We start from the raw sequence: 144,179 nt of genomic DNA, 5'->3' as shown, positions 1-144,179 counted from the left end.
ATAATGTAGGCTAATCCTTATCATATTTCCTCTTTCTCACACAGGTCTGCGTGCATGACAAAAATCAAGTCAACATGCGCCTTGGAGAAAACAATCCTTATATGTGAAGTAAGCTTTAACTGCTGAAGGCTAATTCGATAACAGACGTAAAAAAGGCTACGTTTCATAACAGGATGGATCCCTTACACACTTTGACAATGGTGTTAGGTACAGTTACCACAATCGTTGGATTCGCAATGGCAGGTCAGCACATTGCAGAGCAGGCATTGTTGCCTGTGAAGTTGACTCATTGTATTAACAACTATGTCCCGCTTTTCGTAATGTCCAGGGTATTTTCTTTCTTTCTCTGGGCTAATGCACTCTTGGCTATCGTGGCAGGTACTTCATAATGTCCAGGGGATCATCACAAATTGCTGTGGCTTCAGTGTAATAACTGTCTTTGTATAAAATCCTCATTTCTGTTCATCTCATTGTGTATTTCTTTTAGTCACATTTTGCAGTGCACTGTACTGTACTATACTGTAGCAGCTCTTTTTATGTTTGGTCCAAGTTTCATCAAACTGTGTTACTTGCCAGTGACATATTATGCGAGAGGTACTTTCGTCCTTAAGTTTTGCATGCGAGTGTACACCCAGAATGAGGCCATTTCGCTAAGCTACAGTGGACACTGTGACTATTAACGTTTATAGCTACCAAATCATAACATCGACTTTATCTAAAAAAAATGAATTATGTACTTTTTCTGAAGCCTTGGAAAAGGTTTTGGAAGAGGACAGTAGTATTGGGACAAGGACAGTACAAGCACACTCTGCATTGTTGCCAGATGTATAAAAGATGGTGGCGATGACGTCATCCAAGATGGCGGCGTGTAGACTTTTCAACAGCACATGATGTCATCCAAGATGGTGGTGATGATGTCATTCAAGATGGAGGATTTTGGTGGGAAGGTTGAATTTTGGTGGGAAGATAGGTCAATTGGGCTACCCCCACTAACCTAACCACATCCCACAGAAAGTGATGAGAAGTTCAAATTCCATCAGGATAATACAAACCGCTACTAAACTAAGAAAGTGGGGAGAAAATAGGTTACTTGGGCTATCTCCACTACCCTAAATCACCCTACCACCACCTCATCCTAGGGATTGGCTGGAAGTTTAAATTTTGGTGGGAAGATAGGTCAATTGGGCTATCTCTACTAACCTAAGAAAACGGCAGGAAATAAAAGGCACCTGGGCTACCTCCACTAACCTAAGTCACCTGAACGCCACCTCCTCCTAGGGATCGGCAAGAAATTTGAATTTTGGCAGTAAAGAATGGTCACTTGGGCTATCTCTACTAACATAAGAAAATGGTGGGCAACAAAGGGCCTTTGGGCTACCTCCACTAACCTAAGTCATCTGACCACCACCTCTTCCTAGGGATTGGTAGGAAAAGGACCCAGCCTGCACTGCACTGCTGGAGAGAGGAAGGAGTGTACTTTATTTATTTTGGGACAATTTATTTAGGGGCGGATTTTGAGAGATAGTATATTTATCACAGTGATACAGAATACACGCTCTGACATGACACACAGCCTACAGACCTGCAAACCACATGTAAATAATGCAACATATTTATGTCCAAAGAGCCAAACAACTAGTAAATCATCAAAATAATACTCCATCTAAAAGACACAGCAAACATGGTTGCTAATCATCAACTGTTGAAATCATGCACCAGTCTTTATTTAAACCATTTGAGGCACTACCACAATCCAGTGTGTTCGCCACGAGGTACAGAGCCCAACAGACCTAGTACACAGTACCACCACCAGAGGGCGCTGTCATCTGTAACGTAATCCAAGATGGCGGCCATGACGTCAGCTGATGACACAAGTAACGTTATACAAGATGGTGGAAAACAGTGTGTTCACCACGAGGTCTGGACCTAGCACACAGTACCACCACCAGAGGGTGCTGTCATCAGTTCTGTGATGCAACTCAAGATGGTGGGGGGAAAATGGAGAGAAACAGTGTGGTCACCACAAGGTATGGACCTAGTACACAGTACTGTCACCAGAGGGCACTGTTGTCTGTTCCATGACATATCAGAAGATGTTTGTCTGGAGGGGAAAATGACTCACCCTGTGCTGGACTGCTGGAGGAAGGAAGGAGTGTACTTGATTTATTTTGGAACAGTTTATTTAGGGATGAATTTGAGATAGTATATTTATCACGCTGATACAAAACACATGCTCTGACATGCTTGGGGTCACGCCACACAGTCCACATACCTGTAAACTACTCCTAAATAACACTCTGCAGACACGCAAACAACGTGCCCACGCACCACCCGCTGTCCCCTGTCCACTGGGTAGCACAAAACGCTACCGCACAACCTCCCAGTAGTTGAGATGCACTGGTAGCTGTCAAACCACGCACAGGTGCCCTCAAACATGAGGCAGCGATATCCATTTCATACTTGATATCTGACAAATTCATCTCGAAATACGTGATCATCTAGGCACTATTGCTGATGCAACCGGACAGGAGTGAAGACCTATTTGCAGAGCACAGGCGCCGACATGAGATATTGCTAGAGGCAGACAAGCATGAGCCATCACTTTCACGCAGCTCCAGAAACAAGTTAGGTCTATTTTCCGATATACAGTGCACTAACGACGGTCCCATATGAGAGACACCCCTGGGCAGCACTTGTGTTTACTGTTGCTGGCGTGATGATACATAGCTGCGGTACGGTCCAGTGCTGAGAGAGATGTTCCAATGCTTCCCAGAATAGCACAGTGTGCATTGTTCCTAGCGATCCTTTCGCCATTGTTTTCTGCAGACAAGACTCTCAGCAGTAAAATTATTTTGTACAGATTCCTAAATTACACTGACAGTTAAACCCCGCAAATGTTGTCTACAGATCATCAAATCCATACAAGACTCAAGAGAATGTTGGAAGCCAGGAACATATTTACCAGTGTAACCACAACTAAATATTATGATCCCAGCTACAGTCTGACACCGATCAATGACCAGGTAATGTCTCCTCTTGACAGCAGTGGTTCTGGAACAGAAATTTCATAGTGTCCTAGAAATACTTAATGTATGCTTTTGTAGGAGTTCTCGTGATGTCTCGGCCTGTATGCAAAGAAATGCTTGTGCTAACATAACCTGTTCATGAAAAGAGTGCAGAATAATGTTGAATGCATTCTTGCAGTCGTAATGTGGCTTCCCATCCATCACATGCTACCCTTCCTGCTTTCAACATATGTCAACATTCTCACTGCTATTTAGAGACTCCTATATCCCAGCACAAAGGATGTCTTGTGAATGGATCAACTATTATGATTGGCTCTTATCGAACTTACCCTCCGAATTACTGATTCCGCCAGTGTGAAACCACACTCTGCCTTTTCTTTCTTTCTGCAGACAGGACTTTCAGAGGCAAAAAACTATCTTACACAGATCGCCATACTGCATCAACAATTATACCCTGCAAAGTGTCACTACATATCGTCAAATACGGAAAGACTCTTACTCAATTACGCTGCTCTCCAACTGAGGACAGGAGTTTGAGTATTAGAGCATGAAACCGCTCTCCTACCCAGCAATATATCACCAATTACCATCTCAATGTAGTAAACATACAATCCGTATCCTGCACTATACAAAATTATCCCTTTTACATCACTCATACATATACCGCGAAGACAGAAAGCATTGTATATACCCCTCACAGCACTAGATATTTCCCTGTGAGTTCGGTGGTCATCTACGCCCGATTGATGACCAGAACGCCCTCAGCGGATCGAAGTCACTCTCAGAACAGTTCTACAACTTTGGGCTCACTTTTCCTCAGCACGAACGCGTTACTGTTTCTAGTCCAGACCTGATTGCTTGCTTGGTTTGCTACACCCATCTCCAGACTCTGGGATTACAAGAGCAGATGTATTTTCGCATGGTTTGCGATGATATTATATCATTTTTGCGGTACTTCTCTATATCAAGCACACAGCAGCACCCTACCAGTCGCTTGCACAACATAATTCCCAAGATATAGACTGGAAATTACTTCTCTACAAACCCCAAACTTTAGCAAGATGGGGCTTGCTCTAGACCACTGAGTAACTAGAAACTTTATTTCGTGTGTGAGGACCTATACGTGAAAAAGCTTGACAAAAGAAAAATAGAGGAAACTGATATTTCCACTCGCTAATACCAATGTCAGTGATGTAACAGATTCCAAATCATCCCTATAATTTACAATGTCAAATAACGTGTTTCTCATGTCTAGAGAACCAGAAAACGTGTCTTTCACCTGCTAGATGCACACACCACAATCCATGTTCCCTCAACTAAATAAAGACGCAAAATGTGCAGAAGCAATGAACCGAACAATTTACATGGTCAGAAATAATGGCCCAGCGCAAACACAAGTCTTCTCTAATTTCCTCGCTAGCACAAAAGCTGCCCAAAAATGGTTCAAATGGCTCTGAGCACTATGGGACTTAACTTCTAAGGTCATCAGTCTCCAAGAACTTAGAACTAATTGAACCTAACTAACCTAAGGACATCACACACATCCATGCCCGAGGCAGGATTCGAACCAGCGACCATAGAGGTCGCATGGTTCCAGACTGTAGCGCCTAGAAACGCTCGGCCACCCCGGCCGGCAAAGCTATCCAACACGTATTAAGTATTAGTTCGCTATTCTGCCATCTAGAGGGTGAAAAACTTAACTCAGATACATTCCTACAATCTACATCTACATCTATACTCCGCGAGCCACCTTACGGTGTGTGGCGGAGGGTACTTATTGTACCACTATCTGATCCCCCCTTCCCTGCTCCATTCACGAATTGTGCGTGGGAAGAACGACTGCTTGTAAGTCTCCGTATTTGCTCTAATTTCTCGGATCTTTTCGTTGTGATCATTACGCGAGATATATGTGGGCGGTAGTAATATATTGCCCATCTCTTCCCGGAATGTGCTCTCTCGTAATTTCGATAATAAACCTCTCCGTATTGCGTAACGCCTTTCTTGAAGTGTCCGCCACTGGAGCTTGTTCAGCATCTCCGTAACGCTCTCGCGCTGACTAAATGTCCCCATGACGAATCGCGCTGCTTTTCGCTGGATCATGTCTATCTCTTCTATTAATCCAACCTGGTAAGGGTCCCATACTGATGAGCAATACTCAAGAATCGGACGAACAAGCGTTTTGTAAGCTACTTCTTTCGTCGATGAGTCACATTTTCTTAGAATTCTTCCTATGAATCTCAACCTGGCGCCTGCTTTTCCCACTATTTGTTTTATGTGATTATTCCACTTCAGATCGCTCCGGATAGTAACTCCTAAGTATTTTACGGTCGTTACCGCTTCCAATGATTTACCACCTATGGCATAATCGTACTGGAATGGATTTCTGCCCCTATGTATGCGCATTATATTACATTTATCTACGTTTAGGGAAAGCTGCCAGCTGTCGCACCATGCATTAATCCTCTGCAGGTCCTCCTGGAGTACGTACGAGTCTTCTGATGTTGCTACTTTCTTGTAGACAACCGTGTCATCTGCAAATAGCCTCACGGAGCTACCGATGTTGTCAACTAAGTCATTTATGTATATTGTAAACAATAAAGGTCCTATCACGCTTCCCTGCGGTACTCCCGAAATTACCTCTACATCTGCAGATTTTGAACCGTTAAGAATGACATGTTGTGTTCTTTCTTCTAGGAAATCCTGAATCCAATCACAAACCTGGTCCGATATTCCGTAAGCTCGTATTTTTTTCACTAAACGTAAGTGCGGAACCGTATCAAATGCCTTCCTGAAGTCCAGGAATACGGCATCAATCTGCTCGCCAGTGTCTACGGCACTGTGAATTTCTTGGGCAAATAGGGCGAGCTGAGTTTCACATGATCTCTGTTTGCGGAATCCATGTTGGTTATGATGAAGGAGATTTGTATTATCTAAGAACGTCATAATACGAGAACACAAAACATGTTCCATTATTCTTCAACAGATTGACGTAAGCGAAATAGGCCTATAATTATTCGCATCTGATTTATGACCCTTCTTGAAAATGGGAACGACCTGCGCTTTCTTCCAGTCGCTAGGTACTTTACGTTCTTCCAGCGATCTACGATAAATTGCTGATAGAAAGGGGGCAAGTTCTTTAGCATAATCACTGTAGAATCTTAAGGGTATCTCGTGTGGTCCGGATGCTTTTCCGCTACTAAGTGATAGCAGTTGTTTTTCAATTCCGATATCGTTTATTTCAATATTTTCCATTTTGGCGTCCGTGCGACGGCTGAAGTCAGGGACCGTGTTACGATTTTCCGCAGTGAAACAGTTTCGGAACACTGAATTCAGTATTTCTGCCTTTCTTCGGTCGTCCTCTGTTTCGGTGCCATCGTGGTCAACGAGTGACTGAATAGGGGATTTAGAACCGCTTACCGATTTTACATATGACCAAAACAACAATCCAACAGGCCTCTCCATTCAGACAGATCCTAACGTTAATGGGGAATATGAATCAGTCCCACCACAGACCACACACAGGCAAAATCATCATTGAAAACTGGTCACATATATGTTTTATCATTGCACTTAAAATTAAATGTTACGATCGTGGCCTCAATTGAATGACATTCGACAATGAGCGAAGTACTGGAAATACACCCTGCCGATAGCTGTGTCTCTGGAAATAGAAATATCTGTACCGTTATTCTGACTTGACTCCCTCTGCTATCACTGTATTCCACAGTCATCCCCTTTCCACATGTTGGAACACAAACACATACTTTATAAGCCTGATGTTCAAGGTGAACCTCTCACGCATCCCCTACTACTACTGAGCATAATACTTGACCAGTAAATGGTTCCACGCAATACAAAATAATACTGAGAGAAAATCAGCGATGTGTGCACATGTCTCATAAGTTTTTCTTGCTAGTGTTGGCACCATGTCTTAGAAAGAGAGGCGTAAACGGCCAGATGTTAAATAACCCGATCGTGACAACTTTTGTATGTTAGTGTGTTTGTTGCGGAAGGCTCTCAGGACCAGCAGTAGGCCCGAGTTAGCATTCGAGTGTGGATTCGCACAATGTTATATCGAGATCAATGTCGGGTTGCAAATTCACAATATGCCGCTCACGGGATAGGGTTTGAAGGTGGACCAATCACATGCTACATATGAACACGTGCTCTATGTTCGAAGTTTGGTTCACCAGCGGGGAGACTGGGTCCTGTAAGCCTTCCGCGACACATGTATATACACAGACATACAGAAAACAGAGGAAACACTCACCAAATGTGGAGATGAGTGGATGCAATTGAGTACAGTGCTATATTACACACAGCAATCAGTGCATTTGGTCTCTGTGCAGGCAGCTGTCGTACTTTTACAAGCAATTTTAGAACACAGAACGAGAGGTTATGTCATGATCGCATGGATAGAACTGACATAAAATCGACAGAATTGCGAAAAATGACGGAGAATAGATATAAATTGACCAAATATACACCTGGATGTGGGGCAATTGAGAAAGTACTTGTGTATCGTCTGGTTCACACAGATCAATTTGTACTTGGGAACAAGTATGTAGCATCAAGGTGGCCTTACACAGTTGTGTCTATCCTCCTGAGGCCCCCGGTCCAATATACTGGACTACGCACAAAAGCAAAGCTTCAGACCTCAAGTTCAGTATACTGTACCAGCCATTCGGAAAAAAGTAAAATTGCAAAAAAGTCCTGTTTTAGTATGCATTTTAGGCATATCTGGCCCCAAAAAGATAGCAAATATTTTTAAGCCATTCGATGTTAAAATAGCTTTTCAGACTAATAACGTAGTGAGGTATAGCCTTAAGCACGATATTGGCGAGAAGAGAAATAAGTTTGAAAGATCGGGAGTTTATAAGATTCAGTGCAGAACGTGTGATGCAAAATATATAGGGCAGACAGGAAGATCATTCGCGATCCGGTATAAAGAACATAAAGATGCGTTCAGGTTAGGAAATTATGACAAATCAGCTGTTGTGAACCATATATATGAAACAGGCCATCCCCTTAATAGCATAGAAGATAACGTAGAAATATTGCATGATGAAAAGAAAGGGAGGAAACTTGATTTACTAGAGGAATTCGAGATAGCTATCCATGAAAAGAAACAAAGCAATATTCTAAATGCACAAGATAATTTTAAAGAAACGAGATTTTTTAGTGGGTTTTTAGAATTATTTTAGGGTAGGTATGCGACTTTAAACTTGTAGCATGTAACTGACGGAGTTGCGAGAGGCTAACGATGGCAGACCAATGCAATAAGGAAATAAGGCGCCCAATAGCATAGCGTTACCGTCAAGCACACGGCTGTAACCACGCCACAACTCCTAGGCACGTCAGTCCACAATAGCTACCGAGCCGGCACAGTGCGACAGCATACTTGGTAGCTATGGGACGGCCATCGACTTGTGTCAACAACTTCAGTCTAAGACGAGGACCCACAGTCCAATATACCTTTAATTCTGTTTTACTCTATGGACTTTACAACTATTTGTGATGGTATTTTGTCTTTTTAGTCCGTTTAATTTCATGACATAGACTACAACCTGATGATGAGAGCATTGTCTCTTGAAACGCGTTGTTAAAATATATGTATAAGAAATCGCGGTTGAATGCTAACAGTGATAACCAGTATAACGACAACTGCTACCTCGACTCCATAATGGATTATATTAAAATCATCCAGTGTTTGTGGCGTGTTATGGTAGCCACAGTAACAATATGATTTACATTGTGCAATGTCTAGTTTTCTGCGAGTGTCTTAATGTCAGTTTAGGACCTGACACAGACTTCAAAGTCGTGGCAGAAAACAAAATATATGCAGTGTACAAAGCGTGTTAGAAAACAATGTTTCAAACAACGACACAGGGTCACAGGAAGCGTCTCTTGCGACTTACAGTATAGTCTGTGGGATACAGGCATCCTCCTACAGCGCGAGTGATGAAACTATAAACTGGCCTCTACAATAGATCAAAAGTTGTATATTTAAAAGGATCGGCCCACATCGGCAGTAGCAGCAGTTTGACAGGTAAATTCGATGACGGACAGGGTGTCCCGTTAGGAATGCTATTCTGGGAAGCATCGCAACAACTCTCTCTGCGCCAGACCCACATCACAGCTATATGTCATCGCGCCAGCAATGGTGCCTAGGTGAGTTCTATATCGGATGAAGTTAGCGGAGCTTTTATAGGTCGTAATTTTTCTCTCTTGGATGTTACATAATAATGATGATAGCATGTTGGAGGATATATGTAAATGGACACGGATCTGCTTCGGATGGTAGTATCTGTATCTAGCTTGGAGACGCACCACAATGTGCACATTTCCACCAAAAGGTCAAAACACCGCCCTGTTAGACTAGCTCAGGTTGTTCTGTTTGTACACGGGTTGCAGAAGGTGCTGGATACAGCTATCTCTGACTTCTTCTCAGTTCCGACTTATATTGTAACGATCACATGCGCAAATCTGCAGAAATGGGGCAGTTGCAGGATGTGTAGGGACTGACTAAAACCACGTTGGACTTTTATTGTAGCACACAGGTTCGAGAAAGGTGTCTCGTTTAGAAATGTGGGAGTGCCACAAATATGATTCACTAGTGACTGTAATCATTAGAGGACTTCTCCATAGGATCCAACGCTGGTATGTTGATGAATTTAGAGACTTGATTACAGATCATAGACAGTACTTCTAGCAGACAGCGTAACACTAGAGATCTGAAAACCTAGTTTACTTTCCTCACGACCTCAATCAGCACACCATCTACTACTGTTTGTGATCCTTCTCAACCAGTCATCGCCTATGGACACTTGTGTGCACCTGTAGAACCAAGACCGCTTGTGACAGTAACATACAGTAGTTGTTGCGATCGGGTTTCTTTACATATGGCCGATTATGCCTCTCTTTCTAACACGCAGTGGTAACACTCTCAAGAAAAACTTATGAGACATGTCCACCCATGGCTAATTTTCTCTCAGTATCGTGTGGAATCAATTATTGGTCAAATATTATACTTAGTAGTAGTAGGGGATGTATAATAGGTTCACCTTGAGCATCAGGCTTATAAAGTATGCGTTTGTAATCCGACATAGGGAAAAGGGATGAATGTGGAATACTGCAATATCAGAGATATGTCAAGTCATAAGAATGGTACAGATATTTCTATTTCCAGAGACACAGCTATCAGCAGGGTGTATTTCCAGTACTTCGCTCATTGTCGAATGTCATTCAATTGAGGCCACGATCGTAACATTTAATTTTAAGTACAATGATAAAACATATATGTGACAAGTTTTCTATGATGATTTTGCCTATGTGTGGTCTGTGGTGGGCCTGATTCACGTTTCCCGTTAACAGTAGGATCTATCTGAATGGAAAGGCCTGTTAGATTGTAGGAATGTATCTGAGTTAACGTTTTCGTCCTTTAGACGGCAGAATAGCAAACTAATACTTAGTATGTGTTGGACAGCTTTAGTGTCCATGTGGAAATATGAGAAGATCAATATGGACATGTGTGTGCACTGGGCCATTTTTCCTGCCCATGTAAATTGTTCAGTTCATTGCTTCTGCTTTTCGCGCCTTTCTTTAGTTGAGGGAACATGGATTGTGGCATGTGCATCTAGCAGGTGAAAGACATGTTTGCTGGTTCTCTAGACATGAGAAACACGTTATTTGACATTGTAAATTATAGGGATGATTTGGAATCTGTTAGATCACTGACATCGGTATTAGCGGGTGAAAATATCAGTTTCCTGTATTTTTCTTTTGTCGAGCTTTTTCACGTAAAGGTCCTCACACACGGAATAAGTTTCTAGTTACTCAGTGGTATAGAGCACGCTCCACCTTACGTAAGTTTGGGGTTTGTAGAGGAGTAATTTCCAGTCTATATCTTGGGAATTATATTGCGTGAGCAATTGGTACGGCGCTGCCATGCGCTTGATATAGAGAAGTACCGCGAAAATAATATAATATCATTGCAAACCATGCGAAAATACATCTGTTCTTGTAATCCCAGAGTCTGGAGATGGGTGTAGGAAACCAAGCAAGCAATCAGGTCTGGACTAGAGACAGTAACGCGTTTGTGCTGAGGGAAAGTAAGCCCGAAGTTGTAGAACTGTTCTGAGAGTGACTTCGGTCCACTGAGGGCGATCTGGTCACCCATCGGGCACAGATGACCACCGAACTCACAGGGAAATGTCTAGTGCTGTGTGGGGTATATAAATGCTTTCTGTCTTCGCGGTATGTGTACGAGTGATGTAAAATGGATAATTTTGTATGGTGCAAGATACAGATTGTATGTTTACTACATTGAGATGGTAATTGGTGATATATTGCTGGGTAGGAGAGCGGTTTCATTCTCTAATACTCAAGCTCCTGTCCTCAGTGGGAAAACAGTGTAATTGAGTAAGAGTCTTTCCGTATTTGACGATGTGTAGTGGCACTTTGCAGGGTTTAATTGTTGATGCAGTATGGCGATCTGTGTAAAATAGTTTTTTGCCTCTGAAAGTCCTGTCTGTAGAAAGAAAGAAAAGGCAGACTGTGCTTTCACACCGGCAGCATCAGTAATTCGGAGGGTAAGTTCGATAAGAGCCAATCATAATACTTGATCCATTCACAAGACATCCTTTGTGCTGGGATATAGGAATCTCTACATAGCAGTTAAAATGTTAACATATGTTGAAAGCAGGAAGGGTAGCATGTGATGGATGGGCAGCCACGTTTCGACCCCGAGGAAGAATGCATTTGATATTATTCAGCGCTTTTTTCATGAACAGGTTATGTTAGCACAAGCATTTCTGTGCATACAGGCCGAGACATCACGAGAACTCCTACTAAAGCACACATTAAGTACTTCTAGGACACTATGCAATTTCCGAGAGTTCGCTATAGATATTGAGAGTCATTCCAGAACCACGGCCGTCAAGAGGAGACATTACCTGTACCTCAATCAGTGTCAGACTGTAGCAGGAATCATAATATTAATTGTAGTTGCACTGGTAAATATGTTCCTGGCTTCCAATATTCTAGTGTGTCTTGTATTTATTTGATGAACTGTAGACAACATTTGCGGGGTTTAAATGTCAGTGCAATTTAGGAATCTGTACAAAATAATTTTGCCACTGAAAGTCTTGTCTGTAGAAAACAATGGCGAAAGTATCACTTAGGAACAATGCTCACTGTGCTATTCTGGGAAGCACTGGAACATATCTCTCGGCACTAGACCGCACCACAGCTATGTGTCATCGAGCCAGCAACAGTAAACACACGTGCTGCCCAGAGGCGTCTCGCATATAGGACCGTCATGAGCGCATTGTATACCCAAAAATAGACCCAACTTTCACTTGCAGCGGCGTGAGAGCGATGGCTCGCGCTTGCCTATGTACGGCAACGGCTTGCGGTGGCGTCTGCACTCTGCAAATAGGTCTTCGCTCCCGTCTGGTCACATCAGCAATGGCACCTGGGTGATCATGTATTTTGAGAGGAATTTCTCAGGTGTCAAGTATGAAAGGGATGTCGGTGCCTCATGCTTGCAAGCACCTGTACGTGGTTTTACAGCTGCTGGTGCATCTCGACTTCTGGGAGGGTGTGTGTTAGCCTTCTGTGCAACCCAATGGACAGGGGGCAGTGGACGGTGCGTGGGCACGTTGTTTGTGTGTCTGTGCCAGAAATCACTGTCCTGCCATCAGGAGCAGATCTCTCACAAATGTTTGCCCTGATATACTAAAAGTAAGTAAACACATAACTCTGGTTCAATACACGTGTTTTCAGCCACACTTGGAGCCTGTCAGTCTGTGCTCTCCTGTTGCAGCGACCAAACAACTTGCTATCCGTATGTTCACAACGTATAAGACAGTCGATAAAGTGGATGTCATTTTCTCTGATAGTGAAACCGCTGGACTGTTAGAGCAGTGGTTCTGCTGTATATACATTTGCATTTATGTTGATTGAGGAGGAAGGAATCTTTATTGTATCCCAATATGTACTTATGACTTTAACAAATAGATAAAAACCTAAAAATAGCGTTAGGCTGAGGGCGTGGAAGAATTTAACCTAAAGTTATTTCACTAGAAAGAAAGAAAATAGAGAACATAGACTAGAATGTGTAATATAACACCATCAATCTCATTCCAGATGCAAGGGCATCGATAGACACATCGAGCTGCTCGCCTCTGCTTGGCACACTGATATCTAATCCTAATGATTGATTGACTTTATGGAAGTAATTCTGAATTAACATGGAGTACCTGCCTTTCATCTGCATCTACATCAGTACTCCGAAAGCCACCTGACAGTGTGTGGTGGAGGGTACTTCTGGTACTACTAACTGATCCTCTTTCCCTGTTCCACACCCGAATGGCGTTTGGGAATAATGACTGTCAGTAAGCCACTGTATTAGTTCTAGTTTCTAGAATTTTTTAATCGTGTAACTTTCGCGAGATGTATGTGGCTGTGTGGCCATGATTCAAGAAAATTCTTCATTCTTGAAGTTTTGTCCAGAGTTACGGCGGACATCTTTGGAGGTGCTCCCTGGCGTTACTGAGTCTTACTGACTGACAAGTTGGTTGGCTGTTCGTTGAAATCGATAAGCCTATCCTGAGCTTGTCTGTTGTGCAAGCTATTTCTGTTGCACTTCTCGTTCTCAGTGTTGTTTTGCCTGTCTTTGTGGGCTTTCCTCTTGTTTGATTGGCTTCTGTGTCTTCCTCAGGCCGCTGTTGTAGGTGTCTACTCCCGCAACAAGTCAAGTCAACACATGGTTGGCCTGCGGTGTGTTTGGTGGCCCATGTCCTGAACAAGCTTGTTCCAAGAATGATCCGCCTTGTTGTAGAATTGGCATGCTGTCTGCTTGCATCTCTCATGCTGCATCGGGATGCCAGTGTCCCTGTGCAGCAGCTGCGAGCTATATCTTCTCAGAATGTGCAGAGAGAGCTTGAGTACTCAGTTCTGCACCCCCTGCTGCATTCTGATACCTACATCTACATCTACATATATACTCCGCAAACCACCCAAAGGTGTGTGGCGGAGGGCACTTTACGTGCCACTGTCATTACCTCCCTTTCCGGTTCCAGGCGCGTATGGTTCGTGGGAAGAACGACTGCCGGAAAGCCTCTGTGCACGCTCGAATGTCTCTAATTTTACATTCGTGATCTCCCCACTAGGTATAAGTAGGGGGAAGCAATACATTCGATACCTCATCCAGAAACGCACCCTCTTGAAACCTGGACAGCAAGCTACACTGTGATGCAGAGCGACTCTCTTGCAGAGTCTGCCACTGATGTGTTGTTGTCATAGCATCATGTGATGTTGGTGCCACATTTCCCTACACTACTGCTGCGTATTGTAACACTGGTTTGATCAGTGTCAGATACAGTGTCACGCATGGCGTGGAGGCAGCGATGAGTACGGTTTGGCTAGAGGAGATAGGGCGCAAAGTGGCCCGCCCTATTGCCCTGCTCTTTACTTCTCTGATGTGCGGCAGCCATGTCAACTCCTGGTCGAGGGCAACCCTGAGGTTGAGGCTGGTCTTGCTCCTTGGTATAGGGCCTCCCATGATGGTAACAGGTGGCAGATCTGGTGGCAGCAGCTTCCTCATGAACACCACTCTTGGCGGTGTTGTACTTCAACCGTCATTAGGTTGAACAGGCTCCAAGAGTGTCGCAGCCAAGTTGCGGAATCACCTCATTTCTGCTGCTTTCATACTGCATGCAAGTAGCACCATATCGTCGGCATGTAGCGCTAACTTCATGCCCACCACCCACGGAGCGTTGCAGTGTAAAGAGAGTACAGCAATGATCGACTCCTCTTCGACATGGTGCAGAAGCCTCTTGATCCAGCACCTCTCGAACATCTGAGAGAGGGACAGAATCAGATTAATGGGTCTGTAACTGGTGGCCAGACGAGAATCCTTCTTTGTCTTCGGTACTGCTATGACTTCCGCATGCTCCCACAAGGAAGGGAAGATTCCAGACCGAAAGATGCTGTTAAATAATCTCATCAGGAGCTGGAGGACTGCCGCCGGCAGGTGTTGCATGAGGACACTGTCGACTCCATCTGCACCTCCTGCCCTCCTGGTGTCCAGCGACCGCAGCTCTTCTACCACCTCTTCTTCAGAGATGAGGGTGATTTCATCATTGTCTTCCCTTACTGCCAGGTAAGTTGGTAGCTCTTCTTCCACAGGGCAAATGTGGATGTCAACTGCTGTAAGATTTTCAGCAAAGGTGTCTGTCAATACACTGGCCTTCTCGTCTGGGCTGCAGGCGACCTTCTTGCCAACCTGTGGTGCCAGGAGGGATTGTAGTCCGGCGAAGGGAACTCTTCATGACTCGCCAAGCGCTGCTGTCTTGTAGATTGTGTGTGGCCATCAGACCAGCCCAATCCCGATTTCTGAATTCCTCGACTGCCAACTTGATGTCTCACTTCACGCGGTTCAGGCGACGTTTCATGTCCAGCTGGCATTTGACCTGCCACTCGCAGAAGGTCCTGTCCTTCTCTTGATCGCCTCCACAGTGTGAGGCGGGAGTTCCCAGGAGTGGTCCTGCTGCTCACATGGACGTTCTGAGGTGGCTACTTTGGTCACACGCGGTAGCTGATGCTGTGCAGACTCACGAGTCGGAATTGGAGAGTGAAATAAATATCGTGTATAGGGGCGTGGTCGAGTTTACAAGTGATCAACAGAGACAAATTTTGTCAGAGATAGAACTTTAACTATCGATTGTTGTCTGTCGAGGATAAAAATTTATCTATCGAGTCTGCAGAGAGACTGTCCATATATCATTGAGTTTCATGGCTTCTTTTCTGTCAAAATTATCACTATGTTTATATATTTTGATCGCTTCTCTATAGTAGTGGATAGTAGTTTGTAAGAGTAGATAAAATTTTGTTTTCGCAAAACTTCACTTACTGATTTCTTGACTGAAGAGGGTGCTCTGCTACAGCTGATTTTTCTGTTTTCCCTAGACTTTTATGTTCTTTGAGTCTTGTATTCGCACTTCTTTTGGTAGTACCAATATAGACCTTTCCACAAGCACACTGAGTCTTATATTTTCCGCTGCTGACAAAAAAGGATGTTTGTCCCTTTATAGATTGGAATGCCTGACACTTTTCCTTCGTTGGTCTTAACAACAGTCTGATGTCATATTTCTGTAAAATCTTCCACTCCTGATCAATTAATGTTTTGATAAAAGGGAAAGAAACAGTGTTCTACCACAGCTGTTTTTTATCGTTGTCCTTTTTCCTAGGGTTATTTGCTCACAGAACCATATTTACTTCTTTACTTGAACAGCCGTTCTTCTCGAAAGTCTGCTTCATATATTTCAGTTCGGCGAACATGGGTTCCAGAGTGTAAATTCTTTTGGCTCTGTCAACAAGACTTTAAATGGCACCTCTCTTTTGTTGGAATGTTGGTTGGAGTTTTTATGCAACTGTCTATCCGTATGTGTAAATTTCCAAAAAAACCTTACCTTTCAACCTTCCATCAGCCTGCCTCATAACTAAAACGTCCAAGAAGGATATTGTGTTACCTTTTTCCATCTCCATGGTAAACAGGATTTTTGGATTTATGCCATTCAAATAACAAAAGAATTCTTGTAAAGCTTTTTACCACATCATCGAAACACGAATCTATCATCGACAAACCGGAACCATCAACATGGTTTCTTATTTGCATTTTATAGAGCTGACTGTTTCTTTTATCAAAAATGTAACTGATTAGATCAGCAAGGTTTACAGAACCATGACATGAGACTGGTTTTTAGGCAAACTAAGAAAATATGTCAAGCACTGCGATGTGTAAAATACACATGTCCTCCTCTGCCAGCAAGTGAAATACGTAAGATTCCGTGTACTTGTGGGAAGGTCTACATTGGAACTACCAAGAGAAGTGTGAATACAAGACTGAAACAACCTAAAAACAGAAAAATCAGTTGAAGCAGAGCATGCTCGTAATTCAGGAAATCGAGAGGTGCAGTTTCCCAAAACCAAAATTTTATCTACTATGACAAACTGTTTTCGAAGACTATATAGAGAAGCCATTGAAAGATATAAGCATAGTGATAATTTTGACAGCGACAATCGACAGTTAAGGTTTTATCTCTGACAAATATTATCACTGCTGATCACGTGTAAACACGACCAATCCACTTTATACAGTATTTATGTAGCTCTCTGACGTCCGGCTAGATTCAGCGTCGCCCGGAGCACCATCGAAGATGTCCAGCGCAACTCTGGACGAAACGTCAGGAACCAGAAGTTTCTTTGACAGTGGCCATACAGCCCGGAAGACTCATCAGCAACTATGACATCCGGTCGTGACAGCCTTCGTTGTCTGATGAGAAAGCAATATGTTCGACGCTTCCTGGAAAATGCTCTTTCGAAATTTCAGTAGTGAACCTCTCTGGCAGCGTCTACCACTGGAGATTGTTGAGCATTTCTGTAATGCTTTCGCGTAGACTAAACGATTTCCTGACGAAGCGCCGCTCTTCGTTGGACCTTCTCTTATCTCTTCTATCAGTTCTGCCCGGCAAGGCTCCCAGATTGATGATAATACTCAAGAATCTGTCGTACAAGTGCCTTGTAAGCCACTTCTTTCGTGGCTGAGTTACAATTAATTAAGATTCTTCCTATGAATTTCAGTCCAGCGTCTGATTTTCCTACTATTTGTTTTATGTTGTCATTTCACTTACAGTCGCTCTGGATAGTTATTCTTAGATATTTTATGGTATATACGGTTTCCAGCAATTTGTCATCAATAGTGCAGTTGTACAGTAATGGAGTTCTTTTTCCATGTATGCGCAATTTGTTGCATTTATTTATGTTCAGCCTGCACCATTCACCAATCTTCCGTAGATCATTTTGCAATTCGATACTGTCTTCTGGTGTTGTTACTTTCTTATAGAGAACCGCATCATCTGTGTAAAGTTTAAAGAGCTTCTAACACTTTCTGCCAGATCATTTACATACAATCTTAATATTAACGGTCCTATCAAACTTAAAGTGCACAGGAAGTTACCTTTACATCTGTAGATTTGGTTCCGTTAAGAGATGGAAGGAAGTCCTGAATCCAGTTGCAAATCTGGCCCGATACCTGGTAAGCTCGTTTTTTGCACTAGACGGCAGTACGGAGCGATGTGAAATGCATTCCTGAAGTCAAAGACCACGGCATCAACCGGAGCGCCGCTGTCTACAGCGCTATGGATCTCATGGATGAACAGAGCGAACTGAGTTTCGAAAGAGCTCTGTTCGTGGAATCTATGTTGATTTTTATAGACGAGATTTTCGTTCTCTAAAAACGTCGTAATTCTTGAGCATAAAACACGTTCCACAATTTTACATCAGATTGACGTTAACGATATAGAACTACAATTAAGTGCATCTGTCGTACGACACTTCTTGAAAACGCGAATGACTCGCTCTTTTTTCCAGTCGCTGGGTGGTACCCTTCGTTGCTCCAGCGAACTACGATAAACTGCTGCTAGGAGGGGAGCAAGTCATTTCGCATTAAGTTTGTAGTAACTTACAGGTATTTCATATCGTTTAGATGCCTTTCCACTGCTAAACAATTGCAGTCGCTTTTCTGTTCTGCAATTGGTAATCTCAATAATTGCCATTTCGATGTTCGTACTTTGACTGAATGGAGGAACCGTACTACGATTTACACCGTGAAAAATTTCGGCCTTCTCTCTGTTATCTTCCGTTTCGATGTCAGGATAACCACTGAGTGACTGAAAATATGTTTTCGACTATCTTGTTGATTTTACAACCAAAGCTTCTCAGCGTTTTCAGTCAGACAGATTCACTAAATTTTACTTTCAAAGCGATTGAACACTTCTCTCATTACTATCCGTACACTCATTTTCGCTTTTTCAGCTTAAGTCCGTCTGCTGTTCTATTCTAATGTAATGTAGTGTAAGTCCTCGTATTGTTCTTCGTGTGTGGTTTCATTTCTGCCTGTACACAGTTTAACATGTGTATTATAATAGAAGCCCGGCACCGATATAACTTCTGCATCTATGACCTAGTTGACATACGTCTGAAATTTAGTGCTATTACTTCTACACTGTATCTATTACATGTTGTACATGGCTATTTAGGGAACAGTCTGGAAGGATGATGATGTGTGTGAAATCTTATGGGACTTAACTGCTAATGTTATCAGTCCCTAAGCTTACACACTACTTAACCTAAATTATCCCAAAGACAAACACACACACCCATGCCCGAGGGAGGACTCGAACCTCCGCCGGGACCAGCCGCACAGTCCATGACTGCAGCGCTAGGGCGCTGGGCTGATCCCACGCGGCAGTCTGGAAGGATTACAGCTAGCTGTGTTCACAAATATTACCTCTTCATGACATCTACTTGCAGACAGTTAGTCGTCAATATGTCAGCTATTAATATGGTGTTGGCCGGCCGGAGTGGCCGTGCGGTTCTAGGCGCTACAGTCTGGAACCGAGCGACCGCTACAGTCGCAGGTTCGAATCCTGCCTCGGGCATGGATTTGTGTGATGTTCTTAAGTTAGTTAGGTTTAATTAGTTCTAAGTTCTAGGTGACTGATGACCTCAGAAGTTAAGTCGCATAGTGCTCAGAGCTATTTGAACCAATATGGTGTTGTGTTCTGTTTTTCTTCCACTATGTTGCTCGCTAATTATGAATTGTCATTATTAGCATCTCTGTTTACGTTCTGTTTTGTGTCGAATACTTCCCATGGGTCAATTTCACCTCGGGTAACTGCCTGTCTGGTCCGTCTGTACGGTTTTGTTTCTATGTAGGCTATTCTTCATGTAGTGTGCCCGTACGTGACGTAGTGACAATGACTCCGTTCAGGTCTTACCTTTAGTCTAGGTCTCTTACTGATTCGTCCGTCGCCATGCGTGAAATTTATTTGTCGAATCTACGTACATCTAGTGTGCAAATATAGGATACAGGGCAGGCAAAAATATGGAAACACCAGAAACATAATACATTACCATGCCTAATGCGATGTAGAAAATTCGTTGACATTCAAAACAGATTTCAGCTGTCTCGGAACGCATAAATACAGTCCCTGTGTTGTTTTCAGCAGAATTTTATACATTCTTCGTGCGCAATAGTGGCAATTTCAGATAATGGTGATGGGCGTGGGTAGTGCTCACCCACCTTCCTTTCCAAAGTAGACCACAAAGATTCAACAAAATTGAAATCTGGTGACTGTGGCGACAGGGGAGATGCGACAATTCATCATTGTGGTCACGAATACAGTCACGGACGTCACAGGCTATGTGAACAGCCGTCCTGTCGCCTTGGAATACAGCATCACCATTGCAGAACAAACATTGCATCATACGAGGGATCTGATGAGCCAATATGGTCACATACCGGTAAGCCTTGACTGTTACGTGATATCGCAGGGTAACAATGGCGTTCATGGAGTACCACGATATGGCTACGCGAATCATCGCCTACCCCCGCCATGTTTAACTCTTAGGGCGTAAAATGGGTCAGAAGTTAGAAACAGCGTGAAACTAGACTCATCCAACAAAATGACTTTCTCTCATTGGTCCATAGTCCAGGTTTTATGGCACTGTGTTTTCCTGTTATGGGCATTTGCATAACTGATTAGTGGTTTTGGATTTCCAGAACGCCCTGCAAATCCATGCTTGTGGATCTCCTTTCGTGTTGTTTTGCTGCTGACAGGGTTCACGAGTAGTTCTGCAGTGCCTTTTCCAGCTGTCGTCTCCTTATCTTTTGTCACAGTCCTCTTGAATCACCGTCTTCCACGATCATGCAACACGCACTTTCGTCCATGCTATGACTTGGCGGATGATGTTTCTTCGCTTTCTCTTTGTGCCTTAAAATTTTCGATACGATGCCTCTTGCAACAGCAAACACTTTGGCTACCTTGATTGCGGAACCACCCACTATATAAGCACCAAAAATTTCTCACGTTTGAATTCTCTTAGCTCTGACATGAGACACTCACACCTACATGGAATTCTGTTCTGGCCATAACTGACACTTGCAACATATTGAGGAAATTGAACAGATGTCGTTCGTGGAAAAATACAACAGCACAGCCAATTAGCTTGGCTAGCATCTGCAGTTATGTTCAAACATGCTTTTTTCGCAATGTTTCCATACTTTCGTCCAATCCTTGTGTATTCTCAGAGGTGCCTGGTTCCCCACAGGAACGCCTTATTCCCTGACTGAGATGCAATGGATGAAGGTGCATTGGGTAAGGAACGTGTTGGTCAAAATGGTGTGATATAACTCATTAGGGATGTATGTGGCACATTTTCAAATGCTCCCGCATCTCAGGACGAAGGAGTAACTCTATGGCTGCAGCATTAATTTCCCCACACTGGCTGCCACTCACTCACTAGTTGATTCTTGTCCTTTAAATCTTCCTCTGTAATTTCAATTAGTATAGGCTATCCATCTTCAGATAGTATGTTGCAGCTCGCTGATAGATTGTTATGTCAGTCGGGTATATTCCAAGCACCATGCCCGGAGTTTCTTCTGATATGGTGCTGAAAGCCACTGATAATCTCAGTACAACACTTCTTGACCATGCCTGAGAATGTTTCAGGTCGTTGTGAGATTCTACCTGTTAATTATTTAACTTAGTGGCCAGATGCGCTTCTTAATGCCACAGGCATCAAGGCAGTTTGGGCTTCATTTATTATCTCAGTTAAAAATGGAGTAATCTGTGGTGCTGCTCATGTAAGGGTCTCAGAAGAAACACTGTCAGAGACTGGTATTATTTTTAATTTTTAAATTTGCTCTGACTTATGTCACTTCTAAACTAATTCGACTAGGGTATTTTCTCCTTGCTCTGACATATTACTGTTGGAATTGGTTTGTCTAGTACCTCTTTCAAAATCTCCATCAGTCTGTGTACTTTATCTTATAGTCAATGCTACCTTCAGTCTGCGAAAGGTCGTGTGTAACTACAAAGTCCTGTAATTTCAGCCGGTGTGCGGTTGGTCCTCCCTGTTAATAATGTATATGTTGTCCTTGTTATTTGTTCATGATGAGTGCCATAGTGTTGAATATGCTTCGATATCTGCCATGATCATTAACTTTTAAATCATGCCTGTTTTCTGTTATTTGTAGTGACTGAGCCTCATCAGAGAACTGTGCATAAATTGACAAAATTACCCATTCATAATTATCTTTACTCATTTCTACTGTAACTGCATAGTTGTGACATGGCTGTCAAAGTCCACTGACTGTTGATTAATATAATCACAGCTTTTGGGTTGGTGCCCCCTGAATCACTGTTATGGTGTCTGCAAGACCAATTAGCCATACTTTCCTTGCATATGGCTCCTGCAAGCATGCAAAGTCCATGTATACAACTATTTACTTATTTATTTATTCATCCATTTCTTTGTATGGGTGTCATCATTATACATACATGTGTACATTATTTTATCATATAAGGTAATGAAATACGTAGGAAATATATATCTAAAAACAAAGATGATGTGACTTACCAAATGAAAGTGCTGGCAGGTTGACAGACACACAAACAAACACAAACATACACACAAAATTCAAGCTTTCGCAACAAACTGTTGCCTCATCAGGAAAGAGGGAAGGAGAGGGAAAGACGAAAGGATGTGGGTTTTAAGGGAGAGGGTAAGGAGTCATTCCAATCCCGGGAGCGGAAAGACTTACCTTAGGGGGAAAAAAGGATGGGTATACACTCGCACACACACACATATCCATCCACACATATACAGGCACAAGCAGACATATTTAAAGACAAAGAGTTTGGGCAGAGATGTCAGTTGAGGCAGAAGTGCAGAGGCAAAGATGTTGTTGAATGACAGGTGAGGTATGAGTGGCGGCAACTTGAAATTAGCGGAGATTGAGGCCTGGTGGATAACGGGAAGAGAGGATATATTGAAGAGCAAGTTCCCATCTCCGGAGTTCCGATAGGTTGGTGTTAGTGGGAAGTATCCAGATAACCCGGACGGTGTAACACTGTGCCAAGATGTGCTGGCCGTGCACCAAGGCATGTTTGGCCACAGGGTGATCCTCATTACCAACAAACACTGTCTGCCTGTGTCCATTCATGTGAATGGACAGTTTGTTGCTGGTCATTCCCACATAGAATGCATCACAGTGTAGGCAGGTCAGTTGGTAGATCACATGGGTGCTTTCACACGTGGCTCTGCCTTTGATCGTGTACACCTTCCGGGTTACAGGACTGGAGTAGGTGGTGGTGGGAGGGTGCATGGGACAGGTTTTACACCGGGGGCAGTTACAACCATTTCCTTATACACAAATATCCCGCACGTCCAGGCCTCGCTGCGATGGAGCACTTCCTTTCACGCCGATCACCTGCCACCCTACCTAAAACCTCTTTCCTCATTACCTTAGCCAGCTTCATCCTGACCCACAACTTATTCACTTTTGAAGGCCAGACATACCAACAATTAAAGGGAACAGCCATGGGTACCAGGATGGCCCCTTCGTACGCCAACCTATTCATGGGTCGCTTAGAGGAAGCCTTCTTGGTTACCCAGGCCTGCCAACCCAAAGTTTGGTACAGATTTATTGATGACATCTTCATGATCTGGACTCGCAGTGAAGAAGAACTCCAGAATTTCCTCTCCAACCTCAACTCCTTTGGTTCCATCAGATTCATCTGGTCCTACTCCAAATCCCATGCCACTTTCCTTGATGTTGACCTCCACCTGTCCAATGGCCAGCTTCACACGTCCGTCCACATCAAACCCACCCACAAGCAACAGTACCTCCATTACGACAGCTGCCACCCATTCCACATCAAACGGTCCCTTCCCTACAGCCTAGGTCTTCGTGGCAAACGAATCTGCTCCAGTCCGGAATCTCTGAAGCATTACACCAACAACCTGACAACAGCTTTCGCATCCCGCAACTACCCTCCCGACCTGGTACAGAAGCAAATAACCAGAGCCACTTCCTCATCCTCTCAAACCCAGAACCACCCACAGAAGAACCACAAAAGTGCCCCACTTGTGACAGGATACTTTCCGGGACTGGATCAGATTCTGAATGTGGCTCTCCAGCAGGGATACGACTTCCTCAAATCCTGCCCAGAAATGAGATCCATCCTTCATGAAATCCTCCCCACTCCACCAAGAGTGTCTTTCCGCCGTCCACCTAACCTTCGTAACCTCTTAGTTCATCCCTATGAAATCCCCAAACCACCTTCCCTACCCTCTGGCTCCTACCCTTGTAACTGCCCCCGGTGTAAAACCTGTCCCATGCACCCTCCCACCACCACCTACTCCAGTCCTGTAACCCGGAAGGTGTACATGATCAAAGGCAGAGCCACATCTGAAAGCACCCACGTGATCTACCATCTGATCTGCCTACACTGTGACGCATTCTATGTGGGAATGACCAGCAACAAACTGTCCATTCCCATGAATGGACACAGGCAGACAGTGTTTGTTGGTAATGAGGATCACCCTGTGGCCAAACATGCCTTGGTGCACGGCCAGCACATCTTGGCACAGTGTTACACCGTCCGGGTTATCTGGATACTTCCCACTAACACCAACCTATCGGAACTCCGGAGATGGGAACTTGCTCTTCAATATATCCTCTCTTCCCATTATCCACCAGGCCTCAATCTCCGCTAATTTCAAGTTGCCGCTACTCATACCTCACCTGTCATTCAACAACATCTTTGCCTCTGCACTTCTGCCTCAACTGACATCTCTGCCCAAACTCTTTGTCTTTAAATATGTCTGCTTGTGTCTGTATATGTGTGGATGGATATGTGTGTGTGTGCGAGTGTATACCCGTCCTTTTTTCCCCCTAAGGTAAGTCTTTCCGCTCCCGGGATTGGAATGACTCCTTACCCTCTCCCTTAAAACCCACATCCTTTCGTCTTTCCCTCTCCTTCCCTCTTTCCTGATGAGGCAACAGTTTGTTGCGAAAGATTGAATTTTGCGTGTATGTTTGTGTTTGTTTGTGTGTCTGTCGACCTGCCAGCACTTTCATTTGGTAAGTCACTACATCCTTGTTTTTTTTATATATATATATATATATATATATATATATATATATATATATATATATATATATATATATATATATATATATTTTTACACACACAATTTATCATTGAATTACATAATGCAGAAGAACCTGCTTCAATCAAAAGAAATATATCACAAGACTCCTCTAATACTTGTATGGGTAAATTACAGTCTAGTATGTCCACTTTATAAGTTTTTAACCTGATTATTTATTTATGCCAATTTTATGCTGCATGCATTCTCTAATCAAGTAAAAACAATTTTTTAATAAATATTCTTTAAGGAATGCTTTAAATTTACAGAGTTCCTTTATGCTTTTGATTTTTTTGCCAATTTATTGTATATCTTTACACCTTGGTAAAACATAGTGATTTGGGTTTTAGTTTTATTCATTCTGTCTAGGTACAAGCAATTACTGTTTCTGGTTTGGTGATCATGTATGCAGCTGTTTGCTAAGTATTGCTCAATATTTTTGTGAATAAAAACTGTAGTTTGCAAGATATATTCACTTGGGATTGTCAGAATACCCCACTTTTTAAATAGCTCACTGCAGTGTGCTCTTTTGTGACTCTTGCTCATTATTCTAATAGCTCGTTTTTGCAATCTGAACACATATTTCACATTTTGGGCATTTGCACCCCAGAATATTATGCCGTAACTTATTATAGAATGTATGTGTGCAAAGTATGTCATTCTCTGGCATGAACTATTGCACACAGTGACTAATATTCGTAAGGCATAGCATGCTGTGCTAATTTTTTCTCCAAGCATCCTGATATGTTCATCCCATTTTAATTGTTGATCAACATACATACCCAAAATTTTTGTGCTGGCTACACACTCTACAGTTTCATTTTTAACTTTAAGTTTTGTCATATTCAGTTATTTCTTTATATAGAAGTTTATGTTATTAGTCTTCTTCACATTAAGGGTTTCTTTGTTGTTATTTGACCAGTTGTGAACTTCCATAAGTGCCTTTTCAGCTTTTACATTTAACATTTCTGGTGTCCTGTCTGTAATTATTATATTGCTGTCATCAGCGAACAAAACCTCTCCTTGCGTTACCCACTGTGGGAAGTCATTAATATAAATAAGAAATAGTATTGGGCCTAACACTCTCCCTTGAGGTACTCCAATGTTGAAATGTTCTTCATCTGAAAGATGTTTCACTAAATAATTTGAGCTACTTGAAATTTGAGATATCTCCACCCTCTGCACTCTGTCTGCAAGGTAAGATCTAAACCATTTATTTACAGCCCCCCTGATTCCTAGTACTTCAAGTTTACCCAGTAGTATTTCATGGTCATCTGTATCAAATGCTTTGCCGAGATCTGGGAAAATGCCTGTTACTTGCTCTCCTTTATCTAGGGCTTCTAGAACTACTCGTAAATTTTTCTATATCTGCTTCTGTTCCCTTTCCAGTCCTGAAACCAAACTGTTCTTTGCATAGGAGTTGGTATTTATTTAAGTAGTCCATAAGTCTGTTTTTCATAATAGTTCCCATTATTTTTGAAAGAGAAGACAACAATGAAACTGGTCTGTAATTTTCTATGTTTTCTGTATCACGTTTTTTGTGTATGGGAAGAATTTTTGTGTGCTTTAGATCATTAGGGAAGCAACCTGATGAGAATGACTCATTTATAATGTCTGCTAAGGGTTCTTTTATGCTGCTATTGCAGTCTTTTAGTATACACATAGGAACTTCATCTAGACCTGTGGGTGATTTACTCTTGAATTTATGTACAATGTTACTGATTTCATCTTCATTGGTGGGTAGTAGTAGCATTGTGTGAGATACATAGTTCTTTGCCATTGTGTGTTGCGTTTTCCACGACCTTTATGAAATCCGCATTTATGACAGTACTCCGGGTGGTATTTAGTTGGAACAGCTTCATGGGTCCCTGGTCTGACGAACCCTCTGCCAGGCACTTAAATTTGATTTGCAGAGTATCCATGTAGATGTAGAGGAAACCATAGCATTTCATGCTTGTTCTGATCAAGTTGAATACTACATGGCTGCATATCCTTAAAAGGTTGCTATACACTTGGACCAGGCTGAACCCTTCCATTCCCTGCTCTCCCTACAAGTTCAAGAAATCAACAAGGATAAAAGATTTTTAGCCTTTGAGATCACTCGGTCTGATTGTTAGCTAGAGGAAAAGCATATTGTGCTCCCTTTTGAGTGTATCTGGTATGTTCTGAAACACTAGGCGGTTTGAAAGATATTTTGGTGTCCCAGCCTGTTAATGCACATTTTCTCCTCTAGAGACTCATATTTATAGAATCATTTCTGTAAGTGTTCACTTGTTCTGTTTCCGTGGTTACCGGTACTTGTTTTTAGTCAGTTTCTTTTTTGTTTGTGTTTGGTAAAAGTTTGGTTGAGTGTGTTGTGCCATTTGTAGTCTTCTGCACCTGGCTTGGTGCTTCTCTTTGTATGCCTTCATCCTTGTCATGTGGTTATTTATCACGTTTTGTTAGTTGCTGTTTCTGTGCTGCAGTTATTGTTGTGCTGTTGAAATTGGTGTCCCATGAGTCACCCAAAGAATAAGGTCCCGTGTTAAAGTTGGTACCTCACAACGACAGCATCATCCAGTTGTGATATAACAGAACTATTAGTCAGACTGTGTAGCAAAGTTTATACTAAATTACGCAATACAATGAGATTATAATTCTATACTGTATAAAGTGACAACAGTTATTCAGTGACAGTAACAAATATAGATTGTCATTCATGTGGAAAAGGATTCTTTGCAAGTTAAGTATTTTATATTGTTCAAATAATATGTGGTGGGGCGGGTGAAAAGTTTTTAGCCTAACAAATAAAGAATGGCAGAAATTTCATTATACCAATTTATTTTTCAATATAATACCTGTGTACACTAATACACTTGCAGGCATGCACAAGTAACTTCTGTTAACCACTAAAATAACAGTTCTTTGATATCGAGTCCAACTAAACTTTCACAGCATCAATCACTGTATCATTACTGTCAAATAGTCATCCTTTGAGGTCTTTTTTTAGGTTTGGGGGAAGAAGAAAGTCTGATGGAGCCAAATCTGGAGTATATGGCAGATGACATAATAATTCGAACACGCAGTCACGCATTGTTGCGAGGGCTTTGTGCGGTGGTGCATTGTCCTGATCCAAAGGAACTCTGAGCGCCAATTTTCCACACCTTTTTTTCTTTATCTCTTCTCTTAAATGGTGCAGGATAGTGCAATAGTATGATGCATTGATACTTATGCCCTTTGGTAAGTAATCCACCAGCATCCCAGAAGAACAACAGTACCACCTTACCGGAAGATTTTTGCACCCGGAAGTTTTTTGAATAGGAGATGAAGGATGTTCCCATTGTTGTGACTGTTGTTTTGTTTCAGGATCAAATTAGTGAATCCATGTTTTGTCCATTGCCACATACCTTGCAAGAAGGCCATCTTTATCCACTTCAGATTGGCCGACGATTTCTTCACAACACTGCACAAGCTCCCATCTCTAATCTGCACCCAAGTCTTTTGGGATGCCCTGAGATGAAACTTTCTGCATTCGCAAAATATCCACAACAATGTCACGAACACACCCATGGGAGAATCCAAATGTGGTTTCAATGTGCTGCTATGTTATTCGACAATCCTGCAAAATCGTATTGTGAATTGCAGTCACTGTTTCATCAGTGGCAACAGTGACAGGCCTACCACTCCTTGGCCCATCTTCCACACTCATTCTTCCATGTTTGAAGTCAAACACCCAGTTTTTCACTGTTGCGTGAGACAGAGCACTCTTTAAGTGTATTCCGCATGTCCTCCACAATTTCCTTGGGTGTCATTCCCTTCAAATGAAGATATTCAATCAAAACATGGTTATTGATTCTCTCAATATTCATCGTTTTGCTTACACTACGGTATACAATGTGTCCTAGCAGCAAAACTAACGAAGCTACAGCAGCAAAATTTGACTTGCATACCCACAAAGGATCGCCGTAAAGTAGGTGGTGTTTGTGCGAGACATTATGGTAACCTTTATTACTTTATTATTATTAATAAAGTAATTTATTATTAATAAAGTAATTAATAAAGTAATTTATTATTAATAAAGTAATAAAGGCTACCATAATGTCCCGCACAAACAAGCCACCTACTTTTATGGTGACCCTTTGTGGGTATGCAAGTCTATTGCGATACAAACTTTTCGATCAACCCTCTATTTTGTGTGTGTTTTATTAACTCAACCTCCTCCACAAGTAAATCTAGGCTTGCTGTGACAGTCTACAGTGTCAACAAGGATGCATCATGTTTTTTTGTCTGTTACTACACTGTCTAGGGCTCTGTTATGTACTGACTTGATGTAACAACATTTTGTCATGTCATATTCCTTTTTTCTAGTGTGTCTGTTGTTACATTTGCAGTCTGCCTTCTCACACTGGTAATGCACACTGTGCATGTTCGTCTGTCTGTCTGGTCTCCATCTGAGTCTGAATGATTTGAGCGATATGTGTCTCCAGCAGAAGGGGCTGTTTCAGTCAATCTGTCAGTGTTCTTGTGGACGTTGTAAAGTAGCATGTATTGGTTGCATGCTTACATTTGTCATTTCTCCGAGTTATGCCAGCCTGTTTCCTTTTGGCTTATATGTTTCCTTTTGACAGCCTCATAATCTAACTTGTTAATGTGAAAAGTGTACAGTGGTACAGTTCGTGCTTCAGATGCCTAACTACATTGTAGTCCATTAGGCTCTGCATTACACTGTTGTCTATGTAGCTTGTCAAAGTAATGTGCCTGTTATGTACCTCATTCGAAGTATACAAGGCAGAGAGAGAGTTTGCTTATTAACAGCAACTATGAAGCCTGTTTCTCATCACCATGCAACAATTGTATGACTCCAGTAATGTTTTCTGGCCATGTCCAATTTGTACTTCTTCATCACTGTGTAGAAATCGAAGTTTCTGTTGTGAGCAGTGAGGATATCTTCTCTTTCAATGTACAAATGAACACATCATGCTCATGTGCCATTTTAGTGTACATGCAGATGGTAGTATTCGGTGTGTGCAATCTGTCCATCGTGTATCTGTCTGTATATTACACACTCTAGTTTCTCAGCCTTGTCGTAGTCTCATCTTCACCATTTACAAGATTGCACCTATCTTTCCTGATTCCCTAAAACCAGACTGGAAGATATCCTGATCATGCTTATCATGCCATGCCCTGACAATCTCTATCTGCAAATGTTACTTTAAAAAATCAAGAAACTGAAAGTGTGAAGAATAAAATGCATCAATAAAATGGATATCAGTCAGTGAGAGATATGAAACAAACGTTTTAGCAGCTGTAACATAAAAATTCACATGTGTCTACGAGACAACATCAATGTTGGATTGTAATCAGCCAAAGAAGTACACTACATTCCAGTGCATTTCAGCCTTTGCATACTGTGCTCCATCAACAGCTTCATGACAATCACTTTCAAACTTGTGTACTGGTAACCAAATGGCATCCACAAAAATTAAAAATGATGTGGAAAGAAATCCTGATGACTAGAACAATGGGATGTACCCTCTGCCATGCACTTCACAGTGGCTTGCAAAGCGTAGATGTAATAGTTGAAAATCAACGCTGGCTGAAAGGAGTGGCTAATCAGCACCTTGGTCTGTAAATGTATGAGGGTTGAATGAAAAGTGATGCCTCCACCTTCATTAATTGGGTTTGGATGGGAATATTTTAATAAACAAATTGCAGGAATAATCCTTAGAATGTGATCTTTAATTTCCAATATTCACTTTTCCACATAATCACCAGCCATTTATGCCCACGATGAACAAGTTTTCTGAAGTCGTCATGGAAGAAGTCGACACTCTGTTTCCACAACCACAGTCTCACAGTCCTCTCAATGTCTTCATCAGAAGCATAATGATGTCCCTGCAGATCATCTTTCATTATTAGGAACAGATGAAAATCAGATGGTGCTAAATCTGGACTGTATGGAGGATGCCGTGTGTGATACGATGATCGTCCTGAATCAATCTGTCAACATTTTGCTTGTGAAACTCAGTGGTTCAGCCACAGGACATCCAACTCTTTGTTTGTCATGCAGGTCAGATGTTCCCACTTCTACATCTTTAAACTTACTCACCCAACAATGCACAGTACTCACTGCAACACAATCACCATAAACTGCTTTCATTCTCTGATGAATCTCCTTTGGGGTGACACCTTCTGCTATCAATGATTCAATGACTGCACGTTGCTTAAATCGCATTGATCGACTGTCTGTGCAGGGTTCCATACTTTACACTGTAACAACATAACTGTTCGATGCTAAGGCTTCCTGCCAACTGGATCTGTAGAGAAGAGGCTATGGAACAAGCCAGTACTGCCGTATACCAATGCTGCCAACTGTGAAGAGTTACGAAGGTGGAGGCATTACTTTTCAGTCAACCCTCATATGGTGTGGGCTTTTCAGGAATCACATCATTGATCCTTACTTTGTTCATGGGACTGTAAATAGCCACAACTATTCACAGTTCCTAACAAACATGCCAACTGTCAGGAGACATCCCATTGGACATAAGGCATGATGAATGTCCTGCCCATTCCTCGCATTTAGTTACAGATTTTTTCAACAGAACATTTGGAGATCATTGGATAGGTCATTCAGGAAACTCAAAATAGTCCACACAATCACCAGATCAAGCACCTCTGGAGTTTTATCTGTGGGGAAAATAAAAAAAAAATTATACAAAGAAACAATGCACATCTCCAGAAAACATGAGTTACCATATATCATGTGCCTATGCTGTGATAAATCCAGATGAAATTCAGCATGCATTATTGGAAGACTGTAACTGCTTCATAGTATCTATATGTGCTCAAGATCAAGATTCTGAGCACATGATATGACACTCAGAATAGTAAACACATGAAAAATATCTGAGTTACATTTGCTTACATTTGGTGTAGTGGGTCAGATTTTTATATTACTGCTTCTCCTGGTGGTGGGACAGATGTTTGTGGCAGTAATATTTTGTTCCACATATGTTAAGTCATTGGTAAAAGTCTATAGTTCCATTAAGAACAAAGTCAGTATCACAATTTGACAGTTATAAATGTCAAAAATTACTACCACTTCAAAAAATCATAACCTGTAGATTACTAAAGGTAGAATATGATAGCTTGTAGTAAACCAATTATCAGCTCTCAAAGTTTTTTTCCTATCATTCTAGAATTTCAGTGTATGCCCCACTAATCACTCAGAGAACATCAAGGTGATATTAGAGTTCTGCCCATGTACAGGTTAGCACAGCAGCATCAAAGGTTCTGATTGCTTCATTGACACATGCACAAATGGTAGCAACATCATGACTGGTGTTGTGCACATGTCATCTTTAATGTAATTCCACAAAAGGAAGGGTAATGGCGTGACATTGGGAGAGGTGAGGGCCATGCTATGGAACCATTACAACCGATCCATCTCTCAGGAAATGTGTCACTCAGCATGTCCTGTATGTTCAAACTCCAAAGTAGTAGTGCACCGTCATCATGTAAGATAATGGGTGGCTGCAACTCCTTGATCTGTGGTAGCAGTAATTGTTTGAGTATGTCCAGGTAAAAATTCCTCATTATGATTTTCTTTGGAAAGAAAAATGAGCCTGTAACACTATTGTGTATTAGGACACACCAAACATGAAGCTTAGAGCTGTCACAGATGTGTTCACATGTGTTGTGCGGATTTTCAGAGCCTCAAATCCTCATGTTGTCACGATTTACATGTCCAGAAATGAGGAATGTTGCTTCATTTGGAAATAGGCACTTTTTTAAAATAGTCGTTGCCAGCACTTGTGGAGGCCAACAAAGAACATATAAGTGCACACCATAGAGGATCATCATTTGGCAGCAATGCTTGGACCAATTGCATTTTGTATGCAAAAAGATGTAACCACTTATGTAGCACTTTATGAACAGTTGATTTGCTTCATGTAATTCCCATGACGCACGATGAACTGATACCTAGAGGCTGTGTTGAAATGTAGCTTGCACTCTACCAACAAATGTGCTTCAGAAACACATGGTTAACCACTTTGAGGAAGGCCTTTGACACTGCCTGTCTCTTTAAAGTTTTTGAAACAACAAATCATTATTGTTTCTGCCAGTGGTCCCTTCCCATACTTACATTGATAACTCTGTACTGTTGCCACAGATTTGGATTCTACATAGCACATGACCCATTGCGCCTCCTCCTGGTCTGTCAACATTTTTATACACTCCAAGTCAAATCAACCAAAAAAAAAAAAAAAAAAAAAAAAAAAAAAAAAAAAAAAAAAAAAAAAAACAACTATTGAGAGCTGCTAGACACTTTACAACAAACCACGATTCTCTGTCCTTAATAATTTGCAACATACAATTTTTTGAAATGGTAGTGTGACTTTATAGATAGCCTGTGTATACACATTCCACAAGGCACTGTGCAGGGCAGAAGCTATTTTGTACCAATTTTAGTGATTTCCTGTCCTGTTCCATTTTCGTATACAGCATGTCTCTGCACCCACCTTTCTTATCTACTGTTGTGATCTATATGTGACGAATATAACAGTGAAAGCTGAAACTTCACAGTTTTCCTTAAATATTGATTCTCTAAATCTGCCCCAATGGATTTCACAAGAACTAAGTTGTCTTTCTTCCAAAGATGCTCATTTAAGTTACCTACTACGTTTCTGTGTGGGCTACACAGACCTCTTACAACACAAACAGCTCATTTCTGTGTTTGTCTGGTGTCTGTTGCCTTGCTTGCTTAATAAATACTCCAACCATTGGAACAGCACTCTACAATTGGATGCCCTAGGGTCTTGTATGCAATTTCCATTACACTGCACTGCAATTTCTCAGAAATCTAAGTCTTTCATTTGCCAACCTATTACGGAGTTATTTACATGTCCATAAATGATCTCCTCACCATTTCTCTCTCTCTCTCTCTCTCTCTCTCTCTCTCTCTCTCTCTCTCTCTCTCACTCACACACACACACACACACACACACACACACACACACACACCACAAATGGGTAGTATTTCTATTTCAATATGAATAACAGGAACAAAAAAGTCCATTAAATGATGTAATATACTAAGTGCTAAGTAGGTTTCATTGCTTTAGCAAACCTGCAATAAATTCTAATTTGGAAAAGTATATTTCAAAAGCACTCATCCAAATATCTGAGAAGTACCTGTGATGTGAAAGTCATTTAAGAACTGTAGTGGCAACAACCCTTCACAATTTTGACAATGTCATAATTTACACAGTAGAAATTGGAAGTACGGGCTCACCATTATCAGCATTTCACTTAGTACCAGAGCTATGAACATGCATCTCCAGGCTGTTGTTATTGTGCACTGTTGTGAAAATGTGATGGATGCTGTTTCTTTTGGTATTTTCTGCAGCATTCGGGAAAGGTCAATCTCCATTTTTCACCCTTCTCTGTTGACTCATGAACATCACCAAATTTTCTTCAATTAGGACAAAGGCTGAGGAATGAATTAAAATTTGTGCCACAGCTGGGACTTGAGCCTGGGTCTCATGCTTATTAGGCAGATGTGCTACTAACCATTACACTACCATGGAATTGGGGCCACCACAACTGCACTGACTACCTTTGTCTAATGCCCTCCCTAACACAAAGTCACATATCTCCGGGAAAACGTAATTCTATCAGATCAATCAATCACCTACGCTTGAGGTACAAGTAGCGTTTCCCCATCATATACAAACCTGGAATGCTATTCTAATATTGGAGAGCCTCAGCAATACTGGCAACTTAAAAAGGGGAAAATGGGCTGAAGGCATCAATTGAAGTTTGCTTTAGAAAAGACACTGGAGTAAGATAATCCATGCAGCTATGAGAACCACAATGATACAGTGAGGTAATGGTTAGCACATCTGCCTAGTAAGCAGGAGACCCACCTGTGGCACAAATTTTAATTCATTCCTTCAGCTTCTATCCTTACTGAAGATGAGGTTGGGACTCTTATGTTACCAGGATAATGCAGTTCCATCAGATCAGTTGTCAGATTTGTTGTTGGCACCAGCTGAACATCTGCCTCAAGCAGATACCTTTGCCCAACTGAAATGTTTTTTTGCAGCCACTCAGAAATACCTTGGAAACTGATGTAACTTGGAATAGAAACATTTTAAGTATGACATTGTACAATGTTAGACAACCTTCTGAAATCACCTTCATTAAGAGTTATCTACAAATAACCTCCACTATCATGAGGACCAAGTGTGTAGCCTTAACACCATTTACAACAATCATCACCTGACTATGTGGATATCATTCACATGAAAAGAGGGACAACAATGAGAATGTGACTGAGGATGTGTATTACATTGATTCTGATCTTCTTGTGGCACTGAGTGTTTTATGATTCTGACCTCTTTCGTCCCACAACAGTCACTCTGCAATGTGACTGTTGCTGTTCATTAGAGGCTTTAATTTGCAGTAATGGCTGCAGCTCATCAGCATCTCAGCATCAGCATTGAAAATGTATTAACAAGAGAAAATGATATCCATTTTGCTCTCTGATAGCAATTCCAGTATTGTGATAACTTCAGTCAAATTAGTATGTCCTCTATCTGAAGTATGACTGATGAAAAATGTGCAGTGTAATAGATATTTACAGCTTATTCCACACAGCTAGACTATACTGCACCAAAGCAATCAGATAGAATAAAGAATCTTCTTCTTAAAACCAACCTCCTTCCTCCACTGGACTTTAAATTTAAATGCATTAGGAAACACAGGTAACAAAGCTGAATATTTATTTCTTCCTCTTATGAAATAAACGTAGGTAAATCATTTCCATATTTATTAACATTTCATAAGATCATGCCAAGATATTACTCTTAATTACCTTATACACTGATGAGTCAAGACTTTATGAGCACTGCCTACTGCGGAACTGGATGTAGCCTGGTGTCATTGTGGGCGTGTGACATGGTAAGGAAAGTACCAGGTGATCAAAAATTCAGTATAAATTTGAAAACTGAATAAATCATGGAATAATGTAGATAGAGAGGTACAAATTGACACACATGCTTGGAATGACATGGGGTTTTATTAGAACCAAAAAAATACAAACGTTCAAAAAATGTCCGACAGATGGCGCTCCATCTGATCAGAATAGCAATAATTAGCATGACAAAGCAAAGATGATGATCTTTACAGGAAATACTCAATATGTACACCATCATTCCTCAACAATAGCTGTAGTCGAGGAATAATGTTGTGAACAGCACTGTAAAGCATGTCCGGAATTATGGTGAGGCATTGGCGTCGGATGTTGTCTTTCAGCATCCCTAGAGATGTCGGTCGATCACGATACACTTGCGACTTCAGGTAACCCCAAAGCCAATAATTGCATGGACTAAGGTCTGGGGACCTGGGAGGCCAAGCATGACAGAAGTGGCGGCTGAGCACACGATCATCACCAAACGACACGCACAAGAGATCTTTCACATGTCCAGCAATACTTTTTTTTCCCCCTAATAAAACCCCATGTCATTCCAAGCATGTGTGTTAATTTCTATCTCTCTATCTATATTATTTCATGGTTTATTAAGTTTTCAAATTTAAACTGACTTATTGATCACCCGGTACTTGTGTGTTTTCACGTTCTGTCAAGTGTGCCTTTCACGGGCAAGTGCTCTACCAGCTGAGCTACCCAAGCATGACTCACACTCCATTCACACAGCTTCACTTCCACCAGTACCTTGTCTCCTACCTTTCAAACTTCACAGAAGCTCTCCTGCGATGCTGCAGAACTAGCACTCCTGGAAAAAAGAATATTGCAGAGATATGGCTTGCCACAGCCTGGAGGGTGTTTCCAGAATGAAATTTTCACTCTGCAGCGGAGTGTGCACTGGTATGAAATTTCCTGGTAGAGCTCTTGCCTGCGACAGGCAAAGATCCCAAGTTCGAGTCTCAGTCTGGTGCACAGTTTTAATCTTCCAGGAAGTTTCATGCCAGTGCACACTCCACTGCACAGTGAAAACTGCATTCTGGAAACATCCCCCAGGCTGTGGCAAGCATGTTTCCATAACATCCTTTCTTCCTGGAGTGCTAGTTCTGCAGCATCACAGGAGAACTTCTGTGAAGTTTGGAAGGTAGGAGACAAGGTACTGGTGGAAGTGAAGCTGTGAGGACAAGGTGTGAGTCGTGCTTGGGTAGCCTAGTTGGTAGAGCTTTTGCTCGTGAAAGGCAAAGGTCCCCGAGTTCGAGTCTCGGTCCAGCACACAGTTTTAATCTACCAGCAAGTTTCAGGTTTTTCTAGTTTAGGCCCCCCCATGAACCATGGACCTTGTCGTTGGTGGAGAGGCTTGTGTGCCTCAACGATACAGATAGCCGTACCGTAGGTGCAACCACAACGGAGGAGTATCTGTTGAGAGGATAGACAAACATGTGGTTCCTGAAGAGGGGCAGCAGCCTTTTCAGTAGTCGCAGGGGCAACAGTCTGGATGATTGACTGATCTGGCCTTGTAACACTAACCAAAATGACCTTGCTGTTCTGGTACTGCGAACAGCTGAAAGCAAGGGAAACTACAGCCGTAATTTTTCCTGAGGGCTTGCAGCTTTACTGTATGATTAAATGATGATGGCATCCTCTTGGGTAAAATATTCCAGAGGTAAAATAGTCCCCCATTCGGATCTCCTGGCGAGGACTACTCAAGAGGACGTCGTTATCAGGAGAAAGGAAACTGGCGTTCTATGGATCGGAGCGTGGAATGTCAGATCCCTTAATCGGGCAGGTAGGTTAGAAAATTTAAAAAGGGAAATGGATAGATTAAAGTTAGATGTAGTGGGAATTAGTGAAGTTCAGTGGCAGGAGGAACAAGACTTTTGGTCAGGTGAATACAGGGTTATAAATACAAAATCAAATAGTCGTAATGCAGGAGTAAGTTTAATAATGAATAAAAAAATAGCAGTACAGGTAAGCTACTACAAACAGCATAGTCAATGCATTATTGTGGCCAAGATAGACACGAAGCCCATGCCTACTACAGTAGTACAAGTTTATATGCCAACTAGCTCTGCATATGATGAATAAATTGATGAAATGTATGATGAGATAAAAGAAATTATTCAGGTAGTGAAGGGAGACGAAAATTTAATAGTCATGGGTGACTAGAATTCAACAGTAGGAAAAGGGAGAGAAGGAAACATAGTAGGTGAATATGGATTGGGGCTAAGAAATGAAAGAGGAAGCCACCTGATAGAATTTTGTGCAGAGCAATAACTTAATCATAGCTAACACTTGGTTCAAGAATCATACAAGAAGGTTTTATACATGGAGGAACCCTGGAGATACTAAAAGGGATCAGATAGATTATATAATGGTAAGACAGAGATTTAGGAACCAGGTGTAAATTGTAAGACCTTTCCAGGGGCAGATGTGGGCTCTGACCACAATCTATTGGTTATGAACTGTAGATTAAAACTGAAGAAACTGCAAAAAGGTGGGAATTTAAGGAGATGGGACCTCGATAAACTGAAAGAACCAGAGGTTGTACACTGTTTCAGCGAGAGCATACGGGAACAATGGACAGGAATGGGGGAAAGAAATACAGTAGAAGAAGAATGAGTAGCTTTGAGGGATGAAATAGTGAAGGCAGCAGAGGATCAAACAGGTAAAAATACGAGGGCTAGTAGAAACCCTTGGGTAACAGAAGAAATATTGAATTTCATTGATGAAAGGAGAAAATTTAAAAATGCAGTAAATGAAGCAGGCAAAAAGGAATACAAACGTCTCAAAAATGATGTCAACAGGAAGTGCAAAATGGATAAGCAGGGGTGGCTAGAGGACAAATGTAAGGATGTAGAGGCTTATCTCACTAGGGGTAAGATAGGTACTGCCTACAGGAAAATTAAAGAGACCTTTGGAGACAGGAGAACCACTTGCACGAATATCATGAGCTTTGATGGAAACCCAGTTCTAAGCAAAGAAGGGAAAGCAGAAAGGTGGAAGGAGTATATAGAGGGTCTATACAAGGGCGATGTACTTGAGGACAATATTATGGAAATGGAAGAGGATTTAGATGAAGATGAAATGGGAGATATGATACTGCAAGAAGAGTTTGATAGAGCACTGAAAGACCTGAGTCGAAACAAGGCCCCGGGAGTAGACAACATTCCATTAGAACTACTGACAGCCTTGGGAAAGCCAGTCCTAACAAAACTCTACCATCTGGTGAGCAAGATGTATGAGACAGGCTAAATACCCTCAGACTTCAAGAAGAATATAATAATTCCAATCCCAAAGAAAGCAGGTGTTGACAGATGTGAAAATTACCAAACTATCAGTTTAATAAGTTACAGCTGCAAAATACTAACACAAATTCCTTACAGATGAATGTAAAAACTGACAGAAGCCGACCTCAGGGAAGATCAGTTTGGATTCCGTAGAAATGTTGGAACACGTGAGGCAATACTGACCCTACAATTTATCTTAGAAGAAAGACTGCCGGCCGGAGTGGCCGAGCGGTTCTTGGCGCTACAGTCTGGAACCGCGCGACTGCTACGGTCGCAGGTTCGAATCCTGCCTCGGGCGTGGATGTGTGTGATGTCCTTAGGTTAGTTAGGTTTAAGTAGTTCTAAGTTCTAGGGGACTGATGACCACAGCAGTTAAGTCCCATAGTGCTCAGAGCCATTTGAACCATTTTTTGAAGAAAGATTAAGGAAAGGCAAACCTACATTTCTAGCATTTGTAGACTTAGAGAAAGCTTTTGACAATGTTGATTGGAATACTCTCTTTCAAATTCTGAAGGTGGCAGGGGCAAAATACAGGAAGCGAAAGGCTATTTACAATTTGTACAGAAAGCAGATGGCAGTTATAAGAGTCGAGGGACATGAAAGGGAGGGAAGGGAGTGAGAGAGGGTTGTAGCCTATCCTCGATGTTATTCAATCTGTATATTGAGCAAGCAATAAAGGAAACAAAAGAAAAGTTTGGAGTAGGTATTAAAATCCATGGAGAAGAAATAAAAACTTTGAGGTTCGCCAATGACATTGTAATTCTGTCAGAGACAGCAAAGGACTTGGAAGAGCAGTTGAACAGAATGGACAGTGTCTTGAAGGGAGGATATAAGATGAACATCAACAAAAGCAAAGCGCGGATAATGGAATGTAGTTGAATTAAGTCGGGCGATGCTGAGGGAATTAGATTAGGAAATGAGACACTAAATGTAGTAAAGGGGTTTTGCTATTTGGGGAGCAAAGTAACTGATGATGGTCGAAGTAGAGAGGATATAAAATGTAGACTGGCAATGGCAAGGAAAGCGTTTCTGAAGAAGAAAAATTTGTTAACATCGAGTATAGATTTAAATGTCAGGAAGTCGTTTCTGAAAGTATTTGTATGGAGTGTAGTCATGTATGGAAGTGAACTGTGGACGATAAATAGTTTAGACAAGAAGAGAATAGAAGCTTTCAAAATGTGGTGCTCCAGAAGAATGCTGAAGATTATATGGGTAGATCACATAACTAATGAGGAGGTATTGAATAGAATTGGGGAGAAGAGGAGCTTGGGGCACAACTTGACTAGAAGAAGGGATCAGTTGGTAGGACATGTTCTGAGACATCGAGGGATAACCAATTTAGTATTGGAGGGCAGCGTGGAGGGTAAAAATCGTAGAGGGAGACCAAGAGATGAATACACTAAGCAGATTCAGAAGGATGTACCGGTAGGCTGCAGTAGGTACTGGGAGATGAAGAAGATTGCACAGGATAGAGTAGCATGGAGAGCTGCATCAAACCAGTCTCAGGACTGAAGACCACAACAACACAAACTTGTTTAGGGCTGCTTGGATGTTGGTCTATGCTACCATTTACTCTAAAAAAGCATTCCTAATACCTCTGATATTACTACTCTACATTTTCCAAATGAAGCACACAACTGTTTCTTTTTTTTTTTTTTATTTATTTATTTATTTTTTTTTTTTTTTTACACACAAATTATATATTGGATCATACCTATGAGGTAGTGTTGTAACTATTGTGTTACTAGATTTATTAACTCCTAAGAAGATTTTCAGGCTTGCTAAGGAATTTTGCACCTTGTTTCTTGTGATGTCATTGGTGCCAGCTATGCACACAACATATTCATTTTCATAAAAGAGATTACTATATCTTATAATGTGTGTAAATTCCTGACTGATATTCATTATGAACTCTAACTACTTTAACACTGATATTATTTTCATAAGGACAAGAGTGGTTCTAACTATACATTAGCTAGACTAAACGTAGCTCATGCTTTTAGCAGCAGTTACTGTTTCCACTGCCACACTTGCATTCTGTAATATTATGCCTTCACACTATCAAAAGCTGTACAGTGGCAAAGAAATAAATAAAACAATAAATAAGTACTATTAGTTGCTGGGTAACCAGTGAATGTGCGTCTGCAAGGAAAGAGCAGTGTGGTGCTGAACAATGATATATCAGTGTGCACAACATATATTAAGTGTGTTAACCATTTAGAGGCACAGTGTGCTCTTCAGGGTTTGCTATTGCTGTGGATGTGCTTACCTTCTCAGCGGTCTCATCACTGGGGTATAAATGACAGCTTGGCCTGAGGATTGGTGGTGCTGATATGCCTTCCTGAACTCGAGCCACTAGATATTCAACAATTTGATGGATGATAACTTTCCCTGGGATTTCTTCTCATCTGAAAACTGTTGGAATCTTTATGGTGAGCATCTACCTCCATCATTGTTAAATAGATGTCTTGAGCCTCATCAACCTGGTTATTTTGCATCTATCAGTCTGTTTTCTGTGTTTTCTATACAACTGGGTAAGACTGCACTCAGCTATTAATTTTATTAGGCTGTTTGTGGCCATTTTGAGCATGCATCATGAATTGCTGCAGGTATGTGTTATTGCTGAATCTTCTTGTTGACTACACAAGGTGACAGGTTGCTGCACTTATTGAAAGGCGTAGCTCATTGTTGCTCACACAAGCTTCATGTGTTCTGTTGTTATTCTTCTAGAGAGTTGTGCTCATAAGAGATTTGTTTTAAAACTCCCTTGCTGGTTTGCATTTTATATCATTGTTTACATAGTACAGTTGATTTGCATGTGTGTGTGTGCGCCTGCTTTAGTATGAAATTTATTAATATAATTTTTTGTGTTACAGGGGAGCAAAGGATTATTAATATTATTATTATTATTATTGTTGTTGTTATACATAGATGGTATAAAAGCCCAGAAGGGGAGCACACTTTATAGTCCTATGTGCCTCAGTTGTCAACTAATTCAAGACAAAGAGTCATCTTGTCATACTATTTGATATCTGAATGCAGTGGCTCATAATGGTGTGTCTCCTTTTATTAAAGCAGCTGGCCAGCTAGTTAAATTTGTGTATCTTTATTGTAATACTGACTGCTTGAGCCACATTTTGTGTGAGCTCAACCTTTTGTGATATTGTTATAATTTTTTGTTGTTACCTATTGTTCTCCCTCCCTCTGCTGGCCCAGTGGGCGAAAGTTAATTTATGGCTTTTGTATTTACTGTTCCTGTTTCTTTAAATGGTGTTAATAATTGTTAAATTTCTTTTAAACTGATCATCATAAATTTCCTGTTACTTTTTTAAAAAAGAAACTAATTTGCTTGTTGCCACAGGGCATTTTACCTGATTTATTAATTTGGCGTTGGAAGGCACATTATGTAAATATTTAGGTCGTTAGATCCCATTAGTGGCTTGTATTTGCTACTCCATTTTTGTTTCTCATTGCTCTAAGGCACTTCTTTTTCTAAGCCAAACTCTATCTGTTCAATGATGGCAGTTCCTTTTGTTTATAGAAACTAAAATAAATCTTTGCTAGTACCATAATGAGTTGGTTTTCAGTCTCTTATGTGTTACTTGCCATTGTTGGCAAATTCTGATTTAAAATTATTTTTCATATCCTCAGTGGGCTTTGACTATATTCCAGTGTGGCATTCTGTGTATGTTAAGTACAATTTTGAGTCACCCGACTTACTGTAAACTTATAATTGGCCTCTGGCCCCAAATAATATATTTTTAAAAAAATTATTGTTTATCCATTTGGCAGAAGGCTTTCTTCTTTTTTAAAATTTTGGAATTTTATATTTCTTTATTATTATTGTCAGGTGTTCAAGTAGTTATTGTGCTTGTATTTGTAGCTACTACTAAAAGAACAGTAACCAAATTTCCTTCTAAATTTCTTTCCCAGTGAAGAATAGTAATAATTATTTATTCAGGCTTGCAAGACACTTCCTTGAGAGCCATATGAGCTTCTGCATTAAGTGCTTGCTATTTCTTTATTTGGTGACTCTTAGCATTAATAAATTGTTGTTAAAATTACTCCTCACCCTACCACCTCAATGCTCACAAACATTCTACAAATTCCTCTCTCAAACCTGTGATTTCATTTATAGTGTTTAATATTACAAACCTGTAACTTGCTGATACTTGTAATAAAATGCACTGGAAAATATCATATTATCTCCAAAACAAAGTTATACAAGGTCAGGGCAAGGTGTACCCTGATTCTTATATTCAATTACAATTGTTTCTTAGCTTTCTGTCACTGAAAATGATGTACTCTGAACTACTTCGCATATCTTCTTTTAACAACTATTTTATTTGTACAGTCAGGAATTACAAGAGGGTATATATAGAAAAGTAATTGCTAAAGCAAAATTCATGAGTAATGATAGTTTTATAAGACAGTCTGAAAACAAATCAAAAGCCATATGGGGTATTGTGAAGACTGAAACGGGGAAGGGTTTTGAAAACCAGGACATTAGCCTCAAAAATTAAAAAAAAAGTGTCAATATTAATAAACAATATTTGCCAAATTATATTAACAATTATTTCATAAATGCAACAACTTCATTAAGCTTAAAATTTACAAATGAAGAAAAACCTGAATATCCAAAAACAGCTTGTAGGATGAGGATAGAGCCAACAAATGAGGGTGAAGTGTTGAAAGTGATACAAAGCTTGAAAGCCAAAATGTCGGCTGGCATAGATGAGGTGCCTGTGTCAATCATAACAAGGACAGCACCACAAATCGCAAAGCCCTTTGCACACATAGCCAATTTATCATTCAGTGAAGGAGCTTTTCCAGAAAGGCTGAAAATTTCAAAAGTGAAGCCATTATTTAAAAATGGCGACAAGTATAAGGTAAAAAACTATCGCCCAATATCTCTCCTCCCAGCATTTTCAAAAATATTAGAAAAACTGATGAAGCACCAAATCAACAAATATCTAAATGACCATAATTTACTAAACAGAAATCAGCATGGATTCCAAGCACGTAAAAATACCGAAACAGCAGTAATGTGCTAAACTGAACAAATAATCAAAAATCTAGAAAAAGATTACAGTGTAGTAGGAGTAAATTTAGACCTCTCCAAAGCTTTTGACACTGTGAACCAGGACATTCTTTTAGAAAAATTGGAAGTGTTGGGTATACATGGGGTAGGAAAAAAATGGTTTGAATCATACCTAAAAAACAGAACACAGGTTGTAGGACTAACACCAACTTACTCCAACCACAAAATAAATTCAGTATCAGAGGCAAAAAATGTAGAAATAGGAGTACCACAAGGCAGCATCCTAGGGCCCATATTGTTTCTTGTCTATATAAATGATTTTCACACCTCAGATGATGCAGCCAAAGGAATAATATTTGCAGATGATACTAGTGTGATAATAAGTGCACCAAAGCAATTGCTACCAACAACTGCTGATAAACTACTAAATTACATCCACTCTTGGTTCAATGCAAACAGGTTGACATTGAATGTAAATAAAACAAATTATATGCAGTTTGGGAAAAGATGTCAAAATGTAAATCTCGATCTGGTGTGGGGTGACAAAGCCTTAGACAGAGTGACATCCACAAAATTGCTGGGGATTCATGTGGATGAAGATTTAAATTTTAATGAGCACGTAATAAAACTTGCACAGAAACTTAATTCAGCCTGTTTTGCCCTCAGAATTATTGCAAATGTTTGTACCTCAGAGGGTGCCAGAAAGGCATATTTCGGCTATTTTCAACCTCTTGCCACATACGGAATAATATTTTGGGGTTCCACAACAGGACGCCTAAAACAAATTTTTTTGTTGGAGAAGAGGGCCATCCGAAAAATAACTCACAGTCATCCACAGACACACTGCAAACCCATATTCAAGAAGCTTAGAATACTTACTATACCATCATTATACATATACAAATGTGTATTGTATGTCAGGACCCACATTGCAGTTTTTCAGACAAATGCCGACTTTCATAACTACAATACCCGTTATAGTGCAGCACTCCATACTCAGCGAACAAAAGGAACGAATACACAAAGGCATGTGTGCCATATCGGTGCAAAACTGTACAACGCACTGCCAATCAACATCAGGCAGTTAGAAGATGATAACACATTTAAAACAGAATTTAAAAAATTTCTAGTAGAACGATGTTTTTATTCTGTAAATGACTATGCATGTCAATAAATTTTTTCTGATGATATTTATAAAGGCAAAATGGAAAATACTCTATCTGTACCTAATCATTCATTACATTTACATACTTAAAGGACAGCTGTTGTGTGATGTAAATATATACTTAAGCAGTATTGTGTATATAAGGACTTGCCGTTTAGGGAGGACAAAACTAAAGCCTTATGAAAAACGGACTATGCATTTAAAATAACAAGCAGGGATGTATATAGGCCATATTAATTTCATTGTATTATTATTATTAACTTCATTGTATTGTTTTGTTTTGTACTTTTTTACGTATATATTGTTTGTGTCCCATTTCTTTGAAATGGCTTACATGTATCCTTGACAACATCCACACAATATGTATTGTCAACGGATGGATAAATAAAATAAATAAATAGTAATATGCAAAGATGTGCATTTGCCATACCTCTGCATAGTGTTTAGCCTGCTCTTCAATACCGACATCTGAAAGAGAGTAATATTCCACACTAATGTCACTTTTCCATGCAATACAGACTTCATCTGCTTGCATCCTGTAGCTCAAGCATGCTTCTCAATCTCACATACACATCTTCCATTCGGTCCTCATCTTGGCCTTGTTTCAAAGAATGCAGCAAAGAACTTCCTTGGTCCATTTATAATCTACAGACCTAACTATATGTCCCACTAACCTCCATTTCATTTTCATTAAGCAGTCTTCTACTCTAGTCATTTCTCTGAGAGATTTGTTATATCTAAACAGCCTACATATTTTGATTAGGCTTTTAGACATTGTACATCCACATCCATAATGTGAAGTTTGCCTGACTAAAAAAAGTGAAGTAGTCAGAAGAGATGGTCAGATGTCAATGTAACTTTGTACATGTACATACCCCTGGTGGATATGTAAGTGATTCAAACTGCAGTTCTTAGTGACAAGAAGGACAGATAGCAGAGTGCATTAAGTTAGTCATGTTTAACATTGTTACCAGGCCTGAAAGAATATATAAGGGGCATGGACGGCGTAGGGGCATCACCATCAAGGACTTTGAGATGCCATATACTCATGTGGATATCAACACCTGACACCAATTTGAAAGTGTCTCATTGTGGGCATCCATATGGCAGTTGATCAGATCATGCCATATCCTGATCTGTGAGGCATGCAGATGTGATATTTACCTGATGTGCAACTGCATGAGAACATGGGGGCAGACTTAAGCATCATCAAGGTTCCTGTCAACCAATGCCTTGTCTCAAAGAATGAAGCAAGGAACATCCTTGGTTTATTTATAATCTACCGGCCCAACTACATGTCCCACCATCCTCCATTTCATTTTCATTACAGCAGTCTTCCACCCAAGTCATTTCTCTGAGAGATTTGTTATATCTGAACAGCCACATTGTGCACCAAGCACTTTGTAACTCCCTCTTCACATCTTTGCCTGCCATCCGAGAACAAGTAATGGACCCCATGCAATGTTCTGTGTCATACTGCACAACTGGCTAGAGACAAGCAGCAGCTGGACAAAGGAATTACAGTCCCATGTGTAAGCTGCCATTAACACCACAACACAAATGGCTGTGTTTGGAGTGGTGCCATGACTGAGAAATATGGACTGCTGATGAATGGCATTGCACTGTGTTTAGTAATGAATCACAGTTCTGCATTCCCCAAATGACCATCCTCAGCAGACCTGGAAGAGGTCCCATTCTTCCACTGTTTTGGAAAGGCACAGCAGTATTACTGGTGTCATGGTGTGAGTAATCATTGATAATGACTTCATATCACAGCTGGTAGAGACGGAGGAATCTCTGACAGCACAGTGATACAACATGGACATCCTATGTGAACTCCCATGGCCAGAAAAGCCCCAGATCTGTCCCTTATAGAACATGATTAGGACCAGCTTTGATGCTAACCCTATCCCAATGCCAGTATCCAGGATCAGCTCCAACAGCTTCCCTCGGGAGAGGATACAATGGCTTTATGACTTCATTCTCAACTGAATCATGCATCCAGACCAGAGGACGTAGAACATATTGCTGATAAGTAGACTCATACTGTAGAGTTCTGTGTAAATTTGGCTCAATATTGTAATCACTGACATAACATTAAATGTGTTCTCAACCTCCTCCCCTTCTAGGAGCTTAACTTTTTTTGTTAGCCAGTGTATTTTATACTGGTGATGATAATGTATTTACAGGATACATTTTTCATTGGTGTCCACAGACAGAATGGCACATTTAAAACTGAAGTCCACGATGGAACTCAAATTCATGACTCTGTTCTGTGAGACAGCAATGCTGCTCTGAGATTGGGAAAATAAATGACCGAGATTTAAAATGTAGAGTTTGTGGCATTTCTCCTATCAGGACATGTGTAGGAATATTTTAAAACTGCCCATATGCTGACACACTCTCAATAATGAATGCTAAGAGAATATCAAGTTCCAATGCAGGTGAAACTAGCCGCATCAGGGACCTAATGTTAAAATCCGTCGAAAATATGCAGTGGAAAATTAAACTGAAATATTCACTGATATATCCTGTATCTGCATCTGACTATGTTAAAATCATTTATTCCATGCACAAATCTAAAATTAAAGTTTCCTCAAAGATCATAGCTTTTTTAAGGAATAAATGTTTTGCAGTATTTGAAAAAAAATTTCTCAATTTGCACTGATTATTAATCACCACTGACTAACACATAAATACCTTCAAACTACAAATCAGCATGGATAAATACTGTAACATACTTCATATATATTTTCAAATAAATTGTACATGTAACACACCATGTATTTCTCTTCCTCTCTCTTAATTATTCAATCATTTCAAACATTAAATTCAGTAAATTGTCTGGCCTGGTGTATCATAAGAATGTTCCATCAGTCAATGAATGATACAGAGTAATAACTGACAGGTAAATTATTTTTATCATCTCTTGACAGCAGCAGCAGCAGCATCCGAATGCTCCATGGCGGCAGGTACTCCATGCCCTGTCAATATTGGATACCATGTGGTATCATTAGAGCTCCTTTTCTAAAATATTTTTTTCAAACAAATTATCATGTAATTAATCATCAGCTTGTGACTTCCCAAGGACACTCAGAAATTTTTCTCAACACATTCTCTTATCTTTCTTATTTATTAGAGAGGTAAAGCTGGCATCATCATAAATGAGCTGTTTACTACTATCTACGCTAAATTTGATTGATGTGATTTTTTTATCACCGAGGAGTAACAGCAATTACAGAATCATGTCAGATTTTATACCCCATTCAGAAGTTATTGATATGAGTGGCACAAATTATTTTGAAGCAGTGGCTTGCAACTATGAAACCTAGGCAGCTTAAAGGAGCGGATCTGCTAGTCCAGGATGAGGCATATTGCCATCCAGGGATGAAAAGCCTTTCGTAGGGGGGCAGCTGGTATTTCCATGCTTTTTTTTTAAAAAAAGGAACTGACTCTGTCTGTGCACCAGAAACTATTGTGAACATCTCAGTGGACTTCTCCTCTAATAATTTCACAATAATGAGGCCTTCTCAGACCCTGCCCATATCCAGCTGGTGGCAGTGCACAACAGTGATGATGTCATTGTTTTAGTGTCAGCAAAAGTTGCTTCACTTTAGTTGGGATAATTCAATTCCAGGAAAGTTGCTGGCTCCAACTTGCACACAAACCAGTTACTGAAGTCTGATGGTGTGGATGCAAGGGTCCTTCCACATGCCAGATGTTTGCCCAATTGTGAGCTACACCATCTGGCAGACATGGCATTTGTTGTTGAGCAGATCTACCATTCAACTTGCATTCTGTGTGTGCACAAGGACAGCCGGCAGTCCACCATATGCCAGCAGGCACCATATGCAAAACCAATAGTAGTGCAATTTAAAACAATGTGAATATTTTCCTGTTGCCATGTGTAATCACACCAAGAAGGTAAAGTCAAAAGACAAATTCTTCTGTTACAGACTGGATAATAAGTAGATCTATGAGAATTGCAGTGCAACAGTTCTTCAGATTACTCTCTTGTATGAAACTGTCAATAATGCACCTTAATTGTCAGTTGATAATAACTGCTATGTTTATTGGTTCCGATTTGGTTATTTTTTGGACTGGTTTTGCTATGCAGACACCAGTGCACATGCCATTTTCTCACTCCCGTACAGTGCCATTTAGGATTTGTGCTAGACCGCAGTTTCCCTGCACTTGCCATTGATTTTCTTTTCACATTATTTTTTTGTGTAACTAGTGGAACAGTACACAACTATTACTGGTCTTGTCAGTTACTGTCAATACAAATGATTTTCACTCCCACCTAAAGATTTACAATGAATGCTTGCCTGGGATTCGGTTTTTCTCCATTTAACCTGGATTGTCACACATTGTGCTCATTGCTGGTTTCTCAGACTAAAAGCTAATCAGTACTTCACTTCATGTATCCAAAATCTGCCATTTTACCATTCCTGAAAGGCAAGATTCAACTTGCCACCTATATTGGTTGTACCAACATTAAAATCTTTTATTCTCCTTTTGCATCATAGCTAATCAGATCAGATAGAAAAGAAAATTTACGTTTAACATCCATTTGATAAGCAGTGGAGTGCAAGTTCATACCGAACAATGATGAGGAAGGCAGTTGGTTGTATCATCAAAACAATCATCCCTGCATTTGACTTAGCCTAAATGATTTATGGACACTACAATAAATCTAAATTTGGATGGAAGGATAGAGTGGATTTAAACACTGCTCTTATGAGTTTCAGTCCAGTGCCTTCAGCATTGTCTTTCCCCTTGAAGCACTCAAAATATAATTTACATAAGATCCAGTTACGAGATGCATTTAAGAAAGGCATAATTTCTGCTGTAATTTGTTAATTTTAAGTAACTTATAAGTTGGCAGATTTGGCTTAGGCTGTTTTCACAGAGAGATGATGAATTCCAATAAGCTGGAAACTGGTGTAAGGGCCCAGTAGGATGGTATGCGATACGATCTCAAGTAAAAAGCTTTGGAGACCAGTATTCTGGATGCAGAAAAAGCTTCCATTTGGAGCTCAAGTACGGTGAATGATGGATATTCATATTGAGGGATATATTACTATATGTGTCACATACAATAAATAATGGGCAGATATACCCACATGAAGAAAGTAAATGGACAGAATTACTGACAACAACACAACAATGATTTTACTCTGGAACAATTACTTGGAAGCTATGCTATATGAAGTGTACTAGCACTTACAAAATTTATATTGTGGTGTCACCGCCAGACACCACACTTGCAAGGTGGTAGCCTTTAAATCAGCCGCGGTCCGTTAGTATACGTCAGACCCGAGTGTCGCCACTATCAGTGATTGCAGACCGAGTGCCACCACACGGCAGGTCTAGTCTATCTAGACTCCCTAGCACTCGCCCCAGCCGACTTTGCTAGTGATGGTTCTCTGACTACATACGCTCTCATTTGTAGAGACGACAGTTTAGCATAGCCTTCAGCTACGTCATTTGGTACGACCTAGCAAGGCGCCATATTCAGTTACTATGTCTTCTGAACAGATAATATTGTGACTCATGTACCATTAAGAGCGACGTTCATCATTAATGGATTAAAGTTAAGTATCAAACTAGCTATGTCCTCTTTCTGAATTCTAATTCCTTGTCATGTTCCAGACCTCATGTCAGTATAGTTCTTCCCTCCTCACGCCAGCCTACGTGAGCTAAAACACGTGCATATCGGCCTCCTCTAGTAACATGGTGTTGGCTCTTCTGCCAACACAACATATATCTTCATTATTATTAATCTGATTGTGACAAACAAGATGTCATTGATTAGCTCACGTTAAGGGCAGTCAATTTAGCTGTACAGAATTTACATGCAATAACTGACACAGGTGCACCAACATGAGATATTGCGTAGAATTAGTTTATAGACGCTTAGAGGTAAGATACAGATTGGTATGCAGTGGCATGTCATTCTGGGGCGACAGTAGCAGTATAATATCAGATCAAAAGATGCAACTGACTCCTATTTGCATAGGTAAGTTGATGATTGATTGTGATACAGTTACATAGACAAATTAGGAGAATATGATACAAAACACAAATATGAGTATGAGATGAGAAGAGGAGATAATTTTCTTTCAGGACAACACCGAACACTTATGAAGATTTTGTCATTTACACACATTTCTTCTGTACTGTAAATCATACAATTCAACAACAATATTTAATAGGATGTAATGGGAGATTCATACACAAATTAGAAGAGAAAGACAGAACTATGAAAGTTTGCTTGGATCCAAGGGTTGGGGCAGTCAAAATGAGGAAGGTGAACGTGTTTAATTTCTGCTAAAGGAATGGTTTGTTGGTTGGGAGCTACCGCTTCATGAAAAAGGGAGAGCCACATCATATGGCACAGTAATGACTTGAGTACAAAGTTCGTAGTTGCCTATACCCTCTACAATAGTGAAATGGATAGAAAGATCAGAGAAATCTTGGTAATATCATCAGAGGCCTCGGACGTTGACCATCGACTGCTAATAATGAGCTGGGATTAAGGACAAGTAAGTGGCAAAAAACCAGGATATGAGTAATTGTATAGATAAAAAATCTACTCACCAAGAGTGAGCAGGAGAGCACGCATATAAAAGGTATAACAATTTGCAAGCTTTTGGAGCCAGTCGCTCCTTCTGGCAGGAGGGTTGAATGGGAAGGAAGAAGGGTGAAGGAAAAGGACTGGTGAGCTCAATGTACTGATATGAGATTAGATTTTAATACTTGTGGTCATTACATGAGATGTATACTGGAGGAAGCAGTGTGGGTTATTGAATTTTGTGAGTCAAACTCCTCCAAAGTACAGTATCTTCCTTGTAATGTATCTCACTGCAGTTTTTTAAGTATCCCTGTAGCAACCCTCACTCTGACTAAACAAACCTGAGATCAGGCAGTGCTGGAAAACACAGCAGGCAAAGTTTCTGAAATGGAGATAAATCATACAAATGCTTTTAAAAAGATAATGATGATACTCATCTGAGTTAAAAGACAGTGATGATTGTACTTGTGTGATTAACTTCCTGCCAGTAGCAAAACATCCTGGGCTACAAGTGCTAGGATACTCAAACTGGAAACTATGGAGCTGTAATGCTGCACCAATATGTTGCTGTTATTGTAATCTTAAGTGTGTGTTATAGCATTCACTTTTAAAATTTCGCTATCTGACATACTTGGTATTGCCCAGGTATTCATTTTGCCAATTTTATCTTAGATTAAAAAAACACAAAATGAACTGCGCTTGTAGTGAAGTAATGGAAAAATTCATTTTCATGTATTTGTTGAAAACATCTTTGAAATTATCAAACAGTCACAGAAAGAACTAAGCATAATGTACAAATGTACAGTATCCACATTAAGAAATACGATCCTGGACAGTTTCTGTATGCAGTACAGTTGCTTCGCGTGCCTACATCATGATTTTGTACATGCCTTTTCAGTGTGGCAACTGAGAGAATGAACCACAGATTCAATTATTTTACCTTGTTCAACATTAAGAGAACTCAGTCTTAAAATGCAAAATCATCTCGATTCAAATACATATAATTTAAAACGAAGATCATCATATCTCTTCAATCAACATTCAAGTTACAGCAGCAATCTTACATTGCATACTCTCAGGTAAGAGTGATCTGTCACCCCCCCCCCCCCTCCCCTTCCCACCCTCTCGTAACTCTCGGGCCTCATTCATAGGTGATGTACGGTCTTTGTACATAAAGTGCACCCAAATATTCCTTTAAAATTTCTCTTACGATGTTTTACCATAACTTGAGTTTTAGTTGATTATAGAAAATATTGTTTTAAACATAGACCTAGAGCAAAAGTTGGTAACAATGGACTCTTATCTGTGTGAATTGAAAAGTAGGGTTTTCGCACTTCAAAATGATGTGTGTCAAATATGGAGTGAATATTGTCAACAATGATTCTATACTTCTGCTTTTGCTACAAGTCAGCCTCCTCATAACAATTACTTGACCCCTGAATCAACATTAGGGGAGAAAGGGGGGGGGGGGAGGAGGAGGAATACAGGTAAGTGCCATCCTTGCACTCAGTACCAGTTCAACAAGAATAACTGAATGTTGTAAACAGGAAACACAGAATAACAACACAGTGTGCATGTACAACAATCATCCGAAATCCCAGGTTTAAAAGGGTTTGCTGTACTCCACTACTCAACAATAATACTAAGATGAACACATGTTATATCACAAAAAAGGCATGCTTTAAAGTATACTCCATTACAACAGTTTAAAATAGTTGTTTAATGATCAGTTCTGCTCATCAATACTGTACACCTACAAATAGTCTTGTGTACAAGATTTTTTTTATATATAATTCATTTTTTATTAATCAGAGCTCACTAAACTCCAAATACCAATTAAATGTCATATCACAATGATAAATTTCTTACTACTAAGCAGAATACGCTTTAATTTGAACTTACACACTGGACTATGACTAACAGCTAGGTAACCATTTACAAGTAATGCTCTTCCAATGAGTAGCTCACATAGATTGGTTAACAGGCAGACTTCAGCTGGAATCTAAGTTGGTTCATCACACATGTCTGAAAGGCTCGTTGGGAGTAAGTATATGCATACCCTTGAAAGGCAGGTATACATGTCCTACATCTGATTCAGTAAACAATTTTACATTCTCAATAATTTTAAGCTGCCATTTCATTTTAAATATGAATACACTTGCATATCAGCTTTAACACAGGGTTAAAAACAAATTTTATTAACAGAGGGTGGGGGGTGGAGGTGCAGGAGAACAACATTCAAGAAATCTAAGAATGGATTATAGAAAGGTCTAAAAGGCACTGAACTTTGAACTTGACTTACACTACAACAGTCAGAGAGACTGGATTTCTATGATGTACACTGTGCTGCTGCAATGTTGTACCAACATCATCATATGCAAAATGCACAAGAGAAAATTGGTGGCAAGCCATATTCAGTATACAGAACTGATTTTCTACAAAGCTTGCAAACCAACCTTGAAATGAATGTGTATTCATTTCAACCACATTTATAAATTAAAACACCTTTAAGGATGTTTTGAATCAAAACAATGATATAAAGCAGTATCAATAAATAACACAACAATCAGTCTTTTACTTCAAATGTATTTGTGTCATCATTCTACCATTATTGGTAGGCCTATATGTAAAGGCACTTTATCGTCCATATGGATGAATTTGAGTCGCTGCTTTAATGTTCGTTTTGATTGATGAAGGTGCCTTGCCCATTGGTCCCATAGGTACTGGCTGGTTGGGATTCAGAGGCCCTCCTGGCTGCTGTGCTCCTGCACCTGGTCGACCCACTGGTGCTACCATCATTCCTGGAGGTCCTGCAGCTACTTGTTGTTGAACCATTGGGACTAGACCTTTTCCCATACCCACTGCTGCAACAAGAGTGTGTGTATCTGCCATAGATGACGTCTGGTTTGCACCAGATCGTGATCCTGATTCACTTTCCCATTCCTCTCGTGCCTTACTAACAAGTTCCCAAACTTGTGTCACTACTTTTGTGTATTGACTAACTTGTTTCTGTGCTGTTTCGAAACTTAAGTTTGCTGCTTTGTGTTCCATCTGCATCATTTTATGTTCAACTTCGGGTTCTGGTTTCGTTCGCAAATAATCTGGCACAACATCATACGAAAACGTGTTAATACGATTTTCGGTAAGACGAACAAGTTCTTCATCTCTTTCAGGGCTCAAAAGCAGAGGAAGAACTGTCAGGCTACGCAGCGCCGGTGATTTGTCATGACTGAGCATTTTGGATATTGATGTCAGATGACCTGACATTAGAGCAAAGTTATCCAAGAAAGTTGGCCAGTTAATGGTTTCGTATTCATGCTCTAATTTGAAAAGCATTGAACCGATAGAGGTTTTCAAATCATTCACACGTAATATCAAGGCTTCTAAAGCCGCGTCCAACTGTTTTTCTTCTCTTTGCATCGTTAACGAATTGGACTGTCAATCACCACGCACACAACACACTTCAGACTATAGCAATACATAAACAACATCTAATTATTTGCTTTCAGAGATATTAAAACTACCAAGCGCGTAGCTCAAAGGTCATCTGTAATGCAGATATCACAGTTACAGATGATGAACATGGGAGCGAATGCCACCGAAACTTGAGCTCTCTACGGCTGGGGAAGGACGTGGGGACTTTCAACTTTGCCATGTAGATGTCTTTGGTGGGAAGAGCGCTTATTTTGATTTCAAATGTGTTTTCAAACAGAACTTTCACTGTTTACAAATGCTCTGGGCTATGTGATTCCATAGAATTCATTCACAGTAAAAACATTTTCTTTGGGTTAGTGAAGTGTTTACGAAGATCATACCTATATTATATGCAAGAAAATTTATCCAGCATATTTGTGAGATACGATGTTTGCTTTTGGGTTTTCAAAAACAGACGATGTGGGCCCCGACAAATCACAGCGTGGTGTAATCGCCAATTTGCTAAGTTGGGCGCCAGCAGAGGAAGTGAAATTCGAAGCAGACGTTTTGGATGTCAGCATCAAAAGTTCATCAGTTTCATCCATAACAGATGCCAATATATGTTATATAAACCCTACTTCTGCCCTCCAAGAATTAACATTAGACTCTGATGTTTTGAATGCAGAAGAACAACATACGGACTTAGTGCCATCCAAGTATGAAGGTGCGTGAGAAATTTTCAGCTTTACTTAACTTTATCTGTAGTTATATTCTTTGAATATTTACGTTTTCTTAGAGCGGATGCACCGTTTTCATTTAAAGCAATTGTATTTTCTAAAGAATAAATGCATGTTGTTAAATCAAATTGAATGTTTCTGGGTCTAATACTATTCATTATGAGTGAAGTCTTTTGTTACCTATTCATTTTACAGCTGTTTCATTTTTCTGGAATAATCTTATTGTATCTGTGTTACACACTTAATGCCTGCAATCAGATGTGAACCACACAGCAACAGAAGAATACAGATGAGGCCTAATCAAGTATCAGTAAGCCTCTTACATTGCTTTCTGTGATCTCCACTTATTTATTTATTCATGCAGTGATCATCTCACAGTGATGTACAATTTGTCATCATAATGCAATGAACCATGGACCTTGCCGTTGGTGGGGAGGCTTGCGCGCCTCAGCGATACACATGGCCGTACCGTAGGTGCAACCACAACGGAGGGGTATCTGTTGAGAGGCCAGACAAACATGTGGTTCCTGAAGAGGGGCAGCAGCCTTTTCAGTAGTTGCAGGGGCAACAGTGGATGATTGACTGATCTGGCCTTGTAACATTAACCAAAACGGCCTTGCTGTGCTGGTACTGCGAACGGCTGAAAGCAAGGGCAAACTACAGCCGTAATTTTTCCCGAGGACATGCAGCTTTACTGTATGATTAAATGATGATGGCGTCCTCTTGGGTAAAATATTCCGGAGGTAAAATAGTCCCCCATTCGGATCTCCAGGCGGGGACTACTCAAGAGGACGTCGTTATCAGGAGAAAGAAAACTGGCATTCTACGGATCGGAGTGTGGAATGTCAGATCCCTTAATCGGGCAGGTAGGTTAGAAAATTTAAAAAGGGAAATGGATAGGTTAAAGTTAGATATAGTGGGAATTAGTGAAGTTCGGTGGCAGGAGGAACAAGACTTTTGGTCAGGTGATTACAGGGTTATAAATACAAAATCAAATAAGGGTAATGCAGGAGTAGGTTTAATAATGAATAAAAAAATAGGAGTGCGGGTTAGCTACTACAAACAGCATAGTGAACGCATTATTGTGGCCAAGATAGACACAAAGCCCATGCCTACTACAGTAGTACAAGTTTATATGCCAACTAGCTCTGCAGATGATGAAGAAATTGATGAAATGTATGACGAGATAAAAGAAATTATTCAGGTAGTGGAGGGAGACGAAAATTTAATAGTCATGGGTGACTGGAATTCGTCAGTAGGAAAAGGGAGAGAAGGAAACATAGTAGGTGAATATGGATTGGGGGGAAGAAATGAAAGAGGAAGCCGCCTTGTAGAATTTTGGACAGAGCATAACTTAATCATAGCTAACACTTGGTTCAAGAATCATGAAAGAAGGTTGTATACCTGGAAGAATCCTGGAGATACTGAAAGGTATCAGATAGATTACATAATGGTAAGACAGAGATTTAGGAACCAGGTTTTAAATTGTAAGACATTTCCAGGGGCAGATGTGGATTCTGACCACAATCTATTGGTTATGAACTGCAGATTGAAACTGAAGAAACTGCAAAAAGGCGGGAATTTAAGGAGATGGGACTTGGATAAACTGAAAGAACCAGAGGTTGTAGAGAGTTTCAGGGAGAGCATAAGGGAACAATTGACAGGAATGGGGGAAAGAAATACAGTAGAAGAAGAATGGGTAGCTCTGAGGGATGAAATAGTGAAGGCAGCAGAGGATCAAGTAGGTAAAAAGACGAGGGCTAATAGAAATCCTTGGGTAACAGAAGAAATATTGAATTTAATTGATGAAAGGAGAAAATATAAAAATGCAGTAAATGAAGCAGGCAAAAAGGAATACAAACGTCTCAAAAATGAGATTGACAGGAAGTGCAAAATGGCTAAGCAGGGATGGCTAGAGTACAAATGTAAGGATGTAGAGGCTTGTCTCACTAGGGGTAAGATAGATACTGCCTACAGGAAAATTAAAGAGGCCTTTGGAGAAAAGAGAACCACTTGTATGAATATCAAGAGCTCAGATGGCAACCCAGTTCTAAGCAAAGAAAGGAAGGCAGAAAGGTGGAAGGAGTATATAGAGGGTTTATACAAGGGCGATGTACTTGAGGACAATATTATGGAAATGGAAGAGGATGTAGATGAAGATGAAATGGGAGATAAGATACTGCGTGAAGAGTTTGATAGAGCACTGAAAGACCTGAGTCGAAACAAGGCCCCGGGAGTAGACAACATTCCATTAGAACTACTGATGGCCTTGGGAGAGCCAGTCATGACAAAACTCTACCATCTGGTGAGCAAGATGTATGACACGGGCGAAATACCCACAGACTTCAAGAAAAATATAATAATTCCAATCCCAAAGAAAGCAGGTGTTGACAGATGTGAAAATTACAGAACTATCAGTCTAATAAGTGACAGCTGCAAAATACTAACGCGAATACTTTACAGACGAATGGAAAAACTGGTAGACGCGGACCTCGGGGAGGATCAGTTTGGATTCCGTAGAAATGTTGGAACACGTGAGGCAATACTAACCTTACGACTTATCTTAGAAGAAAGATTAAGAAAAGGCAAACCTACGTTTCTAGCATTTGTAGACTTAGAGAAAGCTTTTGACAACGTTAACTGGAATACTCTCTTTCAAATTCTGAAGGTGGCAGGGGTAAAATACAGGGAGCGAAAGGCTATTTACAATTTGTACAGAAACCAGATGGCAGTTATAAGAGTCGAGGGGCATGAAAGGGAAGCAGTGGTTGGGAAAGGAGTGAGACAGGGTTGTAGCCTCTCCCCGATGTTATTCAATCCGTATATTGAGCAAGCAGTAAACGAAACAAAAGAAAAATTCGGAGTAGGTATTAAAATTCATGGAGAAGAAGTAAAAACTTTGAGGTTTGCCGATGACATTGTAATTCTGTCAGAGACAGCAAAGGACTTGGAAGAGCAGTTGAACGGAATGGACAGTGTCTTGAAAGGAGGATATAAGATGAACATCAACAAAAGCAAATCGAGGATAATGGAATGTAGTCAAATTAAATCGGGTGATGCTGAGGGGATTAGATTAGGAAATGAGACACTTAAAGTAGTAAAGGAGTTTTGCTATTTAGGGAGTAAAATAACTGATGATGGTCGATGTAGAGAGGATATAAAATGTAGACTGGCAATGGCAAGGAAATCGTTTCTTAAGAAGAGAAATTTGTTAACATCGAGTATAGATTTAAGTGTCAGGAAGTCGTTTCTGAAAGTATTTGTATGGAGTGTAGCCATGCATGGAAGTGAAACATGGACGATAACCAGTTTGGACAAGAAGAGAATAGAAGCTTTCGAAATGTGGTGCTACAGAAGAATGCTGAAGATAAGGTGGGTAGATCACGTAACTAATGAGGAGGTATTGAATAGAATTGGGGAGAAGAGAAGTTTGTGGCACAACTTGACTAGAAGAAGGGATCGGTTGGTAGGACATGTTTTGAGGCATCAAGGGATCACAAAATTAGCATTGGAGGGCAGCGTGGAGGGTAAAAATCGTAGAGGGAGACCAAGAGATCAATACACTAAGCAGATTCAGATGGATGTAGGTTGCAGTAAGTACTGGGAGATGAAGAAGCTTGCACAGGATAGAGTAGCATGGAGAGCTGCATCAAACCAGTCTCAGGACTGAAGACCACAACAACAACAATGCAATGAAACGAAATATCTCTTATACACATGCATACAAAATATATAAGTAGACCCCATGTTTTATGAGAATAGGACAGGTGTCTTGCTGAACAAATCATTCTGGCATTTGCTTGAAATATTTTATAAAAACTAAATCTGGGTGGATGGGTGGAACAAACTTCATCATTTTGAATATGATGTCAGTGCCTCAACAGCTATGCTGTCTCATTTGATCAATGCCTATTGCCTAATGCCCCATTTGACAATATTTAAACAATTTCCACCAGATAACTTATCAATGGAAATAAAATGAGCTTTTGGCGTCATTGGCCGGGTGGCCCCTTATGAGGCAGGTCCAGCTGCCTTGGTGCAGGTCTTACTACATTCGACGCCGCATTGGGTGACCTGCGCACTGGATGGGGATGAAATAATGATGAAGACAGCACAACACCCAGTCCCTGAGCGGAGAAAATCCCTGACCAGCCAGGAATCAAACCCGGCTGCCTTAAGACGGCAGTCTGTCATGCTGACCACTCCCCTTCAGAAGCCTCATTACATCACTACATGGAATAGGACTTGGTTTCCTTAGAGATTACACCTCTCATATGAAGACCTAATGCAGATTACTATCATATGTCACACCAAAATATTTGAAATTAGTTGAAATAGTATTTCTCTCATTCAAGTATAGTAAGATGCTTCTTAGAACTTGTGGAGCCAAAATTGATCATTTGGCTCCTGAGTATACTGCTATTCAGTCTACTTGTTTGCCCAGATCTCTGGTAGGCCTAAGGTTTGCAATAGGAAACAATGATGCAACCAATCTCACAGATTGCAGTGCTCATATCTATTGCATGTACTTTTGACTATTTCGTGTCAGTAGAAATGAGCCATCTGTTTCCCATTTGGAACACGTCAGACAGTATTTGGAAGTTTTTTCTAATTACATCATGCTGTAGCCCGTGCAAGCATTTTCTATCCTCTCCACACTCGGCCATCTTTGTAGAGAGATATTGTTATGCAATATACAACTCTTCGAAAGTAGGCCTATTAAGAAAGTGGATTTTAGTCAAGGTGATGTAAGAGGATTTCAGAGAGTTGCAGGGGAGCTGGATATGACTGCTTTGCATACCTTCCTCAACCAATCACCCAACAAGATTTTGTAAATATCTCTAGGGCAATGCGTTAGTGTTGGCACAGCTTAATAGAATATTATTGTTTTGCATTCTGCCATTTTTCCTCTGCAGTTTAAAGCTGACAACAACACTGCCAGCAGTCAGCGATAATCTTATGCCAACTCAACAATAGGATTCACTGTTTCCACGGCTTGCAAGATACACTACGTGATCAAAAGTATCAAGACACCCCCAGAAACATATGTTTTTCATATTAGATGCATTGTGCTGCCACCTACTGCCAGGTACTCCATATCGGCAACCTCAGTAGTCATTAGACATCATGAGATAGCAGAATGTGGCGCTCTGCAGAACTCACGGACTTTGTACATGGTTAGGTTATAGGGTGTCACTTGTGTCATACGTCTGTATGCAAGATTTCCTACATCCCTAGGTCCACTGTTTCTGATGCGATAGTGAAGTGGAAATATGAAGGGACACATGCAGCACAAAAGCGTATAGGCCAACCTTGTCTGTTGACTGATAGGACCACCAGCAGTTGAAGAGGGTCATAATGTCTAATAGGCAGACATCTATCCAGACCGTCACACAGGAATTCCGAACTGCATCAGGATCAACTGCAAGTACTGTGAGAGTTAGGCGTGAGCTGACAAAACTTGGATTTCATGGTCAAGCGGTAACGGCCAAATGACGCCTCGCTTCATGTAAGAAGCATGAACATTGGACGACTGAACAGTGGAAAAACGTTGTGTGGAGTGATGAATCACGGTAGACAATGTGGTGATGAGATGGCAGGGTATGTGTATGATGAATGCCCGATGAACGTCATCTGCCAGTGCATGTAGTGCCACCAGTAAAATTCGGAGGCGGTGGTGTTATGGTGTGGTCATGTTTTTCATGGAGGGGGCTTGCACCACATGTTGTTTTGTATGGCACTATCACAGCACAGGCCTACATTGATGTTTTAAGCACCTTCTTGTTTCCCACTGTTGAAGAGTGATTTGGGGATGGCGATTCCATCTTTCAACACGATCGATCACCTGTTCATACTGCACGGCCTGTGGTGGAATGGTTACACGACAATAACATCTCTGTAATGGACTGGCCTGTACAGAGTCCTGACCTGAATCCTATAGAACACCTGTGGAATGTTTTGGAATGCCGACTTCGTGCCGGGCCTCACCAACTGACATTGATAGCCCTCCTCAGTGCAGCACTCCGTGAAGAATGGGCCGCCATTTCCCAAGAAACCTTCCAGCACCTGATTGAACATATGCCTATGAGAGTGGAAGCTGTCATCAAGGCTAAGGGTGGGCCAACACAATACTGAATTCTTGCATTACCAATTGAGGGCACGATGAACTTGTAAGTTTCAGCCAAGTGTCCGGATACTTTTGGTCACATAGTGTACTTCTGATATTTTACAGTGCTGCAGCATGTTGTGCTGAATTTCGTTCAGACCAATTAGAGTTTCATGGTGATGCAGATCCAGTCTCTCTCATGGTGGAACAACTTTAAGCTTTATTTAATTTGACACAAATTTCCACTATTTCTGTGTTAATGCTTGGTGACAACAGGATGCTGATTATTGGTGGCATAAGCAATAGTGTTAGCAGAAATCTTCTTTGCAACTATTAAGCATTTGAACCATTATAGTGTTACCACCCGTTCTATGAATACAAAGTGGAAATTTGTGTTTGCTGTCATGAGTACTATGTGGCCTCAACAGAGTGGATTTATATTTATTGATGGAATCATTCTCAATCAGTGACATTATTTTGATGCTCAGGCGCAGTCACTTGTCTTTACCATTTCTCATTTCTCGTTATGAACACTCTTTGCAATAACTGCTTTGCAAAGAATGATTGAAAATTTTAGAAATTAGCTACTGAGCATGCACTTGGAAGGATAGATTGAGAGCAGATGATAAAAATGGGAATATACTTTTTAGGTGCTCAGTGTTTAGGATACAGACTTCTTCATTTTGTGTGAAATTTGTGATATTGGACCAGACATTCATTGAATGATCACAATAGACAGTGTCAAATGACAGTCTACACAAGGTTATTGAATGCTGGCTTTATTCTCGCCTGTAGACCACAGGATTAGTGTGTTGACATAATATCTGATGTGAGGTTTGAGAAACATGCAAATGTAGCACTGCATAGAGGCTGCAGGCTGTATTGGAGTTGCACATCATCTTTTTGCTGAGGTTAGGCCACAAGCCCTTTGCCCTGGAACCATCCCTTCCGAGTGGTAGCATACCAGTCAGTGAGGGAACTGTGGGTAAGGGGAAGAAATAGCTGGAAGTATCCCTACTCAGACTGTCAAAATATTGTGGTCATTGGATACTACTGAGATCTAGCAAATTAATTTTTCATCACATTTGCTAATAAAACTGAGACACCACAAATAACATGCCATATATGGCATTCATGAATTTTACCACAGAAGCAGTTATTTCAGTGGAACAGTGCTGATATGGAAGGGACCAGACTTCCAATTCTATGGAAGTGCATGTTTGTGCTAGCAGTTATTTTTTATATTTTGAGAAATATTAAGTTACTTGGCTGTGTTTGAGCCTTGGTGTGTAATTTGGTGTCAGAGTGAACATTTAATACATGCATGTATGCACACCAATTTTGCCTTGATATGCAGAGTCCAGGCTGTCATTTTTACTTTTAAACCTTGGATTTAAGTTATTTGTCATTTGAGTGGTGTGATCCCATCCTTCATCATTTCCTGTTTTATGCTGATTGTTTCAATCTGTATACCCACTATGCCCAAAATACACTATAATTTGTGTTCTTTATTCCAGTACCTGACAACTCGTATGGTTGTCCCCTCTCCTGGATCATCAGACATATCGAAACATCCAATACTGGCTGTCAGTTTTGAGCATCACATCATCAAGATGGTGCCCTTATGGTGACCACATCACACATCAAAGACATCAACAGCCAATGTTGCACACAATATATTTCATTTGAAAAAGAACTTGAAACTAGGACAACCATAGGAATTAGGGGGTTTTGGGCTCAGACAAACAAAATATATGAGGTTGATAATACTGAAGGCATATCAAAACAAAAACTTAGGCAAAAATCCAGCAAGCAAAGTCCACAAAGCAGCAATATACAAATAAACACAAATAGAAAAAGTGAACTCTATAATACCAACACATGAATAAATCTCCAAAAAACTGGTATTGAAAATTTCAGTTGACCCATATGGCTCAAATGAACTCCATAAAACCACACATTGCTCCAAAAGCTTATATTGGGATTTTACTTGATGTATATAACTCAGACGAAATCCATGAAACTGCTGATAGCTCCAAAAGCTGGGTTCAGAAATTTTTCTTGTCATATATAGCTTAAATAAATTCGGTGGTAGCAAGAAACCAAAATTTCCTCATCCTTCTATTACTGACACTTAACATGACTGAAATTGTTAAAACAAAGTCCACAATATCCACCAATCACAGTCAATCATTATTACTGTCAACTAGTGACACAATCCAAAAATTCATAAAAAAATGTTAACATCAATTTTAATATACAATTAAAACATAGTTATGCACCTAAATACACACACCATACATACTGCAGTAAAAACATGAAAACATACTTACCAACCAAAGTTATCTGCCACATCCCACACACGCTGACACACACACATACATACAAAACAAAATGAAAACCATTAATGTCATACATTTATCCCAAACCCTATTCTCCCTAAACCACCACCCACTCACCAAATATTCTGTTTTCAACATGATACCCAAACAAAAATATAATTAAATCATTTATACCTTTCAAACAAAAGGAAACCACAATCCAAACAAAATTTTCGCAACGCCCCACAGAAACAACACCTACATAATGACCCCCAGAATTAACCCTAACCAAATTAAACTTCCCACCCCCATAAATAATTCAACTTACAACCTTTGGCTTATACATCTGCCAATAACCTTTAACAAACCCGATAACCCGTGGTCTAGGGGTAGCGTCTTTGATTCATAATCAAAACGTCGTCGGTCCCGGGTTCAATCCCCGCCACTGCCTACATTTTGATAAATAATCAGCATTGGCGGCCGAAGACTTCTGGCCAACGGCCTTGTCAAAGAGGACGGAGGAGCGGATAGAGGTTCAGGGCACTCTCTTGTCCTAGGGGTGGGACATTGCCCCTAAAGGCGGAAGAATCGGCAATGATCAACGACATGAGGATGCAGAAGGCAATGGAAACCACTGCATTAAAGACACGTAACGTGTATCCACAGGACATGTGGCCTGTAATTGAAGAAGTGTCATGATGATCTCTCCATTGGCAAAAGATTCCGGAATAGTCCCCCATTCGGATCTCCGGGAGGGGACTGCCAAGGGGGAGGTTACCATGAGAAAAAGATAGAATAATCAACGAAAGGATAACGTTCTACGAGTCGGGACGTGGAATGTCAGAAGCTTGAACGTGGTAGGGAAACTAGAAAATCTGAAAAGGGAAATGCAAAGGCTCAATCTAGATATAGTAGGGGTCAGTGAAGGGAAATGGAAGGAAGACAAGGATTTCTGGTCAGATGAGTATCGGGTAATATCAACAGCAGCAGAGAATGGTATAATAGGTGTAGGATTCGTTATGAATAGGAAGGTAGAGCAGAGGGTGTGTTACTGTGAACAGTTCAGTGACCGGGTTGTTCTAATCAGAATCGACAGCAGACCAACACCTACAACGATAGTTCAGGTATACATGCCGACGTAGCAAGCTGAACAGATAGAGAAAGTGTATGAGGATATTGAAAGGGTAATGCAGTATGTAAATCTGATAGTCATGGGTGACTGGAATGCAGTTGTAGGGGAAGGAGTAGAAGAAAAGGTTACAGGAGAATATGGGCTTGGGACAAGGAATGAAAGAGGAGAAAGACTAATTGAGTTCTGTAACAAGTTTCAGCTAGTAATAGCGAATACCCTGTTCAAGAATTTCAAGAGGAGGAGGTATACTTGGAAAAGGCCGGGAGATACAGGAAGATTTCAATTAGATTACATCATGGTCAGACAGAGATTCCGAAATCAGATACTGGATTGTAAGGCGTACCCAGGAGCAGATATAGACTCAGATCACAATATAGTAGTGATGAAGAGTAGGCTGAAGTTCAAGACATTAGTCAGGAAGAATCAATACGCAAAGAAGTGGGATACGGAAGTACTAAGGAATGACGAGATATGTTTGAAGTTCTTTAACGCTATAGATACAGCAATAAGGAATAGTGCAGTAGGCAGTACAGTTGAAGAGGAATGAACATCTCTAAAAAGGGCCATCACAGAAGTTGGGAAGGAAAACATAGGTACAAAGAAGGTAGCTGAAGAAACCATGGGTAACAGAAGAAATACTTCAGTTGATTGATGAAAGGAGGAAGTACAAACATGTTCCGGGAAAATCAGGAACACAGAAATACAAGTCGCTGAGGAATGAAATAAATAGGAAGTGCAGGGAAGCTAAGACGAAATGGCTGCAGGAAAAATATGAAGACATCGAAGAAGAAATGATTGTCGGAAGGACAGACTCAGCATACAGGAAAGTCAAAACAACCTTTGGTGACATTAAAAGCAACGGAGATTTGTCTGATGTGATAGAAGAAGAAACAGGAGTCGATTTAGAAGAGATAGGGGATCCAGTATTAGAATCGGAATTTACAAGAGCTTTGGAGAACATACGGTCAAATAAGGCAGAAGGGATAGATAACATTCCATCAGAATTTCTAAAATCATTGGAGGAGATGGCAACAAAATGACTATTCACATTGGTGTGTAGAATGTATGAGTCTGGCGACATACCATTTGACTTTCGGAAAAGCAGCATCCACACAATTCCGAAGACGGCAAAAGCTGACAAGAGCGAGAATTATCGCACAAACAGCTTAACAGCTCATGCATCGAAGCTGCTTACAAGAATAATATACAGAAGAATGGAAAAGAAAATTGAGAATGCGCTAGGTGACGATCAGTTTGGCTTTAGGAAAAGTAAAGGGACGAGAGAGGCAATTCTGACATTACGGCTAATAATGGAAGCAAGGCTAAGGAAAAATCAAGACACTTTCATAGGATTTGTCGACCTGGAAAAAGCGTTTAACAATATAAAATGGTGCAAGCTGTTCGAGATTCTGAAAAAAGTAGGGGTAAGCTATAGGGAGAGACGGGTCATATACAATATGTACAAAAACCAAGAGGGAATAATAAAAGTGGATGATCAAGAACGAAGTGCTCGTATTAAGAAGGGTGTAAGACAAGGCTGTAGCCTTTCACCCCTACTCTTCAATCTGTACATCGAGGAAGCAATGATGGAAATAAAAGAAAGGTTCGAGAGTGGAATAAAAATACAAGGCGAAAGGATATCAATGTTACGATTCGCTGATGACATTGCTATTCTGAGTGAAAATGAAGAAGAATTAAATGATCTGCTGAATGGAATGAATAGTCTAATGAGTACACAGTATGGTTTGAGAGTAAATCGGAGGAAGACAAAGATAATGAGAAGTAGTAGAAATGAGAACAGCGAGAAACTTAACATCAGGATTGATGGTCACGAAGTCAATGAAGTTGAAGTTGAGGAATTCTGCTACCTAGGCAGTAAAATAACCAATGACGGACGGAGCAAGGAGGAGATCAAAAGCAGACTCGCTATGGCAAAAAAGGCATTTCTGGCCAAGAGAAGTCTACTAATATCAAATACCGGCCTTAATTTGAGGAAGAAATTTCTGAGGATGTACGTCTGGAGTACAGCATTGTATGGTAGTGAAACATGGACTGTGGGAAAACCGGAACAGAAGAGAATCGAAGCATTTGAGATGTGGTGCTATAGACGAATGTTGAAAATTAGGTGGATTGATAAGGTAAGGAATAAGGAAGTTCTACGCAGAATCGGAGAGGAAAGGAATATGTGGAAAACACTGATAAGGAGAAGGGAATGACTTCCATGGTACTAGAGGGAGCTGTAGAGGGCAAAAACTGTAGAGGAAGGCAGAGATTGGAATACGTCAAGCAAATAATTGAGGACGTAGGTTGCAAGTGCTACTCTGAGATGAAGAGGTTAGCGCAGGAAAGGAATTCGTGGTGGGCCGCATCAAACCAGTCAGTAGACTGAAACTCTTCCTCCAGCAGTACTTACCCAAATGTACTCATGTAAATGTGACTACAGTGTAGAAGAGTGAATTGTCTCCCTCCCTATCATTTAACTGCCCCCCCCCCCCCTCTCCAGTAATCTTTTATTTTACTTGTGCAAGCCTCCAGCAGTAAATGTTTAAACTCAGACCAATGATTTACAATTAAATGCTGAAGTCTATGGCAGTGTGGGGCATGCAACATTAAAAGTCTTTGACAAACGCTGAAACTGCTAGTCCCTAAATCCCTCTAAGATGACAATAAATGAAACAATTGTGGACCCCTCTTCAATATATTCATCAATTAATGCAACCAATACCACTTTCCTCCATATGCTCACCGCATTAAAACATCATCAGAACACCCCAGCCTATGAAATAACAGCCCCTCCCCCTCCATCCCAGGTTCCCACACCACTACCCCTCCCAAACTATATTTTTTACAAGTGTCCATACAGTTTATACTATAATGTCTAAGGAAGTCAGGTTTCCTCACTTCTGAATCTTCATTGTAATCTCTGTGTTGGGATGTATATAATTCCAATGATTTGTGAACTACTGCATTGCCTCCAAGTCATGAGGACAAATAAAATACATATAATCTGCATAATGAAGAAAAAGAGCAGTTGCGGTTCTCCATTCTTCATGGTAGGATTGTTACTAATGAGAATATTTATTCATCGGGAAGATAATCATCAACGAAAAATGCAAACCGTTGTGCAATAAAATTTTACTGTGTGGTTCCAAAGATTTATTCTTCCACATGTGTTTGATCATAGCTATAGTCAGCATCAGTGTTCACGAATTCTATCCATTTATCGTACAGCATGTCAGTAGTGTTGTCAGCTTGGCAGAACAGTGGCGTGGACCTGAACTTCAAGCCATATGTATCTCAACATCTTTGTAAAACATATGGTGTCATTTAACTAGTTCAGCTATTACAAACACATCATAATCACAGAGACAGAATATTTTTGCAAGAAACAAAGATTTCCACAACAACTGAATAAACAGGAACAGTAAAAAACCTCCTACAACTACATACCTTGTTCTAAAGTTTAACCATGATAAAAATTCCTAAAATTGTGTTAGGAGAGTAAGATAATTGTATATGGATATCATCTTGCTCTACAAAGCACAAAGAACATGACTGTAAGTAAAACTGGCTCACATCTGTACTAATTGCATGCACCACTGTTATGAGACTTGTGTTACTTCTAAAGATTATTGCAATTATTTTTAGCTTGGCTTTTTGTACAGACATTTTTAGTTCTTGCTTTGTCTGCAATACGTTGTTTGGTTTTGTTGTTTTCACCAGTATGGTGTATAACTGTACCCTTCATTTGGTTACAAGTAAACTTTTTTCTTCAAGATATATTTTCTTATTGGATTCCCAGATTTCCATTTACTGCTTAACTTATAATGCGAAATATGTATCTCACCTATTTTTCCTCTTAGTATTGACGTGGATAGTCAACGAATGTTTCTCTGTTCTGGTCTAATTTATCAGTAATGACTTGGTCATCCTACGTATCATTAATTTTTTACTTCGATGAATTCCTCTGTCAACTTGATTCTGTTTTATATGTTGTGCACTTTTGGCACATCTGTATTTGAAAAAGAAAGTGTACTTTTTACCAGTTTTAGTATGAGCTGTGATCTTTCATGGATATTCAATTTCATTTGATTTTCTGTAATGAAGAGGCAGTCACCAGTTTGTCATCTGGTATAGTAACTGACAGAAGATTCACACTTTCTAGTTAGCAGCCACAGAATTACAGGTGAATATATATTTGATGCTTTTAAATTTCTGTTGATAAAAATACATCACTAATACTGACAAAACAGTGTGGATGTGCGACCGCATGTTAGTGTGAATGTTGAATGGGTTTTCTTCTTAGTACTAAAGACAACATCAACTAAAAGAAATTTGAAGTATAATTTTCACTCTGCAGTGGATTGTGCACTGAGTTGGAACTTCCTGGCTGTGTCGGTCATGGGCTAGAACCTGGGACCTTTGCCTTTTGTGGGCAAACGCTGTAGCAACTAACCTATCCAAACACAACTTATGACCTGTCCCCACAGTTTAACTCCCTCAGTACCTCTTCTCCTACCTTCTAAACTTAATGGTTTTATCCCCATACCTTGTGAGTCAAGCACTCCTGGATAAAAGGATGCTGTATAGATGTGACTTAGCCACAGCCTGGGGCATTGTTTCCAGAATGAATTTTCACTCTTCAGTGGAGAGTGTGCAGATTTGAAACTTCCTGGTAGGAAGCCAGTGAGAAAGCAGGTCAATCAATGTATATATTTTAGGATGCAGTCAAAATTCAGAAAATATTACTCTCTTTAGTAGCTGACGTGCTCTTATCTCCAGCTGCAAATGCTTAATTTTACAATTTCTGTATTGCTTGCTTTGTTATTTGTGTTTTAGGTGGGCTGAAGGTATGGGAATGTACATTTGATTTAGTCAGATACCTTGAGAATGAAATAAAAGATGCAAAAATTGATTTTGATGGGAAAGATGTTCTGGATCTCGGATGTGGACATGGTATACTGGGCATTTTTGCATTGCAGAAAGGAGCCAGAGTTCACTTTCAAGATTATGTGAGTATGCTGTGTCTGTCTTCATTTTATTTCACTGTTACAGGATGGCAAAAGTAAAACTGGTCCAAAAATTGTCCTGGCATTTCATGAGAATATTAGAAACAGTGATGAATGATTAGAAAGTGCGATGGACCCAATTAGTTGCGGGAACAGCATTTGGCACATCAGCGTGTGAGATGGGTGCATATGTAGACATGTGACAGCTACAGGCTGTTCGAATCATAGCTGCAGATGTGTTAGTGATGTGTTGAAATGGACAAAAAAGGTGTTGCTGATAAAACAGTGTGTGCTCATTGTTAAGTTCAAACTGTGGAAGTAATATTGAAGTGTTGTATTTTTATTATAATAACTGTTTAAATGATATTGTGATGCATCAAGTTGTAGGGGCCAGCAGCCAGCCAATTGTAGTTCTTTCTTTCGTGCCACATGCTTGCTGTAGACATTGGCCATTTTGTAGGTACATGCAGAGCCTTGTTAAGTGTGGCTGGCTGCACAGTGATAACACTGTTCCCCGCCACTGCAATCATAACGTTATTTTATTTGTTCATTCGCCAAGTTATTGTATTCATGGTATACTGCAAGAGTTTAAGGGTGGAAGAGTGTTGGTAAAAACCTCCATGAAAATCTGCAAGGAAAACTTAGTGGCAAAATGGCAAAAACCAGAACTGAACAAAAGCTGTAGCTAAAACGGATCTGACATTACAAAACATTCGTTAGATGAAATATAGCCTGCAGAAAATCCCACGGAAATCATAATATTGATTAGCTATGCCTATTGGAATTAAAAGATTATCACATTAGAACAATACTGAAAAGAACCTGTGTCTTCATCCTTGTAAGTTTTCTGTTGATGAAGTATTAAAGCTTTCAGACCAACTTGTGCCAGTTCATTCCTGCTATTAGTTTCTGAATGAAGATGTAGTATAGTGTAGTGTATAGTGTTTCTGATTGTTTCACCAAACTATTAATACTAGTGGTATGTTCAGAATCTGCTTTGGTCCAGTCAAGGATCAGCTGACTGAAGATGAACGAGACACCCTGAAACCCGCAGGACAGGACAGGCAGTTTAAATTGTGGAAAGGGGACAAAATAAACAGCTGTCAGTTACACTCGAACATAAAACTTTATTTATTTGACCAAACATTACAAGTCAAGAAAAATAAATAAAAAAACCACAGTATTAATTTACCGGCTGAATGCGCCATACAGTCTCATCCCTTAAGGGCAAGACCACTTTAATTTAAAATTGGCTGTAAGCCAATAACTTAAGACTCAAACCAAAATCAGAAATTTAAAAGGCAGAAGGCTTTATCGTAAATCAGTTCTTTCAATTAGGCTGAAGGCCCAAACAATCTTACGCCTTAAGGGCAAAACAACCTTAATTTAAAAATCGGCTGGAAGCCATACAAATACAAACAACAAGAACAAATTAGAAAAGGCAGTACACCCAACGGCACTCAGAAGTTTCTGAGGGTCGGCCTTGAATTCAAACACTAATGCTTGTTTAGGTGAGACAAGCAGTCGGCCCATCCATTCTTGATCTGACGACAACCCAACCAATAGGCAGTCAATGGACCCACCGACAAGATAACCTCCGCTCCACACAACCAGCACACAACAGGGAGTTCAGTGGAACAACGTACAAGGTATTGACGCCCGCAACCAATTATACATTTAGTTGTCAAACTACTCACTCGCTGGACAGTGACAACACGATGAAGAAAATACACTGCCTGAATTTACATCAACGGCCAGGGCAGGTAATCGGAACGTCAACGGCCACAAGGCAGAAGATTCCGCTAGTTCAAAATAACCAAGCACAGTTAAACTCCATCGGAGGGTGGCTAAAATTTGCCAACTTGAAAACACACATTGTTGTTTGCGGGAATGTCCCAACAGCCGACAACGAAATCCTAATGACACAGTGTGAACAGTCACAACTTGCTGGTAGATTAAGTTAAAACTCAACTTTCGTGTCCTGGATCGGTGAGCCACGGACCTCGTAGCAATGGGAACAGCTCCACACACTCCGACCATATGTGGACGCTGCCAGCGGCCTCGGCCAAACTACGCGCCGCGGAGATTTCCTCACTGTTCTGTGCCAACCGACCAACTGCTCGCACACAGCACAGCCGGAAACTATAAGCGCCAGGCCAAAGATAATACAATGTGCACATATCAATCCACACTGCTGCTGCCACTCACGGAGAGAGAGGATAACAGCATAATCGCCATAACCGCGGGAGACTAAACACAGAATAGCTATCAAGGTTTAATCCAACGCATAACATGAGCCTGCCACAGATCAGTGAATGCTTGTATAGATATTTTCAAAAAGATGAAGCAATGGCACACACTGTACATGTGTGAGCCCATGAAGTGTTTGGTGAAGTGAGGACAGTCAGCAAAGACAGTAAAATTACCCTCTCTTCCAATATTGACTGTTCTTTCTTCCTGCAGTTGGTTTCTGTGCGGCAGTTTAAAGGGTCAGATGCACTCCTATAAACCCCACAAACTGAAAGCTACCGAAGAAAAATGAAAATGCTGTTGCTGCCAGCCCTTGGATACAGCTTCTAAAAGCATATCCTGTAGTTTGATAAGTTGCACACAACACTACATCAGTGTCAATAGTGAACATTTCCAGCAACTTTTGCAAAGAGCTGTTCTAATTTTAATTAACTGGGGTAATTTATTTTGTGTCACATTAACAAACATTTTGACCATCCAAAAATATGATAAGACATCTTTTCCTCCTACAAAACTGCCAAAAATTTGTTACAAATGCTGTAAATTCTCTTTTGTGTTGTTTATGGTATATGGTTTTTAATGATACTTCATATTTGCATTGCTTGAAATTGTTTCAAAATACCAAGCATAGCACACTTAATAAATCCTTTTCCCTCTCTGTCATTGCTGTTACAGTTATATGTTCTGTTGGTGGTTTGTATCATAGATTGAAGGTATTTATGTGCTGTTGTTGTGGCTATTTGAATGGTCGAAATCTCAAAGTTTATTCCTCTCCCCGTCAAGAGTGCCGTAAGTGTCATGTATTGCTTGTCTTGGTGACACTAGAGTTCATGGAAGTGTAATAACCTTCGAGGTAGCCATTCAGATGACCAAACAGCACAAAACTCCTCTTATTCATTGCATTTTTAATTTGATAATCTGGTGCAAAAAACTACCATGGTCATATATCAATAAATATTAGTGACTATTGTATCGCTTAAAATGTCAGTTAAGTGATTGTTGCTTAACATAAGCAGATAGGGCTTGTGCAGCCAAACATTTACAGGAATCATTCTCTTGTAATATCAGAATAAATGTAGTTTCTGCAAATGCCAAAGTTAAGTTGGATATTATGTCATATCTTGGATAGATTAACAGGAACTTACGTAAGAATAATTGAACCTTTGTGTCCACATTCTTGAGTAGTTGACACACACTAATACTGTATCTGGAAAGAGGAAATGAGCAAGATGGGTCTCTGGAGTTTTAAATTGCTGGAACAATATTTTTAATTGATTACTAGACCAGTGTAGAAACAAATAACAAGTGTTATAATTTTAACAATTGTTTACAATTTTTTTGTGTTTGTACTTCCTTGAGTAATTTGTTCACTGTTCTGCATTTTTTATTGCAATTTCAGAATAAGAGTGTGCTTTCTTCAGTAACAATTCAAAATATCATGTTGAACTTCCCACACAAGGAATGGAAAAATAAACTTAATTTGTGCAGATTCTTCAGTGGAGATTGGGAGTCGTTCTTACAGTTGGTTAAGGAAGAAGGACAGAAATATGACATAATTTTGTCATCTGAAACAATATATAATCCACAAAATCAGCAGAAACTATGCTCAGTATTTAAGAAGACATTGAACAGTAATGGAACTGTGTATCCTTCAATTTCTAAAATATAATAAATAAAACCTTTAATGTATCAAATTATATTTAATGAAGCATTAGAAATTAGTATATGATTTTGTGTGTGTGTTTGTGTGTGTGTTTGTGTTTGTGCTTATGTAAGGTTCAGTCCACAGTTAGTTGTATGATTTTTTTCTGTTGCTTGTTATTCCTTTCATTTCTGGCATCATTCTTGTATGAGTGTTGTTTGGAGTGCATGTTAAACTATATGGAAGATCTTTACATAACTGGAATGTCTAGCATATTGATTAGGTTTTAGAACTATTTGTATTGATATCTTTCTGTTTTTTTTTTTTGTTTTTCCTTTCATTTAACAGTACGATAACCACAATCATAGTTGTTGACGACCAAAGAGGCATCTGGGATAAAACATTACATCTACATTTATGTCCTGCAAAATACCAAATGGTGTGAAGTGGAGGGTATATTGTGAACAAGTGTCATTATTTCCCCTCTGTTCACAAAAAATGCACAGTCTGTGTATGAACATGAATTTCTTTAATTTTAACTTAATTTTCATCTTGTGACGTGTGTGAGGTATAGTAACTTGTTTGTTTCCTCCCCTTAGGGGGGGAGTGTTCTCAGATTTTAAAAATAACTCTTTTTCATGATGCACAGTGTCATTATTTTAGCACTCTCACTGGAATTACAGGAGCATGTCTATAGCAGTATGTCTATAACACACTTACTGTGACTAAATGAACCCAAATTCATCAGTCTTCTCAGAGTAGCCCTTTCACCCAGCTTCATCATTTATTTGTTGGATACATTTACTCTCTGTCCTCTGTCTTACCATACCGTTTTGTCTTCTATGCCTCCCTTTAGTACTATGGAAATGATTTCCTGATGTCTTAACACATATCTTATCATTGTGTCCCTTTGTCTAGTCATAGTTGCACACAATGCATTGTGTTACTATAGTCTGTAAATATAAAAAGTAAACAAGAAAAGAAAAAGTTATTCTTGTCATTCACGTGTTTTGCTTTGGTACATAATGCCTGTTGAAGACACATTTATCACTGTTTAACAGAGATTTCAGATTTTTAGTAGTTGCTTTATGTTGTGTCACAGTATGTAATACTTAAACTTAATGTCATCCTTGGCAGCAAAGTTACAAAACAGCGTAAGTTTTTTTGTCTTTTTGTTCTGCTGCAACATATCAGAAACCTGTTCCTTATTATGGGATATAGGTTCTTTTATGCAAAACACTGTTTTTTTCTTATTGCCCTAACATGTTTCAGCACCTCTGTGCCATCATAAGTGTGTTTTGTTTATTGGACAACTGCAAAAGTGAACAAATTTTAGATTGTAACTGATGTAACAAAATGATGCCCAAAGACAGTATGTTTGTTTGTTTTGTTCTTACCTTGATTTTACATTATATAGGTTTGCAGGACTAACTTGTCATCTGCAAACCAAACAATGTAAACATGAATTTTATCATTGAGTTAACCTATCCCTTGATATTTTTTTTTAAAAAAAGAAAGTCATTTCAGTGTGGCAACATGTTTTGTGTACTTATATGTTATTCACATTTTGTTGTGACTAGTCCTTATTCTTATTCATTCTGAGGCCACTGCATGCACATATTAAATATACTTTGCATATTTTTGGTTTTGTAATTGCCTTTCCTCTTTGCGAAATGCGATGTACACGATGTTGTTGTGTGTCCTAATCCCAATGGCGATCATTTGTTCCCGAGTGAGTCTGGTGCAGAATTTTAATTGTTTACTTTTTTCTGTCCCTTTTGTGTGTATGTGTGCGTGCGTGCGTGTAAGCTCCTTTAGCTGCTATTTGTGTTGCCTAAGTTCCTTTAATGTTTTAAATAAGGTGCCTTTACAGAGCGTTGTGGCATAGGCTTTGGATGGATTTTATTAGTATTTTTAAGTCTTTTTGCTATTGTAGATGGATGGTGGTTATGGGCTATTAGGTGGTCAGCAAATGTGCTATGGGTGCTGTTACTTTTTGGGGCTCTGAGGTGTTCTGAGTATCTTGTTTTAAAGTGCCTGCATGTTTGTCCTATGTATACTATTGGCAAGTGTTGCATGTGAGTTCATATATTCCTGATCTGTTGAATTTATTTGTGGCTGTCTGCTGTGTTATGAGTTTTTTGTGTGTTGTGTTGTCTGTCCTGTATTCTGTTTGAAATCCCTGTTTCTTCAATATGTTACCTATTCTGTGGACAATTTTGTTATTGTAGGTGAGTATGTGCCATTTTGTTTTGTGTGTGTGATGCTGTTGTGTTGTGTCTTGTATGTGGTCATTGTTTGTGTATTATGTTGTGTAAGGTTTTGTGTGTGTATGGTGCATTCATTCTTTTTCCATTTACAAATTTGTTGGTTTAATTTACATGTTGTATGGGACTTGTAAACATTTTCCTCTGCTGTTTGTTTTATTGTGTTTAGCACCCACGTGTAACTGTTTGCTTATGGGTGTTAAGTTCAGTCTGTCGAGCATGAATCTGTAGCTTGCTTTCTTTGTGTGCCACCAGGAGGTTTGATAGATTGTGAATGGTGGTACTTGTGGCTATTGGTTTTGTGAACATCATGAAGTCATAGGTTTTGTTTGATTTTTATATGGTGAGATCCAGAAAATTTAGTGTGCTGTCTGTTTCTGTTTATATTATGATTCGAAGTTTTTGGTGTAAGTTGTTTATTTCATTGTGTAGAAGTTCTATGTGTGTTTGTGGTTCATCAGTCAGGCGGTTATGTCATCAATGTAACAGCGCTAGTATACAACTTAGTACTTTCTTAGTTTTATTATGTGTGTGAAGAAAAAGACCAATGTTTACAAAACAGAAGTAGCTTATCGTCATCTGAAGCTAAAAAGCAATGGCAGTTTACAACTTCCACATGTGAATAGTAATTAATTTAAAAGCTCAGGTGATGAGTTTTTGACTAAAGATGTACCAAACCTTGTTTCATTAGTGTTTCCCTTCATGAAAGTTTTCATTTAGTCATATGAATATAATAGAGGGAAACATTCCACGTGGGAAAAATATATCTAAAAAGAAAGATGATGAAACTTACCAAACAAAAGCGCTGGCAGGTTGATAGACACACAAACAAACACAAACATACACACAAAATTCTAGCTTTCGCAACCAATGGTTGCCTCGTCAGGAAAGAGGGAAGGAGAAGGAAAGACAAAAGGATATGGGTTTTAAGGGAGAGGGTAAGGAGTCATTCCAATCCCGGGAGCGGAAAGACTTACCTTAGGGGGAAAAAGGGACAGGTATACACTCGCACACACACACATATCCATCCACACATACACAGACACAAGCAGACATTTGTTAAGGCAAAGAGTTTGGGCAGAGATCTCTGCCCAAACTCTTTGCCTTAACAAATGTCTGCTTGTGTCTGTGTATGTGTGGATGGATATGTGTGTGTGTGCGAGTGTATACCTGTCCCTTTTTCCCCCTAAGGTAAGTCTTTCCGCTCCCGGGATTGGAATGACTCCTTACCCTCTCCCTTAAAACCCATATCCTTTTGTCTTTCCTTCTCCTTCCCTCTTTCCTGACGAGGCAACCATTGGTTGCGAAAGCTAGAATTTTGTGTGTATGTTTGTGTTTGTTTGTGTGTCTATCGACCTGCCAGCGCTTTTGTTTGGTAAGTTTCATCATCTTTCTTTTTAGATATATTTTTCATTTAGTCAGTTAGATTACTTCCACTTCGAAAAGATGTCTAGTTCTAGCCATAGTGTTTACTCGGTTTCAATATGGTGTCTGATGCAAATCAAAGGAACCACCCTCTGCTTTCCTTACTGTAAACGCTGTATTCTGTGCCCTTATTGTACAAAGGTTATGTTTACAAACCCCCTCTGCCTTTACTAGTGGCCTTGCGAATCTACACCAATGGCCCCATGAAGCAGGGTGGCATGTGTACCCGAACAAAACAGATAACTGTACTGTAGATACAACCAGAACAGAGGAGTACGTGTCGAGAGGCCAGACTAACTCGAGGTTGCTGCAGAAGGGCAAGCGGCCTTTGCTGTATTTGCAGGAGCAACAGTTTGAACCTACAGCCACTGCTTTTCCTGAGGTCGTGCAGCTCTACTGCAAGACTGGTCGTGCAGCTCTACTGCAAGACTTAATACTGATGACATTCTTTTGGATAAAATATTCCATGGGAAAATAGTTCCACATTGAGATCTCTGGGCAGGACTACTCAGAAGTATGTCATTGTGTAAAAAAAAAAAAAAAAAAAAAAAAAGAAAAACCACTGGGAATCGATGAGTTGCAGTGTGAAGTGAGAGATCCATTAATTGTGGAGGTATGTTAGAGAATTTAAAAAGGGAAATAGATAGCTTGAACTTAGGTTTAGTGACAATTTTTGAAGTGCGATGGCAGGAAGACCATTACTTATGGTCAAACAATGGAAAATCCAGGATTGAATGTAACAATATTATGAGAAGGAAAGTTGCCACTCACCATAAGCAGAGATGCTGAGTCACAGATAGACACAACAAAAAGACTCTCTCAATAGCTTTCAGCCCTTAAGGCCTTCGTCAACAGTACACACACACACACACACACACACACACACACACACACACACATATGTCTGTCTATTGTTGACGAAGGCCTTAACAGCCGAAAGCTAAAATTGTGAGAGTCTTTTTGTTGTGCCTATCTGCGACTCAGCATCTCCGTTGTATGGTGAGTGACAACTTCCCTTCTCATATTATTACTTTTGGTCAGTTGAGCACAGGACCAAAAATACAAATTCGAATAGGGATAATGAAGGAGTAAGTCTGATAATGAATAACATAATTAATTCATTAGTGAAGGGAAGGAAGACATGAAGCCAACACCCACAGTCGTACAAGTTTATATGCCTACTTGCCCTGCAAATTATGAAGAGACTGAAAGAATATATTATGAGGTAAAATAAATTATTCAGATAGAGAAGACAAAAATTTGTGATGGGTGACTGGAATTCAATAGTAGGCAAAGGAAGAAGGAAAAATAGTAGGAGAACATGAACTGGGGGAAAGGAATGAAAGAGAAAGCCACCTGGTTGAATTTTGCATAGTGAATAACTTAATTATTACTAACACTTGGTGTAAAAATCCTATATGAGGTGGAATCCAAAATTTTCAGGACTGTTGCTGCCATCTGGAAAGTAGGAGTAGTAGATCTTTGCACCACTAGGTGGCGAGAGCTGCATATCTGATGAGTCAGTGTGCTGAGTGGCATTCAGCTGGGAGGACATGTTGCGTGTCCACAGTGATTTCCGTAATACTCTGTGTTTGATGTGTGGTGATAATACGATGGATCTGTGCAAATCTTGGGAAAAGTGCTGCGGAGACCCTTGCATTGATTCAACTGGATTTACAGTTATGACCCAGACACAAAGCAATAATTGTCCCAGTGGAAGATCCCGGGCTCTCCAAGACCCAAAAAAGAGAGACAGGTGAAGAACAAAGTAAAGAGCATGATCATCATTTTCTTTTATACCAAGGGAATTGTGCACAAAGAATTCATCCCTCTCAACCAAACAGTGAATTCCGCATACTACTGTGACATTTTACAATGGCTCTGTGAAAACGTGTGGCGACGACGGCCCGAACTTTGGCGTCAGTATAACTGGCTGCTGCATCACGACAATGCGCCCTGCCACATGTCCTTGCTCTCCAGGACCTTTTTGGCAAAAAACAACATGGCGGTTGTACCCTACCCACCGTACTCGCCAGATTTGACACCTCGCGACTTTGCGCTATTCCCGAAACTGAAACTCAAGTTGAAAGGCCATGGGTTTGACAATCTAGAGAGGATTCAAGAAGCATCACTGGAGGTGATAAACACCCTCAAAGAACAGGACTTCCAGAAAACGTTTGACCAGTGGCAGAAGCGCTGGGACCTGTGTGTACATGAGGATGGGAACTACTTCGAGGCAGATGGTGACTGTTAGTCCAAAGGTAAGGTTTTCAATAGATGGTAGCACCAGTCCCGAAAATTTTGGATAGCACCTCATAAGAAGGTTATATATGTGGAAGATGCCTGATGACCATGGAAGGTTTCAGATTCATTACATAATGGCAAGACAGAGATTTTGAAACTAGATGCTTAACTGAAGAACTTTTCCAGGGGCAGACGTGGAATATGACCATGATTCATAGGTTATGAACTGCAGAGTGAAGCTGAAGAAATTATAAAATGTTGGGAAATTAAGAAGTTGGGGCCATGGATAAATTGGGGCGGGGGGGGGGGGGACTAGAGGTTGTTGAGAGTTTCAGAGGGAACATTAGGCATCTTTTGACTGAAACGGGGGAAAGGAATACCGTAGAAGACAAATGAGTAACTTAGGCAGATGAAATAGTGAAGGCAATAGGAGATTAAATAGGTAAAAACACAAGGCGTAGCAGAAATCATTGGATAACAGAGGAAGTATTGAATTTAATTGGTAAAATTAGAAAATATTAAAATAGATCAAATCAAGTAGGTTTAAGCTATTACATATATTTAAAAATGAGATTGACAGAAAATACAAAATGGAAAAACAGGAATGGATAAAGAACAAATACAAGGCTGCAGAATCATGCATGATTGGGGCAAGATAAGAGGCCACCTATTAGGAAATAAGAAAGAAATTTACAGAAAAGAGAAGCAGCTGTGTGAACATTAAGAACTCTCAATTTTGGTCAAGTTTTGCGAGGAGGATCTATACTGAAAATAAAGAGACACATGTCTCCACTTTTTGTTAGACACTCCCTACTTTTTGAAAAAGTTGATGGCGGAAACTGTATTTTCAGTGATTGTCTACAAACAAACATTTTTTATTAATATGATGTGAGGTCCAAAGTTAATAATGTTCAAGTTATTAACATTTTTGTGTTTTCATGCTGTAGGTAGGGTACCTGTCATCCTACATGTCTAGCAGAGCGATATCGGTCGTTGAGCAGTTGAGGCATTAGACTACCAAACTGCTGGTCCTTGTTCAATCTTGGTCATGGCTTTCTACCCATCCAATAGCTTTTTCAGTGTCTGATAACATTCTGATCATCGGAATACTTTTCTGTGCATTTTTTTGAAGTAAAACATTATGAAATAAATATGTAAAATGTATTGACAGGTATTTTCATCATGATACATAGTACAAAAATACACCTAAAATATATAATTGGGTAATCCTAGCTGATGGTTTATTCAAGAGTGTTCTTGCAATCAGTAGGGTGAATTGTCATAGAAACAGGCAAATCACAAATATTTCTTTCACCAAGTGCAATACATGAACAAAATCTTGCCATATTGACTTTTTTTCTGGTACAATGTGTGTAGAAAACTTATCCGAATCATGTTGCTAAAAACACATCCATCAGATATCAATTTGTAAGTGTACCAAGCTTATAAAAGCATATCTCGAAAGACAGGCGTGGACAGCTGTTTATGGACCACAGCATGAATTTTGATGGCGTCTCCCTATCTTGTAATACTCTGATCCGCTGTGATATTGCGTGATTTTGAAGTTGTGCAGCAAAATTCTTTGCCTGTTGGAAAAAATAAATATCACAATGTTGAGAAAGAGAGGTACATTTCAGTGGCATCACTTTCACGGTGTAGATGAGTTAAGCATCATCCTGTTGTAGCATGTAATGTCATGTGGTGAAAATAGTTGTCAGTACATTATATACACTTATATGATTATAAATCACACATCCTGATGTTTTATTAAAAAAAAAAAAAAAAAATCAGGCAATGAAATGTATTCAAATTATCGGGATGTTATCAGATACACCAAAATAAATATCGAATAGAAAAAAGCTATGACCAAGAATCAAACATGGAACTCGGCTTAACTGATGCTGGCTGAAGTAGAGATGATATAAAATGCAGATTTGCAATAGTAAGAGAAGCATTTCTGAAATAAGAGAAATTTGTTAATATTTAATATAAATTTGTGTGTTAGGGAGCCTGTTCTCAAGGTATCTGTCTGGAGTGTAGCTTTGTACAGAAGTGAAATACCGGGTGATCAAAAAGTCAGTAGAAATTTGAAAACTTAATAAACCACAAAATAATGTAGATAGAGAGGTAAAAATTGATACACATGCTTAGAATGACATGGGGTTTTATTGGGGGGAGGGGGGGGGGACGAAGTTCACAAAATGTCTGACAGATGGCACTGGACAGCAAAACGTCAGTGACTGTGCATGACAAGCATGTATAAAAGGAGCTGTAATGAATGAGAGAATCAGATGCGCCAGCATTCGCAGCATGTTGACGATACCTGAAAAGGCACTTTCAGTGAAGCTGTATTATCAGAATGGGGAATGTGCTAGTTCAGCATTATGATCCTATCGCCATAGGAAGGGGATTCGAATGGGTAAAGGTCCGTTTAAAAATGCAGCTGTGGCAAGAATGATTTCGAAGTTCGAAGCCACGTGATGTTTAGACGATAGACCCAGTTGCCGACCGAGCACAGGGCGTAATGCTGTTGAGACAGTTCAGGAAGAAATGGAGACTGTAGCGGGTTCGTCTATGCACGGGGAAGTCAGCACTCGTGCAGTCGCACATCGCACCGGCATTCCATACACTACTGCTTGGTTGGCACTGAGGCGTACCCTCCGATGCTATCCGTACAAAATCCATCGGCATCATGAACTGTCACCTGGCGATTTAGTGAAGTGGAGGGGATTTGCGGTGAGGGTGTTTCAAAATATGGAAGATGACGATTGGTTGAGTAACGCGTTGTGGACCGACGAAGCTCATTTCACACTCCGAGGGTCTGTCGACACCCACAACTGCAGAATTTGGGCTACCGAAAATCCTAGAACTGTCGTGGAAACTCCATTGCATGACAGGAAAGTCGCGGCATGGGTTGGATTTACCACATCTAGTGTTATGTTGCCTTTTTTCTTTGAGGAAATGCGTGATGCTGGTTTTGTAACTGCTACTGTGACGGGTAAGAGGTTCGCCGATATGTTACAGAATCGCATCATCCCCAGCCTGGCAGATAAACACCTGCTGGAATGTACGATGTTTATGCAGGATGGCGCTCCACCCCATATTGCTAGATGCGTGAAAGATCTCTTGCGTGCGTCGTTTGGTGATGATCGTGTGCTCAGCCGCCACTTTCGTCATGCTTGGCCTCCCAGGTCCCCATTCCTCAGACCGTGCGATTATTGGCTTGGGGTTACCTGAAGTCGCAAGTGTATCGTGATCGACCGACATCTCTAGGGATGCTGAAAGACAACATCCGATGCCAATGCCTCACCATAACTCTGGACATGCTTTACAGTGCTGTTCACAACATTATTCCTCGACTACAGCTATTGTTGAGGAATGATGGTGGACATATTGAGCATTTCCTGTAAAGAACATCATCTTTGCTTTGTCTTACTTTGTTATGCTGATTATTGCTATTCTGATCAGATGAAGCGCCATCTGTCGGACCTTTTTCGAACTTTTGTATTTTTTTTGGTTCTAATAAAACCCCGTGTCATTCCAAGCATGTGTGTCAATTTGTACCTCTCTATCTACATTATTCCATGATTTATTCAGTTTTCAAATTTATACCGACTTTTTGATTAGCCGGTATGTACAATAAGCAATTTAGACAAGGAGCAAATAGAAGCTTTTGAACTGTAGTACTACACAAGTATGCTGAAAGTTAAAATTGATTAAAAAAGAAATTTATGATACAGTTCTATTCAGTACCTCCACATCAGTTATGTGATCTACCCGTCTTTTCCAGCATTCTTCTGTAGCACCACATTTTGATAGCTTTTATTCTCCTCCTGTCTAAACTATTTATTGTCCACGTTTCACTTCCATACATGGCTACACTCCATACAAATACTTTCAGAACAGACTTCCTGACATCTAAATTGATGTTAACAAATTTCTCTTCTTCAGAAACGCTTTCCTAGCCATTGCCATTCTACATTTTATATCCTCTCTACTTCAACCATTGTCAGTTATTTTGCTCCCCAAATAGCAAAACTCATCTACTACTTGAAGTGTCTCATTTCATAATCTAAATCCCTCAGCATCACCTGATTTAATTCGACTGCGTTTCATTACCCTTGTTTTTCTTTTGTTGATGTTCATCTTATATCCTCCTTTCAAGACACTGACCATTCCATTCAACTGCACTTCCAGGTCTCTGTCTCTGACAGAATTACAATGTCATCAGCAAACCTCAAAGTTTTTATTTCTTCTCAATGGATTTTAATTCCTACTCCAAATTTATTTTTATTTTGTTTCCTTTACTGCTTGCTCAATATATAGACTGAATAACATCGAGGATAGGCTACAACCCTGTCTCACTCCCTTCCCAACCACAGCTTCCCTTTCATGCCCCTTGACTCTTATAACTGCCATCTGGTTTCTGTACAAACTGTGAATAGCCTTTCGTTCCCTGTATTTGACCCCTGCCACCTTCAGAATTTGAAAGAGAGTATTCCTGTCAACATTGTCATAAGCTTTCTCTAAGTCTACAAATGTTAGAAATGTAGGTTTGACTTTCCTTAATCTACCTTCTAAGATAAATCATAGTATCAGAATTGCTTCACGTGTTCCAACATTTCTGCGGAATCCAAACTGATCTTCCCCAATGTTGGCTTCTACCGGTTTTTCCATTCATCTGTAAAGAATTCGTGTTAGTATTTTGCAGCCATGATTTATTAAACTGAAAGTTGGGTCATTTTTACACCTGTAAACACCTGCTGTCTTTGGGGTTGGAATTATTATATTCTTCTTGAAGTCTGAGGGTATTTCACCTTTCTCATTCATCTTGTGCACCAGATGGTAGAGTTTTGTCACGGCTAGCTGTCCCAAGGCCAGTAGTTCTAATAGAAGGATGTCTACTCCTGGGGCCTTGTTTTGACTTGGGTATTTCAGTGCTCTGTCAAATTCTTCATGCAGCATCATATCTCCCATCTCATCTTCATCTACGCCCTCTTCCATTTCCATAATATTGCCCTCAATTACATCGCCCTTGTATTGACCCTCTATATATTTCCACCTTCCTGCTTTCCCTTCTTTGTTTAGAACTGGTTTTCCATCTGAGCTTTTGATATTCATACAAGTGGTTCTCTATCCTCCGAAGGTCTCTTTAATTTTCCTAAAGGCAGTATCTATCTTACCCCTAGTGATATATGCCTCTATGTCCTTATATTTGTCCTCTAGCCATGCCTGCTTAGCCATTTTTCACTTCCTGTTGATCTCATTTTTGTTTTCCTTTTCACCTGCTTCATTTACTGTAGTTTTATATTTTATCCTTTCATCAAGTAAATTCAATATCTCTTCTGTTACCCAAGGATTTCTACTAGTTCTCATCTTTTTATCTACATGATCTCCTGCTGCCTTTACTATTTCATATCTCAAAGCTACCCATTCTTCTTGTACTGTATTTCTTTTCCCCATTCTTGTCAATTGTTCCCTAATGTTCTCTCTGAAACTCTTTACAATCTCTGGTTCTTTCAGTTTATGCAGATCCCATCTCCTTAAATTCCCACCTTTTTACAGTTTCTTCAGTTTCAATCTACAGATCATAACCAAAAAATTGCAGTCAGAGTCTACATCTGCCCCTGGAAACTGAAACCTTCCATTATCTCCAGGCCTCTTCCACGTATATAACCTTTTATGATTCTTAAACCAAGTATTAGCTATGATTAAGTTGTACTCTGCGCAAAATTCTACCAGGCAGCTTACTCTTTCATTCCTTACACCCAGTTCATATTTACCTACTACTTTTCCTTCTCTTCCTTTTCCTACTATCAAATTCCAGGCCCCCATGAGTATTAAATTTTCATCTCCCTTAAGTATCTGAATAATTTCTTTTACATATCATACATTTCTTCAATCTCTTCATCATCTGCGGAGCTAGCTGGCATATAAACTTGTACTACTGTGGTAGATGTGGGCTTCGTGTCGATCTTGGCTACAATAATGTGTTCACTATGCTGTTTGCTGTAGCTTACCCACACTCCTGTTTTTTTTATTCATTATTAAACCTACTCTTGCATTACCCATTTTGGATTTTGTATCTTGTTCCTTCTACCACCAAACTTCACTAATTCCCACTATATCTAATGTATCCATTTCCCTTTTTAAATTTTCTAACCTGCCTGACCTATTAAGGGATCTGAAATTCCACACTCCAGTCCATAGAACGCCAGTTTTCTTTCTCCGGATAATGACATCCTCCTGAGTAGTTCCTGCTCAGAGATCCGAATGGCGGACTATTTTACCGCTGGAATATTTTACCCAAGAGGACACCACCATCATTTAACCATACAGTAAAGCTACATTCCCTTGGGAAAAATTATGGCTGTAGTTTCCCCTTGCTTTCAGCTGTTCGCAATACCAGCACATTAGGCCTGATTTGGTTAACGTTATAAGGCCAGATCAGTCAATCATTCAGACTATTGCCCCTGCAACTACTGAAAAACCTGCTGCCCCTCTCCAGGAACCACAAGTTTGTCTGGCCTCTCAACAAATACCCCTCCATTGTAGTTGCACCTATAGTATCACTGAGGCAGGCAAGCCTCCCCACAGCTTAATATGTCTGAAATTAGCTCTCAGGTTGAAACTGTGTGCCAGACTGGATCCTAGACCCTTGCTTTATGTGTGCATCACTCTCACTAAGCTATTGAACAGTGAGTCACAACCCAAGGGCAGATGCACTGCCCACAGAAGCCACTGATCTGAATTTAATTTACAGGCCAGCAAGCAATTGTTATGGCAGGAAGATTCATAACAGTTTAAATTCTGGTGCAGAGTGAAGTGTTCCCTCTCATAATACTATGCCATGGGTGGTACTGTACGTACTATATGTACTACACACTTAATGGTAGGTTGTCAGAATACAGTTATGAATAACTTTTAATCACCCTATTGCCACTGTATAATGCATGCACCATATATTTTGGAGCTGAAAAATCAATGTATTGTTATATCACAGAAAATTTTGAGTGTGCTGTTATAACAACTCTGTGATAAAGTTATACTTGGAGCCTAAAGATTATCACATACATCTTCTTTCATTCGAGTCATTTGAAATGTGCTGTAAACATATTGATCATACCACCTGTAGCAGCAAATTCAGTATAATAAGTGTAAGAAATGACCCTTTTTGCCTAATTGATTACAGGAAAATCATTATTCTCCCAACTATGTTCTTGAGATCAGAAAGCAAAATATTTTAATAGCCCAATCAATTAATGTTCAAAGGTAATGATTGACATAGACAGATGTGCATTGCAAACGACTTTTAGATGGAATATTTGCCTCCAGAGCCAAGTGGCTAGCGTCACTGCCTTCAATGCTAAATGAACCGGTTCTATTCCCAGTATTTACATGGATTTTTCTGAGTTAGAGAGGTCTGGAACAGGGTCCACTTTGCCAGATGGGGAGCTGCTAGAATAAAGAAGCAGTGGTATCATAAGTATTCATCTAGTGGCGATAATGGCTGAATGGATCGATGATGACATGCTGATCACATATCCCATGAAAATAGATCATTCCTTGTACTGTCTTCTAGATGTCAGTTGGCATGTTGGAACAGGCCTAATGCCTAATCTGTGAGTGGTGTTTGCATTTTATATTTGGTTTTGTGTTTAAAATACACATTACTATATTTAATATGCACAATGAACTACAATCTTTGTAATATCCAGTATTAGTGATCTTCATATATGTATCACTCACGAGTCAGACATCAGCATTTGTGTTTGTAGCAGCAGTAAAATTATCCTTCAACTTTGTCCACATCAGGTTTGAGTAAACAGTACTACTCTTCCGGTTGATTGAGTGCTATGAAACAAAGGCTGCTCCATTTTATATGTCTATGAAAACTTGATTGGAATTTCTTCAGTGGTAAAAATAAATAAATAACAAAAATTTTAAAAAATGAAATTGGAGGCTCTGTTGCTCTTCTAGTTATACAGTCCTTACTCTTTGTGTCTGTATTGTATAGACTTACCAGTTTTATTGTTTTATAAATTATGGATGTATAAATTCTGGGGGTTCACTGCTAAAATCTACTATTTAACCAGAGCATGGCTTTCAGTGTCGCATATATTCATTTCTGGCAGACAGAACATTATGTCTGTGGGCAGGGATAGTTGTTGCTAAGGTTTGTGTATTCCTCATTGCTTGAAACAGAAAAGAATATGTGTGAATTTCCTTATCATACTTTCAGATATTTAGCAGGAAAAACATATTATTTTGGAGTGGGTGGTAGTCTGAGACAGTTTGAAAGTATGTTGTGCTCTGCTGGTGACTTAGCTAGTGAAACTTGCTGGAAAAGCTCAGATGGTGAGTACTAATAAATAAAAATAATGATCCAAAAACATTTAAATTAGTTATAACTGGAATGGCATCTGGTGTAGAGTTCTAGTTTAATGTTCTGTATTTATTCTGATTTTATGAGTCCATTCACTGAGTATGAGATTCAAATCTGCTAGTGTGTGAGTAATGTTAGCAAAAAAATTTTCAATAGAGTAGATACCATTTCTAAATTATTTTCCATGTCTCCTTTTACACTGCTGTATTCAGAGTATTTGATGCACACCAATGAGCTCATAGAGGGTGAACACTGTAGCATGGGGAATTATAGTCTTTGTGAGGATATCTTGTTCAGTCATTGAATCTTAGATGATTGATTATAGATGCCTAATGTAGTGTTTGTAGCAACAAAAAGAAACATTGTGTCTAGTGACTGACATCACATGGGCAAGAATAACAGGCATCAGTTAATTTAGATTAATAATTGTATGTTATGCTGACATAGTTGGATCTTTCTGGTTACAAGCAGTCTCATTCTTTTTGAATGTGTTACCAAAGAGACAATGGTCACCTAAAACAAAAGTTCTGCAAGAAAGTTACAAGAATAAATGTTTTTTTGTAGAACTAATTGTCACTAACATCCTGCGTAAAAGATGAACTCAGAACACGCAGTTAAACATGATAAATGCAGATGTGTTGCTACAGTTTGCATACATGCTAAATCATATTGTACAAAAACATAAATCAAGTAAAGAAATAAAAGATGACAAACACCAGCCATGGTTTAATTCTAAGATTTGGACACTGCTGTGAAAAGAAAGATTTGCTACACTCTTGCAATGAAAGAGAATGTAGGCAGATGATGAAGAAAATAGCTGATTAAGAAAACAAAATGATAACTTGCGGATCCTTAAGTAAATGGCTGTGCATAGATCCTACAATAATTTTTCACAGTCTGCTCCTATTGAAAGCCCTACCAGAAAATTCTGGAAGTTCTAGTCCTGTGTAAAGTCAACAAATGAATGCAATGCTTCCTTAGAGTTTCGCAAGAATAGCCTGGTATTAAAACTTAAAACAACAGACACAGTGCTTAGATAATAATATATGATTTTAAAATGTGTTCTCACACTGCTGATGCCTTAGTTTTCTTATTGTCCGCACTGAGTTTCTAAGGTATTGCAAAAGAGTCTACTGGAAGAATGGAAAGAGGGCCATGGCAGCAGTAGTGCTGTTAGAACATATTATGTGAGTAACTGCAGAAACTGAGAAATATTTATCTGAATATGAAAGAATCGAAATTTTGGAATCCCATCATGTACATATAAATTGTTGATTTAATGCACAGGAGACTCGACTATACAGAGTATTAGGGGTATAGGTACAGATAGTTTGATCACTGGTAACTTAATATGTGTCCATTTCAGTGTGTTAATTGTTTTTGTTTACCTGCATCTAACACTCTTCTCGCAAACACATCACATAATTTGCTACCTAATGATCCTGCACTGTTGTAACTGCACCACATTATGGACTATTCCTGCCAGTATAGACTTCATTTTGCGTCCATATGGCCACACTTCAATACCTGACCTGCTGCCCAGTGGAAAGTAAACATTAATGGCTTGCTTGTGCTACCTGTACTTTGAAGTACTAACCAACATACAAACTGTTATAACTTCAAGTTGAACAAATATATTTCAAGGAAGACGCAATACATGAAAGTCACAGATCCAGTAAACAGAGTAAGCTGTGTGTACACTTTAACAGTCAAATCATAACTGAGTCCAAGTCTAGCAGCCGCTGGCTGGCTGGCCGCTTAGGTGGCGCTGCTGCTGCATGGCTGGCAGACAGCACCGCACATAGAGGACGCACGTAACTGCGCGGCGGCACTTTGAAAAATCGGCGAGTCACAACACAAACATACTATGCTTAATAGCTACGGTTATTAGTCTACAAATTAAGTAAATGGTGATGTGATGTTGCTCAATAAACTGTCCCTTGTCATCAGTACAAATATCTGCACTTATAGCCCTAACACCATGTATAATTGAGGCATAGAATGTCAAAAAATCTGAAACATAATCTTAATGTACAATTATCAGTACAAGTTTATTACATTACTATACAAAGAAACTTTATCGTCATATAGAGTTCTGTGACTGAATAATATTGTTACACATGGAGAGCAAGTAATTTTCTTTTCAGCAAACCTAATTCCATACTCTGAAAGTTTTTCACTTTTAATTTTCTATAAATTTTCATAGCCAAGCGGAGACTAAGATTAGAGTTTTAAATCATTAGGTAGTAAATTGGAATTAATCTTGTATCTACCATCATACATATGCTGAAAAGGGTTTCCTGTAAATAACTCAGGATTGTTAAGTATAAATATAAATAAATGGAATAGTTAAAATATTAAGAGTCTAAAGAGTGGTCAGCATGAATCACTACCGTATTTACTCGAATCTAAGCCGCACCTGAAAAATGAGACTTGAAATCAAGGGAAAAAAATTTTCCCGAATCTAAGCCGCACTTGAAATTTGAGACTCGAAATTCAAGGGGAGAGAAAAGTTTTAGGCCGCGCCTCCAAATCGAAACAAAGTTGGTCCATTGTAATATGAGACACAATTTAGGTCGATTGAATGACGATACAGCTACAGTAGTTTGGTTCAAGTCGTAAGCTTAGCAGTTAAGCTTTACCAGATAGCCATTGCTACGTGTCAGGCGGGTCCGTATTTATACGGGTACCCTTCCTTTTTCACATGCTTCGTCTGGTTTGAATCGATTGCTTATTTTTCTTTGACCGTTCTCTTTGTTATAGGTGTTTACGTCACTCTAAGCTGAAAATGCATTAGTGTACTGTGTCATGCATTGTTAAATAAACAGAGAGAGAGAGAGAGGAATCGTCTCATTAGCGAAACAATGGCAAGAGACTGCTATATGTTGTTACTTACACTGCTGCTTTCTTTGATAATGATCAACAAGAACCAAATAATAGACTGCGAATGACAGAAGACATTCTGAACGAGAGTTTAGCGAAAATTTTTCTCCGTTTGCAGACGCCTCTTTAGTACATTATATTCTGCATAGAAATTAGAGTCATCTTAGATTTAAAAATCTAATCAATTGACCTTGCTTCGTTTCTGACTGTATCACTATTAGGCATAAGAATAATACGAATACAAACATGATATGATATGTATATTCTTCCGCGTTTGCTGTTGTCTCACTCTAGTTTCATAGTTTATTAGGCAGACAAGATTTAAATGAGATAGCAGCAAATACGAAAGAATACATGGCAAAATGTTTATATTCATATTATTCTTATGGTGAAGAGAATAATGCATGTGAATGCACAATTCATAAAAGTTCCTATTAGCAACCATCTCATCTCACAGGTAGGAAAAAATTCAGAACGTAGAGTTGGCCACCTTGACAAACATCCCCAACAGTCTTGTCAGTCGAATTTTCGTAGTACACTGAAATGCTGTTACATTCGAAGATGAACAATACGGAATTTGTATTTACTTCGTTGGATAATGTACGAAAATGCAGTGGTCGAAACTCGGGGCGGAGAAAAAAGCTCGCCTTCCACCTTCTTTCAATTTATTTACTGACGCAGAGGTTTTCGCGCCGGTATTTCTCTTTGTGCCTGCAAAGCATGCCTGTGTAGCGCTACATATATTCGACGGCAGAAGTTAGTTGTGGCGTCACCTACCAACATTTTTCAGAACTTCCGCATACTTTGCACTCGATTCTAAGCCGCAGGCGGGTTTTTGGATTACAAAAACCGGAAAAAATGTGCGGCTTGGATTCGAGTAAATACGGTAGTCTTAATATTACACATATGTCTCATAATAGAACAATAGAAGCTCCAGGTTGGAATATCAACAATATTAGGAAAAGGATATAGTCTGTCTTTTTCCTGTTCTTGTTGATATTTATAAGAACAGGATTTTGTAGTAGTAATATCCTATTTCCACTACCTGCATTCCCCCCAAAAGATTATTCTGTATCTTACAACGGATTTACAGCAGCTGTGATAAACAATTTTTATAATGTCCATGTCAACTGCATGTCCTAGGACAGTTTTGTAATTGCAAATGCAAGACTTTAACTTGTTTGGCAAGTGGGTTATGTGAGAAGACCACGATAAATTATTTTCTAAGATATATCTCCAGCAATTTTACAGAATCTAAGTTCCTGATTTGTACAGGTAATTTGGGAGTTATATGATTTTGATTGTTTAGTTTTAAACTGTGTTTTTTGGGTCTTTGCCATGTTTAATTTTAATCAAATTACGGTAGACCAATGCTCTAAGCTGTTTAGGGTGTCAATGACTCCTTCTGTGATCTAACTTCCAATGAGTGCAGATGTGTCATCTGCAAATAAAACTGAGTGGGATGCTATATTTTGAGGTAAATCATTTAAATGAAACAAAAATAGGATTCAGCATTGTTGTAGTTAGGTATAAATACATCACGAGCAGTAGACTGAACATAACTGTATTCCACTTGAACACAGTATTCCTTTTTGGACGACTTAGCACTGTCACATATGGCCTTTTGAAAGTACGCACACGTGACACAACCTTCCTCCTCTCTTAGGAAGATCACAGATTCTTAAGATGTCCATGCTGTCTTCCTCATCCACTGGGCTCTGGCTAACATAGCGCGCTGCAAAGTAAGTGTTCGGTCTGAACTGCTTCTGGCGTGTACACATTCTTTACCCTCCTTCGCATGTCAAACCATATGGCAACACCAGCAATGCCAGGGCAGTTTCCATGTTGACATCGGGCATTGCCTCTGATGATGGTGCTCGTGGTGCTGATGATACTGGCATCAGTTGCTTAGGGACAGGTGACGGAACTGCTGGTTCGGCTACCGAGAACAGATGCCCTCACTCACACGGGAGTGAAGAACTGGCAGGAGCAGGTGATGTGACGCCCAATGTGGACGGGCTTGGAGGCAGTGGTGTGACATCAGGGGGTGCCCGACTGTCCACGTGAAGGCGAAGCTGATCATGGTGTCTCAAGCATAGTCTGTCCTCCATACGATCCAGATAGCCACGTCCAGCCAGAAGAGCCACAGTGGCTGCACGGGTTGATGTCTAGATGGAGGGTGCAGAAAGTGTAGCAGTGTCCTTGGCTGATGCCCATGGAGTAGCTCTGCCCGGGCTCTTCTCGCCAAATGGTGTGAAGTGGTAGCAGTATGAGGAGAGAAACCAATCTGAGGCAACATACTCTTTTATTTGAGTTTTGAATGTTTGCACTAGGCGTTCTGTCTCAACGTTAGATTCAGGATGGAATGGTGGGGCAAGGATGTGACAGATACCACGGGAATCACAAAATACCGCAAACTCTTCCAATGAAAATTTTGGACCATTATCAGACACTAATGTAGTGGACAAGCCTTTGAGTGAAAAAATTTTGGACAAGGCTGTGACGGTGGCAGCTGTGGATGTGGAGACACGATGAATAACATATGGAAAATGAGAATACGCATCGACAAACAACAGGCAGTAAGCGTTCAGAAAGTGGTTGGCGAAGTCCGCTTGTATATGGTCCCTTGCATTGCACGGTATCAGTCAAGGAGATAACAATGCCCCGGGAGCTGCTTGGTGTGTCGTACACTGTGAACAGGAGGCAACCAGGCGGTAACATCACTGTCCAAGCTGGGCTTGCGCCATAGGGTGGTGGGGTTTCGGGTTCCGCTGGATAGGTCAGGAGTCCACTACACACAGCAGGTGGCTACACGGGTAGCAGGTGATGTGTGGCGTGGACTGGGCAGTTTTTTAGGTTAGATGGCCTCGGGCAAGTACAGAAAGGGCAACAGCCTCAAAGGGTGAGGGGCAAAGTCAGGACATGCGGGGACCAAGCAGCAATCAGTATTGTAATTGTAAACTGTCAAAGCTGCATTGTAAAGTACCGGAACTTCAAGCGCTGATAGAAAGCACCAAAGCTGAAATCGTTATAGGTACGGAAAGCTGGCTGAAGCCAGAGATAAATTCTGCTGAAATTTTTACAAAGGCACAGACGGTGTTTAGAAAGGATAGATTGCATGCAACAGGTGGTGGCATGTTTGTCGCTGTTAGTAGTAGGTTATCCTGTAGTGAAGTAGAAGTGGATAGTTCCTGTGAATTATTATGGGTGGAGGTTACACTCAACAACCTAGCTAGGTTAGTAATTGGCTCCTTTTACCGACCTCCCGACTCAGCAGCATTAGTGGCAGAACAACTGAGAGAAAATCTGGAATGCATTTCACATAAATTTTCTCAGCATGTTGTAGTCTTACTAGGCTACTCCTGGGAGCGAAGCCAGCCACCTTGACGCTGTGATCATGTGTGGACCACTGTGACCTTCTCTTTCTTCTGCGAACTATTTGAAGTTCAGTGTGGAGGAGAAGGTTGGATTGCTGATACCTCACACCATGACTCAGTTTGGTTACCCTAAGCACCTCGAATGACTGTGCAATAGCTGAAACCTTGGAGAGGGATGGGTTTCCACCCTAGAGGCGTTGCTTTTGCAGCTCACGATCCGGAACTAAACAAATGATAGCATCTCTCACCATCTGATCAGCATACAACTCCTTATGCACATCGGACACAAAACAACGATTAAGACTTAACTCATGGAGTTCAGCCGCCCACGCTCAATAGGACTGATGTGGTTGCTTCCTACAGCGGTAAACTCAGCCCGGGATCCGAAGATATGGGTGGGCTTACAGTAGTATTTTGAAAGAAGTTCATACATTTGGTCAAACATTAACGAAGAAGGATCCTGCAAAGGAGAAAGTTGACATAGGACTTGATACATTCTTGGTGATACCCATGAAAGGTACAAGGCATGACATAAAATAGCATCAGTAATCCCACAAGCTTGAAGGTGTTTCTGGTATGCATCCCATTCCTCAACAGACTAATCGTATGTAGATAAGGGAGGCAGATAAAGCATGGGTGCTGTGGAGGGCAAAACAGCAGGTGACACAGACTGAGCAGTGTGCCGATTAGATAAACCAGAAGCCAGTGATCAAAGTACCTGCGTTTTGTCCAGCACCCGTGATTGGTGGTGCAATGCCATGTCAAATGAGTCTTGCTGTTCGACCAACTGACATAAAATGTCCTCTGTAACACCATCAGCCATTGTTAGAATAAATGGAGGACCAACCAGAGCAGAAATTTGCATGGAGATTGGGACCACACTCATCACCAATCGTGTTGTAATTAGGTATAAGTGGAACACAACCAGTAGACTGAACACAACTTTATTCCAGAGAAGCATTAACAACTAAACACAGTATTTAAGTAACATTCAGCAGGAACCAATTGTGTTCATTAAGAGCTGTAGCAATACACGTAGATAACTGAGGTCGAACGTAGTTCGGATAGCCTTAAATAGACTGGGGCCTATGGTGGGCTCTGATGGTGAACCCCCACCCATAAACAAAAGTCTGGGCACCTTTTGTGGATAACATAGCACTGTCACATGCGCGGGCTTTTTAAAGTATGCGCATGCATCACTGGAGACATAGAATGGAACTTTTGGGGCTCCCCATGAAATAATTTTCCAGTCTGAGAAATAACTTCTTATACCTGATATTACAACACTACTTTGCTTTCTATCTGTTGAATATGATTTGACCCATTTCACTATTGTTAATTCCATATCTTCCTAATTTATGGAATAGTAGGAACTGGTTTACACAGTCATAAGCCTTTGTAAGGTTACAGAAAATTCCTGGCTTTTTGGGCCTTGTCCAAAGATAAACAAATTTTCTCAGAGAATTTTTTGATTGCTCTTATTGTACTCTTCCCTTTCTGGATGCTGCACAAATTTAATGTGATGATATTAGATTTTGCCATGAAATTTAGGATCTCAGTTGCAACAATTTTTTTCAAATACTTGGAGGAAATTTACTGGTTGGTAGCTCACTGCATCTTCCTTTGCGCATAGTTTAGAGCATCTGGGACACATTCTGCATCAGATGACTGACTAATTATTACAGACAGGGGTTCTGATTTTAAACTAGGAACTATTTTAATTATTCTGGTGGGTATTGAAATTGAAGAGGTGGACATTATCTAGGTAACATGGTACATCAACATCTCATTCTGATATATTTATAAAAAAAAAAAATTCATTGAATAATTCTGCTCTGTTTCTGAAGGATTTGAAATTATCACTTAATTTAATATTAGAGATTTGTGGACTTTTTCTATGGTTCAGAATGAATTTGGTGTGTGCACTGTTTCTTTTGCTGCCTTTACTACCCATCTAATTACAGTTCTATACTGTTTTACATAGTTCATAAAATCTGTGTTTAGTTCATTGCATCTTTTTTACCACTTGGCGCTTTTATACCAACAGGTGTTGATTTTATTATGCTTGTAATTTTTTATGGCAGACTCTAAAAACACACAAAAAAGCTTTCATGAAATTGTCATAAGTTTTAGAACTTATATTACAATGACCCAGTGGCCTGTTTAAGTCTGCAGTAGAACAAGTTATATTTTATTTACTGAAGTATTATTTGATGCATGCTTTCCTAATGTATGGTTAATATGTTTTTGGCGGCTCCAGAAACAATGCAGAATGATTAGATTTTCCTAAATCAATGCAGAATTTTTTTGTATCATCAAATGCATAATTTTACAGACTATTATCTATACAGGTTGCAGTTCTCTCTGTCTTTCTTGTGAATTCCTTGAAGTTTGGCTTGAAATCAGATGATGGGCTGAGATCAGTGATTCACTGGATTCATTCATTACATTTTATATTAAAATCATTAGCTATCATGATCCTTTTAGTTGTAAGTCTGCTTCTTCAACAACACCAATTTTATAAGCGTAAACTGTGTACAGATAAATCACAGAAAGTAAGAGTTCCTGACACCTGGAAATACACAAAATGGAAAACTTCTGGAAGTGGATACATCTCGGTCAGTACAGTGCTCCAGAAGTTTGTTGAAAAATGCATATGGTAGTGTAAGAGAACCCTTTTTGTAGGTTTAATAGGGAAGCACTTGAATATGAACCACGCTCCTAGTACACCCATATGCCATCAGTTCATTCGCTGAAGACACAAGTGTCAGATGAATGATGAGGAAAGACAATACTGCTTTAGGCTGACAGGCAAGTCCATGTGTTAGCCAAATGCTGTAAGCAGTCCATGGTGATATTGGGTGATGAGGAGGATCCTCCTTTGCGACTAGTTCTTGGGAGTGGTCAGAGGATTGATGAGGGGGAAGCGGGGGAGAATTACACGGGAAATATGTCTGCAGACTATGTTTGGGGGATAGTGCAAGTCTGTGAAGATCTCAATAAGATCTTCAGCACACTGGGCAATGGATTTCTCAGTACATCATTTCAGGAAAGTATCCCTATCCCTAGTTGAAACCCAGTCCCAAATCCTGTTCCTTAAATGCTGCATATGCTATGGAATTTCCCCCCCCCCCCCCCCCCCCACACTTCCTCTCCCTGAAATGGTCTAACCATGAAAAAATTCCATCTCTGGATGCCACCTGTCCTTTCACAATAATCTTCAAAACTCCAGATTCTTCTGATCCCTGTGCCCCACTAACCTGTTACTAGGGAAAATAAATCACCACAATAACGGCATCTGTGAACCACTCTGCATGATATTGTTACTGTGCAGTCCCAACTACATATCTCTCAAATTAAATCCTTGTCTTCCAACTCTTGGAGCACTCCAGACACCACCTGCAATAGTGTTCAGTTTATTGATGTTATTGCCACGGAACAACTCTACTCATTAGTACCCATCCTACCCTCATAGCATCCAAATACTGCTTGCTGACCTCTTCCTTATTCTACAACCCCCAAAACTCCCTCCAAACAGCCCATAAAACCCAGAACCTAAACAAACCCAAAACACTGCTGTCAAATTATCCATCAAAGATCTCTCAATCTTACAAAAGAATCCAGTCCTATCAAACAAGACCTCACCTTCCACTTCTCACCCATGTCCAATCATGAACTGGACTTGTTAAAGGCCTACACTCCCTCTCCCAATCCCTACAGTGGAAACACTTCTTTGCTACCAATCTCTCCAACTCAATACTAGTATTGACCATTGCCTCACGCAGTTCATACTGCCATCCAACTACAACCCTCCTCCCTTGCCAATCCCACCCAACCACTGCTTGGTAACCTTTTAGGAATTTCTTACCTCCAACTTGGCTTCACCATCCTGTTCCAGATTCCTTTCCTGGAACACAAATATCTCAACAGAGGCAATAACATCTCCACAACCTCAACACAGACCCCAATTTAATCATCCTCCCTGCAGACAGGATGCACCATAGCAATCACATGACAGAAAGCATTTGCCAACTGTATGACTACCTCCACCTACAAGCCGTGCCATAGTGATATCAACCCAGAAATCCAATAGCATCCAATCCATACTGAAGTCCTTAGGCTCATTCCAGAAGCTCTGTTCCAAATCCATCTGCCTCTTCTTCCCAACCATTCCCTGTACACTCACCTTTTGCATGCTGCCCAAAATCCATAAATGTAACAGTTCTGGCACTTCAATGTAGTTGGTGAGTGTTCACACTGAAATATCTCAGCTCTTGTTGACCAACACCTCCAAACAATTTCCCACAGGACGTCCATCTCTGTGATGCATCCCTCTAAACCTGTGACCATGTCAAGCCCATTAACCACCAACAATACCTGTATGTTAATAGTTGCCATCCATTCCGCATCAAAAGAACTTTCTCATTTAGTCTGACTACTCATGGACATCCCATCTGCACTGATGATAAATCCCTGCACAGTCTGTTGAGGTTCTTACTGAGGTCTTAAAAAGCAGGCACTGTCCCCAAAATCTAGTTCACAGACAGTTTTCCTGTGCCATATCCACATACATACCTAATGCTGTGACCACTCTCAGCTGCAAAGATACACCGCCCTCCCTCTCCCTCATTTCCTCTATATCACCACAGACTGCATCAACCAAAACGTACTGTTTGCCAGGAACGTCCAACCTACAATCCTGAACCCTCCCCACAGTTCGCTATCATATCAATCTATGCATGATAACCTAGTCCTTCCTTGTACCACATCATACCACAGTGGACCATCCAGGTGCAAAATCTGTTTCATACACCCAGCCAGTACATCCTACTCCAGTCCTGTCACAGGCTTATCTTGTCAAAGCAGGGCCAGCTGTGAAAACTTTAGCATAATTTCTGCACAAAATTTTATGTCAACATGACTACCAACTAAACTGAATTGGAATCTTCCAACTGTGTCCAAGAGCAGAGCTGATGACCAGTGGCAGAGCATGCTGCTGAGAACAACATGCTTGATTTCAATGGCTGCTTCACGATCCAGGCTATTTGGACCCTTTGCTCCAACACCAGTTTCTCTGAAGGTGGGAATTATCCTTTGACATGTTGTTACCTTCACCCTGTTAAATTATTTATGTGAACAAACAGTTATTTTTGAAGCATAATAGTTATGTGCATCCATAACAACAGAGTCCTGTTTACAACACACTACCATTTGTCTTGCATGTATACAATAAACATTGCTACTTGCCATCAGCTAACATAGCATTTTAGTCCTTTAATCTGGACATTCAAATAATATGTAGAAGTGGCTACTAAGGTATATTTTTAATTTTCTTTTGAAATGGTTGCTATTCCCAATTTCTTGCTTTATTTTAGAAGCGAGTCTGTTGAACACCTTTGCAACATTGTAAATAGCATATAGGTAGAATCCAAATAAAACTTTTTTTTTGTCTTGTATTGTTATTCTAAAAATCTCAGTCTACCTGAAAGATATTCTTTATTATCAGCAGTGATAATTATCAAGGAGTATAAGAATTAGAAGAACCTTAAAGATGCCTCTGCAAGATGTGCAGCTATTTGCTTTATGCATTACTCTTATTGCTCTTTTCAGTCGAGTCAGTGCAATGCTGCAGAAGGTAATATCAAGCATAATCAAAAGAGATAGTTTTAAGTGCAAAACATGTTAAACTGAGCTTCCTGAAAGGTTTATTTATGTATTGACTCCATTTTACTTTTTTTATCCAGCTCCCACCAAAGATGTTTTACATTTATTGCATGACCATAAATGCCTACATCTGATAGTAGCAGGTCATTGATGTTTGTTTGAAATTGCTTAATGTGAGTCTAACAATATTATGAAAAGGATAGGTGCTACTCACCATTTAACAGAAATGCTGAGTTGCAGATAGGCAGTCACAAATAAGCTTTTGGCTAACATGGCCTTTGTCAATAATAGACAACACACGCACACACACAGTCTCTGGCAGCTGCAGCAGTGCATGATGGGAAAGGCAACTGGGTGGGAGTAAGGAGGAGGCTGGGATGGGGAGGGGGAGGGATAGCAGGGTAGGGGTGGGGGATGGTAAAGAGCTGCTGGTGAGCAGGCAGGCACGAGATGGAGAGAGGGTAGGGCAGGTAGGTGCAGTCAGGACATTAGACAGAGGTAGAGGGGGTAGCGGAAAAGGGGAGAAGTAAAAAGACTAGGTGTGTTGGTGGAATAGAGTGCTGGAATGGGAACAACAAAGGATCTACGTGGTTGAGGACTATGACAAACGAAAGTTGAGGCCAGGAGGGTTATGCGAACGTAGAACATATTTCAGACACCTGTGCAGTTCAGAAAAGCTGATGTTGGTGGAAGGATGAATATGGCACAGACTGTGAAGCAGTCATTGAAATTAAGAATGTCATGTTGGATGGTTTTCTCAGCAACAGGGTGATCCAGTTGTTTCTTGGCCACTGTTTATCAGTGGCCATTCATGCAGACAGACAGCTTATTGGTTGTCATGCTGACATAGAATGCAGCACAGTGGTAGCAGCTTAGCTTGTAGACCACATGACTGGTTTCACAGGTATCCCTGCCTTTGATGGGAAAGTTGTGATGGTAGGGGGAGGATGTATGGGACAGGTCTTGCATCTAAATCTATTACAAGGATATCAGCCATTAGGTAAGGGATTGGGAGCAGGGGTTGTGTAGGGATGGACGAGTATATTTTGTGGGTTGGGTGTATGGCGGAATACCACTAGGGGAGGGGTGGGAAGGATAGTGGGCAGGACATTGCTTATTGAAGGGCACAATGAGAGGTAGATGGACAATAAATAATTTAGACAAGAAGAGAATAGAAGCTTTCGAAATGTGGTGCTACAGAAGAATGCTGAAGATTAGATGGGTAGATCACATAACTAATGAGGAGGTATTGAACAGAATTGTGGCACAACCTGACTAGAAGAAGGGATTGGTTGGTAGGACATGTTCTGAGGCATTAAGGGATCACCAATTTAGTACTGGAGGGCAGTGTGGAGGGTAAAAATCGTAGAGGGAGACCAAGAGATGAATACACTAAGCAGATTCAGAAGGATCTAGGCTGCAGTAGGTACTGGGAGATGGACAGGCTTGCACAGGATAGAGTAGCATGGAGAGCTGCATCAAACCAGTCTCAGGACTGAAGACAACAACAACAACTGAAGAGTTGCATGTTTTAAACTGTCTACTGTTTTGCAGTGTTTGTTGACGTAAATGTAATACAGATGCATGAACAGAGATATTTATTTATAAAAATATGCTACAAACATGGATGAATTGCAAAATAACCTTTAAGTTTTAGCTATGCTGTTACAAATGCCCAATGTGTCCACTAGTAGCAGCACGAACAACCTGTAGACGATAGCTTACACAATGTATCTGCTTTTACAGAAGTTGTAGCGGCTGTTATTTTGTTCTGCACTATTTCTATGTCAGAACGTAAAGGGGAGATGAACATACTTTGCTTCACATATCCCCACAAGAAAATATTACATGGAGTCGTGTCTGGTGATCTTGGAGGCCAAGAATGCAGGCCGTGTCTTGGGATCTGTGCGCCCTGTCCAGCGATGAGGCAGAGTGTCATTGATAAACTGATGTATGTTGTAGTGCGAGCTTGGAGGAGGTCCATCCTGTTGGAAAATGAGTTCATCGTAGTCCTCCTGAAGTTGTGAAAAACACAGTTCTGCAGCATTTGAAGATAGCTTATTCAAATCACTGTGTTTTCCTAAAAGAAGGAGGGACCATACATTTTTCACAGGAAATACCACAAAAAAACATTCACTTTATTTGAGTCTCTTCCATGCTCAGTAATGTCTGAGGGTTCCGGAGTTCCCACATGCACACATTATGTCAGTTTACTTTACTGCTAATACAATATGATGTTTCATCACTGAAAATTAACCATGGTAAAAATGTATCATATTCCATATCCTCTAGCAGAGAACTGCTTAAGTCAAAGGTTTCTTTTTTATCAGCAAACTGATGAGCTTGCGCTTATTATAGTCTGTGTGGTTTATAGACCAAACCACACTTTAACATTTACCAGACAAGTCATATGAGGCTTTGCCAGTTCTCTGTTTGCATGGTGAATACACTTTTGTAAACTCTGTTCAAACATTTTGCAAATTCTTTCCACCATGTCATCAGAAGTGTGAGGCCAACCTGGAATTGTACCTTTGCACAAGCATGCTGTTTATTGAAAGTAGCCTGTCACTGTGAGGAAGTAATCACTGAATAATTTCAGTGCATTATATTTATTTTCTGGGAACCCAGTTTCATTTACATTATTTTTTTGGACAGACTGGACAATTTCACAATACTGGTGATAATAGAATTTCAACTTTTGGCTGCAGTTTGTCCAAGGTAACAGCTATCTCTTGCTAGCACATGGCTACTTTAATCCTATGAGTTAAAAACATGCAGTACAGAGATTATGTACATTTCTGTAATCTTAATCATCAGTGAATCACTGAGTAACTAATTTGTGGTAAAAATTCATTTTTAGTTGTGTATAACCTATATGGTGTTACAGCTTTCACAAATGTTTAGTGTATGTAGTACATCTTTATTTGCATATTTTTTGTGTGCGGTTAATTGACTTATCATTGCAATTTTTTTATTTTTTGCTTTTTCTTTAATATAGGAAAATGAATTTCAATTAATGTTTCTTTACTAGCTGCCTTTTAATGGCAGAATCACCCTTAGCATACAGAAACTTTAAAAATTATACATTTTCTGATTGATTACAGGTGTCCAACGAGAAATATTAAAAATTGCCTTCAAAAAAGGTAGATAAAACCAGCTTATGTGCATCATCTCTACAGGAAAATCTTCATAATAACTGTACACGTTGTCTCCTGCATCAGAACCAGTTATGAAAAATGAGTATTGTATATAATTTAATTTTTGATGAACTTTGGCCATAAGTAGTGAATAAAATGAATTTTTATTTGCAACGCTTTGGACTTCATTAATGCTGTAAATAGGTATGGTATGCATATATAAAGTTGTGAAAGCAGCAGTGGAGTAAATCAACGATCTTGGTGATTTTCTTTTTTCTCCTCCACTTCCAATGAATACTTGACAGTGGCTGACACTGCAGCACTTTGGCGTAAGACAGGATTCATTTATATAGATGTGTGTGTAGCAAATGAAACAGTTACATTGCATAAAATGTTCATCAAAGAATATGAGGACAATTATGGTGCAGTAAGCATATTGGCAAGGTCTTGTAACAAGAGTTTTAATGTCCTGTTCAACAGTCCTCTCTCAGAAAACAAGAACTGCATTTGAGGTACGATGAATTGTGCCATACAGTACACAGCAGAAAATGCTGTCTTTACTAAATAAAAACCTGAGAAACTTGTAGTAAAACTTTTTATCTAATGAAAATTCTCCCAACCCCGGTGTTATCTACTGGAATGTGTTACTTTAGGTGGCAAATTACCACTTCATCAAAAATTATGTACTTAAAGAAAAGTTAATTACATGCTAAGTTTAGGATAGGCGAGACTCAAAATATTAAACTTTCCCTAATGTGTAATTTTTTGTATGAAATCCAGTTTTTGCCATTACCAAAACTGGCTTTAAGTTGTTTCATAATAGCCGTTCATACCTACCTTGCAATCAGGATTTGGCCTTGTACAACAGAAAAAAAGTTTGCAAAGCACAATGTTCCTAATGACTGAGTTCACATGGGAAAATTGTAAGAACAAGTTAGTCATCTTATGGCACCAATGTGGAAAACATTATTACTTTCTTTCAAAGCAAGTACGAAAGGATAACATTAGTAACCAAAGTATCTCGATTTCAATAACCAATTAAATTTTGCATAAATTGTATATCATATTACGCCTATCAATTGATGTACTCTTAATATTCCATTATTTTTAAATTTTTACTCAATAAAAATTTAAAAATAATGGATGGTATAAACAATGATGCAAATTTAAAATCAGAATGCATTATTCAGAAGCAAAGTCCAAAGCACAATATATTTCACTTTAAAAATTTTAAAATTATTGTGTGCTACGAGAGAGTAGAATAAATTTTACAATATTTCATTTACTGCAATAGTCATACATTTGGGGGTAGGACAATTACTTATGACCTGCTACTTGCTATCTAGAATAAGTGGAAACAGAATAATAAAAAGCAAAATGATATATAGAGAGAAATAGTCTTCCAATGTACAACTAATATCTTGATAAATCATGAATACAGGACAACATGGTGTACTTCATTTAATTCCTTTTTTGTAGCAAAATATCAAACTCCTGTGAGAAATGCTCCAAGAAAGACATTTTGTGTTGATTAGAGCCTTATTCTCAAAATTCTGAGATCCAACACTACCATATTTGTCTGACTGCATAATGACCTCCTTAATAGTAAAATGACACAAATTCACACTTGTACAAAGGGTTCTGAGAATTGTTCTTCCTATGTAACATCCATGAATGGAGTAAGGTGAAGGAAAAAAATCATTCTAGTGCTGATGTCAAACTATACATCAATTGGGAGCACCTACTTCTGTAAAGTGTATTAACAGCCAATTGAAACTTGGGCTAATCTGCTCACCTTCATAATCATGATCAATTTTCTTAATCAGCCATTCCTGGACGCAAGCTCTGGTTGAACACAGAAGCAATGTCGTTTTCACGAGAGCCACCCTGGCCTTAAGCAACTAAAGGAAACCACAGAAATCATAAACCAGAATGGTTTAACTATTGTACCACTTCGCTTGGAAGCATTATATCATTTTCTCCATCAGACCTCTCAAAACTACAACCACTGGAAAACTTCACAGGGCCTGAAATTTACAACAGTTGTACTTACAATACTGGCAAACTCATAACACATTCTCATCTTTTCAAAGTATTCACCAACATGTATGCACTGGTGTACACTCAAAATCCACTTGTGAAGATTCCACAAGATGCATCCCCCTCCCCCTTTTGGGTACACAAAAAAAGAAAAAGTCACATTAGGATTTATGTCGTCTCTAAGCTGAATTCAGAATAGCATGTATTTGGAACTTTTAAAAAATAATATTTTGGGCACCCTATAAAGTGGATACTTTGTCATAGAGGGATAAAATCCCATGCATATCCAGCTTTGTTCAATTAGCAGTTACTGGCTTATCTTCTTCAAGTACAATCATATCCACTTGCATCAAAGGAAATGCTAATTGTTCTTGCTGAGACAGTTGGTAGTGTGGTATCACATATCGATACCACCCCACAGGTGTCGTGAAGTTCGTAATGGAATGGCATGTTTCCATCTGACACCGATAGCAGTTGGACAGGATTCGGCAGCCACAACGGTGTGCACCCGCTCAGTACTATGAGCGCCCTCCGTCACCACAATGGCAGCCACTCAATCCAGTAGTACTTGGAGCCACCTAACTACAATACCGCTGTTCATGCTCAGCAGGCCTCTTCCTTCCGGACACTGATAGCTGACTTTATTTCTTGCTACAATATTTGTAATGAGTCTTCCTTCACTTGGAGAAATACAAGTTAAATAAATCTTCTGTTTGCTGTGTTAACTTGCTCGCTAATCATTTCTGCTCTTGTCCAGCTTTCCTACGATGACAGTTGCTGCATCACTGTGTAGCCCACCTCTCCTTATTGTTGTGCACAAAGTTGTACAAAACAGGTAGAGTGATTATGACTGATCAAGGTTGCACAGTGGTATGACACTGGACTATTATTCAGTATGGCAGCAGTTCAAATTCCCATCTAACAACATAGGTTTAGATTTTCTGCAATTTACCTAACTTTCTTAAGCCAATGCCAAGATGGTTCTTTCGAAAGAGCATGGCCAATTTCCATTGTCCATCCTTTCCAATTTGGTGATGTGTTCCAACACTAATGAATTCATTGTTGATGGGACATTAAACCATAATATTTCTTCTTCCTCACAGCAGCTGAGGCATTGGACTTACATTCACGAAGACCAGGGTTAAATTTTCTACCTGGTAATCTTGCTTGTGGTTTTCCACAGTTTCCCTAAATTGTATAAGGACACAACTAGCCAGTATACTTCCCCATTCTGATTGTGGCTGCATCTCTAATGACTTTGTTGCTGACAGGACATTTAACCTTCTTTGACTTCCATTTAGACTGAGTCCATGTTGCTAGAGCTACAAACGTTGACTACTTCTCTACAGGTTGTGGACAGGGATTGGTGGTGGGATGAGGGAGGGACGAGGAGGGGGGAGAGAGCGAGAGAGAGAGAGAGAGAGAGAGAGAGAGAGAGAGAGAGAGAGAGAGAGACACGGACGGACGGACGGACGGATGGAGGGTGGATGGGTGTATGATACACACAGAGCCTTTCACATAATATCTAAAATAAGATATATATCACTGTTCCAATTCTACAGCATTGCTTTTACAAACAGCAGTAATATGTAATAGTTCTTATTTATATTTTGCATCTATTTACTTACACTAATGTCCACTTGGATCTACTGTTTGTAGCCTTGCCACTACTATGCTTATACTACTTATAACAAGCTATTAAAACTAACCTGTTAAAAATCTCCTTCTATATAGGTGAGGTTGGGAGACAACTGAAACCTCTTACTGTCCCTAAACTTGATCTGTTATTTAATGTTACTGAATATAGTCTCCAGTTATTCCAAAACTCATGCTCCATCAATTTTATTGTGCAACTTCCTTGCCATTAATTTTAATGCTGTTCTACTGATAGTGTGTCAGTCTGACAAGTCTCCAGCTTGTCATCGTTAATTAGCCACCAAGTACTACAAAGTAACATTCAGCTACACTGGTACCAATCTGCTTGCTTTTGTCACAAAATATGGTGATCCATACTTCAGTCCACATATATTTCTACCATGGACCCACCTCCAAATATTTTGATTTCAGTCTTGAAGATTATACAAATTTTCCTTTCTGAAACACGTGACTACTATGCTGTCTCACAGAAAAATTCAACAATGTATAATTACATTAGACTACTCATTTACAGGTCACTGAATTCTTGCATCGATTTTCTGTTGACATTATATTTTTTCCCCATTGGTATTTTACTTCAATAATTTTTGCAAATGCAAAGGAAGTGTTACTTCATTTGAACCTACACTGAAGGCTTTCACAGGTGATGTTTTCTTCCTTTTTGACACCTGGAAATAGGTTCAAGTGCAGCTTCCTGTAGTGCAGTGAGACGTATCGTTATATCAAACTTGAAACAAGAGATTTGCTTCTTTTTCTGCGGTTGTGCTGCATTACGTAACCACTCTGTAGCCACATTAGGAATTATACAGCACAAAAATCTTAATTATTGAAATCTTCTTATTTCTCACAAAATAATACAGATCCTTTTTTCAATTTGAAGCTTTGTGCAGTGAAATATTTCCTTGTCTCACAAATTATTTTTTCTCCTCCTATCAGCTATATGTTCTACAATGCAAATGGTATTTCTAAGTCTAAATCTTCAATGCTACATGCACAGAATGCAACAAAGAATTGATCAAACAATTTCATCCCTAATATCTACAGCTTAATTCAAGTCACATTTCATACTGCCAAACAGGATGTGCTCACCAAACTGGGTACTCCATTTGGGCTTCTCTACATAATGCGTCCTCTCCAAATATGTTGCATTATTCTCTTCATGATATTAACCAAAAAATTTCAATGTTTTATAGCACCATACATTAAATTGGGAAAATTTAACCTCACAAATTCCTTTTGGAATTAAATTTCAAACCAGTTGAGATAGGTTGAAGAAGCTGTAATCGAAGTACACCTATGTAAGGATAATGGCATTATAAAGACTTACAATTTCAATCTGCTTTACTTACCTTATTTTTACTATTGATGATAAACAAGGAAGAAAGTGGAAGTTTAACAAAAAAAAAAAAACACCATAATTCAGAAAAAGGGTTAAGGAACATCCTAGCTCAATGATAAAAGAAGTCAAAGATTCATAGTTTAAAGCAACAGCTACACATGTATGTATTTCCAGTCAGGGCAACTTTTTATCTCTCTCTCTCTCTCTCTCTCTCTCTCTCTCTCTCTCTCTCATGTTGAGGCAAATATTTGTCACTTACTGGTATGAACCCTTGCAGTATCTATTTTCTAAGTTTAAAAACTGGACAATATAACAGTGTCAAACATACCATTGTTAAAAAATATGCTAATATAATACTCAAATTCATGTATAATTGCATGATGGTCATGTACGTTCATTATACAAATCAATGAAAAAGACTCGGTTATGGATTCAGTTTTGTTTGTCACTGTGATATATACATTCATTTTTTTCTATCCACATATGAGGAGGAGCTTATTACTTTTCAAAGTTGTTTCATTACCAGTTGTAAATCTTATGACTGACAGAAGAGCTGTCATTTTCCACTTTTTATCGGTGATAATGGTCTTTGTTTTTAAATTTGATTGATTATTAATGATAAATGAATGTTAAATTTACATACAATGGACTTTCAGTGAGTGCACTATGTCACACTCAGTTTTGCTGAGACTCCTGGGAGAGCTAGCCATGACAAAACTATTTCAGCCGATATGTAAGATATGCACAACAAGCAAAAAGAATGTTTTGTTTTGTTTTAGGGTGCAAAGACAACTAGGTTCATACGCGCCCATGTCAGACTGTAGAACACAAAGACAAAGAGAGGAGTTAAAAACAACTACACGTTAATCCCAAATGATGGAAGAGAAAATGGCTGAAAACAGGGATGTGGAGGAAGGTTTATAAAATATGCCCTAGAGAAACAGAGGTCCTGAACTAAAAATTAAATGACCTTTGCCATACTGCTATGACGGATAAAAAGTAAAATGTGCACATTGTTTGCTAAAATGGTCAATAACTCAGATGGCAAACACAAATGAGAATGTAAGGAGTAAAAAAGAAAGGGGGGGGGGGGCAATCCATCAGGAAATGGCGGACTGTCAAAGGTTGAGCACAGTGAGTACAAAGTGGTGGGGGAGCACCACTTAACAAATGGCGATGGCTAAATAGACAGTACTCAGTATGCAACCTAGCTAAAATGATCTCCTCATGGCGAGAGGGCCGAGAGGAGGCCGTCCAAGTCTCTGGGAGAGGCTTAATATCCTGGAATTTGTTCCCATGAAGGAAGCACCAGTGGTGATGGAGGGAATGTAAGAACTAGCGAGCCAAGGTACGAGGACTGCAGCCTTGGCAGCAGCCTCATTTCCTGTCAGACCGATGTGACCAGTAACCCATATAAACATCACAGTGGCTCCATCAAGAGCAAACAGGTGACAGCTCTCCTAGACCTGCTGCACTAAGGGATGGACAGTGTACAGCACACAGAGGCTTTGAAGGGCAAGAGAGTTGGAGCAACTGAAAAGCCTGTGTTGCCGGATGTACTGCATGGCCTGATACAGGGCAAAAATCTCTGCTGTAAATACTGAGCAGTGTTCTGGAAGCCGATGCCAAAAAACGTCGGTGCGATTGACGAAGGCACACCCGACACCATGGTTAATCTGATAGCCATCAGTGTACACAAAGGTACTATTGTGAAGTTCCATGCTAAGATTGTGAAAGTGAAGGCAATAGAGCAAGGCTGGAGTAGTGTCCTTAGCAAATGAATGAAGGCCAAGGTGAACATGGGCCACCACACTTAGCCAAGGAGGTGAAAGGTTTACTCCAACTGGGGAAGTTAAGCTGCCAGAGCAAGAGCCGAAAGTGAACCCCCGGAGGTAACAGAGAAGAAGGACACACCCCATATTGGCGATCAAAGGAGTCGTCAAAGTAGGAGGCATTTGATGGGCAGCCACACATGGCAGACAAACTGAGGAGAAAGTCAAAGTGTTAGGACAGCAGTAGTTTGGCAGCTCCTGTAAACAGACTCCAACCGGGCTAGTGAGAAAGGCACCAGTGGCCAAACAGATGCCACAATGGTGTATAGTATTAAGATGGCATAAGAGGGACACACATGCAGATACGTAAACAAAACACCCATAATCTAGTTTCAAACAGACAAGGGGCCAGTACAAACGGAGGAGGGGTGGTATGATCTGCTCCCCAGGAAGTACCACTGAGGATATGTAGGACATTGAGGGACTACATACAGCAGGCTGCCAGGGAGGACCAAAAAACTTTCCTAATGAGCATGAGACTCAGGAATTTCGTAGTTTCAATGAACATAAGAGCAACAGGCTCAAGATTTAAAGGCAGCGGAAGAAACCAACTGAACTGCCAGAAATTCATACAGATGGTTTTGTCAGTGGAAAAACGAAAGCCGTTGTTGATGCTGCATGAGTGAAAGTGATTGAGACATTGCTGAAGATACCGCTCAATAAGACAAGTCCGTGGAGAAGTGCAATAGATGGCAAAATCATCAACAAACAGGGAGCCTGAGATGCCTAGCGGGAGACAGGCCATGATAGTGTTAATGGAGATAGCAAAGAGGACGATGCTCAGGACAGAACCCTGAGGCTCGCCGTTTTCCTGGATAAAGTTTTCTGGCAAGGCATAAAACCCACACATACCTTGAAAACTCAGTCTTCTAAAAATTCATGAAGGAAATGGGGTAGGCAGCCACAGAAGTGCCAGGTCTGGAGAGTACGGAGGATACCAGTCCTCCAGCAGGTGTCCTGGGCTTTCTCCAAACTGAAACACACAGCCACAGTCTGGGATTTCCCCCAGAAAACTATTCATGATGTGGGTGGATAAAGTGACAAGATGGTCAACTACAGAATGGTGCTCTCAAAATCTGCACTGTGCAGTGGTTAGTAAATTGCAAGACTCAAGTCACCATACTAGCCGGGCATGAATCATACATTCCTTCACTTTGCAAAGACAACTGGTGAGAGAAATGGAGCGGTAATTAGAAGGAAGGTGTTTGTCCTTACCAGGCTTAAGTATGGGTATGACAGTGGCTTCATGCCAGTGTCTGAGAGACGTGCCCTCTGCCCAGATGCAGTTGTACATATGAAGCAGAAAGTGCTTGCCCGCAAGAGAAAGATGCTGCAATATCTGAATGTGAACATCGTCTGGGCCTGGGGCAGAGGATTGGGATGAAGTGATAGTATGATCTTGCTCCCTCATAGTAAAGGTGCCATTGTAGCACTCACAATTCTGATAAGCAAAGGGTATTGCCCAAGCCTCCTCCACCCATTGCCGATGGAGGAAGGAAGGGTGATGGTGGGAGGAGCTCGAAATGTCCGCAAAATGGCAGTCCATGGTGTTGGAGATAGCAATAGGGTTCACTATGACACTGTCTGCTACTATCAGGCTGGAAACTATCTATCTTACCCCTAGTGATATATGCCTCTATGCCCTTACATTTGTCCTCTAGCCATGCCTGCTTAGCCATTTTTCACTTCCTGTTGATCTCATTTTTGAGACATTAGTTTTCACCTGCTTCATTTACTGCATTTTTTATATTGCAACTACCATGGGAAGAGTTCAGAGTTCTATGGGCCTCAACACGAACAGGATAGCCGTGGAAAAGCAAAGCGGCAAGCAGTTGTGCTTGAGAATAAGTAGTAATTTCCAAAAGCAAAGTACCATTGTGTAAATGGGAGCAGGATTTCACAGGGCCGGCAGCTACATCAACGCCTTTTTCAATTACAAATGGATTTACTGTTGCAAAGAACTGACCATCTTCAATATCTGAAACCACGAGGAAGCATGGTGCAACTGGGAAGGTCTCTGGATTGACACCTTCATTCCGTTTATGTTTGGTAGACATGGACTACAAAGATGATGATTGGCTCATTGCGGGAAAATCCCCCATGATTGCCAACATCTCCGATGATGCGCTCCTTCCTACTCGGGGGCCCCTCAGAGGGAGGGGGGCGGGGGGGGGGGGGGGGCTCACCCGCCTTAGGTGATTACTCACATCTCAGGTCACAACTCCCGAGCACCTAACAGAGGAACCACAGGAAATGAAAAACGGCTAAGCAGGCATGGCTAGAGGACAAATGAAAGGACGTAGAGGCATATATCACTAGGGGTAAGATTGACAGTTTCCGGCCTGATAGTAGCAGACAGATAGTGAGCCCTATTGCTATCTCCAACACCATGGGCTGCCATTTTGCAGACATTTCGAGCACCTCCCACCATCACCCTTCCTTCCTCCATTGACAATGAGTGGAGGAGGCTCGGGCCATACCCTTCACTTCTCAGAATTGTGAGCGCTACAGCTCCATCTTTACCATGAGGGAGCAAGATCATACTCTCACTTCAACCTGATCCTCCGCCCCAGACCCAGGCGATGTTCACATTCAGGAGTGCATGGGGAGGAAGAAGAAAAAGAGGAGCCTCAAATGCCAAAGTGGAGGAAGGATAGGAGGTGAATGACTGAAGGAAAAAAAAAGGAACGAAAAAGATTGGTGAGACTGTTCTTACGTCGGCTACGGAAAACGCCCAAAAACATCCCAGACATGTTCCCCACGGGAGGTGAAAGAGAATAGCAAGAGGACAGACATGCAGCACAGAAGGGAAAAGATGCTGCAAAGACTGGGGTAGCCAAACACGAACCCACCAAAGAGTGGCAAGCCCCTTGGAGGGGGGGGGGGGGGGGCACAGAGAATGTAAATAATTCCAAGCATCAGATTAAGAAGTCATGGTTGCAAACTACCGACACAAATTATTTAAAAAAAAAAAAAACACGCTGATGTAAGCCAACATAAGGGAAGATCATTTTGGGCTCTGGGGAAATGTAGGGATGACCAAGGCAAACTTACCTTACAAGATATGTTGATTGAAGGAAGGCAAACCTAAATATCATTTGTAGATTTAGAGAAAGCTTTTGACAATGTTGACTGTAACACTCTCTTTGAAATTTTGAAGTTAAGATTGGATACAATACACAGATCAAAAACTCATCTATAACTTGTAAAGAAACCAAACTCCAGTTATAAAGAATGAAAGAATGTGAAAGAGAAGCAGTGCCTGAGAAGGGAATGAGACAGGGTTGGTGCCTCTGGCCAACATTATTTAATTTGTACAATGAGCAAGCAGTAAAGGAATACAAGAAGAAATTTGGAAAGGAATTGAAGTTCATGGAGAAAAGAAAAAAGAAGTTTTAGAGGTTGTAACTCCGTCAGAGAAAGCAAAAAGAATCTGGAAGAACAGCTGAATAGAACAGAATGGATAATACCTTGAAATAAAGGTTGTAATATGTACATTTGTATGGATGTCTTGCCAAAAGTCATTTTACTGTGCAGGCTGTTTTATTCTGAAATAATCACTTTATTTCATTATTTAGTGATTAGCTAATTTTGCCTCCTTGATGCATTACTCTGTGGAGTACTGGGCTCAAGTATCAAAAAGCAAAAGTCAAAATGAGGCAGCTGAGAGAGAACATTCTTCTTGGTAAGATGTGTATAAGTGACTAACTTGTTCCTTACACAATTGCAGTTAAGGTAAATGCTACCTGGTAGCAGCCAATGAGGTGAAAGTAACTAATTGCTAAATAATGAAATAAAGTGATTATTTCAAAGTAAAACAATGTATGCTGGAAAATGACTTCTCTCAAGAAATTCATGTGGCTGTGGACCAATCGATACGAAAGACTATTTGTAGTTTTCCACAGAAGTGAAATATCGATGAAACAGTGCAAACTGTGTATGTAATTGCAGCCAGCAAAGAAAGCACTCTGAATGCATGTATACATTGGTGAAAGTAAGTATCTCAAAAGGGGTACTCTGCCGATGACATGCTGTCAAGCCAGAAATATATAAAAACAACCCAACTTGAACAGAGCTAGCTCACCATTAATTTGCTTTTAAGTGAACACTTGAAACACAACCAAGAAATCACATTAGACCCAAAATAGAAAAACAACTATGAACACTTTATAATATTTTTACAGAAATAAATTGAGAGCCCACAGAAGATAACATGGGTGGCAGCTCTTCAGGAAAACTTGGTATTCTCAGGAAATTACAAAAATCACGGGAATCTCAGGGAATTCCACATTTTTAACCTAGCATGAAATTGAATTTTGTAAATCACAAATTTTAAAATACTTAATATCTCAAAGTGTGATAATTATATGGATATTATTCAATAGAAATCATCGATGTTTAAAAACTACTGTTAAACTACTGCCTGTGGCTGGTATATAGGTCAGCTGAGAAAAAAGACAATTCATTACTATGGTAGGCTCACCCCCCCCCCCCCCCCCCATCCATCTGCTGCTTGCTATTAATTTATCAGGAACTTCTTGACACCATTTTCCTCATCACACCTGCAATTCTCAGGAATTTTTTTTTTCCAAGTTTGAGAAGCCACCCTCCTAAGGTTAATAGGAACATGTTTGAGTAAACTGAAAGAAGAAATACATTGTATTTTTCAGACGATAGAGTTTAAAAAACCAAATTTAATTCTTAAAAATGGAAAAAAAAATCAAGAGGATCATACAAACCCAGCAAGAAAATTTTGATTTATTTGTTGCTCTCAGTGTCCACTTATCATTATTTTGGCTAAATATATTACTTACTACTAGTGTTTCACAATTTAGATGCACAACATACTCTTACGACCTGATCTTTCCACTTTCACTTCCTTGTTAGTAGTGTATATTACACTTGCATTTTCCTATCTCAAAGAAACTAACCATAATTCCAATTTCATTTCTCATCTAATTAACCACAACTATTACCTTCTTTTGAAAAAGCGAGATTTGCCCTGTAGGTGTGTGTGTCACTTCATTGCAAAGTACTGTGAAAATCGAGATTTTTTGAAAATATTTAGAAGTTGCAAATCACTGCTTCCTAAAAATAAAGTGTGTTACCACTCATTTCCCCCTCCAGAGTGTGTGGTACTTTCTTCCTTGTTTACCATTCACTCCTCAGGCAGGAAACTGTTCAATCTATGAAGTTCTACATCAGTGTTCTAATACAATGATTGCTATCACACACACACACACACACACACACACACACACACACAATTTCTGGGAACTGAGAACCCACTGAGCACCTGTGCCTGGAGATGACATAGGACTTCATCTGGTAGGACTTTATCCCACAGATAAAAGTAGCCAGCAGTCTACTTTCAAATAGGCTTGACTGCTGTTCAGCACTCCCTTCTGAGGTGGTAGCAACTTATCCTAATTCAGATAGATAGTGTGCTTGTTTAAGCAGTTTATAATGTCCATATCAAACCTTTCATTGTGGAAAGACTATGTGCAAGTAAAGGACCCTTATGCCGTTTTAAACCTGTATACTTAATGGCTACTCATCACTAAATGTCTGGTTTTCATGGCCATGGTTCTAGCATTGAACTCTCTTAGGTTGTAATACTACGAAAGAAGTACTGTACTGATTCACCGTGAGTGTAGATAGGTCAGGTTATAGAACCCTAGCCACAAAAACCAGAGATCTAGATTTGAATTAAAGTCTGGAATATAGTTTTAATCTACCATGAAGTACTTGGGACATTAAGCAGTTTATTATGTTTTTTAAGTTCTCTGAATTCTGTACAGTGACCAATATGAGCAACTAATTAGGTAATGTGGGAAAAAAGTTCAAAATTACTCAACTGAAACAACATTCTTATGGTTAATCATTTCTCCTGGGTCTTTCTGCGTGATGACGGAGGTAAATTTGCATCTTCATTGAATATATTCATCCAGATGCACCATGCGACTTCATTTTGTTACTTATCATGTCCAGAATCCCAATCCACCCAATTTTTCATGTGCTGTCCAAGCAGTTCTCCCAGTATGATTTGACTTGGATAGTACAGCAACAATGGCAGTGATGCACTATAAAGGTGCCCATAACCAGAGTACATTGTCCTTAGAATCGGAATTCCTGTAAAGAAGCATTTCAATATACAATTATTACATTTATAACACTATGAAAAACTAGTAAGTATTTTGTTAAAAAGGTTTACTGTATGACTAGAAAGGAAGATTAGGAATTAACTTCCGGTCAGTGAAGCCAATTAGAGCCAGAGCACAGGCTCAGAATAGATAAGGATGGCAAAGGAAATCAGCCATGCTCTTTCAAAGGAACCATTCCAGCATTTGCCTTAAGCAACCACAGAAAACATAAATCAAAATCATTGGAGAGGGATGTGAAACTATGTTCAGTGACTTACCTGTTTATTTCTTCAGTAACAGCTCATCTGAAACTGGGTTGTAACTCTATGACTAGCTTTTTTTAGTGTATCCAGCCTCTTCTCTCTTTTATCTGAATGTTCCATTGTACATCACTTTCGCTAAACAGTAGCTTCTCTCACTCACCTGACACTTTTCCACTTGGGCTACTGCCACAATATCACACCTTTCATTCTATTCCCTCATATTAAATGAGTACTGTTTAGATGAATACTAACCTTGCCATCTCCCAGCTACTATATACTTTTTTGATAGGTCCTTTCTCTCATGAAAATGGTCACTATTTGTGTAGGTTCTAAATATGCTCTCCCTCTACATTTCCAATGCCTACTGCTTCAACAACTTCTGTTCCAAAAGCTGAGACAGATTGTTTCCATTAATAGGTATATGAGATCTGTTCAAAAATTCTGGAACATGGAGCAAAATCCAGTTGGCATTCCTGCACAAACCTGTGTTTAATGTGTAACTGTTTGTGAATTTCGAGATGGCAGAATGAGAGGAGCAATGCATCTGCATTAAATTTTGTGTGAAACTCAAGAAAACCTTTACAGAGACACAACAAATGATGCAGGAAGCCTATGGTGATGAGTGCTTAAAACATACTCATGTTACAAAAGGTTCATATGGCTTAAAAATGACCAGATGGAAGTTAAAGATAACCCTCATTCGGAACACCCTTTGACATCTACTGACAATGCTCATGTCAGGAATGTGAATGAAATTGTGCATGTCAGTCGAAGGCTGCCTGTCCAGCAGATTGCAGAAGAACATAATACTTCAGCTGGATCATGTCACGAAATCGAGACACAGCATCTTGGAATGCATTGTGTTGCCGCCAACTTCACCCACAGCTCAATGTGGGTCTATGTTATGATGTTGAGACCAAGGTTCAGTCTTCACAATGGGTTGGGAAAGGTTCTCCAAGACCCAAAAAGCTTGTCAGATCTGGTCAAATGTCAAAGCCATGCTAACAGTTTTATTTTACTTTGAAGGATTAGTCCTTCATGAATTCGTGCCGCAGGGACAAACTGTTAATCAATGGTATTATCGGGACGTGTTATGACACCTGCGAGAAAATGTGGCAAGGAAACAGCCTGAAATGTGGCGAGACAGTTCATGGCTCTTGCATCACAATAATGCACCTGCACATTCATCCCTGTTGGTGCGCAACTAATGCAACATAAAACGAAATAACTGTGCTGCTTCCTCCTCCTCTGCACTCTCCACACTTGGCAACTGCAGACCTGTTTTTTAATTTCCAATGTTGAAAACACCATTGAAAGGATGAAGATTTGCAACAATAGAAGAGATAAAGGAAAGTTCGCAGATGGCGTTTTGTGCGATCCAGCGAGAGGCATACCACAACTGCGTTGGGAGCAGTGTGTCAGTTGTGGAAGAGAGTATTTTGTAGGAGGCCATACACAATAAGTGAAAGATAACTGTAGAAAAATTTTGTAGACAAAGTTTTGGAATTTTTTGAACAGACTTCATATCTGCTGGTGTCACTCTGACTTCTCTTCTACTTGGTGGGTGTGCTATCTTGTCTGTTATCATCATGGGAAAAAGAGCATTTTGCATTGAAGCAAGACTATTTCTGAACTAATTCTGGTATTTTAATTTCCAATCTGAAGTTGGTATTTTTCTCTATGCTGTAGTTTGTTTGTGTTGCAACATTCAATGTTGCCTTTCCTTGGTAATTTTTCAGAACTGTGGTCAACAGTTCAACTTCAACGCTCCAGTGTATAACATCTCAACATTTTTTTTCTTTTATTAAAAAGTATAAGCAGTTCCACAATATACGTACTCAATAGAAAACAATTATGTCAAGAGTGGAATACCAATATAAACCTACTGAATATTATGAGAAGAAAATACAAGCTGGTGAGCTGATACATCACGACCACTACCCATCACGAGACAGAATGCTGCCAACTGGTTACTGCGCCCCCACTGAGAGAATCTCTGCTCTCGTAGACCAATACCTTCAATCTATTACCCGGAACCTATCCTCCTATATAAAAGATACCAACCATTTACTCGACTGACTCTCCACAGTTCCTGCCCTATACCAGGTGCCCTGTTCGTCACTATTGATGCCACCTCCCTGTACACTAACATTCCTAATGCCCATGACCTTACTTCTATCAAACACTGCCTTTCCAGACGCCCTATGGATTCCAAACCAACAACCTTCTTCCTAGTCTCCATGACCAACTATATCCCCACCCACAATTATTTCTCCTTTGAAGGCATTACCTACAAACAAATCTGCGGTACGGCTATGGGCACCCACATGGCACCATCCTATGCTAATCTATTCATGGGCCACCTAGAGGAATCCTTCCTAAAAACACAGAATCCTAAACCCCTCACCTGGTTCAGATTTATTGATGACATATTTGCTATCTGGATTGAAGGTGAGGACACCTTATTCACATTCCTCCAGAACCTCAACAACTTCTCCCCCATTTGCAAAGCTACCTTCCTAGATGTTGACCTCCCTCTCAGAGATGGCTACATCAGTACCTCCATCCATATCAAACCTACTAACCACCAGCAATACCTCCACTTCGACAGCTGCCACCCATTCCATACCAAGAAGTCCTTTCCATACAGCCTAGCCACCCTTGCTCGTCGCATCTGCAGTGACGAGTAATCCCTCTCAAAATATACTGAGGGTCTCACTGAAAGCCTTCACTGACTGTAATTATCCTCCCACCACCTCTCAAAGTCCGACAGTCCAGCCACAGACGAGCATTCCACTCGTAACTCAGTACCATCTGGGACTGGAGCAACTGAATTACATTCTCCGCCAGGGTTTCGATTACCTCTCGTCATGTCCTGAAATGAGAAATGTCCTGCTCAATATCTTTCCCACCCCTCCTACTGTGGTATTCTGCCATCCACCAAACGTACACAATATACTCATCCATCCTTACACAACCCCTGCTCCCAATCCCTTACCTCATGGCTCATACCCCTGCAATGAACCTAGATGCAAGACCTGTCCCGTACATCCTCCTACCACCACCTACTCCAGTCCGGCCACTAACATCACCTATCCCATCAAAGACAGGGCTACCTGTGAAACCAGTCATGTGATTTACAGGCTAAGCTGCAACCACTGTGCTGCATTCTATGTAGGCATGACAAAGAACAAGCTATCTGTCCGCATGAATAGCCACCAACAAACTGTGGCCAACAAACAAGTGGACCACCCTGTTGCTGAACACACTGCCAAACATGATATCCCTCATCTCAATGACTGCTTCACAGCCTGTGCCATATGGATCCTTCCCACCAACGTCAGCTTTCCTGAATTGCACAGGTGGGAACTTTCCCTGCAATACATCCTACATTCCCGTAACCCTCCTGGCCTCAACCTTCGTTAGTCACTGCCCTCACCCATCCAGCTCCCTCCCTGTTCCCATTCCAGCACTACACAGCCATCATTTCACCACCACACTCAGTCTTTTAATTTCTTTATCTTTTTATTTCTCTCCTGCCCTCCATCTAAACTTCAATGCTTCACTGTGCACCACTTCCACCATACTACCCCTCCCCCTCCCTGCCCCAGTCTCCTCCTTACCCCCACCCACTCCCCACTCCCATCATGCACTGGTGCTGCTGCTCACAGTGTGGTTTCAGTTCTCTGAGACTGCAGACATGTGTGCAAGTTGTGTTTGCGTGAGTGTGTGCTTGTGCGTGTGTGTGTATGTGTGTCTACTGCTGACGAAGGCCTTAATGGCCGAAAGCTATAATTGTGTGAATCTTTTTGTTGTGCCTATCGTAACTCCGCTATATGGTGAGTGGCAACTTTCCTATTCTGGTATTGTTATATCTATAAAGGAGGATTCATCCAAAAGCTAAAACATTATCAGTATCGTTTATGTGTCAGCCAAAGATTTAATTAGCAGCTCAACTATTCACTCTGTTCATCCATGAGACTTACAAACCACTAGATACAGGCAGAGTCGCACAGGTAGATTGCTTGTTCCTTGACTTCTGGAAGGCATAAGACCATTACTTTTCACAATATGTATACATGACATAGCAGATAATGTCAGTTTGCAGATGATGCTGTTGTATACAGAGAAGACATAAACCTCGAAAGTTGTAGCATATGCAGGACAACCTGCAGACGATCAACACTTGGTGCAGGGAGTGGCAATTGGCCCTGAACGTGAACAAATGTAACATACTGTGAATATATACACAGGAAGACCCTTTATTGTATGATTACAAAACTGCATAACAATTGATGGAAGCTTTATGCATAGGGAGTGATCTGAAGTGGAACAACCACACAAAATTAACTGCAAGTAAAGCAGATGCCGGGCTGAGATTCACTGGAAGAATCCTCAGGAAATACAGACCATCAATAAAGTAAGTAGCTTATAAAACACTAGTTCAACCAATACTTGAATACTGTTTGTCAGTATGGGATCCATACCAGACAAGACTGATAATACAGAAGATTCAAAGAAGAGCAGTACATGTCATTATAAATTTATTTAGTAAGAGTGAAAGTGTTACAGAGATGCTCAGCCAACCCCAGTGACAAGTGCTGCAAGAGAGGCATTCTGCATTGTGGTATGGCCTACTGTTAAAGTTCTGAGAGTGTATGTTTCTAGAAGTCACCCAATATATTGTTTCCTCCTATGTATATCTCATGAAAAGGGCGATCAAGATAAAATTAGAGAGATTCAAGCCCACATGGAGCTTACCAGCAACCTTTCATCTTGCAAACAATACGCATCTGGGTCAGGAAAAAGAGCGAAGTCACAGTGGTATACAAAGTAAACTCACCACATGCCGTAAGGTGCCTTTCAGAGTACAGATGTAGATTCTGTGATTTGTTACCATTAGCAGTCGTGGTTATAATGTTCTAGTAAATCAGTCATTACTTTTATATTCATCACTTCAATGTATATTTTCCTGTTGAGCAAGGGAACATACTTAGGAATGTGCTTGGAGCTGTCACGAAACAATCACAATTTATATGGACTATTGAGAATCTCTTGCCAATTTGCTAATGCCTTTATTTTCATGGCAATAAATAAAGTGATTTTCTTCAGAAGAAAATCTAAAACATCTGTTCCCATTTTAGAAAATACGAAACCTAGCAGAGTTGTGGAGTTCCTCTTGCAGCCTTGAGGCCAATAACTCAGTTGTTTGCCTGAAGACAATTTGTTCACTTCATCCTGTGGATAGGCAAAACCATTAAAAACTGGAACTGGCAGTTCCTCAGAGTGTGGGATGGTTCATACTGCAGATGCATTACTGTAATAAGAGAGAAAATGATAGTCTGTCTCGCTAGCACTTATAGAACTAACAAGCCAAAAGTAAAAGTCATTTATAGGATCCTGGGAACACCTGAGTGCATATACTTGTATCCTCCTTTTGTCCGGCCATGAAGCATTTTCTCATAGTTGTGACACACAATATGCTAAAGTCCAGTGACACACAATATGCTAAATCCATTGTCTTGGTCACCAAGAGCAACTGCAAAATAAGATTTATAGGTACACTTTATATTCAGCTTTTGCAGACAGTGACCAACATCCAAGCATTACAGAAGGCATCAGACATTTACATAATTATTTATCTCTCAGAATTGATAATCAGCGATGTTTATTTTCCTCTGACAACACAATCAAAGGACAATGATACACGAAAACAGTTTAAAGCTGTATAAAATTCAGATTTTGCTGTACTTCAGGTGGCTAACTTGATCATATGCATCATGTTTTAAGGATGAATGCAAATCAAGGCACCTTTTGAAACATTATACATCAAACAACTTACACTAAAATACATTTGCAGTAAAATGACACTGTACAGCCTGTGAAGGAAAAACTATGAATCATTCCACAGCGTTATAAGCAACAACTGAAAGTTTCACACTTCATCACAATTACAGCAAATAAACATAGCCAGTGACACATTTGATATCAGTGCTAAAGCAATTTCTAGAAATAGTTCAAAAATCTCATGCAACAGGAAATTAAGGAACAAATTAGTCAGTGCTATACTTGATAGTACATAACAATAAAGTTGAACACTGAAAATGCATGAAATATTGTTCAGGTAAATACCTCCTGTAATAAGTAAATTGCAGAAGCTTCACGTTACCTTTGTCTGGAGCAACATAACCATGCATCCATGCACAATTCAGAATCTGAATAATTTTTACACCTCCCTCACAAACATGCCTCTTACCATAAGCTGACATTATTTCTTTATTGCATATACTGCCCTTCATCAACACCAAACCAAAAATACTTTGGTACTTTATTTAAAGCTTGCCCTATGTAATAACAGAAAAAAATGTGGATTAACGACAAGAAAATCAAATAAAAAAACTGTCTGACATTGAGATATGACACATATGATGTCTCCACATGCCACAGTTATGGAAATCATGTCAAGGCTGACAGAAACACATAAATGAATATTACAGTAGATCTAGATTTTCTGGAAAACAAATGCATGAGTACTTGAAAGTAAGGCTATACAAAGAAATTAATGTTCATTTCACAGATTAAAAAAAATGTCAAGGGAAAGGCCTTCTCAAATGCTTCTTTCTTCCAAGACACTGTTTCCCTCTATTACTCTTTAGAGTGAACAGAAATTTGACGTAGCAATGCTTGAAATATTTCAGTCAGCCTTTGCATTTTTTTAAGCAGATACCTGGAGCAAAATATATAAAAAAAGAAAGAAAAATTGAGTAATATTTACAAAAACATTTTTAGGAGTGCCTTCATGCGTCAAATTAAACATAACTAGAATGGCTCACCAAGGGAGAGAGATTTGTGTGTTGAACAGAACATAATTGCCTTTGTGTCCTGTAGTGAAAACTTTGATGGCAGATATCTGGTTGTCCAAAAAATGAGAAGTAGCAATGTCATTTGTAGAATTACCACTGCAACAGCATGAAACTAATTTAATGTATTCTATTAGTAGGAAACATCTCAATTTCAACATTTTGCACATACATCAAAATAAATTTCAAAATACCATATGAGCATTATAATACGCACATGGCTGAAGAAAAGACTTATACCAATTCATTTTATTTATTTGTTTATAACAACAAAAACAATCAATTATTGATAAAATTATTTAATTGGATAGATAAAAAAAAATCTACTCACCAAGCGGCGGCAGAACGTACACATTAAAGACTGTTGTGATTGCCAAGCTTGCAGAGTCAGTGGCTCCTTCTTCAGGGTTGAAGGTGAAGGAAGAGGAAGAATGATGAAGCATAAGGACTGGAGAGATCTAGGAAAAGGGGTAGATTTAGGGAAAGTTGCCCACAACCGCAGGTCAAGGGAGACTTACTGTACAGGATGAGAAGTACGGTAAGTCTCCCATGATCTGTTGTTCTGGGCGACTTTCCCAAAATCTACCCATTTTCCTAGACCTCTCCAGTCCTTTTTCTTCACTCTTCTTCCTTCCCCTTCAACCCTTCTGCCTGAAGAAGGAGCCACTGGCTCCGAAAGCTTGCCAGTCACAACAGTTTATGTGTGTGTTCTGCCACCGCTTGGTGAGTAGATTTTTTTTATCTATCCAATTAAATAAGTTTATTTATTTGTTTGTTTTCAAGAACATAAGAGTTCAAGAAATGCCTTAATTGTAGTCTGCAAACACTTACTGAAGGAAGTGATACATAAAACAACTTGATGCACACAAAAAGTTACTGTCAGTGTTTAATAAAAAAAAAAAAAAAAAAACTTCTGCTGTTGATACAGGTGACCACTTCACAAAATTGGTGATATCAACAAGAAAGCATACCCAATACTTCCTTACAGGCAATTTGTCATATGGAATAACGGTAACAGTTAGCCCATTTAGTCACACACAAGAAACATGGTGTTCGCAGAGAGCAGTTGGATGCCTGCGGTGTGTACGTCGCATCCATGAACCATTCAAATGACGTACTCCCTTGGTATTGATTATGAACTACTGAAACGAACCATTCAAATGACATACTCCCTTGGTATTGATTATGAACTACTGAAACTACTAACTTCATAGATATAGATTTCAGAATCATTTTGTTTCTAGCACCACAGTACAGGTCTAGGAATATGTATTCCATCTTCAGCCAAAATTAAAGGATGCATCATACAGACATGCACACACACTTGAAAGTGCTGACAGAAACCCACAAAGGCTACCGCCAGGTGGTGCAGTGTAAAACAATGTGCAGAAATGTTTCAGTTTTGCCACGTTATAATAATACGTAAGGAATGCGTACAGTGTGAAATTCCAGGGATGTAGCCATTAAAATCTGCAGAGAATTGATAATATGCCTTCTGTAGACATACAGTGTTTTGTATTGCATACACATTTTTGTATCTCTTGCTTATAAACTGTCCCATTTAATTCCACTTTATTTTATTTTCAGTCTGTATAGTGTATCCTGTTTCAATGCTAGCCCACAGTCACACTTTAGTGCAGAATACTAATAATTTGCTACACTGACCAATGACTGTCACTTGGTGCATGAATGAAAGTTTATTTACTTTGAAAACCAGTTTGTATTAAAGAACTGTCCACAGCACAGTCACCAATAATTCAAGGCAAAATCATCTGCAAAGTTCAAGTAATGTCACTAAGTTTTGCACCACAGAAACAGTCCAATAGCTCTAGCAGACAGACACAAGCAGGAAAAATACCATAAGCAACGAATAATTCTGTGGTGAGATGTCTTACCTGTGGTAAGACGTGACTGCCCATCCCCTTGTGGCTTACAAAATGTTCATCTCATTCGCTGTTGGCAAGATGCAACCTCTTGGGCAAGTGACTGCCCCTCCCCAGCCCCCCCCCCCCTCGCCCCTGCATATATATTTATGGTGCTGTAGTATTTATAATGCTGCCAGATACTTAATTTCCCCTCCCCCTCTGGGTTCACATAAAGGGCTACAATGACAGTTTCAACAACACAAAATGATGGTTAGCTCAGGATAATGGCATGGAGGTGGTTTGGTGATAAGTTTCAAAGCTGACAGGAGTCACTGTAGCACCAGTGTGTAGCAGAAAGACACTAGTTGCTGATATTATAAATGGTTTATCAGAATCTGGATAACAAAATAGTTTCCAGTGTGTTAATGTCAATTTGACTATCTGAATCTTCTGAGAAATACTATGCTTGGTTGCTACTGCATACAGCTGCTAAATGGCCTCCTTTGGCACAACACTGGTGGTTTGCACTATGGAAACATCTCTTATGTTGGTCATCTGAAAGAAAAAACATTAAGTGCACAAACTGCTGGCTGCCTATGATGTGTCCTGCTACATGGCAAGTTCCAGTTTGCTGCCAAGATGGTAGTAATGTTTGCTTGGTAGGAGCTTATAGCTGGCTGAAAATGATCATTGCCTTCACACTGTACTATTATTTGAAATGCCCACAAATGACAAACTTTTTGATGCATACTATTTTTCTAATTTTTGAGATTGCTCTATTTGTACCTCAGCCTGTTAAATGAGAGTTACAATGCCTGAGCTATTTGCAACACTTATTTGAGCAAAGGGTCTAGTAACCTGAATTCCTTGTGGTGGAATTCTCTATCTGGCACATGGTGTACTATGATATTCCACTTAGAGAATCCATATATGATGTCTGACATCTATCGCACTGAAATGAGAATTTGTGATCCAAACCGTGAAGATCCATTAACCAGCTTTTGTAGTATAAATTGCCTTTTTCCAAATACAAATAATGTACAAGACTCCATACTGATTGTCACTTGGTATAGCAATGAGACTCTTTTCACTTTGGAAACTAGTTCACAAGCAAGAGTTGTCATCAACACAATCACCAATAAGGTAAGTAAAGACCCTGAATGAAGTAAAGGTAGCGTAGCACAGTTTGTCATTGTAGAAGCACTTCGATTGACTATTACATACGCAGTGTGCATGTGTAGTATCATAAGTGACATTATGCCCTGGCAACATTTTTTATTCACAGTACAAGTTGACTGACCATGTCCATGGGACAGTCCATGCTGTACTAAATCACCACATGACTTCCTTTATGACTGTAGGGTTTGGGTAACAGTGTTTTTCTTGTTTATCAAAACTGGTGTTAATGGTATTTTTTAAGAAAGTTTGGACTGTGATGTTAGTTGCTGGTGATAATGTTGGTCTGTGATTGGTAGGTATCATGGAGTTCGTTTTACCTGAGGTTAGGTTTTCTATATTAGTCATATAAGCAAGTTTTGGCTTTGTGGTACTGCAGACAGGTCGACTAATAACGTTGATACTGCCTTTGTTAATTTTCACAATTTTTGGTAGTGTGTATTGGTCTCGCCTTTTGATTTTGCTTGTGCTGTTTTACTATTTTGGTATCAGTTTTTTCAGTTGAACTACAAAAGTCAACTGATGTTGAAGAAACAGCCTTTCATTAGTTTTCATGAATTTTTGTGTGTGTACTGGTCCCACATTTTGGCTTTTTGCACTGTTATACGTTGTACAATTTTTATATGGTATTGGCCTTTCAATTTTGTTTATGTCAATGTTGCATTTTGTATATTTTACTGTCAATGTGTACTCTTTTGTGGCTTTGTGTGATGCCATTGGTTAAAGGAGATGTGTGGTAACAAATGCGTGTTTATCCGTAAACATATCACCAGTGAAGTAATTAGAAGTAGTTCTGCCTCCCCCCCCCCCCCCCCCCAACAAAGTGGAGGAAACTCGCCTATTACAGCCTCTACAAACCATACATCTTGTCAGTCTTGGGCAACAAATTAAGCAAAAATTTTCCCATGTTTTTCAGCAATGAACCTTCAGTAACTTCCTCATAGTTCTAAATAATGAAACTGGATTTGCTACTCACACCTTAAGTTAGGCAGAGTCGAAAGTGGCTTTCTATTTTGTTGCAGTTTACTTTTATTTTAAATGGACTTCACCATAAATGACTGTGTTTGGATGGGGAGAAATATAAAACGTATATATTCTGACATTGCTCTCAGAATCTTCATATTCACAAGGGCCTTCGATGGTTCAACGTAATGTATAATTAGCCAAATATTGGGGAGCCTGACTCATAATGTAAGGATGTTACAGTGTAAGCAGGAAGTATATGAAAAAACTATTGTTTGAGTGGAGTCGACTTATTACTGTAGAGAATGAAGAAGGGCAGGAATACTTCTACAAAAGTCAAAACTTGTCCATTACATGTACAAAACTTTCTTGTATATCTAAATTTTTAAATAAACTAAGAGAATCGATAAGATTTTAGGGCCAGACTACCTCTTCTGTCTACTTCATCTATTTAAAACATGTAACCTACATACAGGACATAGCTTTGACTAAATTAGAAGAATCCCTCAATATTTTTTCCCATTTGGTGCTGGAATCCTAAGACTGAAAGTGCTTTAAGAATATTATAGATTTGCTTCAATATTTGGCCTTAAAAAAAAGTCATATGGCTCACTGCCAGGTATAAGATATTTGACGTTATGCCACTTACCCATAACTGGTATCAACAATACCAGTTGAGCTATATAGCTCAACTTTAAGGACCAATTTGGTATTGTCATAGTGTGTGTAAACAGGAAATTTTGTATGTAGCATACCATTGGAGACCTTATAATTGTAATTAACTAGTGCATGAACTATAGATTATGACATCCATTGAACAAAATATGAAACAGTAAAATTTACGTCAGTTTGGTAACAACGTAGTTACACCCCCCCCCCCCCTTTAGTGTTCTATGGTTAAGCAGTTTGCATATCAGTCGTCAGTCGATTCTGGTGTGGTCACACTCCACCTTTAACACCAACAAAAGACTAGGGTCAATGGATGGGTGTGATTCCACCTGTCTGCTTTGACCCATGACGTAAGGGTGTTGTGGTGTGTGGCATCATTAAGGCACGGTGTTTGTGAGTTGGTTGTGTTTGTAGATGTGTCTTGTTGTGTTTCATGGTGCCCTCTGGTGGTGGTGGTGGTGGTGTGTGTGTGTGTGTGTGTGTGTGTGTGTGTGTGCTGAGTATAATGTGCTGTATTTGGTTCACTTCAGCCTTGGTGCTAGATTTGTGAAGTTGTTGGCAGTGCTTGTAATTCCGAACAGAAGGTTTGGAAGTTTTTTCAATGAGTTATCAATTTTTTTTGTTTATGTGTTTGGCATTTTTGTTTGGTGTTATTGGTTTTTTGTTTCTAGCGTGGGAAGATGTTCAATTTCTGCCTGTGTGAGTTGTTGTGGTGTTTTGTGTATTTATGGTGTACCGAATGTGTTTTAATTTATATAGGGATGTTTGGTTTGTGGATTTTTGAGGTTATGGTTTTGGTTTTATTTTTCGTAGTTGTAGGTGTTTTGGTGTCAGTAGTCGTGGTTGACCTATATAGGTCACCAGAAATGCCTGATTACCATTTCCGTAGTTGTCGGTGTTGGTGTTTTGCTATTGTCACCTGTGGTTGACCTATATAAGTCAAGGGAAGTGTCCGATTCCTGCAGATTATGTTGGTGTAGCAGAATGTTGAAAAAAAATTTTTTTTTTAGGATCGTGTTTTTTTACTACTATATTTCGCTTGTCCTCACCCTAAGACCCTCAAGACACTTAAAATTACTGTTTCTGCTATAGTGATGAAGTCAGGGTCAAAGCAGACTGGTGGAATCAGACACTTCCGTAATCCCAAAGATTATGACTCAAGAATGTAGACAGCATGACATATGGAAGATTTTATTGGTCTGGGGAGCATGCTCGGATAGCCTAAGTGATAAGGCAACTGTTCACGATAAGTGGGAACTCCAGGTGCGGGTAAAAATTACATACTGGAACCCCGTTTTAATTTTTTTCAACACAGCACGGACATGAACATTAGGCTTGGCTACTGGTCAATTTGTTACCAAAACCAGATCTGCCTTCGCGTTCACTGGCTTAGCCAACTCAAAACCAAACTGTCACCTTCCAACGTAACCTAGAACTCAGTTGTGCTCAATCAGAATCGGCGTGGAGGGGGTGGGGGCATCTAAAACATAACTTTAGCCTTAGGTTTACACCTTTTGTGCAATGCGGCTTACCTGAGAAAACTGAAACTAGTACATTAATGGGCTGTAATTCTACATCTAGATGTGACATAAATATGTCACAAAAGGTTATAAACACAGTCATCAGTAACGCCAACTGTCTAATCTTCAATGCAATACTGTGTTGCAGTCTCATTCCAGTTACTTTGCGAACAATTTGCCCAACAAGCAGTGGTGTGCCCACAGTGAGAATTAGGTCATGCAGTGATTTGACAGGTGAAACCACTGCTGCTGATCTTATCTGTAACAATAAAATAAGAATAACACAAACCACTGTTATACAAAAAGAAGGTACGAATGCCCACCGAAGAAAACATACCAGTATCAACAATATAAGTGGCGTCGTTATCATTCCAAGAAGTGCACCTACAATACAGTTTACTATTGCAGCTGCCTCGTTGCCGTCTGCACAAATAGTAGCCACGACGGATGACGATGAGACAGGCATACTGCTAGAAATGATAAAACTTCACTGGAAACATTAAGCTGCCTCGAGCGGCCTCTGTATACTCCATTACTGGAAATACAAATGCGAAGTACCCTTTCATAATCCAATCATCCACACCAGTTGGCGCAAGAACAACAGTCAAAAGTTTGACGAAGAGTGGAGTAAATAAAAGTGAAAAACACTGGGTGACGAAATGTAAATCATACTGTTTGGCAGCAGTCAACAGATTATCGGTTGGAAGAGTTAAGCCACTTAAAAGAAATACGATTGGTACTGTTCCATACTTCGCGCTGGTGTCGGGCCACGGTAAACCTTAAAAAAAAAAAAACATAATAATAACGAACAAACAGCACTATAATTTCTGGCAGTCTCAAGAACACAGCATGTTAGCTAATAGAAATATTAACCAACCGCCGTCAGCAGTTAAATGGGGTACGATTTCAGCAATGAAAATAACTACTAAAACAGCGATAAGAAACCAGTATTTCAAAATTTTTCTGCTTCTTGCCATCACCATACAGTAAGTAAATATAAACACATCAACGATGCACATAACGAGCTTCGGTCAAGGACGTATGAAGTATCGATGTGATATCGATATTAAGCGAGCTGTACATACGACTGGCGATGATTCCACATAGTTTCCGCAAATAAAGCGGGAATTCGGTTTCTTTTTATTGTCACCCGTCCGCAACGACGGTGTTATTTAAGTCGCAACGTCGCCAGACAGTACAGTTAGAGAAGCAAAGGTAGACATTGAAGCTTTTATTCCGTCTTGATTGCAAAATGTTTATTCATATGACCGGTTTCGGTTCCTCTAGAACCATCTTCAGATCTGTAACGATAATGATACTAATTTACCATTTCACGAATGCAAGCCGTTTTCACCCTATCTAATCAACATCAAATGTACCACAACATACCTGATATTTCGGTTACAGGAGTAACCCATCCAAATACAGCAACTTCCACATTCTGCGTCACATAAAATTGGTTGGCAGAATGCACGCCATTTACATTAATTATAACACTATTACCGACAGGTGGCGTCTATTGCATTTGTTACATTACATATGCACATACAGTATTAAGTAGATTTTTGTTGTAATTAACTTTTATCTCTAAAAATACTTAATTAAAGCAGAACATGGAGGAAATCAAGATATATAAATCGCTTTTTGTTTTTAGATCGTATAAAAATGATAATTTTATTGTGTTCTTTAATTTTGATAAGTACAGGTTTTAACCCTGACATCCTCAGATTTTAATTAAGTATTTTTAGAGATAAAAGTTGATTACAAAAATCTACTGAATACAGAATGTGCATATACAATGTAACAAATGTACCAGACGCCACCTGTCGGTAATAGTGTTATAATTAATATAAATGATGTGCATTCTACCAACCAATTTTATGTGATGCAGCATGTGAAAGTTGCTGTATTTGGACGGGTTACTCCTGTAACCGAAATATTTGGTACATGCTGGTACATTTTATGTTCATTAGGTTGAGTGAAAGAGGCTTGCATTCTTGAAATGGTAAATTAGTACCATTATCGTTACAGATCTGAAGATGATTGTAGAGGAACCGAAACCGGTCATATGAATAAACATTTTGCAATCAAGACAGATTAAAAGTTACATTGTAAAATCATTGATTGTGGCTTTCCTATCAGACATTATGTCTGTTTTTGCAAAGGCAGACATATTAGCAATGAGAATACTAACAGAACAACGCACACCATAGGTAACATTCAGTCGTGGGATGCCAATCCACACTAGACATAACAGAACGGAGGGAACTCTCAGGTGACGTTGACACTGGATGGAACATCTAAATGAAGTCAATTCATTTAGCCCAATACCCCAAGGCGAAAGTGAGGTTATGAGATGCTATCTGTGACGTAAAACGTTGGAATATATCGTCGTAATTAAGGAACTAGCAACTACAAAGTTAATTAATGGCCAAAGCAAACTTCATAACAGACGTTGTGGGCCAATTTTATATGCTAAATTGCTGAAAAGGGAAATAAAGTTACAAAAATATCAGCATTTATTTACTAGCAAAAAATAGATTTAAGAGTACATGAAACAGTACAGCATTTATAGGGGAATATGTAAAGTCTGCTTACCTGATTCATTACTTTCTTTTGCCAAACACATTTTTCTCCTTCAATAAAGCTGGCCTTTTGACCTAATAAAAAGTTATTTACAAAAAATTGCTTCATAATTTTGTGTTTTTATTTACACACAGTGTAGTTGTCAGTTCTGTTCAGATATTGTAAAATCTAGATCATTTATCGTTTTCTGAGGAATTATATCTCAACAATCGCAATTTCTCACAAAGTTTGGTAATAACTATAACTTGCGTGAGCAAGGCAAAAAAGGTAAACTTCCGAAGTCAGCAGACAACGACTTAGTTTTCTGCATTAACGCCAATGACGACATTTCCTTCCTGAGAAACCATCATGGAAAAGTCCTGTTTCGTACCATTCCGTCCAATTGACGACCTGTGGGGATTTCGCCATTTGTAATGCTTTGTGGAATATTTTGACGTGATTTTCTGTTTCTATCCATCAAGTATGAATGAGCCTTAACATCCCATGTGAGTCCAGTGACCACTCATACTGGTGATTCTTCAGTGCTCACACTATAAACTAACGAAAAATATACCAAAATTTAAATCAAGTGCAGTATTTATGTAATATAAATTAAAAATGTTATTGTATTATTACATCAAGTTTTTATTGAGATAATTTGAAGTAGTATCCTGTACAGCTCATTACTGAGTAGTTAATAAAAGTGGAGTTAATAGGCTTATCCTTAGATAATTGCAGCTGTAAGAATTGTAAGATAGCATCATACTTGAATTTAAGATTTCGAAACAGATAATCTTAATTCGATTTGAATGCCTGTAATTTTTACTTTTGTGTAGGACTATACAAATTATTAGTTAAGTGGTGTGTCTTCATCCTGCAAAAGACTGCAACAAAAGAAATGACGTGAAGAAAATAATGCAGAATGGGCTCCAGTTAAACAGGACTTATACTTGTAGTTCATACCAAGCATGGAAAGCTGAAATGACACACACAAGTTATGAACGCATAAATGTTTTGTATAATCGAAACGGGAATGGTCTTATCATTAACACTGCAAAGTGTTGTGACAACTTAAAACCTTCACTTTAGATTACTACACTCATGCTCATAAATTAAGGATAATGCTGATACATGGTGAAACAATGCTCTGGTGGGCGGTATGCGAGTTTAAATCACCTTGGGGTATGACCATGCGGTGCATTTGTCCTGCGGTTGTCGCTCGGTGGCGCTGACAGCAGTGCACATATGCAGAGGTTGTTGGTGCATGTCAGAGTACGGTGCAATGAGTAAGTGTGCAGACTTTTTCAGACGTGCTAATGGCGGCTGTGTGTTGAAAATGGCTCAAAGAACACATATTGATGACATTATGAGGGGTACAATACTAGGGCGTCTGGAAGCTGGTCAAACACAGCAGGTCGTACCAGGGGCTGTCCGTGTGCCACAGAGATTATGGCAACGATCCCATCAGACTGGAAACGTGTCCAGGCGCTACAGTATGGGATGTCCACACTGTACAAAACCACAAGAAGACCGATATCTCACTATCAGTGCCTGCAGACGGCCACATAGTACTGCAGGTAGCCTTGCTTGGGACCTTACTGCTGCCTCTGGAACAGTTGTCTCCAGACACACAGCCTACAGACGACTGAACAGACATGGTTTATTTTCCCGGAGACCTGCAAGGTGCGTTCCACTGATCCCTGGTCACAGGAGAGCCCATAAAGGCTGGTATCAAGAATACAGTACATGGCAATTGGGACTGTGGTCCCAGGTTATGTTTGCGGACGAGTCCAGGTATAGTCTGAACAGTGATTCTCGCTGGGTTTTCATCTGGTGTGAACCAGGAACTAGATACCAACCCCTTAATGTCCTTGAAAGGAACCTGTTTGGAGGTCATGGTTTGATGGTTTAGGGTGGGATTATGATTGGTGCATGTACACCCCTGCATGTATTTGACAGAGGAACTGTAACAGGTGTATCAGGACGTCATTTTGCACCAGTATGTCCGCCTTTTCAGGGGTGCAATGGGTACCACCTACCTCCTTATGGATGATAACGCACGGCCCCACCGAGCTGCCATCATGGAGGAGTACCTTGAAACAAAAGATATCAGGCGAATGGAGTGGCCTGCCTGTTCTCCAGATCTAAACCCCATCGAGTACATCTGGGATGTTCTCAGTCGACGTATTGCTGCACATCTTCAAACCCCCTATGACACTTCAGGAGCTCGACAGGCACTGGTGCAAGAATGGGAGGCTATACCCCAGCAGCTGCTCGACCACCTGATCCAGAGTATGCCAGCCTGTTGTGCGACCTGTATACGTGTGCATGGTGATCATATCCCATATTGATATCGGGGTACATGCGCAGGAAACAGTGGCGTTTTGTAGCACATGTGTTTTGGGACTGTTTTCTCAACTTATCACCAATACCATGGACTTACAGATCTGTGTTGTGTGTGTTCCCTATGTGCCTATGCTATTAGCGCCAGTTTTGTGTAGTGCCACGTTGTGTGGCACCACATTCTGCAATTATCATTAATTTATGAGCATGAGTGTATTTACGAAAAATTTCCTTTCTCTTCAAATTACAATACAACAGTTGCAGACTGTTATCTAACAACAGTACTGTGCCTTGCACTATGTGTGGTCTACTCCCCATGCATCATTACGTAATGTCTTTACTCTGAAAGGTGAGCATATTCTTGTAGATTCTGAGGTTAATTTTCAGGAGAAGTATATGCAAAGGTTTTGCATGACTCATATCCTGAAGTAAGACTGACGCAAAAATATCTAAATGTATTTGGAAGAGTTATTTGCCCAAATTCTAATGCTGTAAAATTCAGTTTGAGGAATAGCCTTTCAGATACTGTGCATCAAATTGAACAAAAAAATTAAAACAACATCACATCACACCGCATATCAATAATAATTTGAATAGCACAAATTAATAGTAGGTAAGTTCAACAATGAGATCCAGATCAATATATAATACATAGTACTAAAATTATTACTTTTCAACTACTTTGCAATACAGCCACAGTGCTGTTTTACTGAATAGGTTCATAGTGACCAAAGAAAAACCACTTTCAACACAAAGTATTCATACTTCTACTGACTGAGGTGACCATGAAGCAAAGTGACAAAGAAAAAGTATGTACATTATTCTCAGATTTTTTGACCAGAATGTACTGAATTGATTGATGCACATTTATAAAGAAGGTGCTCTTAAAACAAATCTTTCAATCTGCAGCAGAATAGGTGCTATTTTGAAACTATCAATTGTATTACAACTTTATGCTGTACTAAGACTGATACTTAGAACCTTGGTGTCTGCAAGTAATTCTCTTTCTGACAGATACCATGGGCAACTCACAACTTTACTGCTTGAATCCACCAGCACCTTTCTCCTACTTTCCATACTTCACAGAAGCTGTCCTGCATACCCTAGCTGGACCAACAGACCATGAAGAGCTGAAGTTGTGGAATAAGTGGCTTACTCACAGTCTCAGTGAAGAGGCTGGAGTGTTTTTAGCGTGAATTGGTCATTTTGTTACAGAACATGCGCTGTTTTGGAACTTCCCAACAGATTAAAATTATGCAGTGGCCCAAGATCTGAACCCAGAAACTTCTTTTTGTGGCAGTGCTCTTACTGACTTAGCTGTCGAGGTGTGACTCATGAGCTTCACTTGTACCAGTACAAAGGTTGTTATTATGGCCAGCTCTTTGCTGTTAATTCCTGTAATCACATTGTTAATATTTTTTAAGAATCTGAAGGTTTTAAACAGGTCTTTTATCACCTATCATACAGAAAGGTATATTTTTCAGAGAACTGATATGACATATAATTTTCCAGGTCAAATATTCAGTTTAATCATGTTTGAATATACACAACTGCTTGCTCAATGGAATAAACAATGTATATAACTACATACAGCAAGTACACTCCTGGAAATGGAAAAAAGGACACATTGACACCGGTGTGTCAGACCCACCATACTTGCTCCGGACACTGCGAGAGGGCTGTACAAGCAATGATCACACGCACGGCACAGCGGACACACCAGGAACCGCGGTGTTGGCCGTTGAATGGCGCTAGCTGCACAGCATTTGTGCACCGCCGCCGTCAGTGTCAGCCAGTTTGCCGTGGCATACGGAGCTCCATTGCAGTCTTTAACACTGGTAGCATGCCGCGACAGCGTGGACGTGAACCGTATGTGCAGTTGACGGACTTTGAGCGAGGGCGTATAGTGGGCATGCGGGAGGCCGGGTGGACGTACCGCCGAATTGCTCAACACGTGGGGCGTGAGGTCTCCACAGTACATCGATGTTGTCGCCAGTGGTCGGCGGAAGGTGCACGTCCCCGTCGACCTGGGACCGGACCGCAGCGACGCACGGATGCACGCCAAGACCGTAGGATCCTACGCAGTGCCGTAGGGGACCGCACCGCCACTTCCCAGCAAATTAGGGACACTGTTGCTCCTGGGGCATCGGCGAGGACCATTCGCAACCGTCTCCATGAAGCTGGGCTACGGTCCCGCACACCGTTAGGCCGTCTTCCGCTCACGCCCCAACATCGCGCAGCCCGCCTCCAGTGGTGTCACGACAGGCATGAATGGAGGGACGAATGGAGACATGTCGTCTTCAGCGATGAGAGTCGCTTCTGCCTTGGTGCCAATGATGGTCATATGCGTGTTTGGCGCCTTGCAGGTGAGCGCCACAATCAGGACTGCATACGACCGAGGCACACAGGGCCAACACCCGGCATCGTGGTGTGGGGAGCGATCTCCTACACTGGCCGTACACCACTGGTGATCGTCGAGGGGACACTGAATAGTGCACGGTACATCCAAACCGTCATCGAACCCATCGTTCTACCATTCCTAGACCGGCAAGGGAACTTGCTGTTCCAACAGGACAATGCACGTCCGCATGTATCCCGTGCCACCCAACGTGCTCTAGAAGGTGTAAGCCAACTACCCTGGCCAGCAAGATCTCCGGATCTGTCCCCCATTGAGCATGTTTGGGACTAGATGAAGCGTCGTCTCACGCGGTCTGCACGTCCAGCACGAACGCTGGTCCAACTGAGGCGCCAGGTGGAAATGGCATGGCAAGCCGTTCCGCAGGACTACATCCAGCATCTCTACGATCGTCTCCATGGGAGAATAGCAGCCTGCATTGCTGCGAAAGGTGGATATACACTGTACTAGTGCCGACATTGTGCATGCTCTGTTGCCTGTGTCTATGTGCCTGTGGTTCTGTCAGTGTGATCATGTGATGTATCTGAGCCCAGGAATGTGTCAATAAAGTTTCCCCTTCCTGGGACAATGAATTCACGGTGTTCTTATTTCAATTTCCAGGAGTGTATTTGCCACTTATAATATCCAGAAACTTATGTATAATGCGATATTCAGTATAGAAGTTTATAATCTCGTGAAATATTTCACTTATTTCATTTTGAATTCTATATTTAGTATTTTAATGACCTCTTTCAAAATTTAACCTTTTACCAAAATCAAGTTGGTTCAGTTGTTATCATGCAGATGCCCAATATCATGATATCATCACAAAAAAATAACCCCGGAATTTATCTCATGAGCTGCATATTTTATATGTTACAAGAACGGTATCAATTCAAATATTGAATTTAAAAGAAGTTGCTCTCTTCCAGACCAGTGAACAAGTAATTACTTTAGATATATCTTTTAACTTCTGTTGGTTACTCAAGATGGCATCCATCTCAAACGTTTTTCGTGGAAATCCCAGACTTACAGTGAAGACATTTTTCCAGATAGATTGAAATATGACAGTGTTAAACCCCTCTATAATAAAGGTCATAGAAGAGATGCCAATAACTACTGACTTTATTCACTACTGAAAAAGTGCTGTATTCTAGAATAGCATTCCACCTGAGCAACAATAATATCCTCAGTAAATCACAGTTTGGACTTCAGAAAAGTTGCTCTACTGAGAATGCTATTTACACATTCACTCAACTAATTTTGCTAGCATTAAATAATAAAGTATCACCAGCTGTAATTCTCTGTGACCTATCTGAGGCATTCTACTGCGTGAATCACAATATTCTCCTATACAAACTGAGTTATTATGAAATTAATGCTACAGAAAATGCCCTCATAAACTCAAGGCCACAGCACAGCTTTAATGACATCACACATTGAGTTGTCAGTAAGATAGCGGATTTGAACACATACATAAATCAAATTCAACTTGAGTGATTGTATTTTCTCATACAAAATTAATTACAACTCATATGGGTTTGGACTTCTGATACGTTACAATACTGTTAAATGATTTATATCGGAAACTGTCTACATGAACATACTGTGGCAGACATTATACCATGCTCTGTTTGTGATAGACAGGATACATTTGAATGACATTATACTACTTCTTGTAATTAGTTTTCATGTTAGAATGTGATGTAATATTGCATATGTTACATACATACATTAAGAAGAAATGGTAAAACACACATGGCAAAATAGGGCATACAGTTTACAGAACAGTTGTTAACAATTATAGGCTGTCAGGTAAAATACGAATTAGTCAAATATGCTGATACCAGGAAAGGCTAGCAAGTATTTTGTTGTATCATTGTGTGACAAACTGATGTGAATGACCAGTACCTTGCTAACAGGACTGAGTTGATCTTTTAATATGAGTACTCTTCAGATTGCAAGGCGATATTTTAACATAAACAAAATTCAAAAGACAAATGACATGTATAGACCCACAGCTACTGTGAACAAATATAATGTAAGTGCAAAGCACAGTTGTACCATCAGAAAGCGGCATTCCAAATCAGTATTGGTACCTATATAATAAACACAAACTTTCTTCAACTCCTGGGTGGGTGTGTTGAGAAATATCAGGAGAGGTGAAATATGTAGGGAAATTTGTCAGCAAGACAGAACAGCACCACTTTCCTAAACCAACATTTTGCAAAGGACTACTACCACAAAACCTGAAAAAGAATAAGCCTATCTTCAATACCAGTCTACTTGCTTGTTGTACACTGTATTTGTAAGTTTTTAGTAATTACTTGCCAATGGGTTGGGCTGATCTTCAGGCAAATGTAAGATGCAAACTTCTATATTCTTTGTAACTATCGCATTTTTTCTGAGATTTTTTTATCCACATGTTTCTCCTTCCTTAACTTGAAAAAAAGAAAAAAGTTGTCCTATATTCCGCTTCATAATAATTAGATTTGCAGACAAGGACACAACAGCTTCCAGGAATTCTATCAACATTAAATAACATGAAACTTGATAGAAACACACGCTTCTCTGCATAGCCTACCGTCTCAGTGAAACACCTGATTGTGTTCATGCCAGTTCTGCACTAAGGCCATTATTTATCACAAAGGCAGAGCTCCAGCCAATCAATGGATAATTTTATATGCAACAAAAAGAACACATAAAGTTATCCTTAGTAATTCAATCAGTCTGGTCTGGGGACATTATTCTGACTGGATATAAATTACACATGGCGCTCTTCGAGGATAAATCTTTGGTCTCATATCATTTCTCATATATTCAAATGATCTTCCATCAAATGTACATAACAAGCAGAAGTAGTTTTTTTGTGGTTGACACTAGCATTGTAATCAATCCAAGCATACTTAATGAAACAGAAGAAATCATAAACAATATTCTTGACATATCATTGACTAGTTTTCTGTGAATGTTCTCACTCTCAGTTTTAAAAAAGACCTAACATATTTAGTTCTGCACATATAGTGGCACTACGCCAGTGTGTAAGACTTTTGAGGAAATAATAAATAGCGTGGAAACTTCAAAAATTTTGGATGTTAATATCAACAAGAATTTAAACTGGAGGAAGCACATTTTGGAACTTGTAAAGCAACATAGTTCAGCATCATTTGTACTTAGAATCTTTACAAATCTTGTGGAGAGTAAATTGGTAACCATACCTATTTTTTATATTTTCATTCAGTAATGTCATATGGAATAATATTCTGGGAAAATCCCTCTTCAAGAAAGACAGTCCTTGCTGCTCCAGCTGTAAGAATAATGTATGGTGCTCAACTGAGCTGATCTTGTAAGCATCTATTTAAAGAGTTGGGCATTTTGATTACTGCTTCAGAACATATCTATTGGTTGGGCATTTTGACCACTACTTCACAGTATATCTATTCCCTCTTGAAGTTGGTTCTAAATAATTTACTACAGTTCAACAGAAACAATTATGTACATAATTATGATACAGAAGAAGAAATGACATTCATTACTCCAAATTAAGAGTGTATTTACTACAAAAAAGGTTGCACTATCCTGTAGTTAAAATGTTTGGTCATTTACCAGAGACAGCAAAATAAAATTTGAAAACAAATTGAAAATGTTTCTCCCTTATAACTCCTACTCTGTTAAAGAATTTATATGACTGTAATGTGTAAAAAGTGGTGAGTGTATTAAAAAGACCCTACAAATGATCAGTATTTAGTCACATTTACAAATCAATTTGTTATGTGAAAGTAAAATGATTTTCTCCACATAGTTACTATTTATCATACAAATGATTTTATGTAAGACAGTGGAGCTGTTTGGTTCATGCCAAACACAAGAATGATATTGGCTCAAATAAGGTTGCAAATATCTTACTATCAAAGTGTTTGTTTACTGTTATGCCAACTTCATATGTGGTATGAAAATGATAACATACTTTTCGTAAAGCATTTATCTGTTAGACACCATATAATTATTGAGGAATGCTGGTAAAGATACTTGATCATTATTCCTCATTTAATTCTTTTTGTTTTTTTTCTATGATATTTTATGGAATTTATACACTACAGTTTACCTCATTTATCAGCTTAACAATTTCCCCCAAAGCACTTAATGATTAGGAAAAGGCTGTATATTATCCTGTAACTTTATATTTTATTATTTCATGACTTTATACAAAAATGAATTGTGTACCAAAATGAAAAAAATACCATTTGTATATAAGAAAAAGTTAAGTTACTTTTACACTAAACAGTTCCAGCACTGTACAGCCTATAGGTAGATACCACAAATACAGCAGTAAAGAATATTAATTAGTACTTATGCTCACATTTAAAATTCCATGAATGGTGCCATGTCTCTATGCAAGAGGATAAGAACGTTAGAAAACAGCACCTCTACTCAACTGGCGTTACAGAAGCGTCCAATTCCACCCATCTGCTTTGACCTATGATGTCATCAATATGGAGGAAATGGCTACTAAAATGACGTCACTACATACATACACCAATAAACATGAACAAAAATAATAACTGGCACAACAACATCTCACTTCAAAAATAAAATGAAACTAACAGAACAACCATGGAAAAATGTGGGCTTAGGGTGGAGACAAGTTAAATACACAACAACAAAATTATCACTGCACCATCCAAAAACAAATAACATCCAAAAAAATTCAAATTACATTCTGATAAACCAAGAAAACTGCAGGAATTGGACATTTCCCTTGACTTATGCAGCTCAACTGCGACTATCAGTACTAAAAAAAAAAACACGTACAACCACAAAAAATGGAACTGCACATTTCCCTTGACCTATACAGCTCAACTACAGCTGTCAATACCAAAGACCAACATCTACAACTCCGAAAAGTGGAATCAAAACCCCAACAACGTTAAAACCCAAATACCCCATATTCAGCCACCTGCCCAGCCACCCATCCACCCACCAACTCCCCCTCCCCCCCACACACACTTACTTTCACACTCACACATGCTCTCTCTCTCTCTCTCTCTCTCTCTCTCTCTCTCTCTCTCTCTCTCTCTCTCTCTCACACACACACACACACACACACACACACACACACACACGCCAAAAATAAAACGTGTCCTACATCTACTTGTGAACTTCACTGTCATATCCTTGCCTAAGTGAAAAACAATAAAAATGTTAGACTTCTTTCCCCACAACAAACATCAAACTAATCAGACAACGAAAGTGCCAAACACATAAGCAAAAAAAAAAAAAACCCTTAACAACTCATTGAAAACAAAATGGCTCTGAGCACTATGGGACTTAACTTCTGTGGGCATCAGTCCCCTAGAACTTAGAACTGCTTAAACCTAACTAACCTAAAGACATCACACACATCCATGCCCGGCCGGCCGGAGTGGCCGAGTGGTTAAAGGCGCTACAGTCTGGAACCGCACGACTGCTACGGTCGCAGGTTCGAATCCTTCCTCGGGCATGGATGTGTGTGATGTCCTTAAGTTAGTTAGGTTTAAGTAGTTCTAAGTTCTAGGGGACTTATGACCACAGCAGTTGAGTCCCATAGTGCTCAGAGCCATTTGAACCATTTTGAACCACCCATGCCCGAGGCAGGATTCGAACCTGCGACCGTAGCAGTTCCGTGGTTCTGGACTGCGCGCCTAGAACCACTAGACCACTGCGGCCGGCTCATTGAAAACACATCCACTTCCCATGTTGCCACACTAACTACCTAAGCCCAAAACCACATTAGCACAATGACAACCAAAATGTAAATGAACCCAATAGCACAAGTTAGACTCAGCACCATCAAATACAACAATATGACATTTATAAATACAACCAACTCAGAAACACATTGCATTGTAGTAACATCTCACTCTATAGCACCATTATGTCATGGGTCAAAGCAGACAGGTGAAATTTGATGCTTCCATTGACTTCAGTAAAATTAGATACATCTCCATTTCCACCGTTGAGTTCACCCAGGAAGGATATGAGCCGTTGTTGCCCTATTCAGTGAAGTGTGAGTATATTAACTGACTTTTCAACCATGCCATTGGAGATTACAGCCCAGTACCACAAAGATATAAGTCTTTACATTCCACCTCAACAACCAGTTAGCTAACAGAGAACACAGTATGTATTTTGAGAACAAACTGTTATTACAGTATTGACAATAAATATGTGGATGTCACCCTGGATAGATCACTGAGCTTCAAGAATTATCTGTCAACCATGCTCCATGCTACAGGCATTGTTCGTTGTAGGTCTTGGCTGATGGGCATGACACTGAGTTGCAGTAATGTTTGAGAATTCAGTATTGGCTGTGGATGCGGGTTTGTGAAACTTGAAAGTTGCAACCGGTCAGGGAGTAGTCTTAAAGTGGTGTTTTATGCTGCATGTTAC

General features: G+C 39.9%; 3 protein-coding genes across 8 annotated transcripts; 1 reads left to right on the top strand and 2 right to left on the bottom strand.

Annotated features, from left to right (window-relative positions):
- Positions 1-54,605: 54,605 nt before the first annotated feature.
- On the bottom strand, positions 54,606-55,682 carry LOC124545989 (mediator of RNA polymerase II transcription subunit 8). Its single transcript, XM_047124957.1, has one exon. It carries the CDS (start codon positions 55,545-55,547, stop codon positions 54,765-54,767), a length of 783 nt encoding a protein of 260 aa, XP_046980913.1. The 5' UTR covers positions 55,548-55,682; the 3' UTR covers positions 54,606-54,764.
- A 3-nt stretch (positions 55,683-55,685) lies between these two features.
- Positions 55,686-104,295, top strand: LOC124545988 (histidine protein methyltransferase 1 homolog). Its single transcript, XM_047124956.1, has 5 exons — positions 55,686-56,265; positions 70,677-70,849; positions 74,496-74,740; positions 88,917-89,032; positions 104,089-104,295. The coding sequence occupies exons 1-5, from the start codon at positions 55,989-55,991 to the stop codon at positions 104,133-104,135; spliced, it is 858 nt and encodes a 285-aa protein (XP_046980912.1). The 5' UTR covers positions 55,686-55,988; the 3' UTR covers positions 104,136-104,295.
- On the bottom strand, positions 102,655-131,458 carry LOC124545986 (sodium/bile acid cotransporter 7-like). Of its 6 annotated transcripts, none has more exons than XR_006967648.1 (6): positions 131,325-131,458; positions 131,006-131,225; positions 130,460-130,932; positions 124,228-124,353; positions 116,847-117,120; positions 102,655-102,969 (listed from the first exon to the last, which is right to left on the bottom strand). XR_006967648.1 is itself a non-coding variant. In XM_047124953.1 (6 exons), the coding sequence occupies exons 1-6, from the start codon at positions 131,428-131,430 to the stop codon at positions 116,963-116,965; spliced, it is 1,005 nt and encodes a 334-aa protein (XP_046980909.1). In that variant the 5' UTR covers positions 131,431-131,458; the 3' UTR covers positions 116,734-116,962. The 6 variants fall into 6 exon arrangements, 4 of the variants coding, with proteins under 4 accessions (XP_046980909.1, XP_046980908.1, XP_046980911.1 ...); XR_006967649.1 differs by lacking the exon at positions 102,655-102,969 and adding an exon at positions 108,815-109,094; XM_047124953.1 differs by lacking the exon at positions 102,655-102,969 and having other exon boundaries at positions 116,734-117,120; positions 130,460-130,706; positions 130,785-130,932.
- Between the last annotated feature and the right edge of the window lie 12,721 nt (positions 131,459-144,179).

The sequence above is a fragment of the Schistocerca americana genome, chromosome 8 (genome assembly GCF_021461395.2).
Source record: "Schistocerca americana isolate TAMUIC-IGC-003095 chromosome 8, iqSchAmer2.1, whole genome shotgun sequence".
Taxonomy (NCBI): domain Eukaryota; kingdom Metazoa; phylum Arthropoda; class Insecta; order Orthoptera; family Acrididae; genus Schistocerca; species Schistocerca americana.
The sequence above is the reverse complement of the archived record's forward strand: the minus strand, read 5'-3'. Positions and strand labels throughout refer to the sequence as shown.

What these genes read in the sequence shown, in the direction of transcription:
- LOC124545989 (XM_047124957.1), bottom strand. Translation starts at nt 55,547, where the DNA reads ATGCAAAGAGAAGAAAAACAGTTGGACGCGGCTTTAGAAGCCTTGATA.
- LOC124545988 (XM_047124956.1), top strand. Translation starts at nt 55,989, where the DNA reads ATGTTTGCTTTTGGGTTTTCAAAAACAGACGATGTGGGCCCCGACAAA. An exon ending in AGTGCCATCCAAGTATGAAG is followed by an intron (nt 56,266 to 70,676) that starts GTGCGTGAGAAA and finishes TTTGTGTTTTAG; the next exon opens with GTGGGCTGAAGGTATGGGAA. An exon ending in GAGTTCACTTTCAAGATTAT is followed by an intron (nt 70,850 to 74,495) that starts GTGAGTATGCTG and finishes TTGCAATTTCAG; the next exon opens with AATAAGAGTGTGCTTTCTTC.
- LOC124545986 (XM_047124952.1), bottom strand. Translation starts at nt 131,430, where the DNA reads ATGGTGATGGCAAGAAGCAGAAAAATTTTGAAATACTGGTTTCTTATC. An exon ending in ACTAGTTTCAGTTTTCTCAG is followed by an intron (nt 124,354 to 130,459) that starts GTAAGCCGCATT and finishes ATGCTGTTGCAG; the next exon opens with TGGTAATTCTACAAATGACA. An exon ending in ACACAAATCTCTCTCCCTTG is followed by an intron (nt 117,121 to 124,227) that starts GTGAGCCATTCT and finishes GCTTCTTTACAG; the next exon opens with GAATTCCGATTCTAAGGACA.